The 121,896-nt window shown below is 41.0% G+C and overlaps 4 protein-coding genes and 1 long non-coding RNA gene across 6 annotated transcripts; 4 read left to right on the top strand and 1 right to left on the bottom strand.

Annotated features, from left to right (window-relative positions):
- The first annotated feature begins 996 nt into the window (after positions 1 to 996).
- LOC119735803 (tubulin-specific chaperone cofactor E-like protein) lies at positions 997 to 10,409 on the top strand. 2 transcript variants are annotated; one of them, XM_038209744.1, is made up of 6 exons: positions 997 to 1,151; positions 4,025 to 4,188; positions 5,105 to 5,256; positions 6,934 to 7,118; positions 7,889 to 8,377; positions 9,876 to 10,407. In XM_038209744.1, exons 2-6 carry the CDS (start codon positions 4,029 to 4,031, stop codon positions 10,192 to 10,194), a joined length of 1,305 nt encoding a protein of 434 aa, XP_038065672.1. In that variant the 5' UTR covers positions 997 to 1,151; positions 4,025 to 4,028; the 3' UTR covers positions 10,195 to 10,407. The 2 variants fall into 2 exon arrangements, with proteins under 2 accessions (XP_038065672.1, XP_038065671.1); XM_038209743.1 differs by lacking the exon at positions 997 to 1,151 and adding an exon at positions 1,169 to 1,361 and having other exon boundaries at positions 9,876 to 10,409.
- A 5,027-nt stretch (positions 10,410 to 15,436) lies between these two features.
- LOC119735940 (prenylated Rab acceptor protein 1-like) lies at positions 15,437 to 31,731 on the top strand. Its single transcript, XM_038209897.1, has 6 exons — positions 15,437 to 15,566; positions 18,477 to 18,683; positions 20,744 to 20,841; positions 23,817 to 23,918; positions 27,056 to 27,143; positions 30,342 to 31,731. The coding sequence occupies exons 1-6, from the start codon at positions 15,502 to 15,504 to the stop codon at positions 30,355 to 30,357; spliced, it is 576 nt and encodes a 191-aa protein (XP_038065825.1). The 5' UTR covers positions 15,437 to 15,501; the 3' UTR covers positions 30,358 to 31,731.
- A 9,120-nt stretch (positions 31,732 to 40,851) lies between these two features.
- On the top strand, positions 40,852 to 52,402 carry LOC119735603. Its single transcript, XM_038209369.1, has 2 exons — positions 40,852 to 41,371; positions 46,617 to 52,402. Exons 1-2 carry the CDS (start codon positions 41,251 to 41,253, stop codon positions 48,752 to 48,754), a joined length of 2,259 nt encoding a protein of 752 aa, XP_038065297.1. The 5' UTR covers positions 40,852 to 41,250; the 3' UTR covers positions 48,755 to 52,402.
- A 10,740-nt stretch (positions 52,403 to 63,142) lies between these two features.
- On the top strand, positions 63,143 to 74,115 carry LOC119736027. Its single transcript, XM_038210014.1, has 2 exons — positions 63,143 to 63,551; positions 71,025 to 74,115. The coding sequence occupies exons 1-2, from the start codon at positions 63,431 to 63,433 to the stop codon at positions 73,337 to 73,339; spliced, it is 2,436 nt and encodes an 811-aa protein (XP_038065942.1). The 5' UTR covers positions 63,143 to 63,430; the 3' UTR covers positions 73,340 to 74,115.
- A 26,260-nt stretch (positions 74,116 to 100,375) lies between these two features.
- Positions 100,376 to 105,833, bottom strand: LOC119736240. The gene is made up of 3 exons (XR_005272294.1): positions 105,764 to 105,833; positions 103,548 to 103,673; positions 100,376 to 101,208 (listed from the first exon to the last, which is right to left on the bottom strand). It is a non-coding gene; the product is annotated as an uncharacterized LOC119736240 (long non-coding RNA).
- Positions 105,834 to 121,896: the final 16,063 nt, after the last annotated feature.

Below are 121,896 nucleotides of genomic sequence, written 5' to 3'. Positions count from 1 at the left end.
AGAGTGTTATTTCGTGGAAACGGAGGTCAGCGCGCGCGCTCAAACAAGAAGAGTGTTACTTCGTGAAAACTTTTTTGCTCGCATTTAATTTGAGCAAAGTGCGTGCCATGCATTACAATGGTAAATGGAACTTGAGTGTTACTTCGTGAAAACAAAAATTGTCACTTTCGCGCAAAAGTTGCCATGGTAATTAGCGTAATTATTAAAGTAAAGCTCTTGAAGATTTGAAACTTCGTGCAATGGTAGGCCTTGATGAATAATATTTAAAAATGTAAAAAACTGAAAACCGAAAAAAATATGGTTTAACACGTGGAGTGTTACTTCGTGGTGTCGGTGACGATTTGTTTCCTCCTATATTTATTTGTTTCGTCCTCTTTTTATTTGCTTCGTCCTATATTTATATGTTTCGTCCTCTATTTATTTGTTTCGTCCTCTATAATATTTGTTTCGCCGCGTAACTCATGTGTAACTACAGCACTTTACTTATTTTTGCTTGAATTAAAAACAAAAAAAAATCGTTGAAGACTTTTATTCGCAAGAAATAGTCGTAGTACTAGTAGTCGGGATCATTAAGGATTCTTTTATTGGTTTTCTCCTTGAACTTCGGCAGCGACCGCAAGCTCCATCGGAAAGAAAAAGTTAAGACCGGATCAAGGTACATATGTACCAACTTTTACGACAACTAAACGTGCTGGTAATGTCGATTTCACTGATAATTTTTTTTGTCATGTCTATTTCTAGATGAATCAGTCAGAAGTTAAATCGATGATCTTTAATTGTTTGTACAGTTCACTGAAAGTCCAAGATGGGCTCGAACAATGCACTTCCACGTGGCCTTCTAAAATAACTATGATGTCATTGGTAAACAACACGTCATCAAGAAAAAGACAACTGCGGCTGCGCATCATAAAATATTCATATAAATGACCTTTGTACTGCGTTGTTAAACCTACCAGCTGAAATGTGTTACACAAGGCCATACAAAATCAGCTCGTCGGATCATAACAATGAGTTGACCGAATGAGCCAGGCCAGAGCTAGCTGTACAAAATAGTGTTCGTCCGGTCAAATTTCTGGTTGAAAAGTTGCGAACAGGAAGGAAAGGACCTGGATTCTGGTTACGTGCAGGCTTATATTCTGTTTTGTTTTGAGGTGGGTGTGTTTGTTGGGCGGAAGTGTTCGTAAACTGGCAGAAAATAATTGAAGTTGTTTTACAGCTGCAGCTGTACACTTTTACTTTAGTTTTACATACAGGACTGGACAAAATTATGATGTAGCGATTAGGACGAGTTGCAACTCCGTCATCAGATGTCACTGAGAATCGCAAGATTAAACCGGGAAAACATTGCTCAACATGCCGTTGTAATGGGATTTTCAAAACCAGTATCATTTGTATTTGTTTACTCAGGCATATGCAATAATAAGTTAACGTTGTGTGTTTTAATTTTGTGCCTGAACTTGAAGATTAATTTAGCATAACATTATTTTATGAACACCTACTAAAAGTACTAATACTATAGGCCTACTCACTTCTGCATTCTGCTTTGACAATTGATCATTGACAATGATTTGCCTATCTTAGCCCAAGATGCTAGTTATCGCTAGTGGATCGTGCATATTGTTTCATCATTTCATGTTCATTTGACAGAAGTGCGCCATCTAACGGCATGATTAGTCCAGCGCGCCTGCTCGCACCATGGAGCTATAGCTCCATGCTCGCACTAACGTCTTTGGAATCCTGTACTGTAGTAGCCGTTTAACTTTTTCTTTAGTTTCTCCCTTGGCTTTCCTAGGCTAGGGAACCAATCAGCGATCGCAGCCTATTATTATGGTCTTCGCACGACGGTTGTAAATATACGTGCTACCTTTGCTCGACGGTTGTAATTGTATGCACTACGTGCGGAAATTCAACTGTGATGTGTGGTGGTCACTGGTCAAGTATCGCTAATAATTAATATGCAACGCAGTGCTATGCCCATGTGCGACTACCAGTATCAAATGGAAAGCCGCCGTTTTGTTCGAAGATATTATTTACACCAACAGTCCAATTTACATAAAACGGCCACGCCCCCATTGCTGCAAGATTCTCAAGACGTTTGTGCGAGAAAGTAAAAAAAAAAACAGTTGTGCAAGGGCGCTCTACAATACTAATTGTCGGTGCAGTACAAAATATGCAACCATCGCTATCAATTTGTGACTTTTTGGCTAAGTTTTAAAAAGGAGAGAATTTGCCTTACAGCCTATTTGTATTTTAGTTAAACTTTTATAACGAACAAACTTTAAAAAGGAGAGAATGTTGCATCCTGACACCACCTTTTTCATCATATACAGCGTGTGTCAATAAAAACGCAGGATTCAAAGCGATTTTTTTTCTGAGAAAATTATGCTACTGGTGTGCCTAATTTGATAAGGATTTGATTGTCCATAATTTCATCTTTGACAAGATTTTTGTTTGGTGGAATTTGGACTTTTGGTTCAAAAGTTATGACAAGTTTTGTGAAGCCCTTCTGAAGCGGGTTGGTCTGATTCAATGACCTTAACACAACGACCAGTTATGTACAATGCAGGTATGCATTGAAGACAATTAAACCAGAACAAAACTTTCTTTGAAACAACTGATGATAAGTATCACTTAAATTTAATAACTGGACTATCATTGTTTCAAAGCATCATGAATTATTGACTAATAACATTGATTGTAGACTAAACATGCTAAAGGATTATGTAAGCCTAATCCTGCCACACATGTCCTTCTTTGTGATCCACAAATACTTTCACCTGTACTGAATTCAAACCTTTCATTAGGTATGTGTGATTTCACAAATCAGACCAGCTTGGAATTTATAACCCTTCTTCAATGTACTCTATCTCTGGACAGGATTGTCCAAATGAGATGGGATAAAAAACACAGTGAAGAGAAGGAAAGGTACTTTGAAAAGAGGGTTAACATTATGATGAATAGGGGTGGTTTGTTCTTAATATTTTTGTTTCTAATCCTGTGTTTTTATTGACACACACTGTATTATCTCAATGAAGGTCAGTCATTGCAAAAATGTGGAGGAGATGTGAATCTGGGACTGAGATTTTCACTCTTTTAATATGATGTCTTTAACTTTACTGTTCAGCGTTATGAAATGTAGAGCCCAAATTTGTATTGATCATCGCATTTTAAAAAATCCGATTTAGGAAAGATTTCCATATACGAAGTTCACTCAACACTCTGTGTACAAACCCTATGAGAGTGGACTGAAGTGTTTTCTAAGAAAATGCTTGTATTTTCTCACTGCTCAAATTGACTTTGATGACATGAAATTGCTATCTGGGGGCTTGTTAGTCAATACAGAGGAAAATTAGTGAAGTTCGCATATGGTAATCTTGCCCCGATGTATTCTGATGAAAGCTTAGGGCACATATCACGTCAAATTGAATGACATTGGGATAAAGTTGGATGACCTGTGGTTGTCTTTAAATATGAGGGGCATCCTGGCAAAGTGAGACGGCACTGGGCAGAGGTCAAAATGAGGGTTTGCAGGTATAAGGAAAGAGAACAAAATTCTCCTTACAATACTGTTTGTTGCACTTCAGTCAGACACTCCATTGACAAGTAATGGCTGTTTAAAATGAACATTTATCAACTTGTCAAAATTTAGTAAAATACTGAGAAAGAGGCCTTTAGAGTTTCGAGATTTGTAGTCCTGGAAATGAAAGATGCCACTTGTTTTTTCCGTAAAATCACTTTTATTCCACAATTTTTAAACTGTTTCTTTTTACAAAACAAATCAAAGATTACAAATATCAATAAAATATCTGAAAAAAAATCATCCTTGTTCATTTTTGTGTTTGTATTTTTTCTCCTTAAAGGCCTTTGCCCAGACCCATCACATTTTGCCAGAACGCTTCAAATATCCTCTAACAAAACAGACTTCCCAAGTTAACCATTAATATAATATAAAAGAACAATATTTGTTAAAATTTTGAATTTCTAAACAAAAATTGAAGAATTGACTTGTTTGTTTTGATAACAGCACTATGGCTGACATGGAGTTGCTAAGTGCAGAGCTCCCTCTAGAGGCAGCGGACGGCAAGTCTCTGCCCGAGGCTATCAAAGACAAGTACTTCAATGACGAGCCCCTGTCAGGCATGATCCTGGGACAAGTCAACATTATATCCAACATGCCCGTTCTCAAAGGTATATTTTCTGACAGTCGTGCGATTTAAATCAGACACGCCGTCTGAGGCATAATTCAAAATTCAGTTTCTACATTACATGTATAAAAAAGGACTTTCTCCGTGCTTTTTGAAAAAAGGGAAGGAGATCCTCTTTTTCCCCCAAGATTGGACATTGATTCTTCCATTTTCTCAACTCTTTTTGCTGATCAATAATTTTGTGTCCAAAAAGGAGCTGTCGCCCTTTCTGACATATTTTGAACTTGCATGTACAGGATGAGTAAAAAAAAAAAAAACCCAATTGTCGGGACTATTGTTTTAAGGAAGTTCTGCATATAGCATTTTCAAAATCTAGAATATAAAAGCCTAATTCATAAGCTTTCTTTTAGTACAAGAATCATTCAAATCACTCATGCACTTTTCAAGTTACGAAATTTTAAACACAACCACCGTTTTATAATTGTATGATGTAAAAAAAAAGAAAAAAAAAGAGGCGAGTGGAAAAATAGAAGTGGACTGGGACGAGAAACTGGTTTATTTTTTTACGTGGCCTGAAAGACATGAACAGATTTTGAAGTACGTGTATTCTCAAGATTAAACTCAGTAAATTTAACAGATCATAAAAGCTGACAAAAGCTGACCAAAAAACAAAATAAAATCAACATAAATTTAGTTCTTCTTTTACACTCAATCAACTGACTGGCCCTTGTACAAAAAATTGCTTGAATCAAAGATGATGCTCTTTGCTTGGTTTGTTACTGGTATAAGCCAAGCATGCCAAGTTTGAGATCTCAGTTGAAATGTTTACGTTTGAGTTCTCTTCAGCTTCTTTGATTGAGTTCCAGGGAGTAAAATGACTTGCAGAAATTGCCACCACACTGCTGCTGCTAAATTCTCATCTCAGTCCGTTCTGGGAACTGTTTTTGTTTGATCGCCAGATTCCAGGTCCGGAGCTATAAATCTCCCACCATGCCTTGCTCTGAATTACTGTTGCATTGTGGGAGCTGGAGACCAGGGTGAGGTGGAGAAGATGTGCAAGAACGTGACGGAGTTGGACCTTTCCGAGAACAGCCTGAGCAAATGGCAGGAGGTATGTATGGTCATCAGTGTATAATCAAGTCCATCACAAGTCCGTCACATGTTCGTCACATGTCCATCACAAGTCCATCACATGTTCGTCACATGTCCGTCACATTTCCATCACAAGTCCATCACATACGTATGGTCCATCACAAGTCCATCACAATTCCATCACAATTCCATCACAAGTCCTCATAAGTCCATTGCAAGTCCTCATAAGTCCATTGCAAGTCCTCATAAGTCCATTGCAAGTCCATCACAAGTCCATTGCAAGTCCATCACAAGTCCATCCCAATTCCATCACAATTCCATCACAAGTCCTCATAAGTCCATCACAAGTCCTCATAAGTCCATTGCAAGTCCTCATAAGTCCATTGCAAGTCCTCATAAGTCCATTGCAAGTCCATCACAAGTCCATTGCAAGTCCATCACAAGTCCATCACAAGTCCATCACAATTCCATCACAATTCCATCACAAGTCCTCATAAGTCCATTGCAAGTCCATCACAAGTCCATTGCAAGTCCATCACAAATCCATCACAAGACCATCACACCATCACACGTCAATTCAAGTTTCAATTTGTCAATTCAACTTCACATTTATTTCCATGCTTCATGAAGAAAAAAAAACAGATAAAAACTTTGGAGAAAAGGGTTAAACCATAAAGCCGTAAATATCAAATTACTACAGCAAAATAAAAGAAGCAAATAGAGCATGGGGCTGTTTTAATAACGGAAGCTTGTGGAAAACAGCCGACAGAAACAACACAGGACAAACAAACAAACAAAGACATTACAATGGGTATAAGCTGACACAAGACAATTACTGATGACAGAGGCAATAATGTGATGAAAAGATGGCGAAAGGCTATATGAGCAAAAAAGATAAACAAACAAATATAACATGTGAGGAATAAAGAAAGGCAGTAGACTCAATCAGGAGCGAAGGCTAAGATGCATAGTGGGAGATAAAAGACTTGAGAAAAGACCTTTGCAAGTCTGATTATTCTTAAGATCAATGGGATAATAAAGTTTTATTGTATTGTATTGTATTGTATTGTATTGTATTGTATTGTATTATATTATACATGTACATTTCTTGGTGTAAATGCCCCGCCAGGTTTTGTCCATCACTGGCCAGATTCCCCAGCTGCGCTTCCTCAACCTTCCATCACATGTCCATCACCTGTCCGTCACATGTCCGTCACATGTCCATCACATGTCCATCACAGGACCATCACATGTCCTTTGAAAGTCTGATTATCATTGAGATCACATCCTAATTTTGTACATTTCTTGGTGTAAATGCCCCGCCAGGTTTTGTCCATCACTGGCCAGATTCCCCAGCTGCACTTCCTCAACCTTCCATCACATGTCCATCACCTGTCCGTCACATGTCCATCACAAGTCCATCACAGGACCATCACATGTCCTTTGAAAGTCTGATTATCATTGAGATCACATCCTAATTATGTACATTCTTGGTGTAAATGCCCTGCCAGGTTTTGTCCATCACTGGCCAGGTTCCCAAGCTGCACTTCCTCAACCTTCCATCACATGTCCATCACCTGTCCGTCACATGTCCATCACAAGTCCATCACAGGACCATCACATGTCCTTTGAAAGTCTGATTATCATTGAGATCACATCCTAATTATGTACATTCTTGGTGTAAATGCCCCGCCAGGTTTTGTCCATCACTGGCCAGATCCCCCAGCTGTGCTTCCTCAACCTGAGCAGTAACCCCCTCAGCACCGCTATGCCGGCCCATCTGGCCCCCGTCCCGCTGATGGCCGGCATTACTAACTTGGTCCTGAATAACACAAAGGTACCCTGGAGCACAGTGCATGTGTTGCTGGATGGTACACCCAGGTGAGTGTGTGTTAAATTCACTGATGACGCCGTTGACCATTGAGTACCAAGGTGGTTTTGGGCTGGACGTGACTAATTTGGGTTATTTGGAAGACTTTTACCAAAGGTCTCATGCACTGTTCTAACCCTAGCCCTGCCAGAAGCAACACAGTGCATCAGGTGGAGAAGTCTGGTGCACTTTGATGAATTCAATCAGTGCATTAACGACCAGTTCTGAAACAGTGAGAGCTAATGAACAATGCCACAGTTGTATCCTGCTGCATTCGATGAGCACAGATTCTGAGGCAGTTTGGCCTAGAGACTTTTGACCTGATGGATCTTGCTACACTGGGCAGGCTTGTCATTTAGACAATCGTTGCATGTTGTTGAGTTTGGCAGGGTTTCTAGCCAAAATACCCTGGAGGGTTAGGCTTAGGCTTCGGCTGCTTCAACACCTTGCAAAGGCTGCTGCCTTTACAACACTTGTTGTACAGGTGTATGATAGGCACTTAGCATAATTGATCCAGCATTTGACATTGCATCATTATTTGTGATGTCCCATGGCAAAACCAGGCTTTTGCCATTCAACTGATGCAATTTGTATTTTGTTTAAACTCATGCACACTTTCATCATGTGAGAATCAATCATATTCTGTATTGAAGTTTATAGATAACACGTACAGTTAAAAAAAAAATTGGTTGGGGGAGGACACAGGAAGTACCTAGTTTTAGCTATAGAGGTATCGCATCTTGAAATTGAAGACATTTGAATTTCTGTATAAAAATTGCAGGCTAGAACAACTCCACTTGAGCCTGAACGACTACGGGGCGGTCCACCCGGCCGACAAAAGCTACCCGACAGTCACACTGTTACAGTTCAACCGAAACCAGATCACCGACTGGACGGACGTGACCAAGCTGGGCCAGATGTTCCCCAACCTGGAATGCTTCTTCGTCTCTGAGAACGACGTCAGGGGACTTACGGAATCCGTGGGAGCGCACTTCCCCGGTCTCAAGAGCCTGTGCCTGAGCGAGACGGGCCTGGCATCGTGGGAAGAGATCGACGCCTTGGCGTCGTTCCCGGCACTCACCGAGGTGCGTCTAAAGCGCGTGCCACTGGCTGAAGCGTACGGGGAGAAAGAGCGCCACCAGCTGATGATCGCCAGGCTGACGCGGCGCGTGACACGACTCAACGGGAGCCGGATCGGGGACACGGAACGGGAGCAAGCCGAGAGGGCTTTTATCAGACACTACATGAACCGAGAAGATAAACCTAAAAGGTGAGAATTTTTGGCTCTTCTTCGTTTTGTACACTCCATCGCTGGAGGGCATGGAAAGAAGACTAGGAAAGCTTGTTGTGTGTGGATACGAAGTTGGAGGAAGGTGAGAGAGCTTACAGCATATGTAATAGCGCCCTCATTTGACCATGCTGCATATAATTCAATAGGTCATGTCACAGTAGGGAGAGATGTAGTATCTCTAGCGCCCTCATTCGACCATGCTGCATAGTTCAATAGCATATATGTCACATCACAGAAGTAGTACACGTTCACTAACTTCTCGAGTGGTCTCATTCTTTGTTCCTAATTAACCCACAAATATTAACCCTATAACCATCCCAAATCCTCCAAAAGCCTTTTTGCAAATTGGAGGAATTTGCAGGATTGAGGTTACGTGGCAAAAGTGCGTTGCTGATTTCGGAGGACGCACGCACTGTGTCAAGGTCTTGGGCCGGACCTTGTGTTGTTTATGTTCAGCCTAGCATAAATTTAGTCCTTGATTATACTTGAAATCCTCCGCACTGCTCCAGGATGTCACTGGCTCTGCCTCAGCCTATTGACAGTCAAAGCCGGAGGATTTTGCAGGATTCAGGCAGTGGTCACCCCTCCACAGACCATGTTCAAGAAATAATGGAGGAATTAGCAGGATTGAGGCTATATGCTATTTTTCCATGAGGCCAATTGGAGGATTTTGCAGGATTGAGGCTACATCCTAGCAAAAAGGCCTAGGGAGTTAGCTTGTTAAAGATCTTTTCTCAGATATTACATAAACGGAGAGGGTGAGCCCAATAGGGGGTAATGCCAGGTCCTGCTGCTGTCAGTTATGGAAATATAGGAAAAATCATTGGAACAATTTCTGTTATGGGAAAAGGCCATGGATAGGGGAGATTTTTACGTGGAAGGAAGTCAAAAGCCCTTGTATCAGATACTACATGAACTGAAATCCTGTGACTGTCTATCATGGAAAAATGAGGAAAAGCATGGGAAAAATTCCTGTCATGGAAAAGGCCATGCTGGACAGGGGAGACTAATTTGGAGAAAGTCAAGAGAGCTTGTATTACGGTAACCGAGAGGATATAAGACCAACAGGTGAGTAACTAATGCCAGGTCCTGTGACTGCCTGTTATAGAAATGTAGGGAAAAAGGATAAGATTAATTTACGTCGTGGAAAAGGGTATGGCTGGGATACTGAGTGGCAGGCAAAACATTTTATTTGACACAACATGAACCGAGAGAGAAAAAAACCCATAGGTTGTATAAACACCAGGTCCTGATGCTGTCGGCTATGGAAAAAGTAGGGAAAGAATGGGAATGATCCTGTCATGCAAAAGCCACGGATGGTGGGACTAAGTGGAAAGCAAAACGTTTTCCAGATACTGCACAGACTGTGAGAGGATACAACTCTCAGGTGAGTAAGAATGCCAGGTCGCCTACTATTTACTTATTGTTTGACATTGTTTGACCAAAAAACAAAATGAAGTTCTCTTTGGTCTTCCAGGTACCACGAGCTCATCGAGACCTACGGAAACCTGAATCCATTAGCCAACGTGGACCTCCGCCCCAAGACCCACGTCAAGTGCCTGGTGCGCTTTGAGGACACGTCCCAGGAAGTCAACATCTCAGTCAAGCAGACCGTGGGCCAGTTCAAGCAGACCCTTCAGGACTTTGTGGGTCTACCCCCGTCCCAATTCCGGCTCTGGTACTGCGACCAAGAAATGATGCGTGGCTGTGGTGCCACTTTGTTGAGGTACCCCGGAAAGCTCCTGTACTCTCTAAGAATTCAGGACGGAGACGAGTTTGTCATCGACAGAAAGTAACGACCAACTTGAACAATATCTTCTTTTTTTATACCAACATGGCATTTTTGTGCTGCTATTTTATCGGAGGTGATTTAGTGAATTATTAGTATGATAAATTATTGTTTTACTGATATCGACCCTTAGGCCAAAAAAAAAAGTCTCCGGTTTCTGGTATGCGCGCGCGTCGCCGTAGCCATGCACGTCGGCAAAATGAAAAAAAAAATTTTCAATAAAAGATGATGTCTCAAAACCGCCAAACTCACTGGTTTGACTGGAATCCTGCTGCGCTGCACAATTTTAACGTGTTTTTAGATGGGGTTATGATCAAGAATAAGCTTTATGTGGCCTCTCTGGACTCCCATATATTTACACTTAGTTTAGTCGGGCACCATTTGCAGTCATCAGCCGACATTTGAAGCAAAAAAAACAGGTAAAAAAAAAAAAAAGCCGCGTCGCCGCACCACTTTTTGGGCAAGCTCCATACCAGAAACCGGAGACTTTTTTGGGGGGGGGCCTTATCACTTGATGCTATTTCTTTCGTGTGCAATATGCATGGCACAAGTGTTGGATTTTAATGTCCATTCTACTGGGCATCCGCTGCACTTTTGTCTAAACTTTACGGTAAACACTTCAAGTTAATGGACAACAGACAAGCGAGGGTTTTCAACCGAAATCTTGCTTTGCATCGGGAAAAAAAATGAATGCAATTTCATGGTTTTCTCCAGAAGTGTGAAAATTCCACTGAGCTGATATTAAGACAGGTTATAGTTTTTTGACAACCTGCTTCCGATTTCTTGAATTGTTCTTACTAATTGAATCATCACAAATACATATATTTGAAACAATGTCCATTACTTTTAAGATAAACTCATATTCATATTACATACATGCATTTTCTATTGTGAGACACAGCTCAGTTACAGACCATGGCCCAATTTCATGGCGCTGCTAAGCACACAAATTTGCTTAGCACAAAAAAGTCTGGCTTATAAAAGCAGGTTACCAGCCAAAACTACATCACATGGAGTTTTGGCTGGTAACCTGCTTTTATAAGCCATACTTTTTTTGTGCTAAGCAAATTTTTGTGCTTAGCAGCGCCGTGAAATTGGCCCCATTTGAGTACGTTGTCAATTTTATCACGAAGGCCCCCTACAATGGCGAAAGCATTGTGCTAGCTATTGTACAAATAATCCATCGCGGGGCAGTTGCTTTGGGCACAAAGGCTTTTCTATTGAAGGGGGACTCGTGAGTGTACTCGTGATCACTAGTGCTGACTACTGAGATGGTCTTTGGAATGTTTCATTGGCCCAATGAGCAGGGACCAATTTCATGGAGCTGCTAAGCACAAACATTTGCTTAGCATGAACATTCCTCCTGGATAAGAACAGCACCCGATTTCATCAAACTCTTCGTAACTTACGATGCATCGCAGCGCTGCGACGCGTCGTATCTCTACGATGCGTCGCAGCTGCGACGCGTCCTGCGATCCATTTCACTAAACACGTCGTAAGTGCGACGCGTCGTAGGTGTATTTATAGCACAACTCGGTGACTGTTTTATGTCTTCAGTCAGCGTACAGTAAATAGTCGTCTGATATTCAACAAAGAGTCGTCGGATCTCAGCTCGAAATTTGTTAAAACGTAAAACAAAATGGCGGCCGTGCGATGCAATTTTGAAGGAAAACAAGCTCTCATTGGACCGTATAGCTTCTTTGAAATTTCAACTCTAATATTCCGGTCTAATTCATAATTTTTCAATGAATTTTCTATTTACAACTTAACACACATTGCCTCGGTATTATAATCTCGTTAATGTAATGTTTGTGGCATAAAACTGGCTTAGAAATGACTCTTCTTATTTTGCGACGACCAATAGACACGTCTTAACTTGCGACGTGTTTTAAGCCGTTGTCAAGGAACTTACGACGCGTTCAACACATCGCAACTTTCGTGAAATGGAAGATACGACGCGTTACGAGTTGCGACGTGTTACATGTCGTAACTCGAGTTGCGACGCGTCGCAGCGCTTCGTGAAATCGGGTGCAGGGTTACCAACCAATTTGTATGTGTTTTATATTGCTCACTTTTGTGTGAAAATCATAGGGACTTTTGGCTAGTAACTGTTTTTACTGAGCAGGACATTTTTGTGCTAAGTAAATTTTTGTGCTTAGCACCTCCATGAAATTAGCCCCAGGTGTGATGATGATGTAGCCCCTTGAGCACTAGCACTTGTGAGTAGGTGCTCTTTAGTGAAACACATCATTATTATTTTGAATACAACACTGCTCAAGGGATCCAACAATTCAGGACAACAGTTCCCTCAAAAGTCCTCAAAATTAATTACCAGTACTCGAACACTACACATGTGTGGAGTGCTGTAGCCTGGTGGTCTGAAGCATTGAACTCAGGGTCTGCTGGTCATTCTGCTGGTTGTGGGTTCAAATCCGGCCTGGGGTTATGGTGCGCATGTGCCCTTGGGCAAGGCACTTATTGCTTCTCTTCACCCAGGAGTAGATGGGTACCTGTCGGGCAGAGGTGGCTACTGTGGTTGATTTTAGCTGCTTTAATTGCGCCAAATTGGCAGCATCGAGCTGTTTTCTCCCCAGAGAGCTGAGATTGTCTTTGGAATGTTTCATTGGCCCAATGAGCTGGGTAATAATGAAGTAGCGCCTTGAGCACCAGTACTGGTGGATATGTGCGTTTTATTAAAACATTACATTATTATATTGCGATGCGATGCGAGGGTGCAGCCTAGCCTAATTATATTAATTGACCACAAATTTTAGAAGTATAAAGAACTGTTTGCAACAGCATTGTGTATTAGGGCAGCATTGCTGTCATCAGTGCATTGTGATGTGTTGACAAATTTCTGTTTTACGAAAAGCAAAATCTTGTGTCCGCAGTCAAATATTTTGTTAGATGTAAATGATGTACATAGTATTTGTATCATTGAAGACATGATGACATGGAACTTCTGTGACTTTATAAGTGTATCTCAGTCAGGCCTACTTTTAAATGCATTGCTATTAGCACCAAATGTCTTTTTCATAGTATTTAATGTTAAATTATGTGTGAATTGTTATTAACATATGCTGCAGGCAATTAGACTTATCAATTCTTGTACTCCAATTCCTATCATTAAAACGTAAAATTGTCGAGCCTAGATTATCTTGTAGTAACTATGAAATTATATTGTACATTTTATAAGTAATATATACATAATATTTTAACAACCTAATAATGTTGAAATAATTGTAACTTTCTGAAGCATTTTTACAAGATATAGACGGTCTGTTGTTTTGTAAAAAATGCTTCAGAAAGTTACCCCAAAGTTAATTGACTAATTGTTGATATGGCTTCCAGGGGGAGGGGGGGGGGGGGGAAACACCCACCCCACCCTCAACCCCACCCCACCCCACCCCCACCCTATAAGTCCCCGCACTTTTTTGTTTTGACGAAATGGATAAAGCAGACATCTTTTCTGAACTTCAGATTGTGAGAGATCTTCTCCTGAGTTATCTTATTGAAAGATTTTGAGATTGGATCACATCTTTGCATTTTAAGCTGTAAAATTGATAAAAATTTTAAGATCACGCGTCAATGCAGCAAGGTCGTAACTCGATCGGAATTCACTCATCTCGAATAATTCCCATTTGAAAGTTTTGCGGCACCATGTAAATTTGTCTTTGATATGAAACATGAAGCTTATATTATATTCCACATGTTTCATATCAAAGGAAAAAAATCATTATGCCACAAAAGTTTAAAATGGGAGTTATTAGAAATGAGTGAAATCGGAGTTACAACCTTGTTGCACTGACGCGACAGATACCTAAATTATGAACTTGTCCTACTTTTATTAACATGATTTAATTTGATTTTTTTTATCTCATATTTTATTGGATTAAATAAAAAGGGACTTTTTGTGCAAGAGGTTTTTATATCTACATTTAATAAATCACTGAACAAATCATACTCTGCTGGTCAGCCACATTATTTACTTTCAATTTTAACTAATGTTAAACAACTTGGACATTTATCAGTTGTTCCACAGCAAGAGGCGCAGGAAAAAGGAAGCAGGCGGGAACGATAACTGCATGGTTCATTTTTTTTAATTAGCCTTATGGGAGACGTACTTTTGAGACGGTGGTGGCAGCAAACACACCGATCCTTTTTCCATTGTTTTTCGTCATATTGAGCATGCCGCTTTAGCTATAAAAAAATATATAAAAAAACCAAACAATTGAAAAGGACCGGTGTGTTTATGCTGCCACCAACGTCTCAAAGTCTCATATTGGTTCAGCCTGTGCAGCATGCGGTAGAAAGCGCTGATGTTAACAAATTGAATCAAAAGCCGGTCTTGCAGGCCCGTAGCTGGGGGAGGGGGATGTTTTGAATTCCCCCCCCCCCCCCACCCCCCAAAAAAGAAGAAATTGGGCATACAGGTCCACTTTTTCCCAGCGATTTGTAGTTTCATGCATAATGAATTATTTTTTTTACACATGAAAAGGTCCACTTCATGGTGAAAATGACCCTCCCTTTCAAGGGCGGATCCTAGAACACATTTATTTGGGGGGGGGGCCAAAAAAATTGGGTCCCCCAAAAAGTGGGTCCAAAATTACGGCGTGGGGTTGGGGGCCCGCTTAATTAAGGGTCACACATTTTTTTTTGCATTCCAGATGCTCTGGTGCGAGCTGAGGCAGTTTCTGACAACTTTTACCAAATTATTTTGAGGAAAAGATGGTAGTGTATGCAGTGCCTGCCTTTATCTTCCTCCATGATGCAACTGCATGAGCTGGAGTGCAAGAGGAAAGATGATAGGCTTTAAGTCACCGTTGATGCTGCTTGATTAATTTGCACAGTGGATAACAAGTATTGTGGGAAGAGAAATGGTACTAACACATATGCCCCTTTTTTCCTTCCCGTACCTATTGTGTCATATATTTGCGATAATTAGCTAGTTCCGCAGTTTACCCACTTCATTGATAAACTGTTTTTAAGTTCCCACAACTTTTAAACACTTTCGTTAATATTCGATTAAAAATATGAGGGCAGACTCGATCAATAGGGCAGTCGTACTCGATCCTTTGAAATTTGTTTTCTTCTCAGTTGTGCATGCACTGGGCGTTGTCCCCGCCCATCCACTTTGGTAACTGTTGCATGTACCATATTAAATACGTGCTACATTATTTTATTTATGTACATGCATCAGCCGTTGATTTATCAACTTCCACGTATTACTAGTCTGGTACCGCCACAGCTGGTCCAATGAACCATAATCTTTCTGTAAACGTAGTCTGGGGACAGTGAAGTGACAACCGCATCAATGGCTGAAGTTGAAGAAGAAATTTCGGGCGATATTGTTGTGCCATTATCCGACGAGAAAACAGGGTAAGGGGATTTCATATGAGCAGACTGGATACATTATGTTATAGAGGTTACTTTGGCATGTTAAATTTTAGTAGTTACTTTGTAATAAAGCACACAAAACATATTTCTTGTCGGTGTTTACCTAAAAATTCACACCAACCATTCCTAATCCTTTACAAAAGCCTAACGTTATGTGACGTCATCACTGAGAATTATTTGTCATCACACCAAAATCAAACGTTCCCTTCCCAACATTAAAAATACAGAATGTATTAATTTATGTGACCACTTTGGTGGTTTCGTAGTAGTCGAACTTGATTTTTGTTTACGAAGTGGCTATCGTTACGGCAGTCGTTGTTTAGCGCCCTCTACGATACTTTTTTGATACGCACGCAGGTATATAATGATTTGTTTCCACACGTTTTAGCGAGCAGTGCGACAGCTCAGTCGATAGAAGGTAGGATTTTGCACCGCGAGGTTGCGGGTTCGAATCTCAGTTTTGCACTCGAATTTTTTTCCTTTTCTAACCTGAGGCTTTGGAGGATTTTTTTAAAAGGGAAATAAAGTCCGAATTTCATAACGTTCAAATTCACTTTTTTCCTTCTAATTTTATATTATAATTTCATGTTTTTATAACAGTTGCAGTCTACCGTAACGATAGAAAATGGGAAATGCGTTACGGCTGCCGTAACAATAGCCACTGCGTTTTGTTTATCAACACAACAGGATCAATGTTTATGTTTTTGAAGTTGAATTAATTTAAGGCAGTGGATATTTTGCCGGAGACGGCAAACCTTCAGTAAAAGTTAGTTTGCCGGATATGCACTGAACATGCGCAGTTACTGTTTTTTGGTACTCTAACAATTTCCGGTGACAAGTTTTAGTCTGGCTCCATGCCAAAATTATCGTTGTTACCTCGTATTCACAAGATGGGATTCAGACCATTTTATAATTTCGGACTTTATTTCCCTTTAAAAAAAATCCTCCAGAGCCACAAATCTGAAAAAGAAAAAGTAATACTCTGCAATAAAATGTTTGAGACATATTAAAATAATAAAAGAAGAATATTCTTATTTATTTGGGGATTGAAAAAAAAAACCTTAAAATTGAAGCGGGGGTCAGGATTCGAACTCGGGACATCCCACTCATTAGAGCTATTGCTTAACCACTGCACCGATTGTGCTACTCAACTTTGGGGGAATTTAATACATGTTATAATTCAGCCCTATCTTGAAGAGTACAGCGCCCTCTGTTGATATGGATTGCCGCCGGCAAACCTTTAGTAAACGTTAGTTTGCCGGCGTTACCTCCGGCAAAATATACACTACCTTAATTTAACCAAAAAAAAATTGTGTGCACTCAGAACAGATGTTTTTCTTCAAGGGGGAGGGGGGGGGGGGGAATGTTGCATCCTGACGCCTTTGTTTTCATCCTGTATAGTCGGACTCTATATCACGGCATCTATTGCGGCATTGGAACTTTCACTTTCAGAAAAAATGTTGCAACCTGACGCCACTTTTTTCTTCATATTAATTATTATGATCATCTCAATGAAGGTCAATCATTGCAAAATGATGATAAGACATGACTGAGAAACATTTCCAATTAGGAAATAGTAGTGAGTAGTACTAGTAGTGCTTTAGACTTGGTAGTAAGTAGTACCTAGAAATGTTCTTGACTCTCCACATAGACTTTGTACACAATCGCGGAAGTAGGGTCAGGTTGCAACAATTTTTCCGAAATTGCTTTTTTTGCCAAAACCAAAACTCCTTCAACATGTTCAAGTGGTGATTTTTATCCATTTTATCAGGCATTAATGGACTTTCTGCTGAGTTGTGTAAAAAAGACGATTAAAAAATGTTGATCTTTCGGGAATTTTAATGATTTAAAAAAAATACTAACGTTTTTCCAAAACTTGCTCATTTTCCCTCACAGTGTCTGCTGAAAGGTACATGTAACGTCAATTTTTAACGTAAATCTTTAATGGTGCTCTGTCCAGGAAAGTTCCATTGTCTGGTTCCCATTCTACAGCTGCAAATGCATAATGACGTCGAAGAACAATATTTCCACCGCGATATTCGTAAAAAACTTTTTACAGGATAAAAATAAGGACAGCGGGTTAAAAAATAAAATGGCGCACTGTGTAAAGTGAATAGCACCCCCAATTGCCAATCAGTAGACTTGTCTCAGTGAATTTTGTTCCCCTTTCGGGCGAGGGACAGGGTCTTAAGAAATCAGCCTGTAGGCCTATGGGCCCCGTGAACAAGTACCCATTCAATGGCCAGAAAAGGTGAGATGGGGGATGGGGACCTAGTCTGGTTCCTGGTTCACTCGCTGCATATTTCGGAGACCATCACAAGAAAAATTCCAACGCATTCGTGCGCCGATGACGCCTGATGCTCATGCGAAGCACTGTGGCTAATAGCTTTGTCCCATTCAGGAAGTCGTGCGTACTTCGCGCGCCTGCGAACCATTACTGTACAGTATGCACACGCTGTGTGTCCTGTCCACGTGACTCTCAAAAAGTGGTAAAAAAGCACCCTCTTTTATTGGGGCACTGAGCCCATAGTCTCTAATCAACTTGAACGTCACAGGGAAAATATCAGACTTTATTCAGGGTATGTTTTGGTCAAACTCAGTGGCTGTTCTACAGGAGGGCTAGGGGGATTTAGCCCCCCCCCCCCCCCAAATTTTTTTATTGTCTAGCCCCCCCCCCCCCCTCTCAAAAATCCATAAAAATGTAATGCAAAATTTAAGAATGTGACGTACATGCGAACGGTCTCCCCCTAAATAAATAGTCGTGAAAAGGATGCATTTGTACACTTTTAGTTAGTGTGCCTGATTGTAGGATATTATCAGTGCTCCCCATTGAAAATATGGCAAGTTCACCAAAGGTATCCAAGTAGTAACTGTATCCCTGTTCTGTTGCAGCATGTCCATCACCCTGTCAAACGCCGGGGCACGGGAGTGGATCCAGAAGAAACGGGCGTCGGTCCGTCCCTGGACGGAATTCCTGAAGACATCACAGTTCTCCAGGCCCAAGGGCGTCAAGGAAGTCACCACGCGTGTCGTAGCCAACATCGAGACGTACCAGAGCAACTACCTGTTTGTGTTTGTGGGTCTCCTCGTTTATTGTCTGTAAGTAATGGACAGAACGTGTGCACCAACTCTACAGCAACTTTTAAATCGTTCTCCCCCCCCCCCCCCCCCTCTCTTTGGTCACAGAGTTCATTTTTGTTCACAGTCCCCCACATCCAAAACTTACATGTAATCCTAACCCCTTGGGCACTTTTACTGGAAAGTATCCTTAATCCGCCATAATCCACCAATTTTGTCATGCAAAAAAAGTTGGTGTCCTGAATACATCAGAATCCACCAGTGAAGTACATGTACATATGTGATGCGATCAAGCTAAATGAGTCATTTGTCGACCCTGGTCATTTTTTTTTTTTTAACAGATTTGAAAAGAACACGATCTCAGCGTTACTGCTGTGAAAACCGCATGCTGATACCATCTTTAGTTCAAAAATTATGGAAGTCGGAACACCAAGAGATGTGATGAAGTGATGTGATACAGTGGCCCTATTTTGGCCTGAATCTTCAAATGAAAATTCCCGACAAACGACTCATGTAGCTTGATCGCATCACATATACATGCACCTCGTACACACCAAACATATAGCCATGGAGTTAAACCTTTGAGATCCTGAATCCATCAAAACCCTGCAGTACCACCAGGCTTATGTCCTGAATCCGTCCAAATCCCCAACTTTTTCAATATGGTGGTATCCTGAATCTGCCGAAATCCTCCAAAACATGGGTGTGGATTTTGATGGATTCAGGTACGTTAGGGTTAAAAGGGAAGATACAACATTTGCAAACATCAAAAAACAAAACGATCAAATTATCACAAAATATCTCACTGTATTGTTAGGGAATGACAGTCCAAAGCGTCCTGTAAAATCGTGGCTCCTGGTGTGCTGACATTTTTAAGAAAACTTATATTTTTCCAACACTTGTCCGCTGAGCAGCATTGGGGGAAAACTGGCCTTTTTCAAAAACTGCTCCTAGTTTTCCATATTTAGTTATTCCGCATTTTCTTTGCAATTGATTACACACCTGTGAAGGGGAACAAGCCTGCTAGACTGATTCTCTGACCTTACAATTCTTACAAAGTCTATAAATTGTTCCGTTTCATCTTAAGTAGGGTCAGGGAACCAGACTACAAGAACATTGCTGGTTTTCTTGGATTTTCCCGCATCTCTGAACCCAAAACGTGAAGCAAGTCAGTTTAACAATATTTGCTAGTATAACATACTAATCCTCCAAATCCATTTATTTCTGAAAATTGCAGCAAAAGCAAATGTTGTACATTTATGTACATTCCTTTTAACTTCTGTTGATGAATTCTGTGTTCAGTTGAGGAATTTGTTAAGGGGAATACGTTATATATATTAGGTTAAAGGGAAAACACAACATTTGCAAACATCAAAAAATAAAACTACCAAATCATTTTGAAATACCTTGCTGGACTGTTCGTGAATGACAGTGTAAAGCATCCTGTAAAATCATGGCACCTGGTATACTGTCATTTTCAAGAAAAGTGGTATTTTTGTATCAATTCCAACGCTGGTCGGCCGACCAGCGTTGGAAAAAACCTGGGTTTTTTTTCAAATACTGGCCCCAATTGACCATCGCACTTGTTTGCAATCGATTACACACCTATGAACAGGTACAAGCCAGCTAGACTGGTTCCCTGACCTTACAATTCCCAATGTATGTAAACTGCTCTGTTTCTTCTTATATGGAGTCAGGGAACCAGACTACAGGAAAATGATTGTTTTTCTTGGTTTTTATAGCATTTTCGAACCCAAAACCTAAAAAAAGTCAGTGTAACTATATTTGCTATATATTTCCAACCCCCCAATTCCATCTATTTCTGAAAATTACAGCAAAAGCAAATGATGTATATTCCCTTTAAGGTCAGGTGTAGTCAATCACAAGTCGTCCAGTCCCAAGTCAACTCACAAGCTATTCAAATGAACTGTGGCATCAGCAATCCTTTGTTCATATTCCGTTACTTGTGCTGGGACTAGTGTATTGACTTGTGACCGGACTTGATGTACTTGTGATCAATCACACGTTAACTACTGGCCAAATCCTGTTTTTCCACTCTTTTTAATTTGTTTTTTCTCCAGTATTACATCACCGCTGTTGATTGTGGCCTTGGTGGTCCTGTTTGGTGCCTGCTACTGGATCCGAGTCAAGAACGAGAGCAAGAAGCTGAGTCTATTGGGTAATGATATGAGGACAGTAATGTTAACTTTCTTAGTCTCGGCTCAAGACTGGGTGTAGCCCCTTGCCTTACCACAGTGTTTATTGACTTAAGTCTTTAAACCTAGATTTTCACTGTCAAGGAGTGATTAAAATCAAAAGTTATCCCTGTTTTTTGATCTGGTCCAATTTATCAAACGGCAAGCCACTGGCCAATTGGCACTTCATACCTTACATTGTGCATGGATACTTTTGAAGCAATTTTCTCAGAGTTTTGTAATCCGAGTTTTTGACCATGATCTGAAAATACTCTCTCAGCTGGTATATGTATGGGGCAGCACAACACGGTAACATGCCAGCTTGTTTGAATGCAGCGAGAGTATCTGTTTTGAGGGTGTTCTGTGTGTGGTTTTCACGTCAACAAAAGTCGCCTGTGGTAATCAGCTGGGGGGGGGGGGGGGGTGGTTTCTTTTTGACAGAAGTCGCCCATAGTAAGGAGAGGGTTAATTTATGTTCTCTTTTTAAAAAAAACAGTTGTTCCTTGGCAAGTGCAACAAAACCCCTGTGGCAGCAGAGGGCGCTATATCAGGATCAGTCAAATCCAGCCTTGGGAATTTGGGCACTGGGACCCGAGAAAATTAGAGCATGTACCTCTCGCACTATATTCGTTGTAATTCGTGCTTGTGAGGGACAGTATAATTTTCAGAATTTCTTGGGTCCGAGTGCCAACATTCCAAAGACTGGAGTTGATTCATCTTGCTGATAGTCCCTCTACCATGGCAGTGGCCCGGCTGCGCTTCCAAGGGAGGGCAAGGTGCCGGCTGCGTTAAAGGAACACAATCCAAATTCCAGTCTTGAGCCTAGACTAGTATCCACTTTGCGCACAACCCCTTGAGGGCGCCATATTAAAGCTTGTATCAGAGCCACATATGTACGGAGAGTTGTGACAACCCGTGCCTTGAAAGTCGGACATAACATGGTTGCAGTGTGTTTTGATTGATGTTCCTGATTATGGCTATTCGTTTTCTGTGGTCACTACACAGTGAGAAGCCATTTTGTGTCCAGTTAGTGAAACTACTGTAAGGCCGTGTCCGAATTACGTGGCTACGGCTTGAAATCACACGCGAGTCTATGGAAAGTGGCTGCAGCCGCTGTCATAGACATGTGTAGCTTCTGACGTCAATTCACTAGCTATTTAAAGATATAGTCTATCATTTGTCATTTGTGCATTTTGCTCGTTTGAAGCAACAAAAGTGCTCAAAATCTAATGAAGGATACTAAACAACTAACCTGATGAAGTTTCAGCTCAGCTTCAGCTGTATATTCCGAGAAAAACAGCTTTCTAGGATCTCAATTTCAAATCAAAAGTTACTGAATCATGTTTTGAATTGTTTTGAATTGCAGCTATACGCGACGTCGCGCACTGATCCGACGAATTATAGCAACCGCGCGCGCCTGTGCGTCGTGCCAATGCTTGCGCGCGCTTCGCCGAATAACAAAACGACCTATTGATATAAATTTTCCTATGGTGCGTCTTAAGACGCACCGTTGGAAAGGCCTTCTTTCGTTGATTACTTCAAAATGACAGCTTCCCAGAAAGAATAATTTCACAGGGAGTTTAGTCCACTTACTATCTTTCAACCAAGTGTGTTTTTCATCAATAATTACGCCAGTTACTTTTCGGATGGCTGCAAATGATGGACTATAGCTTTAATTGAAATGAAACATTGTTCGTCCTGTACTTGTGACTACAATGTAGTTTTGTAAAAGGACTTGTGAAAGGACTACTTTCAGATCATCCTCGTTTCCATGGGTATGATCTTACTGCGCCATGTTGGTTCTCATCTAATCCGAAAATTTGGGACGCTCAATACTGTGTATGAGAGTCCCAAAACTTAAGGTATCCATATTGTGCAAAAGTTTGTGCTGCATAATAAAACCAGTCTGAATCAAATTTGCCAGCTTCTTACTCACTACAGTTTCTTCAATAATCCCCGAAACTTTTGCCTCGCAAAGTTGCTGTTGTGAGCATTGCATCACCAAAAATTCAGCTTTTAATTCTAATCTTGCAGAGAGTTATCGAAATCCATACGTGAGACATCACGTTGATGTGTACTGCAATGCATTGTGCAAAAAGACTCCTCAGCTATAACATTTTCATCGTGTAGATAAAACAGCGCCCTCTTGTTGATATGAGTGAATGCAAAATGTTTCATTTTTTTTAACAGAGGGCGCTATGTTCATTTGGCCATCGATTAAAAAACAAGTAAGCTGCAAGGCTCTACCTACACCTACCCAGAATACCTTGGGAATCACACACACATTTCCAGAGCATGGAGATTGACGTGGATGGTTTTTGAACTGCCAAAAACTTGCCTTAAAATTGGATTTAAGGTCTCAAATTTCGCAGGTGACATGCTTGCAACTATATCATTTTGATGTATGTTTTGTGTGGGCATTAATTAGCCAAATGGTGAGTAAAAAAACGTCAGTAGGAATTTTGCACGTTTTTATGCACTCACGGTCCCAGTCTGGTTCCCATCATGCTTTGCGCGATCTTAACCCCTGGAATTGTGTAACTGAAATGTGCCAAATAGTGCCAATACAATGTAATACAAGTGCTAGTGTGCTGGAATTTACTACCTTACGGAGACATGCACACAATAGGGAACAAAAGATTGTATACGTCTCCAGAAGAACATTTCTATAGATGAATACGTCTCCACAAGAATTTCACGAAATAGATATATGGATTTTACTCAAAAACTAGGAATTTCCAAGGTAGGTTGATCTGTCGCAAATAGAAGAGTTTAGAAAAGGGATATTTAGTCCAAATTTCAGCCCAGGAAATTAATTCTGGTTAAAATAAGAGCATTTTGAAACTTCAATTTCAAACTCGAAAACTTTACTACACGAGAACAAAGAAATGTCTCCACAGGAATACAAATTACAGAATGTGTGTGTTAATGTGTGTGTATTTTCCTGATTTGTGCCCAGGCTACGAGTTCACATTATTCCAGCAGTACGGGGCCGTAGCTCTGTTGTCGTTCCCACTGTTTTTCGTCGCCGGTGCCACATCAGCTGTGTTCTGGGTCATAGGTGAGTTTACAAATAAGTAACTTTTTGTTGTGTGTGTACATAACTTTAATATTTCTTTCATTTCAAGAAATCAATTTTTTTGTTTACATGGTTGTGCGAAAACAAATAAAACGTGTTTTTTTTAGGAAAATGAAAAGTAACCAGAAACAGATGGTATATTGGGAAACGAAAGGGACAGAGTTCCATATCCGGCCACCATTGCATATACATGTATGCACCGCATACACTTCCTGAATTATCAATATGGCTGCCCACGCGATCGGATGTCCAAACAATATATGTTCCCAAAATATGGCCTTAAAAGAAATCATATTTTCCTCGGATGATTTCAGTTTTCCCAAGCTTAAAGGGAAAATACAACATTTGCAAACATCAAACAATAAATCTACCAAATTTTTAGGAAATATCTTGCTGGACTGTTAGTGAATGACAGTGTAAAGCATCCTGTAAAATCATGGCACCTGGTATACTGTCATTTTCAAGAAAAGTGGTATTTTTGTATCAATTTCCAACGCTGATCGGCCGACCAGCGTTGGAAAAAACTGGCTTTTTTTTCAAATACTGGCCCCAATTGACCATCGCACTTGTTTGCAATCGATTACACACCTATGAACGGGTACAAGCCAGCTAGACTGGTTCCCTGACCTTACAATTCCCCAATGTATGTAAACTGCTCTGTTTCTTCTTAAATGGAGTCAGGGAACCAGACTACAGGAAAATGATTGTTTTTCTTGGTTTTTATAGCATTTTTGAACCCAAAACCTCAAAAAAGTCAGTGTAACTATATTTGCTATATATTTCCAACCCCCCAATTCCATCCATTTCTGAAATTACAGCAAAAGCAAACGATGTATATTCCCTTTAAAAGAAATCAAATTTTCCTCGGATGATTTCAGTTTTCCCAAGCTTAATGAATTTGTCTACAATGAAAACACAAAGTGAGGTGAAATTTGTTGTTTGGCGGCAAATGTGCGGTGGCCAGACACAGAACTCTTGCCAAAGAAGGATAAACTGTTTATGTGGTGCTGTTGTTCAGGCCAGGTGAAGACAGTTGTCAGAATTGCAAAGGAAAGACTATTAAACCAGTCGGTCACTTTTAGTTTGTGTTTTGGTATTTGGTGAGAAATATGTCTCAAAGAGGAAACTGTATTTTTTTTTTTCCAATTAGCTAGAATTGACCAATCGCCGTTTGCGATTTAGCCACGCCCCTTAGACAACCCTATGAGGTTTTTGTACCCGAACTTTTGTTTATCTCAGATTTTGCGCGTGCGCGTCCATTTGTATATTTCCATTGGACAATATTTCACAAGCTGCGTTGACACGATTCTAACGCGATTCTACCGCGATAGCTAAATTAGTGAGAGTTCAAAAACATTTTGTTGGTTTTTTTTTGCAAAGGTGATTGTTCTGTTCAAATTGTGCATGTATATAACGCTTATTCCTGTTATGCCTGTGAGTGTGAGGCAAGACAGGGGCTGTTCATTCGAATAATTTAGTTTTCCATTATTCGAAACTGCGTTTGACCAATATTCAAATTTTCCAAGTTTGCTGATCAAGATCTACACGCCCCAGGTGCAACCTCGTGTCACGCCTGTCAGTATAAAGTTGCACGCAAAGCAGGCCAGTTCAACATTGTGTGAGGCGAGCGATATTATAAGCCCTGCACCCGATTTCATCAAACTCTTCGTAACTTACGATGCATCGCAGCGCTGCGACGCGTCGTATCTCTACGATGCGTCGCAGCTGCGACGCGTCCTGCGATCCATTTCACTAAACACGTCGTAAGTGCGATGTGTCGTAGGTGTATTTATAGCACAACTCGGTGACTGTTTTATGTCTTTAGTCAGCGTACAGTAAATAGTCGTCTGATATTCAACAAAGAGTCGTCGGATCTCAGCTCGAAATTTGTACTGAACAAAATGGCGGCCGTGCGATGCAATTTTGAAGGAAAACAAGCTCTCATTGGACTGTATAGCTACTTTGAAATTTCAACTCTAATATTCCGGTCTAATTCATAATTATTCAATGAATTTTCTATTTACAACTTTACACACATTGCCTCGGTATTATAATCTCGTTAAGTTAATGTTTATGTCATAAAACTGGCTTAGAAATGACTCTTCTTATTTTGCGATGACCACTAGACACGTGGTAACTTGCGACGTGTTTTAAGCCGTTGTCAAGGAATTTACGACGCGTTCAACACATCCCAACTTTAGTGAAATGGAAGATACGACGCGTTGCGAGTTGCGACGTGTTACACGTCGTAACTTGAGTTGCGACGCGTCGCAGCGCTTCGTGAAATCGGGTGCTGGAATGTTTTGCCGTGTTTTATAACTGTCAAGGGTGTTAACATGCTAAAAGGATATGAGCAATGAACTGCTGTCGACTAAAAAAAGTTACCGCCGACAAAACAGTGGAATCTGACAATAAAGCGCCTAACATTACAATTAACGTCAAAGTCATGTGTGCATGCATAGTGTTTTTTTCTTCGAATATTTAAACCGGCAAAAAGCTATTTAAGTCTTCGGTCGATGATAGAATATTCAGATATGTGGTATATTCCGGACAGCCCTAGGCAAGCTATTGATTATAATCGTTGGTGTCTGTACCCTGAAGAAAACTCGTCTGAGTAGAAAAGCAAGGTTGTTTTTCTGCACATGCCTATATTTATTTAGTGCAAGGCCAGGTGTTGAACTTTGGGAAATTTGGATGATTAGGCCAAAAAAAAAAATAAGTCGGTCTCTGGTCAGCGCGCGCGTCGATATTAATCATGCGCGTCAATCTTTTTTTTTCCAAAATGTTCCGCGGTAGCTCCAACAGCGCCCTCTATTGCCGCACCTCCTCAATTTTTTTTACCAAAGAGCACCAAGGAATGGGAAATCGCACCAAGGCAAATGATCGAGAGCACCAAGGCAAATTATGGAGGACACCAATGTACATGAGAACACCAAAAAAAGCAAAATAGTACCCCACCTTGTCTGTACAATCCAAGCTTGAAGAAAAAAAAAAAGCAAAAAAAAAAAAAAAAAAAAACGCGTCCCCGCGTTAATTCTGGAACTTTGGTCTGACCAGAGACCGAATATTTTTTTTTTTTGGCCTTAGGGTCGATTTTTAACTCGGTTGTTTTCTTGCAGGTGCGTCGTTTTTCTTCATAATGCTGCATGCGGTCATGTTTGAGCCAATCGCAGAACAGGACGACGAAGAAATCACCATGGAAGAAGTGTAAGCAAACTAAGAAACTGAAAGTGAAAAAAAAACAACCACGAAATCAGCTGCTAACGCCTTGAAACCAGGGGCCAAAAATATCATGGGAACTGCCAAGCAGAAATGTACTGCTTAAACCAATTTATTTTGTAAGCAAATTCATTAAGAGTTTGTAGGAATATTTGCAATGGATTACCGAAGTGAATACTTCACGGTCACAAAATGTGTGTGAAAGACATTAGCGCGTGATTCAGCCCGTGAACCAACACGCGCGCGTACTCCATTCGTTTGCACTGCACTTTCTGGTTCTAAATGACGTCAGACTTTGGTACTCCATTACTGTTTTTTTTTCAAAATGTGTAGTATCCACTGAGCTGAAACTTCAACAAGTCAGTTGTTATGCACCCTTCTAAAGATTTTGAGCAATTTTTTTGTTCTAACGAAAAAAAATGCACAAAGAACAAATGATCCTATCATAACCTTTAAGCAAAACATCAGCTGACAACCTCTCACAGGCAATTATGTGTTGGATGGTAACCTATTCTTCACAAACCTTTAATTGTCTGTGTTTAGGGGCCGTCCATAAAGTACATGAACGTACGCACAAAGGGGGGGGGGGGGTGTTAACATTGTGTACACCATGTATAGCTTGGGGGGAGGAGCCAATGCGTACATACGCAGAGCAACAATTTGCTTTCAAGAATTTGTCATAAAATCAATGTACTTTCTCATGTTTAATACCTACTAGGACCAGTATTTATGCATGGAAAATTGTTATAACACAGTACCCTTTACCCCAACCATTTAGATTTATCTTCCTAGTGCCACCGCTAGCCAATGCCTATAGTATACAAATATTGAATGGCTCAGAGTGAAATGGGAAGAATATTGTCGCAAGGTAACATCTGGACTTTTCCGTTTCGCGAGGCGAAGCCGAGTGAATTGAAAAAGTCCAGATTTTACCGAGCAATAATATTCCTCCCATTTCACAATTTAAAGCCACGCAATATTTGTTTTATATAATTTAGATCCTTGTCATTTGATATACTTGAACTTTTATTTCATTACAAAAATGGTGGAAAATGTATTTCTCTCTTCCAAACCACCCCTTCACGAAAATGTTTGAATCCAACTTTGTGGGGCTAGCTCTTTGGAACAATACCCGCAACGCTGAACGCGCACACCAGCATGCATTTGCACACAAATGCCTCGTCATGGAACAAGCATCGATCCTAACTGTTGAATAGTATTTCCCATTCCCCATGGGCGGATGGGACTTTTTGAGCCCCGGCGTGAATGGGATAACGAATGTCACGTGATGTGAGTTCCACCAATCAAATGACAAGGATCTGTATATCAGTTATATACACGTAAAGGTCAATAAACTTCAGAGACCACGACATTACTACATAAAAAGACTGCTTCAATCAGCCGAAAAAGGGTAGCGCATTCGTAATGCTTTGTAATGTACATGTGCAGTACATGAACATGGACACCCAAAACGTACAGTGTACATGTATCTTGCATGTATCAATTTATGGAATATGTATGCCTGCAGGGGGGCGGGGGATTGGAACTACTGCTTATGCCATATATACAGGAGGGAATGGGGGGGGGGTCTAAAAAGTAAGCATTTTGTGTGTACTTTATGGACGGTCCTTAGCAGCTCCACGTTTATCTGCTCAATTTTGGTTCTATGGAAGGGTGAGGGTGTGGAGGGAAACCTTTCATGTAAATTTGTGGAGAAACTAAGCACTGTCAGTATCAGAATTTTCAATAGTCAATATATCGGAAATCCATTATCAAGAATATTCGATATATCGATTATCCCATGTAAATGGGTGACTTGTGCGTAAAGCGCTCGCCTCTCACCAAGGTGACCACGGTTCGAATCCTGGTCGCGGATCGCATGTGAGTAGAGTTGTGCGTTGGTTCTCTCCTGTGCCACGAGGGTTTTTCTCCGGGCCCTCCGGTTTTCCTCCCTCCGGAAAAATCAAGCACTTTCGATCTCAGGCTGTGCTCCGTGGTCCTATATGGGTTGATGTGGCCGGCAGCCATAGGTGCCTTTACGTGCCAGCGGCCCGACCACGTTGTAGCCGCGTCCTTCGCAATCTAGCATACCAGCTGCGAGTAAGGATGATTAGCCTCCCAAATTATTATTATTATTATAAATGTTAAAGACCGTAAAGATGACATTTTGACTTTAAAAAGAAAAAAAATCTTAAGTCCTAATTTTCCACGGCTTTACCTGGAGCATATTGCTCAAACTTTTTAAAACCACTCTCAGCCTTGAGAGTTTGTCTGGAACGGGTGGTTTCTTGTGAGATTTTACATTGTGGAAGACCGTGAATTCCAGCGAGCACAGAGCACAAAGCGACGCCGCTTGGCATTTTGCGATGTTTTTATTTTGAGTCACGAGCACAAGTTGCCACCGAGTTTTATTTCATTATACAGCAAACTTTCAACACACAATAAGACCCCTAAAAAGTCTCTGGTTTCTGGTATGGAGCTTGCCCAAAAAGTGGCGCAGCGACACGTTTTTGTTGTTGTTTTTTTTACCATTTTTTTTCTTCAAATGTCGGCTGATGACTGCAAATGGTGCCCGACTAAACTTAGTGCAAATATATATGGGAGTCCAGAGAGGCCTCATAAAGCTCATACTCGATCGTAACCCAATCTTAAAACACATTAAAATTGTGCAGCAGCAGGATTCCATTCAAACCAGTGAGTTTCACAGTTTTGAGACATCATCTTTGACATTGGGAAAAAAAACTTTTTCATTTTGCCGACGCACTGGCTACGGCGATGCGCATGCATACATGTACCAGAAACCGGAGCCTTTTTTTGGGGCCTAAAAGCACCAACGGCAGATTTATTTTGAATATTTTCGGTATCATTCATCAATATCGAAAATTTCAATAAAATTATTTTGATATGATTAAAAAATTGCGTTATCGATATCAAAATAATATCGAGTAATATCGATATATCGACGGTGCATAGGAGAAACCATCTTTATTGCATGCTAACTTTTTTTATCATGTTCATTTTTTGGGAGATTTTTAGTTTTAGGTAATAAACCCTGTTAAAGTGCCTAAGAAAAATCTAGGCACTAGTAAATTCAGGGTTTTTTTATAGATTTTGTGCTTTTATTATGAGTAAAAGACTACAAATGACATCATAGCTAACTGCATGTTTGTATTCATTTCACTTCAGATCATTCGGCCAATAGAAGCTTCCCTTGCACGACGCAGCCAAGCATGAAAACCCTTGTTATTAGTGCTCATATAATACACCTGTCCTGATTGGTTGAAAGCAGAGCCCCGGTTCCATTTTAGTGAATTAATCGGTGAGGGGTTACTTTCTTCCTTCTACCCTTGGTTTTTCTAACGGGAGCTGCGTTTGGTAGATAGTCATGAAGTTGGCACATTGAGCATTTTGACCCTTTTGTTTTTGCTGCAAAAACTGGTCTCATGGTCTGATGACCAGAGGAGTATAATTGACCTATCGTCGTTTGCGAGTTAGCCACGCCCCTAGACAACCCTATGGAGTTTTTGTACACTTAGTTTTGTTTGTCTCAGGATTTTGCGCGTTACGCGTCCATTTGTATGTAATTGGACAATTTCACAAGCTGCGTTGACGCGATTCTAATGCGATTCTAACGCGATAGGTCAATTGTACTGGTTGTCAGCAAGTTCTCACAGATTTTTTGTATATTAGGAAAATTAATTCAAGATAGATGTCTCATCTGCAAAATACGCTGTAACAACCATTACTCAGTCAAAAATTCCATGAAAGTGTGAGTCACTGTGGACTGCCGGTAGGTGCAAAGTGGTAAATACAGTGAAATCTCGATCAGTCAAACCTCAAGGGAACAGGCTCAAAATTTGACTTAAGCAGAGTTTTGAGTTAAGCAGGGTTGTATATCATTGTTATACTACTGAAGGGAATGGATTCTTTGTTTGACTTAACAGTTGTTTTGAGTTACGGTATCAGAGTTTGACTTATGGAGATTTCACTTTAAACTGGCATTTAATTAAGGGGTCAACATGGTCATATGGTGTGGGTTTTCATGCTCACCTGTAGTACCTAAAATTAGCAGTCTGTGTAAAGGTTTGTTTATTGTTCGCTCGTACCCCCCGCCCTGCAAACAGGACGCTGGTCAGGGCTGACGTCATTTGAGCTCTCATTGGATAGATTTGCGTGACCTGTGACGTAGAACGCGTCACACAAACTAGCTTCCGGTGCCCATCATGCGTAGCGCGTTAGCTGCATGCGAAGGTCAATCTGTACTTCCTTCACAAGATTCTGTGAAGCTCATCAGCCCTTACCAGCGCCCTGTTTGTAGGGCGGGGGGTACGAGCAAATGTTTATTGATGGAGGTCTAAGCTGCTTTAATGGCTCTGTGCAAGATCAATAGAGGGCAGTATGCAGCATTTTCACAAGTGAAATCAGAGTTTAAAGCTAATCACAATATCGTATTTATGACAGATTTTTCATATGAAAATGAGATTTATATATGAACTTCTATCCATTGTCAATCTGGTAAACCATACAAGTAAATTTCCCAAATGAAACAGATATCAATTTATGTACTGGAATTAATAAGGGAATAAATGTGTGCTCCGGAGGTTTTTATCACTCGTTTAATACCGCTTAGAGTCTGGGTGCTGATAATTACCCGAGCCGGAGGCGAGGGTAATTATCAGCACCCAGACTCTAAGCGGTATTAAACGAGTGATAAATACCGACCGAGCACATATTTATTCCCATTCATAAATACCTTATCCGTAAAAAAATTTCAAATAATTCGTTCAAAAAATCCCGATTTTGTTCAACAAGTTCACTTCATGCTTTTGAAACATCCCTCTAGCAAAATAATGGAGTGTTCAGCTGGCGAGTAAGATGTAAACAACCCTTTTATGGAGATTGACGCGCGCGTAACATGTTCTGCGCGATGTCACGCAGAACGCACCTGAGGCGTTGCGTTTTGAATTTAGAACTATAAAATTCTGACTCGCTTGTAGTGTTGCGCATGCCTACGTGAGGATTGTGAACGTTCAACCAATGAAACGGTAAGAGGCACTGGATTTTTAGGAGTCCACATTTTATTGTGACACTGGAAAAGTGTTTAAGACCAGCTAGCCATGTCTTTATCATCCGTTTAATACCGGCCACGTGACGGGCTCTCGACCAATAGGAATAGCTAAACTGTCTGAGGTATTTATGAATGTAAAATAAAAAAAAAAATCCCCGTTATTGGGACAATCGTATGCCTGATTGCATGGCAAGAAGACATGGATTATGTGGGACATAAATTTGTGATTTCAAGGCGAGTCCACCACAAGGCCATCACAAGTCCTTTTCATTAGTAAATCATAAGTGGTTTCACAAGTCTAGTCACAAGTAACAGGGGGTGAACAACATAACAAAGAAATGCCTTTGTTGTACAGGGCGAGTAAAAACCAAATGCAACCCAAATGGCAAGACCAATTTTTGAATGAAGTTTTGCCTGTAGCACTCTCAAATATATGAAAGCCCAGTCATATCCCAGCTAGGATATGAAAGCCCAGTCATTAAGCTGTCTTTTAGTACAAGAATCATTCAAATCACTCATGTACTTTTCAAGTTACGGCATTTTGAACACAAGCACTGTTTTAAACTTCTGTCAACGGATCACAAACAAAATGTAAGTACTGTCAGCAAAATGAAAGCAGTTCACATGCAACCCTATGAGAATTGTTTTCGTTTTGCTGAAAGAACACTTACCATTTTTGATCAGTGGACAGAACTTTAAAACGGTGTTGGTGTTCAAAATTCCGTAACTTGAAAAGTACACGAGTGATTTGAATGATTCTTGTACTAAAACAAAGCTTAATGACTGGGCTTTCATATCCTAGATTTTGAAAGTGCTACAGGCAAAACTTCATTCAAAAATGGGTCCTGCCAATTGGGTTGCGTTTTTTTTTTGTTTACTCGCCCTGTAATTCATTTAAACTGCTTGTGACTTGAACTGAGACTGGAGGACTTGTGATGCATTCGTGATGGACTTGACAACAGCTGTGGGAGACTTCACCCCAACTCCATCAGAATCCATCCCCCCATGTTGGTGGATTTTGAGGGACTTGGTCCAGAAGGCCTGGCGTGGTTAAATATTGATGGCGTATGATGGACTTGGGCCTAATGGCCTGAAGCAGTGCTAGGGGTATCCTATGGTGGCCCTGAAGGGACATCGCATATCGCAAACGTGTGCGCATACGTATGCGATGTCGCGAAATTTATCGCGAATGTGTGCGCACACGTATGCGATGTCGTGAAACAATTCGCGAATATGCGCGCACACGTATGCGATGTCGCGAAATTTATCGCGAATATATGCGCACACGTATGCGATGTCGTGAAATTAATCGCGAATATGTGCGCACACGTATGCGATGTCGTGAAACAATTCGCGAATATGTGCGCACACGTATGCGAATTTGTTTGCAATGTCGTGAATTTTATTGCATACCTTGTCGCATACCTTTCAGTAAAATTCCTAATGAACTGGGGAGTTGTAGCAGCTAGTCTGGAATCTAGACGTACTGTTAGATATAAATAGGGTCTGACTAATAAACCTTCGCGCGCACGCTTGTTCCTCGTGCAATCGTTACTACTAGTACTGTCGAGCGCAAACTTGCTACTTGCGCAACTTTGAAATTATTAGTCAGACCCTATTTATATCTAACAGTACGTCTAGATTCCAGACTAGCTGCTACAACTCCCCAGTTCATTAGGAATTTTACTGAAAGGTATGCGACAAGGTATGCAATAAAATTCACGACATTGCAAACAAATTCGCATACGTGTGCGCACATATTCGCGAATTGTTTCACGACATCGCATACGTGTGCGCACATATTCGCGATTAATTTCACGACATCGCATACGTGTGCGCATATATTCGCGATAAATTTCGCGACATCGCATACGTGTGCGCACACATTCGCGATAAATTTCGCGACATCGCATACGTATGCGCACACGTTTGCGATATGCGATGTCCCTTCAGGGCCACCATAGTATCCGATTGATTTTGTTAGTAGTAGCTTCCTGTTCTGCTATTCGCTCTCTTTGCACGCTTCCGCCGTCAGCATGCAGAGCCTCGATCGGGCAACTTTACACAATACATTTAGCCGGTTCATCAGTGATTCCAGTGTCGGGGTTAAGTGATACACGGGAATCACAGTGTATACACGGGAATCACAAAAGCGGCTAAGTTTATTGTGTAAAGTTCCAAGGTCAACCAGTGCGTCAGTGGTGGATTCCATTATTAGACGCACAGTGATTGATGGATTCGGCCCAGTTCCTAGTAAAAAACGCTAGGAGGTTGGGGTTAACAATGCAAATACTTGTACAGTGTGCATGTTTATGTTGGATATAATTTTAAACATCGTAAGTTAATCTTATTGGTTCGATCTGGAGAATTTAGCAAAAGATAAAGTCTTGGTTGAAAGGTTATAATGTAAAAGTTAAGAGGCATGTACAAGTGTAAAATGGTTAAATAGATGGACATTTATATTTTTGCAATGTTTAGTTTATATTTTCTGGTAGTAATTTTCTTGTTTGTTGGAATCTTTAAGCATAGAGCAAGGAACTTGCTCTTGGCTTTAAGGGACAAGTTTACTTAATTAAGCGTAGATGTTGGTGCAAGGGTGCAACCATATGCTATTTTTTTTCAACCAGTGATTATTACTGAGGTGGTTTATCTCTTTCTACAGATTGCCACGTGCACCGGCATTTTGGGTGTCAAATGTGCTGTATTTTGAAGAAATTTTGAACAACACGTGCGCTTGTTTAGAACATTTTGCCTACTGCGCGCACACGCACGTGGCAGGGTGACCGTAAGGTCAGAGCCAAATTCAGCTAAATGCACATCAAAAATCTGTTAGATTTATCAAAAATCTGCCACATTTCCCAGAATTACTCGAAATACACCTTAAACACTTAAAATCACATGCAGATTGGTAGTACTGCCTTAATTAAGATTCAAATTACATAATAAACAATCTAGTCACATTAAGATGTGAAATTATTGGTACAAATTTCGGGCAAAGCGCAAATCCGGCCACTACGAAGTACGTTTCCCAGAGAACCTCAGCACCTAGACCAGCCAACCTGTCCCATTATGCAAGGGTTTGTTCGAAAGGATTGAAGTTTTTTTCAAACAAATGTACACTTTTTGTTCAAATTTGCAGTTTTTCTGTTAAATAATCATTTTTGCAGAATTCTGCCAGAAATCTGCCGAAAAATCCATTCTGTCAAATTTTCTGTCAAACTCATTTTTTAACAAAAATTCTGTCAAAATTAGCCGAAAATCCGCTAAAACGGTCACCCTGGCACCTGGTTGTGTTGAAGACGCAGTTGTAATTTTCCTACAACGATGGCATCCTGCGAGAGAGATCTATTGCCTTGTAAAGTTTTACCCGTAGAGCTATATTAAATTAATTTAATACAACAGCTCTGTGTGCCTTATTCATGAGTCGGCCATTTTGAATTGAAATTTAGGTAAAATCTGAATTTTTTGAACTGGCGAAGAGAAATGAAAGCAAGTTAATTTATAATAAATTTCAGTCTGCTTCTATGAATAAGTTAAAATTTGTAATTAAACATTCCCTAGTGTTTAAAGCCAGATTTTAAAAAAATCCCATTCAACAGTTAACAATTAATGAAATACATTCAGGGAACTCGACAAAAATGGCCAACTCGTGAATAAGGCCAATGGTTATACCGCTGAACTACTTTGCATCACGTGAGCTTGGAACATGTACATTTGTGTAATACTGTTCTGTTTTTGCCACCATATTCAAGGTGTTTAGATATCACAAAGGGCCACGTCACCCCAGGCAATTGTCACGGCAACTTAGATGCTATACCGAGAACAATTCAACTTCTAAAAGCAAAATGAACCCTTTGCATAGAAAAATATGTATTTCCCCCAATAGTTGATTTAAAAAATAATTTATGAATTTTGTTCAGGCAAAATCTTTCAAATTCGGTGTACGTGTAGGCCTTATCAGTTCTTTTTTGTTTAGTTTCTGGCAACCAGTGTCGGTTGCCAACACAAAGCCTTGTGTGACGTAGTCGTATTACATATTAAACTTGATTGATTTAGTTTGTTTGTGAACTTTGGCCTTTTTTAAAACCGATTTATGACATTTTTGTTGTGTCCACACTCATATCAGTGCATGTGTATAAACGTAACGGTGAAGTATTATCATATTGTTTTGTTTGTTTGTATTTTTACCTTTGGAATCTCTCTTGTAAATACATGTAGAGATATCCAGGGCGAGTATTAGACTGGTGATCGTAGAGATGGAGCAGGGCATAACAGCGATAGCTATTCGCTGAACAGATTAGATGAAACATGTGCAGACATCAATTTATTTAGACATTAACTCTCCTGTGCAGACATGCACTCTCTGCAAAGTTGTCCTTTCAGTCAAATCAGTAATGTGACTGTTTGGAACAATTAAGAGCTCCCGGCTTACATAAAGCAGGATTGACTGGCTGTGACTGTTAATGTAACTTGATACAGCTACGCTTGACTCGTATTAAAGGCAGCTGTGCCTTCCACTTGCCTGCTTATGTCGGTTGACTGAATTTGACTAGTCACGATCACAGTGCTTGCCTGAATTATGATCCGACTGTGCTGTTGGTGACCAGCCTGTGTAAAAGGCATGGCATTCTAAGTCCGACGCCTCATAAGTCCGAAATTTCAGACTTATGAGGCGTCGGACTAATGAGGCATAAATTCCGCCTCCTTGACTTGACTTGAAAAAATTGTCTTGGGACTTGACTTGACTTGTGAACAGTTGACTCGAGACTTGACTTGACTTGGAAGAAAAATTGACTTGAGACTTGACTTGACTTGGAAAAAAAAATTGACTTTGGACTTGACTTTGGAAAAATGTCTTGGTTACAACTCTGCATTTTAAGTCCGACGTCCGGACTTATGAGGCATAAATTCCGCCTCATAGGTCTGACATACGCCTTATGAGTCCGACGCCTCATAAGTCCGACAATGGAAAAACGCTGTTTCGGACATGAGGCGTCGGAGCTATGCGCGTCGGACTTATGCGGCGTCGGACGTATGAGGCGGAATAAATAAATGTTATGCCTCATAAGTCCGAAATTTCGGACTTATGCGGCGTCGGAACTATGCGGCGTCGGATCTATGAGGCGTCTGTCTTGTGAGTGGACTCCTGGAAGCTGGGGAAAAGGATATTTATTAATTAAAAACTTGTACGTGAAGGAGACGATATAGTGCAACATTGTAGTGCACACCATAATGGTAAGGAACCTTATTACGTGTATATTGCGCGAGGCTTGAAAAGCTTTCGAACACCAGTGCTTTGAAAAAAATTTGCTGAACATAATTATCAAGATGAAAGTCGCATGAAGATACGGCCTTCCAAATGGGAGAAATTGATTTTCAAAGAATTCGCCCACGAACATCGACATGTCTGTAGCTCTAGTAGGAATGTTCTCTAAAGTCAAACTAGCTTGCTCTGGGTCGTCTGTGTTGATAGCTTTATTCCATGCCGCATCTTTAAGATGTTGCATGAGAGATGGCTTTTCTCTGTCGTTACATAGTCTACGGGGTGCTTGTCAATTTAGGAGGGGCTGAATTCCTGAAAAAAACCTCGACTGTGTTGTGATCTGAGGAGTGCAGCTCCAACAGTGTTGGAAAAGTGTGATGGAGCGTCAACTACACGTCTGTACCACCATGTCAAGTGGATTTCCATCTGCTGTCTTTGACTGGTCATGTTCAGACAGCAGGAAGGTTAGCAGGTAAATATCCACGTTAGTTATAGGGGAAAAAACATAATTGCCTTTTCGGAAAGAATGTTGAAGCCTGCAAGATTTTCTTACCAAATTGGAAATATTTCTCAGTCCCAGATCTTATCATCATTTTTGCAAAGCATGACCTTCATTGAGATGATATATAAGAAAAAAAGTGGCGTCATAGAAAACTTTCTTAAGTTGACTCTCCATAGACTTTGTGTACACAATCGCCGAAGTGGTGTCGGGTTGCAACATTTTTTCCTCGAGCCCCTTTTAGTTTAGGCTCACTCCCCGGGTAATTCTACATGACTCCACACGACTAGGCGGTTCTTCTCCGATCCCTAACTCCCTAAGGGGTGTGCTAAATCGTATTAATATTGGAGGATTCAGGGCTGTTAGGCATGGGCGTCGCGAGGGGGGGGGGGGGCAAGGGGGGGGGGCACTTGCCCCCCCCCCCCCCTGGAAAAGCAAAAAAACAAAACAAAACAAAAGCAAGAAAAAAAAGAAGAAAAAAAAAGAAAAGAAAAAGAGGCGCGAAGACAAAGTGGTGTAAATTTAATGAGTTGGGGGGGGGGGGTGCAAAATGTCCCTGCCTCCCTCTAAAACTGATAATTCGAGAATGTGTTGAGAAATACAAGCATTTTTTGGCAAACATTTTTTTTGCCCCCCTCTAGAAAAAATCCTGGCGACGCCCATACAGTGTTAGGGTTAATTAACCATGCAGAACCGACGACAAAAACAAGTGCGAGTGCACAATAAGCTGTGACCGTGTTGTAAGAAGTCTTGCATGAAATCGATTAAATTGGTTCCTAACTCCATGGTTAGAGGAAGAGCTGGAAAATGCGACGCTGAAAAATGAAACGCCGATGGCACATAGGGAACACCATACACGGGAACCATCACAATACACGGGACCCATTAAAGTGCCACAGGCCTGAGGCCAGAGGGTCTGTTTCTGTTTCTGTGCCATAAACGCACAAACACCTAGAAGGTTGTCGACGTACGTTGGTCAGGGTCAGGTGTGCAGCAAATAAATTCTTGATTGGGTTTTGGAAGCCAGGTCTTGAATGTTGATGTTGTCCAGCGCCAGTTTGAAAGTCTTAATGTCAGGTGAAGAGCGGATGTTAGGATGAAGTTGATTCCATTCTAGGATGGTCTTTGGGTACATTGAGTAATGAAAGCAGTCCTTATTTGTGGTGATGACTCTATATGAGAAAGGTCCGGTCTGTCTAGTAGAAACCCCCCTCGATGAGTTGACGATGTCGGTAAGGAAACCAACGAAGAAGCCCCCTAGCCCTCAAGTTTACACGTGACCATTACATTATCACACATTAGTATTTGACAAAAATCATAAACAATGTCACAAAATTGTTACAAACAACTTCACGAATCGTTACAAACAATTATTGTCAACTATTTAATGTATTTGGTTTGCTTTTGGTACTTGCAGTATTATGGGTGAGTTGGGTTTTGTTTTATTTGTATTATTTTATTTTATTTTATTACACTTCTCCACTGGCTGATATAAAAAATATTACAAGATTTACAGAATCACACATCAAAAGTCTAGAATTTACAATTTCAATAAATTGTACAATTTCAATAAATTGTAAAAAAAAAAGAGTTTGTGCCTGAATACGGATTAAGCCAGTGAGTTGCAAGATGGAACAGGTGACTATCACCAGCCATCCTACCACAGGAAAACCAGATCCTATTTTTTTCTTTTTTCTTTAAAAAAAAGGAGAGGGGACGGGGTGTATGATAGGTAGAAAAAAAGCCAAAGGGGAAAGCAAGGAAAAGAAGAAGGAATATACATATATATATTTTTTTTGGGGGGGGGGGGGACCGGGAGTCCGGGACCGATCCGACAGACCCCACCGATCGGCACCAAAGTGATTTTATTTGTATAGAATTATTGACGAAGGAATAGACTTGCCAGAACTGATCGAGGCGGCGCCGGGAGAGACAAAATTGGGACAGTTCACATCAGACCGTAGCCTGCTAGGATAAGTTGCACCATTATTGGTCTGTCATACTTTTACTAAAATTAAAAAGCGACGCGGGACAAAGAACTGCGACGATCGAGACACGGGCCGGCGGCCCCGCCCCTGTATAGCCCAATAAGCCATTTGCGTGTAACCTATACCCTTTGGGATTTACATTTGAAAAACGTCTGGTACAATGACTTGCTCAGAATGCTTGGCACATTTTAACTGTGAATTCTCCAGACCAAAGACGCTGTTGCTAATCACATGATTCGGGGCAAGCTCTTGCATAGTTACGTAAGAGACGCTCAGCATCAATACATCGTTCACAATGGGTGAGAATGGCACAAAGACACCAGACCATGCCGGAGCTGGGGGTTGCTAGCATAAGGCTTGCCCCGAATCACGTGATATAGTAACAGTCTCTTTGGTCGGGAGAATGCTAGGTTAAAACGTGCAAAGCATTGTATTAAGTCAGCGTTCCAGATTTTATTCAAATTTAACACGCAAATGGCTTATTCGATCGATGAGGTCACACCCGTACCCATTCAGCCTCGTCCCCAGTGCTTACTTTATTTCCAACACGGTTTCCAATAGAGAGCAGGTAGTGATGGGCGCGTACTGCTCGACACCCTGGGTACGAGGTTGGTACCCATTGATCTCGACAGGTGTAGCATGAATTTAGGTTTTATGAAGTACGGACTCATTGGTGGTATTGCGCATGCTTATGCATAGATAATTAGGAGAGGGACCGGTCACGTGAGAGGGTTTAACCAATAAAATGGAAAAAGAGTCCGATTTTCATACGAGTCTGATTTTCATATGACACCGGCCGGACGTACGGCCGGACGTACATTATTATACGCCGCATTTATGCGCTATATATGCATATATGTACATTAAGCACGCACGCCGTCACATCACATCACACGTAATTTAGTCACGCAGAAATGGAACCGTTTATTTTATATGCTAAAACCATGGAGAAATAAGAACACACGGGCTCGCTAGTCACAGTTAATTCGCAGAGAGATTGCCGAAGGTCTGAAGCAGTGAAGGGCTTTTGTGTTAGCCGTATCTTAGCCGTGCAACGATTTACAAAACGGTGTTCACTGTTGAATGAAACCATTGATTGTGTGTTGTGCTGGTTACCGTTGTGCTCATCCGCGGCCGGCCGGCCGCGCAGGAAGTGTGTCAAGTTCATTATTCAGGTTATTCACATCCATGACATCTGCGTGTATACATCCACGTGTACAAATTAACAGAGGCCAAGTTAACTAACGATCACAGCGCAGCCAGTGCTAAAACACAAGATGGCGGCCAGCAGGAAAAAAAGTCTTATAATTGCTTTTGTGTGCGTTGGATTTTTCCTGTTCGTAGAGCTTGGATTTTGGAGCACGGGTGGAACTGGAAGCGTTTCCTCAAATAATGCAGGTAGGCTACGGTCTTCAACAATGCAATATATCTTGCCATGCTTGCTGTTTTGTGAGGGGTGGTTGGTGGTGTCGACAACTTACTAGCCTATGGCGGGTATTACTTGTAGGGCCTAATACCCATAGTTCTAGGGATAGGTGTCGACATGGTTGATCCATTTCTGGCGATGTTTATTTAGGCCTAACAGCCTAATGTTTGAGCTGTTGACAGTTGTTATTCATGTCATTAATTGTAGCAATGCCTAGTCTGCTAGTAGTCCGAGTAACTTGGACCCAACTTATCGCCTTTTTTAATATTTGGACATGGTCTGGCGATAGCGCCAGACCATGTCCAAATGTTAAAAAAGGCGATAAGTTGGGTCCAAGTTACTCGGACTAGTCTGCTAGTGGGGGGTCAGACAACTCGACCGTTTAGATAACTCGACTCGGGACAGCTCGACCATTGAGACAACTCGACCGTTACTCCTAGCCTCATAGATAGTTCTAGGAGTACTTGACCGTTGGGACAACTCAACCGTATGTGCGTTAAATCATAAATGGAAAGAAAAGTCGCCCGTTGAGACAAGTATTTTTCGGGGAATATTCATACCATGACAAAATTGAGCGGGATCGGAACCAGACAGGGCTCTGGAGTGCTCTGAAACGTGCAAAACTAAATCAGGCCCAGTTTACTCACAGTTTGGCCAGCAAATTTTTCCAAAAATTCCACTGGGCAAAAGAAAAGGTCCTCAGTATTTCATCAACCAAGTTTACGGACTCAATTTAAGTTTTAAAGGAGACTTTTCTTCAATATTTTGCACATGAGAGGAAAGTCAAATGAATTCAAAATGGGGCTAAAGACTAGACTGGTACTAGCCCCATAAATGTGGCCTATTTACTGGACTGCCTCCGTAAACATAGGCCACACATCCACATGTACAAAAAACGTGTCGACTTTGCCAAATTTTGATTTTCACATTTAGGCTTACTTTGTAGATTTTTTTTGCTTTAGAAGCATTCTCACCCTCTATATAGGCTAATCAGAAAGTGCTGCCTTTTTCAGATGTTTAATTTTTGTGAAATTTCATGTTGAAATTTTGATACGGAAACATGTGCAAATGTATCTGGAAATTTCACGAAAAATGGACATCTGAAAAAAAGGCAGCACTTTCTGATTAGCCTATATAGAGGGTGAGAATGCTTCTAAAGCAAAAAAAACGTAAAAAGTAAGCCTAAATGTGAAAATCAAAATTTGGCAAAGTCGACACGTTTTTTGTACATGTGGATGTGTGGCCTATGTTTACGGAGGCAGTCCAGTAAATAGGCCACATTTATGGGGCTAGACTGGTACATGTCCAACCATGGTCCAACCATTTGAAAAGACTGACCTCTTCATTCAGTGTCAATAGTCTGGTGGCTTGACTATGGAGAAATGTGTAGTAAATTGAGACTAAGGGGGCCTAGTTCCCAGTTCATGCCACATGTTTCTTAAATTCTTTTTGCATGGTTGATTGATGCAGTACTGAAGCTGTGTTGGACTGGTTGTTTCTGTTGCCAGTCTATTTTCTTGTTTTGCATGTTTTCAATACCTTAAGTTTTGGGACTCTCATACACAGTATTGAGAGTCCCAAATTTTTGGACTAGATCGGAACCATACTTTGCCCGTGCCTCATGGCGTGCCATCTGGCATTGTCTGGTCTCATCGCGTTATTTGCTCGGTGCACGCCTGGACAGTGCAAAAACCACCCTAGAAAACCACCCTAGACTGTAATGACTTCTAATCATCATGGCAAATGAATAGGCAAGGAATTTAGTGTCAAACAAAGGCACCCTCTGAAGTTTACACGTCCCAATCCCCCCCCCCCAAAAAAAAGACACCGATATCTTGGGGGGAAAAAGCTCTTTAGGCCCCCCAAAAAAGTCTCCGGTTTCTGGTATGGAGCTTGCCCAAAAAGTGGTGCGGCGACGCGGCTTTTTTTTTTTTTTTTTTTAATGATTTTTTTGCTTCAAATGTCGGCTGATGACTGCAAATGGTGCCCGACTAAACTTAGTGCAAATATATGGGAGTCCAGAGAGGCCACATAAAGCTAATTCTCGACCATAACCCAATCTAAAAACACGTTAAAATTGTGCAGCACCAGGATTCCAGTCAAACCAGTGAGTTTGGCGGTTTTGAGACATCATCTTCCATTGAAAATATGTTTTTTTCATTGTGCCGACGCGCATGGCTACGGCGACACGCGCGCATACCAGAAACCGGAGACTTTTTTTTTTGGCCTTAGTGTAAAAGTCAATATATGGGGCCATTTAAAGAACAAAATGGTGTCAGTGCCTTCAGTTACTTGTACCGATACCTTCATTATTCATTGGCGTGCTTTGTTGTTGCAGCGGTGCCAAACTGCCACGAATATCGTTTTTCTTAAGTTACCATCGATCGTGATAGGTTGGTGTTAAGAGAGAAGTCGCTCATAATTCAAATCAATACTGCACATCTGCTTTTCGTCCACGCCCGCTTCCTTTTTGGAGGCCGCCTGGATTTTTTTATAATTTTTTATTTTTGAAAAATGCAGTAAAAAAACACCGAAAAAGTCCACAAATTCATCGGAAAATAAATTGTAGACCAATACAAGTCTAAATGACACTGCAAATACATGTTCAGTTCTCTTGTTCAACTTATATTTCATTTGAAAAGGCGGGGATGCTAAACTTGTTTTTTTAATTTATTTGGCCTTATATAACGGAAGCCTGCATATATATATATCGGTACATACATTATGTATTATTATGGTAATGTCGATGGACCAAATCGAAAATCACACAAATACTTAAGAAAGAAACCTGAACGTACCTGAATCCGTCAAAATCCACACCCCTGTTTCGGGGGATTTCGGCAGATTCAGGATACCTCCATATTGCACAAACTGGGGTATTTTGATGGATTCAGGATACCTCTATATTGAGCTGTTGGGGGACTTTGGCGGTTTCAGGATCTCAACAGATTTACTCCCGCCTAACTGGTGGATTCTGATGGACTCACTGGCCACCAACATTTTTTTGCATGGCAAAATTGATGGATTTTGGCAGATTCAGGATACTTTCTAGTAAAAGAGCCCAAGGGGTTTGGGTTAACCTGATTTAACCTGATTTAATTAACCCTAACACCTAACTCAAGTTACTCAACCCATCAAACCCCAACTGCATGTTTTGTTGGAATCTGTCTGGATGGGGACAGTACCCCTAAACTGACAGTCTTTCACATTGGGTTGGCACACCAGAATCAAAGTCAGAAATGTATGTGTGCAGTTTCCGATATGGTGTTGGAATTTGCCAGGATGGGTATCGTTTCTAGTAAATCATGCTACGGAGTCAGGGATAATGAGACACTTCGAACATTCAAATGCAGATGCCCTTTTTTTCCAGCGCTTACCCCCCCCCCCCCCAATTTTATTTTTAATTTAAATCCGTCATATGATCCCTGTCTCATGACTTTGTTTTTTGCCCAAAAAATGACATCTGTTACACTTAAGGCCAAAAAAAAAAGTCTCCGGTTTCCGGTATGCGCGCACGTCGCCGTAGCCATGCGCATCGGCAAAATGAAAAAGTTTTTTTTTTCAATAAAAGATGATGTCTCAAAACCGCCAAACTCACTGGTTTGACTGGAATCCTGCTGCTGCACAATTTTAACGTGTTTTTAGATGGGGTTATGATCGAGAATAAGCTTTATGTGGCCTCTCCGCACTCCCATATATTTGCACTAAGTTTAGTCGGACACCATTTGCAGTCATCAGCCGACATTTGAAGCAAAAAAGACAGGTAAAAAAAAAAAAAGCCGCGTCGCCGCACCACTTTTTGGGGAAGCTCCATACCAGAAACCGGAGACTTTTTTTGGGGGCCTAATATTGACCTTTTTGCTTGGGTGTTATTATTGCATACACTTCATTTCCATATTTACATGGGTTTTTTTTACTTAATGATAAACAAATGTCCTCCTTTCCCTTTTACTTTAGACTGATGATGTCATCAAACCGGAAATTACTTGTACGTGTACCTAAATGTTTACTGATATTTATCATGCCCTAAAAAGATGCATTCTTTTCGTACAAAATAATTAGTACTATACTGCAAATGTTGAAGTTCTTGGTCCTTTTTTTTTCTGACATATATTCATAACTTAACTGGACAATGTCAAATGAAATAGTTGTCTACCCGACCACTCTGCGTTTGTAACAACAAACGCGAACCTCTGGTTTTACAGTATTTTTTTAGTGTATCGACCCTTGGCTGATGCTCCATAGACGTGTTAATAAAGCTAGATGACATTAGGTGGGCTGAATTGTCTGGCCCCAAATTTTAATGCACACAGAATACATAGGTCTCTCTCAAATGATGTCGCTTCCGACAGATTGCCACGTGCATCAGCATTTTGGGCATCAAATTTTTGTGACGCATCTGCTGCGCCGTATTTCAAAGACATGTTAAGCAAAACACGCGCGTGTTTAGAATGTTTTGCACAGTGCGCGCACACGCACTTGATGGCATAAAACTTGTAACTTGTACATTCCTATGAAGAGGGTGTCCCATGAGAGAGATCTATAATTGGGGATGCATCCTCCAACGCACAAGAAAGGTTGTCGTTTCCATGATGTGTTTCCATAGCACAGCAGCAATAGGATGTGGCGTTTGGGGGCCAAAACGCAGCTTAAATCATAGGCGAGTCAGGTCTATAGGTTTATTAAGATGTCTATGCTTGACTCTCGTTAGGCCAAAAAAAAAAGTCTCCGGTTTCTGGTATGCGCGCGTGTCGCCCTAGCCATGCGCGTCGGCAAAAGGAAAAAGTTTTTTTTTTCAATAAAAGATGATGTCTCAAAACCACCAAACTCACTGGTTTGACTGGAATCCTGCTGCTGCACAATTTTAACGTGTTTTTAGATGGGGTTATGATCGAGAACAAGCTTTACGTGGCCTCTCTGGACTCCCATATATTTGCACTAAGTTTAGTCGGGCACCATTTGCATTCATCAGCCGACATTTGAAGCCAAAAAAACAGGTAAAAAAAAAAAAAAAAGCCGCGTCGCCGCACCACTTTTTGGGCAAGCTCCATACCAGAAACCGGAGACTTTTTTTTGGGGGCCTTAGTACATCCCTACATGCCGTCCCAGTTGCAACAGGGAGTCAATTGAATGTGCTGGCCAAATTCTTTAATCTGTAACCAAGAAGGGCCAACTGTAATGTTTTCTTTCTTGTTTGTCTTTCATATTGGAAACCAGGGATGGTGAACGGGAAATTTCGTAGTCCCCGTCAAAAGGGAATCACCAAGAAGTCCAATATTGTCATCATAGGCTCCGGACCTACCGCTCTGGGTGCTGCTAAAAGATTCTACGATCTCGGGCATGGGAAAGACAACAGTGAAATCACTATCCTGGAAGAGCTAGGTAGACCAGGAGGCCTTGCTTCTTCTACCAGGGATGATAAAGGTTTTCTCTGGGACGTCGGAGTTCACGTCGTCTTCTCGCATTACACCTACTTTGATCGAGTCCTGAACATGGCAGTACCCGAGTGGAACTACCGGCGCAGGGCGTCATTTGCCTTCATGAAAGGATCAGATGACAAGAGGAGATTTATTCCTTATCCAGTTCAGAACAATATCCACGTCATGGATAAAATTGATCAGCAGAAAAGCCTGAAAGGCTTAGAGGAGATTACCAAAAATCCCATCACCCGTAAACCCACAAATTTTGACGAGTGGCTGCTGCAGAAATTCGGAGTGGGTCTGGCAGACGTCTTTATGAGGAAATACAACCAGAAAATATGGACGGTTAACACCACGGAAATGAACTCGGCCTGGGTTGGCGAGAGAGTTGCCGTACCAGACATTGAAGAAATCAAGACCAAGATTAAAGAGGTGGATAACGGGATAGAGGCCAAGGATTCCGAGTGGGGACCGAACCGTTTCTTCCGTTTCCCCAAATATAATGGAACTGGTGGCATTTGGCAGTCAGTTGCAAGAATGCTTCCAAGCCACTGGTTCAAATTTCACGAAAAGGTAACTGGAATAGATATTGACCAAAAAATTATCACTGTTGAGGCTGGAACGGTTAGTAAGACACACTACACCTTAGAATACGATATTCTTTTCTCGACGGTCCCCTTAGACGTCTTTACATCCTTCTTGCAGAGCAAAGATACATCTTTGGAGCAGATGCGGCAGCTCGCATCCCAACTGGTGTACACGCACACTCACATCGTAGGCGTCGGCCTCACCGGTCACCTACCCAAGAGCCTCGCTGATAAGTCTTGGGTGTATTTCCCTGATTCAGATTCCCCGTTTTACCGTGTAACAATGTTCTCCAATTATTCAGACGACCATGTACCTAAAGGAGGAGCTTTTTGGTCGCTTATGTGCGAAATAGCCGAACCACAGAAAAGTTCTAATCCATCGTATTGGAGTAGAGAAAACTTGATAAAAGAATCCATTCAAGCCTTAGTCTTGTACGGGTTCATCACTGCTGATATGGTAGTCTCCAAGCACTACCGTCGCTTGGACCACGGATACCCCGTCCCTTCACTTAAAAGAGATATACTCCTTGACACGATACAACCTTGGCTGAAAACCAAAGACATCTACTCCCGTGGACGGTTTGGAGGTTGGAGATACGAGGTTGCAAATCAAGATCATTCCTTCATGCAAGGGGTCGAGGCCGTGGACAATATCCTAAGCGACGTTCCGGAGTTGACTTACCCTGATCCGAATCTTGCCAACTCCAAGAAAAACACGGATCGCACCATCCCCTTGGATTATGAAATCGTCATCGCTCATTATAACGAGAATCTTGATTGGCTGAAGCCTTATGCCAACCGCACGCTCGTCTACTCTCATGGGAACGACCTGGGTCCGCCATTCCAGTTCTATTCTTGGGAACGGCTTAAAAATGTCGGCCGAGAGGCGCATGTGTATCTTACTCACATCACCACTTACTACGATCGGCTAGCCAATGTGACCGTCTTTCTTCAGGGGGACAAATTCAGGGGACGATGCTTCAAAAGTGTGCCAGAAATCCTGGCGAATGCCAAGAAGGGTGTGCCCTGTCGAAAGCTCGGAAATTGGTACACCGCCTGGGGTAATATCAAATTTCCCAAGTATTACCTCGACGATTTCAAGAAGAAAAATATTCCCATGCTGAAGGCGAACCGGACCCTTGGCGAGGTGTACCAGGACCTGTGGGGGTCTCCTCCGCCTAAGCCAGGGATAAGGTACTGTTGGAACGCATGTTTAGGAGCAACCAAGGCCATGATCCATAAACATCCTTTGGAGTTTTATCAGAAGGCACTAGGTTACGTTAGCACATACTCCAACCAGGAAGAAGCACATTATTTAGAGAGGTTTTGGTTCCATATGTTCACCTAAACTCAAAGTGCTATGCAAAGCTCACGGTATGTCGAAAGCTTCTTGTCTTCAGCCTCACATCGGCGATTCGGTACGTACCAGCGGTGCTAACGGACTTGGGGAAGACGAGAACCACCAACACTAAGGCACCATCCCCCTGCATGGTATTTCGGCGCATATACCATAGAGCTAGAGTGCGACTTTGCATTACAAATGGGACAGTTGAATTCTAGGGAAATGTGATTTTAACTAGATGATGTGCCAAATTCAACCACGATCTTTCCGTACGACCACTACAAATTTCCCTTGCGAATGTATATGTTTGAAATCTAATTACTCATTGTGACTACATGTATATAATGTTCATTGTGACTGAATCATCTATGTACATGTACATTTAATCTTCGGATTAAATAGTTTTGTTACAGCTGGGTTTCGTCTGTATAGCTAAAGCTGCCTTGCAAAAAAGGCTTGAAGGCCGAGAGAATAGTGAAGCCTGGTGACAAGCTCGTGTATTGTCGTGCTACACAGCTGGAATGAGGGTTTTAATAATAGCATAACACAATAAAGGGGGCCACTTTCCATCCGTCACGTTAGCGGTTTTTCCAATGGTTGTAATTAGGCTGAAACCACCCAAAAAGTTTTTGAAATGTGACTGGACATGTAATATGTGTTGAATCATTTCTTTCTTTCTTTTTTAATTTTTCAAATCACCCTCAAATTTCCATCAAATATGGACGGAAAAAGTTATATAAGTTTTCCCTCCACTTTTTGATGGAAATTTGAGGAGGATGTCAAAAAGCAATATAAATAATCAACTCAAATCGTCTTCAGCGAAAGGCTGCATGTCCATTCATGTGTTGAAATTCTTCTTTGGTGGTTTCACATGTTTAACAAAAAAATCACAACCATTGGAAAAACTGTAGATAAGTGGCCCCATTTATTGTGTTTCTTGTCGTAATCATTAGGAAACCCTTGAACCAGGCTGTGCCTTTGTGTAACTGGGGACCCTGTGATCAGCAAGGCGATTTAGACTGTGTAGAAACGACCCGCAACGTCAGGGCTCCGTTCCCTCAAACTTTCAAAAGTGCAAATTATTAAAATGATCAATTTGGACAGTTTTGTGTTAGTTTTACGTTTGAACGTGCTGTTATTATAGTCATAGCCATATCTAAATTATCTTATCAGATCTATATCTAGAAGGCCCAAAGGAAAGATTTCCATATACGAAGTTCACTCAAAACTCTGTGTACAAACCCTATGAGAGTGGACTGAAAAATTCTAAGTGTTTTCTAAGAAAATGTTGGTATTTTCTCACTGCTCAAATTGACTTTGATGACATGAAATTGCTATCTGGGGGCTTGTTAGTCAATACAGAGGAAAATTAGTGAACTTCGCATATGGTAATCTTGCCGGCCCCAAGGAGTGTGTTGATTTTTATTGTATGCAAGTTCATTTTCCCGAAAAAAGATTGGTTAGGGTGTATTTGTATTGGGTTGAAAATGTGGGGAGTACATTTAATGTAAATTGGAGATTTACTTGAGAAGACATGCAGTTATTGAAATGCAAGAGATAGACAATGGGAAAGTAATAGCCATATGAGCTGATTAGGCAAAGAGATTATCAATGTATAGAATCTCAAGTAAAGTTCCACAGCAAGTTCGTAATACATTACAGTGAGTGAACTTTTACATGTAAAGGGTAAATCCTGACGCACTGCCAAAGTATGATATTACCCTTCCCTTGGTCAGGCTCCCTTCTTGGCAGGGTGACCGTAAGGTCCGAGCCAAATTCTGCTAAATGCACATCAAAAATCTGTCAGATTTATAAAAAATCTGCCAAATTCTGCCAGAAATCTGCCCAAAAAAATACATTCTGTCAAATTTTCTGTCAAACTCGTTTTTTTTTACAAAAATTCTGTCAAAGTTAGCCGAAAATTGGCTAAAACGGTCAATCTGCTTCTTGGACACTGGTTCACGCGCATTGCAAAACGGCGCATTCCACTGCATTTTAACACTTGGTGTATATGCTCTGAGAAAAGGAATTGGACATCCTTAATTTAATGTAGTTTTGATGTAAGTAAATATGTACATCTGTATCATGAACAGCGCCCCCTTGTGGCCTCCAGTCCCCCACCCCTTCGGATTTCCACGGCTGGGCAATTTTTAAATTTTGGTCATCATGCCACCATGCCGTCATTATTATACTAATGTATAAAGCATTACACGTGAAGTAAAAATACTAGAACTCGAATTAAAACGTTTGATGTACGATAATTAAATTAAAAGGACATATTGAGCATCCGCTTGCATCATCCAAAGTTTTAACTTCGTTGGAGCAGGTCATATTGCAGGGAGTAGAAAATTGCTTTTTTCTCTCCTTTTAAACATTAAGAAACATGTTTACTATCCTGTGAATGCAAAATACAGTCGATCCCTGATAATAAGAGCACTGTACAACGTCATGATTGCATTATATAACAATCAAACTTGTAGGTCCCAAGTCTTCGTTTTTCTTTGTGTTTCCTTTGTTTTGCAATTACTGGTTCCTTTTATTAACAAGGTAATTTGTAAAGTCCCAAGGACCTTGTTATAAAGGTGTTCGACTGCAGTTGTAGTTGTTGTTGAAAGTTTGAAAAACTATAATGATTTTTATATTTCTTAGTTGATTCTTTTTCACGTGCGCTTACGGAAAAGTTCTATCAGGCCAAATAAAAATAAAAACATGTTTAGCATCCCCGCCCACTTCCTTTTTGAGGGCCGCCTCTTTTTTTCTTTTTTTTTGAAAAAAAAAAGCAAAAATGTTGACCGATCCATCGTTAAATCAAATACTTGCAAGTCGGAACTTCTAATTCTAGACTGTATTGGTCACTTCCCACATCGAGCATTCAGTCAACCCCGGCGATCTCCAAACCAGCCTCGACGTGGACAAGAATGCCTGCGCGGCAGTGTTTTTAATTCTTGCAAAACCATGCTGAAAAACTACTAAAAACAATGTAAATATGTTTAATTCTCTTGTCCAGCAATAACATGTCTGTTTAATTTTTTTTTTTTTTTTATCTTTGAACAGTGTGAAAAAAACAACGGTTGTCGGCTATCTTGAAAAAAAGAAGAAATAAAACGCCTCCTTTTTTTTTCAAAAACCCGGACGCTAAACCTGTTTTTTTTTTACTTTGCCTCAGAGCTTTTGGTAACAATCCAGGTGCCTTTAAAAAAAAAAAATGTTACCTTATTTCCAGTTTGTTTTTATTACGATGCCGTGGAATCTTCTTTTGAAGATCCAAAGTTTTAACTTCATTGAAGTAGTGTTTATTGCAGGGACTCGGGAAGAAGTAACTTTTTAAAGTCTTTTGAATTATGAAACATGTTTAGTATCCTATGATGTAGTTGTATCGTTTTATGAAATGTTTGATGAACAATAATTATAATTGAAATTACCAGGACGTTAATTGTAAGCATTTTTTTGAAGATCCAAGTTTTAACTGTATTGAGTTGGAGCTTGGAGGTTATAGCAGAGGGAAGTAACGTTTTTTTATATCTTGTAAAGATTATGAAATACTATTAAAGTAACCCTTTAAAAGAGATATATCTTTTTCAAAGGTTTAATGAACGACAATTGCAACTGAAATTAACACGGCGCTAATTAAACTTTTTTTTTTGGAAATCCAAAGTTCAACAAATTACAACGTTTTCATCTTTTTACCTTATGGAGGAAGCAAAAATTTCGTTTACACATTCCTTGTGTCCAGAATTACAAAGATGCTTGGTTTAGGAAAGTAAATATGTCGATGGGCGAAGTATTTACTAGCCTTGGTCAATGCTCTCGTCGTTATTCGTCCCGTACGCGGTCAATCGTCGGCATACATGTATATCCTCACGCGCTATGCACATACATGTATGCATGTAAAAATACAGCGCGAACAGCGACCTCATGCGGCCACTATTTTTTTATGCAAATCAGTTGGGGACGATCTCGAGCCTTGGTTCAATCGTCGGCAAAAGCTTATGTTTTTCTTTATTTTGCGCTAGATTTCTAGCGCACGACCTCGTATAACATGCGAATACAGATAAGTGTAGGCGGGGCTAATATATGGAGTGTCCAATCACACCTTGGTAAATCCGGACGTCATCAAATTATTTGCAGCTAATCGCCTTTTGCGGACGTGACAGGAACCACAGTTTTTGTGCATTGGTGCCGTGTGCAGAGACACACAACGTGTACGTGTATGGATTATGTACGGTGCCACGTTTTATATGCAAGTTTCCACGCAACGATCGACCAATAAGAAAACGACATTTAAGGACATTTAAGGGTATTAACATAATGAGCACCACCCCAAAACCTCACATGGACGATTGAACCAAGGCTCTCGATCGTCCCCAACTGATTTGCATATAAAAATAGTGGCCGCGTGAGGCCGCTGTTCGCTCTGTATTTTTACATGCATGTGCATAGCGCGTGAGGATATATGCCGACGATTGACCGCGTACGGGACAAATAACGACGAGAGCATTGACCAAGGCTAAGTATTTACAGAAAATAAATCGTACTCTACGCTTTCGTCGTAACATCCTCAGTATAATGCACTGCTGCTGTACGATGTCGTTTCAAAACTTCCTTACGCGCGTGCACCCATAGCAACTGTGTTGCGTACGCGCGCGTCAGTCTCACGCGAAGGTGGTTGAGCGCATGTGCAGTGCTGTATTGTTACAAGCTGCCGTATGACTGTTGTAAATTTGGCCAATCATTGCCTTCCATGGGGCTGGATCAATGCTGGTTCAGGGGCCATTTATTCGCTTGTTCTTTGAAGCTGGTCATTATCACCGTTAATGCCCGGCCACGTGATCGAGTCTCGACCAATCAGAAACCATCAACTCTCCAAGGTATTTATTAAAATATATTCATAAATACCTAAGACAGTTTACACATTCCTATTGGTCGAGAGCCCGTCACGTGGCCGGTCTTAAACGGATGATAAAGACATGGCTAGCTGGTCTTAAACACTTTTCCAGTGTCACATGAAATTTGGACTCCCATGAAATCCGGTGCCTTTTAACGTTTCATTGGTTGAACGTTCACATTCCTCACGTATGCATGCGCAATACTACCCGTGAATGGTCCGAAATTCACACTACACCAGCCCATGGGTAATAATTACCCTTGGCTTCGCCTCGGGTAATTATCACCCATCCAGACTCCCACCGGTCTTAAACAGAGTGTTATAATACCTCCCGAACACACAAAAGTTATTCCCTTAATATAACATTATGCTATTATGGACCAGTGCGAGTACGGTATCATACATTCACGCAGGCCCCCAACAATGTGAAAATCGTTGTGCCAGCTATTGTGCACAGCCACTGCCCCATGGCGGATTATCTGAACAATTCTGTCACAGTGCTTTCGCCATTGAAGGGGGCCATGCCGTTGGTGTGCAGTGACAGCGTGGTGGGATTGGTCTGTATGAAGGGTTGGACAAGAACACCAAGCGCCCGACATCGGGGCGAGCGGGATGAAATGTATATTATGTGTGTCGACAATTTGGTTTATTTGGGAAGAAACCTTTCTGTGCTAAGTTTCGGACTATTGTTCACCAACCTCTATCTCTATGTACTCTCTGTACTGGCAGACAATACCCATGCATTGAAGCATGCATCTGCCATCTTGGGTAACCGATGTCGCACGCACGCTAAATGCGAGGTTTTGTACTAGCAGTTCGTACTGGATTTCTTCAGAGTTAAGGCGGCGAACTGATTATTAGACAAGGGAAGAATGATGTAAAGTGAACACACTCTCAAATACCAGGCGCGGATCCAGGGGGGGGGGGGGGGGTAAAAAAAACCCAGCTCTGTCAATTTTTTTTTCATGGAAAAAATAATGCGACCCCCCCGCTCTGACACTTCAAAATATGAAACGGGTAATAATGTCCGCCTGTGCCAAAAATACGGACAAAGCCAGCTTGGTTAAGGGTTATTTGTACACTGATCTATATCTGTAATATAGTGTTACGAATTGTCGGATTTGAACAGCGCCCCCATTGAAATTATTGTATGAGCCCCCCCCCCCCCCCCCCTATTGATTTTCGGAGGCCAAGTGCCCGGAAAAAAAATTCAAATTTCAAATTTTTTTGGGCAGATGACCCCCCCCCCCTGCGAAAAATCCCGAATCAGCCCCTGAATAAAACAAATCATAGCCAATGAATTTAACTTTTTTTGCAGTTCACCCCATTTATATTCTTTTTGTTATCTGCATTGACTTTAGAATTGTAGCAAGACTGGAGTACTAAATCAACATTTAAAAAGAGAGAAACGAAGCACAAAGCGTGACAACGAAGAACAGACGCAATGCTCTTTTTGATCTGAGCCGGGCAGTATAAAACCAAAATAATAAGCAGCAAAAGTATGAAAGGTTAAATAATAACCTTTATGTTAAAAAAATTGCTTACATTCATGCTCCAGGAATCGATCACTTTCCTTTCAAGGAAGCGTTTTCAAAACTTCATACAATTATGTAGACGAATGGTGATCTGTATAAACTTTTGGCTGCAATTATCCACTGAGACATCCACATTCTGTAACACAAACAAACCAAACCAATCACGAATCATAATATTCAAAAAGCAACCTTAGTTTGGCCCTTTTATTGAATAAATATTTTCCCGAAAGGACAGTCAGTGAATCAACGTAAATATCAACCGAGATGTCATTAAAAAGCATTAGTTCGGTATCGTACGGTGGCCCTGGAACGACATTTTAATATTGACCTTTTTAATATGAACCTTGTAACTTCTTAATATTGACGTTGTACCTTCGCAATATGCACGTTGCACGTAGCTTAATATCGCATTGTGGAAGTTGTTCCTTCTTAATGTGAATGTTCCAACTTGTTAATGTTCACGTTCGAACTTGTCAATGTACACCATTGATCATGCTTGATGTCAACGTTGCACCTTGCTTCTTCGTAATATGAACCATGTACCTTCGCATTGTGAACGTTTGACCTTGTATCTTGTTAATATCATTGTTACTGACAGTCAGTGAATCAACGTAAATATCAACCGAGATGTCATTAAAAAGCATTAGTTCGGTATCGTACGGTGGCCCTGGAACGACATTTTAATATTGACCTTTTTAATATGAACCTTGTAACTTCTTAATATTGACGTTGTACCTTCGCAATATGCACGTTGCACGTAGCTTAATATCGCATTGTGGAAGTTGTTCCTTCTTAATGTGAATGTTCCAACTTGTTAATGTTCACGTTCGAACTTGTCAATGTACACCATTGATCATGCTTGATGTCAACGTTGCACCTTGCTTCTTCGTAATATGAACCATGTACCTTCGCATTGTGAACGTTTGACCTTGTATCTTGTTAATATCATTGTTGAACCGTCCTCCTTCGCAATGTGAATCATGCATTCTAAAAAGTACGAAGTCCTTGTCAAGCCCTATAGTTAAACAACCAGTTATGATGGAGTTTCAATCTGACAGCTGTTTAATGTCACTTAACCTGGTCTACCTTGTAGTGATTTTTATCATGAATCAAGGCTCTCTGATATATTTCACACCTATTGTTGATCACTGTGTGCGCATATTAATTGAAATATTGTAAAACAGGGAGTTTCCATAAATATTATGATAGGGGCGCTGTAAGTTGCCGAGCATCGTGGAGTTGCAGCACTGCTGACATGAACTGACACAGTGGAAACCGCATGCAAGCGGGAAGTGTACACGCTTGCAGACATTCAGATGTCCACATGAGCCAAGTTATCGCAACTGTAAAGTTCGCTCAAAATCGTATACAAAATAGTGGTTAACTATATAATTATTTCAACCACACAGAGAAAAAAAAAGTGTTCATCAAGAACCACTGAGTTTTTAATTTTACATGTAAACTTAACTGATCGAGACCTATACCGTAGTCTTTGCCCGAGGCTGGATGCTGTATTTTATTCTGTATTGACAAGGTAATGCGTGCGCGGAGTATATGCCTGAAATCTCCTGGGTAGCGCTGCCAAAGTTCTTAAGACAACATAACTGTTGACAGCGTCCTCTGGCTGGGTTCCGTAATATCTCATCTCAACTGGAGCTGTCCGTTGCAGACTCGTCTTTGTCGTCAGTGCGTGATCAAGTGAATTATCACAGATATAAATATATACTCGGCCAGCAACACTCGCTGGTGAATAAGCTAGACCAAACGACTTGTAACGTAACGACACTAAAGGGAATATATAGATGTATGCGAACGGTGTCAATTATAAGCCTGCATTGATCCTAGGTATTTACTCGGAAATATTTCCGGAAATGTTTTGTCGTTTCGCTTTCGATGTTGGCCTCTTCCTCGAAACCTGACCAATTACAGATGAGGACGTGTAACCCAATATGATGTGGTTGAATAACAGGATGGGGTTAGACTAGAATTGGAACATTTTCTGGAAAGAAAGGTAATCTATACGGTGTAGATTACATTTCTTTCCAGAAAATGTTGCATGGATGGCTATACATAGAAAAAGAAAACCTGTCAAGATGTAAACCAAAACATACATTTTTGAAATTAAAGATATATTCGTCTCCCGATGGCAAAATATCGGTGTCTATGATTGCTTACTATATACAGGTGACCCAAACAAATGCAACCCTGAAACATTTGTCCCTTTTTTTCAAAAACGTGATCTATGAATTTTTAAGTTTTGAATATGAGATACAAGCTGAGAGTTTTTTCTCTTGTATACTGAAAAAGTCATAAAAACAGTAGATTGCGTAGCTGAGAAAATGCAAATTAAGTAACACCACTCCTGGTCCATTTCAATGACATTACCACAGTTAAGAAACCTTTATTTTAATATGTCTTTCATTTATTGTGCAATATCTTTAGTCTTTGGACATATTTATGATGCTGAAAAGGTTTAAAATAGGACTAAAAGGATAAGATACCCGTTCGGGTGGAAAACAAAAGGTATTTCCATCAAATTCATTCGTACTCTTGTCATGTGCCGTGTTGTTTGTAAGGATTAGGACACAATGCGCTACACGTATTTCATGCACAAAATTGGTACAGTGTAATTCCCTTAACTGTGGTAATGCCATTGGAATGGACCATAAAGGAGTTGTGTTACATAACTTGCATTTTCTCAGTAACCCAATTTGCTGTTTTCATGTTTTTCTTTTCAGTATTTAATGAAAGAAAAACCTCTAAGCTTTAATCTGATATCCAAAACATAACAATTTATAATTCATGTTCAGGCTAATGAGCGCTGTTTCACTAGAAAAGATGTGTTCAATTCATGAGACTAATTAATTTCTTGACGGTATACTCTACGTCAATTACAATAATGCAAAACAGTGTTCTGTGATCACGTTAAGAAGGCTGTTATCATAATACTTTACATTCTTCAAGCCCTATTCAGATTTTTTTGTGTTTTTAATCATAGTTACGAGAGATTTCCGATGGTGTACATTGACAAGATCGAACGTGAATATTAACAAGTTGGAACATTCACATTAAGAAGGAACAACTTCCACAATGCGATATTAAGCTACGTGCAACGTGCATATTGCGAAGGTACAACGTCAATATTAAGAGGTTTATACAAGGTTCACATTAAAAAAGTCAATATTAAAATGTCGTTCCAGGGCCACCGTAGAATCGAACCCCACTCAAGTGTTATTCTGATTGATTATGACTACCCACTACCGTCTACACTACAGAGTACACCAATAGGCTAATTAGTGTAGGATTTTTGTGCTATCATACACACGAGTCTCTGCAAGACATGTATTTAGACAAAGCCCAACACAATCATATTGCAATACGAGTGTCAAAATACAGAAGGAATATACAGACGTTTACAGAATCAGAAACTCGGTTGAAACTTGCTAGTTTCGTTCAGCCATTAAACGACATGTGTACGCCGCCATTGTTTCTGATAACGCTAAAGACTGGCCCCTAGTAACTCGATTTCATAAGAAAGTGATATGGACCACATTAAGTCCAGGTACCAGACTCTATAAGTCACTTCGTGGAAAACTGACCGCGTTGTTAACGCGTTTCACGAAGTGACCTATCTCGATGCGTCAGTTCGTGAAATGATAATTTAGCATTTTGTAGCGATAGGTCATCATTTTTAATTAGCTGAATCAGCTTAATTAGCTAATAAGGCCACTTATGAATTTGAAATTTTTAGAAAATAAAGATTTCATCATGCATAACCAGAATATGCTAAAAACCCAAATTCGTCAAAAATTCAGATAGGTCAGATCGTGGTACGATTGACGAATTTTATGCGCACATGGGCGGCCGGGGGCATGCGCTCAAGAAATCTTTTGCAAGCAAGAAGCGCAAGCAAGCCCACCAATTTTTGCCAATCACGGGTTGTCAACGTTGGAAAGTCAACGTTGCCAAAATAAATTGTACTCGTTTCAAACATTATCATTTGGTTGTTGGGAATACAAAATAACCAACCAACACCACCAATTTCTGTTGCCAACCACGGATTAAAATTTATGCCGTATTGGCAGCTCATACTTATGCCGCGAGTGAGCAAAAAACGCTCTCCGTCATGTGCACGCAACATTTTCCTGCACTCGGGAGTAGCAAGAGTAACACGCTCGAACGCACCCATGGAGTACGAACATTGGAATCCCCCCTCAGATTCTGTCCTTGTTTGAGGTGTTTGAAAGGTGAAAACCTCCAGAATCAACCGTATAGTATCTGGTTAAAGGCTGACGAGAGTGAGGTATAATAAAGAGTAAATAATGGAAATTGTTCGTTTCAATTTGTGTCCTTAATTATTGTGAGCTTTCGTTAACATCCCGCAGATTTTGAGTGCATCCCCTTGTTTTAATGCTTCCTCATAGCCTACAGTCCCGGCAAAAATTGTTGGGACACTTGGAAATAACCTTAGCCTCCCACGGTCACCCACTGCCCCGCTCCCCCCGTCAATGTTGTTCTCTCCAGCTGATGGAGAACACACCGCGCAACGAGAGACTAACATTGAGCGGGGGCAAACCCTTCTCATGCTATTCCACGTAGTCTAATCAGGACCCATGCAATTCTCGTCCCATTCCATCCAATTACATAGTCTCGGTTCTCGACGCTCCTTGTGTTTTTTATTCGACGAGCGCACAATCAACCCATGCCACTCAAAACTATTATCACGAACCATCGCTGATAGAGGGCGGTATCACACACAGACCGCTATCAGCCCAACCTCGTCCCCAGTGCTTACTTTATTTCCTGCACGCTTCCAATAGTAAGCCCTGGATAGGAAACTTTCTTCCTGTATCCTGATTCGATACCGCACTTGGCTAGAAATGGATTTATATCGTGTACTTGGTGTTGTTATTCACAACGTGCAGTACGTGTTTTCGCGATCATTCGTCCACGCCTTCTCGAAAATACTAATTTCCTTTCCTATTTGTTCATATTAATATGAAATATGATACAGCATGTTGTCTCAATAAGATCGTCACAGTTTATTTAAATAAATCGTGTTTTCGTAACACACGCCATGCTCGCGCTGCGACGAATTGACTGTTTTTACCCCAGACCCCGCACACAAAAACAAACGCTAATGTGTAACGCATATCCAGGCACCAGACTGTTCCTCATTTGCATACGTGTTCACAAATCTTGCACATATGCAAATGATCCAATACCAGGGTGAGAGAGCAGGTAGTGATGGGCGCGTACTGCTCGACACCCTGGGGACGAGGTTGCTATCATCCACGAACCACCATATACACGTGTCACAGGTTAATCTCAAGCTTTGTTTGAGGACCTATGTCAGTTCGTTGTTAAATGACGGAACTTTGCTCAGAATAAAAATCACACAGATAGCAGAAATTAAAGTTGGTCCTTTCTTCGAGAAATTCACTCTGTTATTATTTCATCAACACATCATAAATCATCAATGTTCACAGTGATTGGTCAAGAATCAATTATAAAAGAATCACCAAAAATTCAAAATATCATACGTGTGACTTTTCAGTGGTGTAACGGTTCGAAACAACAATGCAATCCAAACAATGGAAAAATCTGAACAATTGCAACAAAAGTTAATTGAAAAGACCAAGAATATCAAAGGATGTGAAAACAATATGCAAAATCTCAGATCATCTGAATCCAAAGAAAAGAATTTGCAAAGTACTCAAGGTCAACAAACTTCAAATTTTGTGTAAGTCAGAAGTCAACAGGCATGCATAGGTTCAGCATGAATAAATACAACAAGCGCAATGAAGTCAAACCACTGAAACATCAACACAAGGAATTATAGCAAACATCAATGAATACAACATACAAATGCAACAATGAATTTTATACAATATGTATAATTATAAGGTCTTAGCTGGGTCCAAAGCGTCGCGAAGCTCGTCTTGATTGCCGATGCGGTGTCGTACTCGGATGGGGTCCGGGTAAAGCAGCAGCGTCCAGGCGAAGTCCAGCGAACGGTGGTCCAGACGGAGAGAGGTGGTGGTGAGAAGCAGGAACAGGCCGGGCGAAGAATCGAACCGGGTCGACTCCTCAAAGCGTGACCTGGGGACTCGGTGTTCTGTATCAACAGAGCACGTTTGCAAATGATGCGAGGGAAAGTGTTAGGAACGTCTCTCACGAGAAAATGACTTAGGGAAGTCCGCAATCGTTCTTAGGCTAACTTATCAAAAGTGCAAAGGGTAGCACTCTAAGATATTCTCGCATCGAGGTCTTCTTCGCTTCTGAAGAATTGAGGTGGAGCAAGGGTTTAAAAACCCCTACTGATCACGCGCTCGGACAGGTTTGGGAAAACTTTCCAATTGGTCAAAAAGCTAAAATAATGATATCATCTTCGGAAAAGTCAATCAGAAAAGGAGTATGGGCTAACATTCTTGAGGGAACGTGGCCAGCTTGGGATTGACCAATCTGGTCCTCCTTTTATGACTCAATGGTCAACGTGATCGAACTTCCTTGAATTGAAACAATGGACACTGCGAACTTTGGAAGGAAAAACTTAGATCCGTGGAGTGACGCAATGTCTCAGATGTCCTTCTGAACAGGACGTGGTCAGCGCGGAGGAGGCCCGCTTACTAAGAATTCCAACCACACACCGTGGGAATGGGACAAACAACTTGTCGGACCAAATTTTTAAAATGGTTCCACTTGAAATTTAACAGGGTCCGACACACGAACCGCTATCACGGCTCCTGTGATAGCGGTTCGTGTGTGATAGCGGTTCGTGGCTGATAGCGGTCTGTGTGTGATACCGCCCTCTATCAGCGATGGTTCGTGATAATGGTTTTGGGTGGGTTGATTGTGCGCTCGTCGAATAAAAACACAAGGAGCGTCGAGAACCGAGACTACCAATTACATCGTATTACATCCCAACCCACGACATCCCATCGCAATGCTTTCCTAACCCATCCCAGCCCAACCCTAGTCTGAGTAGCACCCGTTGTCCACGGAGCCCAGTCTCTTCTAACGTCTGATATTATGTAAGCATGCCGATTTATGCGATCCCGCGCCTCAGCCAATCGGAGTCGACTTTACTAAATCGTGACGTCATTTCATTCCCAAATCAGGACTAACATAATGTTTGATTGGTAAATTCGAATGCACTTTAGATTTTGACCAATCAGCGGGCGCTTTCTTATATCGGGTCTTCGCGCCAAGCGTGTCTAGGTTTTATGCCCGGCCGTTGTTTCAAAACTGCGCGATGCCTGTACGATATGGATTATGGTAGCCTCGTTTCCGCCCAAAGACCCTGTATTTTCGGCAGTAAAGGGACGAGAGAGGTACGATACAAATCCTCGCTAAATTACTCGACGTCGAAACCTCATGTTTGAAAGGATTGATAAAAAAACCCAAAAACATTTTAAGCACTGCGTTGCGCGTTAGATACATCGACTGCAGTCCTAATGTGCCACTATTTGACACATTTGAATTAGACAATTCCAAGTTTTAAGATCACGCAAGGCATGATGGGAAACAACATGGCGCAGCAAGATTAATGGGAGTATTTTGAATCGCTAGCGGAATTCTATGCGAGCACTCTTAATTACTGGTTCAGATTCCAGAGTGCATTCTAGGCCGCCACGGAAGATCTTTCTCATTACTTCGAGGGTTTGTACTTTGAGTTGTGTAACATTACAAAATTCATTATGGGGCATACACGACTCAAATAAATCAAGTATATCACAATGATACATTTTATTTCTATACACAATTGACCAAGCTGAGTGTATTGATCATTAAAATGTCGCCGGATCTGCAAACATGTCCCTGACGTATCGGAATGAATGAGTCATCATTTGCATAGCGGTGCGCGATTGGATCTCACCGCAAAAATGCACTGCATATGTATTGCGCTGCTTGCATATATGAATGACGGTGCGCGAACGTAATCGTCAAGTCGTTAGATTTGTCGCAACCCGGCCGATTATAATATACCAGCCGCGCCGATGGAGTTAGACTGAAGTACACGGTCAAAATAATAAAACTGACCGTGCTACGCCCCCTGTTGCCTATTCAAGGTACGTGTGACCTCGTCAATACGATATTCTATTGGAGCCACTATTTCACTGCAATAGAATAGCTGCATAAAATAGAACCCGGAGGCCATTGCCAAATGCATTATGTGCAAATAAGTAGCGTCACATGGAATCGCTGTACTGCTTAACACTGTTCTTCGAGCATTGGAGATAAACGTGAAACGAAACGACGATGGTACTCAACATGAACACTAGTTTTCGTCTCTTCGTCTTGTTGGTGGTATTCTTAATCGTTCTGACGACTGAGATCGCCTGGAAGCTGGACGTCGGATTCTCCACAGGCATTGGTCCAGGTAATTCCATTCAAATAATATTGTTAGTTTTTCGCCGTGTTTCGATTGTACATGGCAGCAGGGTGAGTAAAAACACTGAAAGCGAAACCCAAATGGCAGGTCCACTGTTTGAATGAAGTTTTGCCTGCAGCACTTTCAAAATCTAGGATATGAAAGCCCACTCAATGAGCTTTCTTTTAGTACAAGAATCATTCAAATCAGCTTTCTTTTAGTACAAGAATCATTCAAATCATTATCACCCATGTCCTATTCAAGTTTGAATTTTGAACACAAACACCGTTTAGTTCTGTCCACGGATCACAAAAAGGTAAGTGTTCTTTCAGCAAAACGAAAACAATTCTCATAGGAATGCACGTGAATTTTGGGCACATATAATAGTCAAAACTAATACCACTTACCAGGTGACAATACCAGGTGTTTAGTCTTTGACAAAGATTTTGAAAGGACAATGAACATGCAATCTTCTTTGACAGCTGAAATGAATTGGCCTATTAAAGCTTAACTACAGGATTCTAATTGTGCAGGAGGAAAAAATATAGCCTTACAAAATCAACGATAACTCTGGTTTGCGCAGATGGATTTTTTTTTATATTTTCACCAATCATAAACAAGATCATAGGCTTTAAAATAATATAAACTTTGATTAGCTAGTTTAGGTTTTCCCGGCCAATTTCCCAAAAATAGCATTCGAATTCATCTTGATAGTGGCCAATTTGAAGCGACTTAGCGTCCTGCTGTCATTCCCGTGGTTCGTAGTAGATTTCAGGCGTTCAAATTCGTTTTAAAACCCGACATTTTCATGTTTAACACATCCTAAATTGAAGGTATGTCATTCGGTTTAAGTGATCATTCAATTTAGCAGTCGGTTTGGTTGGGGGTTATTTGCATCAGATTCTTGTTTTCGTTTTCATTTCCGCGCATTCTATTTAGCACTTTTTGCATTCAAAATAAAAGTAAACGAAAGTAGACGATGCGAGTCTTTTCATTTCTTTCACCCTTTAATTTTTTTTTCTTCTGCTTCATGTCGTGGTCCATTTTTGTTTTTCTGGCCCCTCCTCTAGGCAGGTTTTTCTGTCTGCCAGATCTGAGATACGTTGCTACAATTGACCTGTCAGTAGATCTGTTTATGGCAAGCTTGTCTGCAAGTTCAAGATAGTCTTGGGCATTGCCATCGAAAGTTTCGATCAAACGACCAGGGTCTACATTTGAATTCTCATGTAACGCCCATTTAATATTTTAGTGCTTCAATCGAACAGTTTGCATGGTGATCAGAGTAGTCGCAGAGTCTTGTTGGAGGTTTTTATATCTATATTTCCAACATGGGCGTCCCCAGGATTTTTTCTAGAGGGGGGCAAAACATATTCCCCCCCCCCAAAAAAATGCCTGTATTTCCCACCATATTCTCGATTTATCAGTTTAAAGGGGGCACGGACATTCCCCCCAACCCATTAAATTTACACTTCGCGCACTTCGTGACGCCCATGTTTCCAAATTGGAACAAAAAGCACTCCATCTTATTCTAACAAACAACGGAACGACATGGACCTATTTCGAATTACTTTGCTTACTTTACACACATGCTTGCTTAATGGTGAATTCGAATGACCAAACTTACACAGCTGGAAGCTCCGGCGAATTTGGATGCTCGTTTGTGCAATTTTAATTTGAATGCCCTATTGTTGAAATTGCATGATTTAAATGTGAAATTGCATGCTTTTAATATAAAATTGATTGGTGTTTTTAGGTAATTTAATGTTGATATCAACGTGCATTCAAATTCGTGCGAAAATGGGTGCTTGGTCACCAATTTGGCCGCCACATCTGCTAACTTGGCCGGGAAAACCTATTAGCAAATCAGCGACTTCGTTATGCACATGCGTACATGTATACGTCCGTATGCGTATACACTGTAAAAAGATTCTGTAATTTTATGTCGAATTTTTCACATCCCCGCTGTAATTGATTGTTACAGCAGTTTTGATGATGAAATGATGTTGAAATGTTCAGGTAAATTTCGTGATTTATTCAAGCACGACGGTGTTAATATACATTGTTTAAATGTAAACTCAGTTTTCTGTTTAGGGATAAAGGGTATATGGGACTGCCCCTTGGCACCCCTCGACCCCTTGATCGCCGCCCATGAACATGTTAGTAAGGCAGATAGATAGGTGCAGGATTGTGCCTTAAAGTTTGATGAAGGCATTTGGCACACTAGGCAGAATAACAAGCAATGACAAGAAAATGGCCGCCATTGCTTGTTATTCTACCTATACCATTCCACAAGTCTGCGATGTCCGATAGCCCAATTCTTAGGACATGCTCTGCCAAATGCCATGCTTGTTATTAAAAGGGCACAATTTCCCCGAATATTTCCCCTATCTGGCCCACTATTATGCAGGCCTACCTGGGCGCAATGCTTGCCCGGTATCAACCGATTCAGTGAACGGTTGACCTCATAGTTCATGATCATCTTTTCTTTTCGTGATCGTGCCACGTTGGCTCCTTTGACAAAGTCCTCGGCCCAATAAGTACGGTATTGTATAGAGCAGGAACTCAATGAAACCCACTGGAAAATGGCATTTGCAAGAAAATGTATGGGGCCAGCACACAAAAGAGGGATTATTGGAGTAGAGGAGGGATCCACAGGTGAACATCAAATGGGGAAGAAATGACCGGCAACGAACGAAAGAGATTTGCTTGGGTGAGGATAAACGATATGGGGTGGGGGTTGAGAGAGACATCAGGCGGGGGACAAAGAGAGTGGCAAGAAGTGGGATCATAGGAGTCTTAATAATTGGGCATTTCCCCCCCCCCTCCATTCTCACCCAAGCATAATACCCTCTTATCTCCCCCTCCTTACTCTTTATCTCTCTCATATATGTTTTTCCATCCATCCCTACATGCCCGTGTGTCCCCCATGGCACGTGTTTCTTTATATACATACCGGTACCACTGTCATGCCTTTTTCAGCAAAATTACAAATTTGCCTCGTTTGAATCAGAGTGCTCTTAATCACACTCTGATTTACATATTTAGGCCACGCCCACAAAAGGGTAAAATAACAAGTGTTATAACGTAAGAATGTTTTACCTTGTGTCCAAATGTATTTTAAAGCATAACTGAACAGGGGAAAAGGTGCAAAAACCCTGTTCTTGTAAGTTTTGAAGTGTTTATTATCCGTACCCTTTTTTTTTTTTAATAAGCTCCGACCACAGCACGTGTAATCTAATTTACATGTACATGTACTGCTAACCTGGTCAATAGCCTACCGGTACTTGTTTCGGGAAATAGACATTTGATGAGAACAGTGTTTTTTTTTGTTAGAAATGGGTACAAAATAGCCAAAAGGCATTGGCAAACATGCCAGGAAAACTTGATAGGATTAAAAAAATGCGTTGCGATGATATAAATGAAAATATGCTTGGAGGGGGTGGCGGCCCCGCCCCCTCCATGCTATTGGTGTCGCTCTTAAGTTAATTAGTCTGATCTTAAAGTACTCGTAAGTTACATTTTTATATTCTTCAAGCATTAAGGCACTTATAAAAACCGGTTTTACATTTTTCTATGTCGTCGCGTTGCAACTGTATCAGCGAAAAGGAATGGGAGGGGCCCTCCTATAAAGGTTTTTCATGTCTGGCGGGCACCTTCCACCACTGAAAATGTCTGGCAGTGGCCATGCATGATACCTGGGACTAGGCCCAGCATTTTCCAGTAGGTTTCATTGGGTTAACTCACCAGCTGATCTAGCTCAATTTTGGGGCCCCTTTCTCATGGCCCTCCTGACCATACCCACCACAGTGTGCCCGGCAGACGTCGATTTCATTACATTGGTATGCATGTGGATCATTGCTATATGCATGAAAATTGGTTATTTTTTTCAGCTAGGCTGACCCCCTCCCCGGCTCCCGGTCTAGTAGTCTGTTGCTTTCGAGCGGAATTAAATTTGTGCTATAATTAACTGCATGACTAAAGCTTGCGCCTTAGGCAAAACGTTGTGCGCAGTTGTAACAAAGCAAGTTCAGAAAAAAAAAATGCCAAGCCTTTTTTTCATGCCAGATGTGGCGGTTGGCAAACTATGGCCAGTCATTTCCAAAACTAACCAACAAATTCACAAAATATATATCACGGAAATATATTTTCGCTGGACATGCTTCATTACTTATGATTGCAGTGATTATGGCGGGCGCCCACAGGTACGATATAGCTCACTGCATGTTATCGTGCGACACAAACGAAAGAGGCTCTGTGCGATGCTGAACACCGTTACGGATTCAAATGCCTGCTGAACCTTGAACCCGGATAAATGGGTAATGCAGTGGTAACTGAGCAGCAGCGACATGGAAGGGGAAACAATAATATTATTCAACGACAACTTGTATATGTCAAGTTGATCCCCGAATTTCTAACCGTTCCAAGTTAGAGCTAACAATACACATTACTTTCAATGCAATTCATTTCAATTTACTGAGCAAACAATTGCCATCAGAACGAGGAGAGGCATTTGTCATCATTCAACAGACTGTCCATGATTCTCTCTTCTGACGGACAAACAGTGCTGTCCGAAGTGTTGTTGTTGTTGTTGTTGTTGTTGTTGTGTCCTTATTTCTTTGGAACTAGTGATTCCCGGTTTGCTATTTAGAATTCGCATTCATTGTAAACACATGAGGGTGCAGACCAGTACATGAATTAGACACCAATGATAAATAACCCCGCTTCCAAAAACCGATAATTACAACTCTTGTTTAAGGCAACCATCATGGGGGCTTTATATCCAATGATGTTTGGGAAACTATTTCCCTCCAGATGTCATCGCCTCTTAAGCAATAAGCCAGTTGCCATTATGACCCCCCCCCCCCACACACAATTATCCCTTCACGCAATAGACTTTATGCACGAGTCGGCCATATTAAATTGAAAGCGAGGCTAAGTCATCATTTTTTGGAACTTGGGAGTATATGAAATGAAATAAAGCAATAAAATAAAGTTCGTTACAAATGGAGTATGTTCAACGTGTGATTGAACATGTTCTAGTGTTTTATAAGCCACATATAAAAAAAATTTGAAAGTGAGGCGTGGAATGCGCGCCAATCATAAAATAGTCTGGCACCATTCAATTCAACAGTTTGCAATAAAAAAAAAATAGATTCAGGGGACACGATCAAAAATGGCCTCCTCGTAACTAAGGTCTATTGAAAAATACATTCGAGTCTTATTTCATGCCGAATAATATCAGAGATACAATTTCAAAGACCGGTTTAGAACTCAGAACCTTTCATTGCTACGAACCGTCAGAGTGCCAGGCAAAAAGAAAACCCCTCTATTAAGAGAAAAATGGACAGACTGGTATAATAGCAATTTGGGGAATATTGACTCGTCTGCCACAACCAAGAGCGTGTTGGCTATGGTCAACATGATACGTTGCCATGTCAGGCATTGACGGTTGCGATGGCAACGCCGAGGCCATTTTGTTTTTCGCATGAATAGCCTCGTATAATTATAATTATAATTATAATGTAGAAACCTTTCACCTCACCTGGTGAAATATTGACAACATCGGGACGATGTCAAATTAAGGTCGGTTCACGATATGGACTACAATGGGTTGTTATTCTCAGATAATACTAGGAGGCTCATTAATGAGACGAAATGCTTTCAACCATTTTCATGCACTCTTGAATCCTTGACAAACCAGTATGCATGGTAACTGGTCGTAATTAAACGACGATACCTCGAGCACTGTATATACTTCCGAAGGGGTTCTGTTTCTTTTGTATTTTTCGGAGGGGAGGGGGTGTTATGGCATAATTCAACATCATAAATATGTATGTGATACAAATACCTGAAATACATATGATTCATTTTCCTCTTTGATGGTCATTATATTTGATATTTAAGGTAACATTCGTCTCCAGTTTGACAATTGTGTGTTCTTTCAGCAAAACGAAAGCAATTCACACACATCCCTGTGTGAATTGTTTTCGTTTTGCTGAAAGAACACTTACCTTTTTCTGTGATTCGTGGACAGAACTTTAAAACGGTGGTTGTGTTTTGAATTCGTAACTTGAAAAGTACATGAGTGATTTGAATGATTCTTGTACTAAAAGAAAAAGCTTATCAATTGAGCTTTCATATCCTAGATTTCGATGGTGCTAGATGCAGAACTTCATTGACAAATTGGCCCTGCCATTATGGTTTCCTTTTTTGGACTATTGCTGTGGTAAAGAACAGGCCTTGTCAATCACATTGGCATGGTACCGAAGGCACAGGCCTACAGTGAAACATTGCTTGGTATTGAAATATTTAAAGCTGCTTCCCTGTGCTGCGTTTCACCACGAAAACATATGTATTTTTCCTAGAATTGCCATTTTGTTTTCAAGCAATATCAAAATTATTCACGTTTGAATTAGACATCAGAGGCTTACACAGATTCGCTCCCAAAATAGTACGGCAGATAGGTGATGGGATTGTGCCTTTGATGATACAAGCATGGAATTCGGCACACAGTAAAAGTATGTCATGAGAAAAATATATTTGGCTATAGGGTCATCGCAGATTTGTCCTTTGAGAAAGTATAGGTAGAATAACCTAGCAGCCATTTTGAAAATGCTGAACTCTAACCGTGTGCCAAATGCCATGATTGTATCACCAAAGGCACAATTTCCCCAAATATTTCCCACATAATGCCCCGTAAAAAAATGGAAAAGGTGTTCTCCCCCTGGTGAAAGTCGGTCATGTCAAAATAATTATCACTGCTGATGAAACACTGTAATTAATAACACTCTTGCCTACACCCTAATGGACCGATCCAGTAAGCGCCGCCCCATGGTATTCTGACCAATCACAGTCGTGATTCATGTCCGACATGCGTGCACAAAAGTCCGACATGCGTGCACGCGCGTATGATGCGCGCGGCAGGAAAATGCAGTGTGGCATTGGAGAGAAGCACGTGTTAATTTGCCCACGTGCGCAGTGGGCGGGGCTTTATACTGGATCGGTCCATTACCTTTCATACCTACTGTGGACATTCTTTTGTATTGATGTATTGAGTCAAATTACTCACTTTGTGTTTTCTGTGTATAGTTACGAAAACTCGGAATAAAACTTATTTTACTCGCGCTGTGAACACTCTTTCAACCCTATCATAATTGTTTTTTATCATGATTTCTTTGAATGTTCCTCTTCATTTTGCGACTGATAAACGTAACCCCCAAATGCCTCTAAGCCTGTTTTCCCGAGGGGGGAACCTAGTATGGACGTGTGCAAGACCACAAAACGTCACCTCCTGCACCCTGTGGACCTCTTCAGGTCTTCGGTAACCCGGTTTGAAAGCCAAAGTCAGGTTTGAATATAAACACAGTGCATCCTCAATTTGCTTATCATTGTCCATTAATAATTACCGACTTGTTTGCAACCTGTTGCCTTTTGGATAACCTCTCCCGCAAACTAATTTTGTCTTTATTTTGATCCTTTCAGGAAATGCCCGGCCGAAAATCAACAGTATTTTTTCAAAGTCCAATTCTTCAAATTCCAATTTTTCAAAGACGGCAAGAGACCAGCGTACATCGAATCAAGGATATATAACCGTGGTACCTGCCGAGGAACCAGGGAAAGACAGAAGCCATGCAGTTCCAAATGCTACCCCAGTCCCCCGTCCACCATCTGTAACCGATGATAAAAACAACTCTCATGAACCGAAGAAACAGAACCGAATCGTCATCATCGGCTCCGGACCCACTGCTCTGGGCGCTGCTAAAAGACTGTACGATCTCGGTCAAGGCAAAAACAACAGCGTGATCACCATCCTGGAAGAGCTAGGTAGACCAGGAGGCCTTGCTTCTTCTACCAGGGATGAAAAAGGTTTTCTCTGGGACGTCGGAGTTCATGTCGTATTCTCCCACTACACTTACTTCGATCGAGTTCTGAACATGGCAGTACCCGAGTGGAACTACCGGCGCAGGGCGTCATTTGCCTTCATGAAAGGATCAGATGACAAGAGGAGATTCATTCCTTATCCAGTTCAGAACAACATCCACGTCATGGATAAAATTGATCAGCAGAAAAGCCTGAAAGGATTAGAGGAGATTACCAAAAATCCCATCACCCGTAAACCCAAAAATTTTGACGAGTGGCTGCTGCAGAAATTCGGAGTGGGTCTGGCAGACGTCTTTATGAGGAAATACAACCGGAAAATTTGGACAGTTGACACCAAAGAAATGAACTCAGCCTGGGTTGGTGAGCGGGTTGCCGTACCAGACATTGAAGAGATCAAGACCAAGATTAAAGAGGTGGATAACGGGATAGAGGCCAAGGATTCCGAGTGGGGACCGAACCGTTTCTTCCGTTTCCCCAAATATAATGGAACTGGTGGGATTTGGCAGTCAGTTGCAAGAATGCTTCCAAGCCACTGGTTCAGATTTCACGAAAAAGTAACAGGTATAGATATAGACCGGAAAATTATCACTGTCGAGGCTGGAACGGATAGTAAGACACATTACACCTTAGAATACGATACCTTATTCTCGACGGTCCCCTTAGACGTCTTTACATCCTCCTTGCAGAGCAAAGATACATCTTTGGAGCAGATGCGGCAGCTCGCATCCCAACTGGTGTACACACACACTCACATCGTAGGCGTCGGCCTCACCGGTCACCTACCCAAGGACCTCGCTGATAAATCTTGGGTGTATTTCCCGGATTCTGATTCTCCGTTTTATCGTGTAACAATGTTCTCCAATTATTCAGATGACCATGTACCCAAATCGGGAGCTTTTTGGTCGCTTATGTGCGAAATAGCAGAACCACAGAAAAATTCTAACCCAGCGTATTGGAGTAAGGAAAACCTGATAAAAGAATCCATTCAAGCCTTAGTGTTGTACGGGTTCATCACTGCTGATATGGTAGTCTCCAAGCACTACCGTCTCTTGGACCACGGATACCCCGTCCCTTCACTTAAAAGAGATATGCTCCTTGACACGATACAACCTTGGCTGAAAACCAAAGACATCTACTCCCGTGGACGGTTTGGAGGTTGGAGATACGAGGTTGCAAATCAAGATCATTCCTTCATGCAAGGGGTCGAGGCCGTGGACAAGATCCTAAGCGACGTTCAGGAGTTGACTTACCCTGATCCGAATCTTGCCAACTCTAAGAAAAATACGGATCGCACCATCCCCTTGGATTATGAAATCGTCATCGCTCATTATAACGAGAATCTTGATTGGCTGAAGCTTTATGCCAACCGCACGCTCGTCTACTCTCATGGGAACGACCTGGGTCCGCCATTCCAGTTCTATTCTTGGGAACGGCTTAAAAATGTCGGCCGAGAGGCGCATGTGTATCTTACTCACATCACCACTTACTACGATCGGCTAGCCGATGTGACCGTCTTTCTTCAGGGGGACAACTTCAGGGGACGATGCTTTAAAAGTGTGCCGCAAACTATCGCGAATGCCAAGAAGGGTGTGCCCTGTCGAAGGCTCAGAAATTGGTACACCGCCTGGGGTAATATCAATTTTCCCCAGTGGTACCTTGACGGTTTCAAGAAAAAAAATATTCCCATGCTGAGGGCGAACCGGACCCTTGGTGAGGTGTACCAGGACCTGTGGGGGTCTCCTCCGCCTAAGCCAGGGATAAGGTACTGTTGGAACGCATGTTTAGGAGCAACTAAGGCCATGATTCATAAACATCCTTTGGAGTTGTATCAGAAGGCACTAGGTTACGTTAGCACATACTCCAACCAGGAAGAAGCGCATTATTTAGAGAGGTTTTGGTTCCACATGTTCACATAATACTCGAACTGCTATGCAAAGCTCATTTATGTCGAAAGCTTCTTGTCTTCAGTCTCGCATCCATTCAATTCAACCGCTGCAGCGGTGTGAAAGGAATGGGAAAAACGAGAACTACCGACATGAACGCAATAACCACCTGCATGGTATTTCGGCGCATATACCACAGAGCTAGGACGTAATAAAGTGCGACTCGGCATTAAACACGGGACAGATGATTTCTAGAGTTGCAGCCATGGGCGTCGCAAGGGGGCGCTAAAAAGTCTATAAAACGGATAGCTCCATGGCTCGAGTAGCTCACCCGGATCGAACTGGGTTAGCCCCGTGCCGTTCGATTGTCTGACGTCATTCTCGGGGCTTACCCGGGTCAACCACCACCGACCCGGCTCGTGGATAGCCCGCGGTTATTTTGAGCATGTGATTAGCCCGGCTGTCGTGGCTAACCCGTCTGCCTTTCCCGAGTCGGTCCGGGTGAGCTACTCGAACGCACCCATAGAGCGATTGCATTCAGCAGCCATCTTGGTGTAATTAGTTATGTTTATTCCTTAACAATGAACGCACACGAGGCCTGTATCCATGTTGAACAGAAGCACACACTTCCAAGGTGGCTGCAGCGCAAACGGTCTATAGAGGGCAGTTGGTTTCCTGGAGGTGTTGTGTTGTGTAGGGTTCCTCCAATTAAAGACACAGATATAGGAATATTTTAAGTTATCCCAATTGTAATTGAAAAAAACCTTACATTAAAGATCTAACTGGTGATAGCCACCACGTGAATTTTTCTCCGTCTGGCGTGCTGTCATTTAGAAGCAACCAAGAAATATAAGCGATTTCCAACGATCAGTCAATAATTATTGACTGATTTTTTTAAAACAAAGAGTTATGCTACTGACGAAATCTTGTTTCGTGACCAAAAGGTTATGCACGGTTTTGCAATGTTTTCCCGAAAAGTGTAATATCGATCCACTGTGTTGAAATTTCAACAGGTTTAGGTTTTTAACATTGGTCTTTGGATTTGGAGTGGAGTTATTATCGGAAACGAACACAATGCATGAAAAGCACATGATCCTATATGCCTTAGTGATTCTTTGATTGATTTAAAGAATACACACAGTCAATATACAAGCAATATCAGCTATTTTGAAAATGTCCGTCATATATTGCTTGTTATACCGTATATCTTTTTACAGGACAAATCTGCGATTGCCTTATAGCCACATATCTTTCTTAGGAAATATTCCGACTGTCTGCCAAATACCGTATCTTCAAAGGCAGAATTCCCCCAAATATTTTCCCTGTTCGCCTCCAAAGGCCTACCGTGGGTGCATGCAATTTTTGCCCTGCGCGCAGCGAACGATAGAGCGGTTGACCTTATGGGAAGTTATGGTTCATCTGTCTTTCTCGTGACTGCCACCGCGTGCTGCCACGTTGGCTCCGAGCAGAACTCTATTTTTGACATAATTTGCATGACTAAAGCTTGCGCCGTGGGCGAAACGCTGTGTACGTGTATATAACAAAGCAAGTTCAGAAAAAATAAAATGCCCTGCATGCCCTTTTTTTTTCATGCCAGATGGAAGTTGGCAAACCAAGGCCAGTCGTCCTTTCGAAAACTATAACCAACAAGGAACACGTACATTCACAAAATATCACTGAAACATACTTTTCGCCGGACATGCTTCATTAACTATGATTGCAGCGATTATGGCGGGCGCCCACAGATGAACTAGCTCACTGCATGTATCGTACGACACAGACGATCGAACCCGAGGCTCGGTGTGAAGCTGAACACGGATGCAAATGAACTGCTGAACCTATTGCTGAATTCAATGGTGTTAACTGAGCAGCAGCCATATTGAAGGGGAAGCAATTCAACCACAACTTGTATGTCAAGTTGACGTGCCCTCGAAAAATAATTCAGCGTTTCAAGTTAGAGCTAAGTAACCAATACACATTACTTTCAATGCAATTCATTTCAGTTATCTGAGCAAACAAATGCCATTTCATTTAACTGGGCGAGGCATTGGTCATCATTCAACCGTCCATAATTCTCTTCTGAAGGACGAACAGTGTTGTCCAAAGTGGTGGTGTTGTTGTGTTCTTATTTCTTTGGAACTAGTAATTCTCGTTTGCTATTTCCGAGGTTTGCAGCATTGTGAATTGTTGCTAGCAGTAAATCTGGGCGTGATGCTACATGACAATATGTATGGATTAATGGATTCTGACTAGGGCTCCTTGAACAAAGATACTGACCGAAACTGGGTAACCGTCAACATATGGCTGGATCATGATAGCTAAGTTCGTGAAAACTTTTTTGAGAGAGGGCATCAGAAAATAACTTATACAAATCTCGACATACATTCATGTAAAAATACTGTTCGAAATCTTGAACACTAGGGGAGAGGTAGACTTGACTCAAGTCGGAATTGCTTTAATTAAGTCGGTATCTAAAAAAGAAAGTGGCAATAATCACTTAGTTTACGTCTTTCCAGATGCCCGACAAGGTGCACTTCAGCGCGCATTCCACTTCAGTGCCGTATAGCAATGCGCACATATGTACATTGTACAACACGCGTATTACACGTACATGTGTGTGCATGTATTGCAGAGCATGTGCATACATGTGGTGCAAAAGTTAGCAATTCCGACTTGATCAATCTGGGTTGCTGCATCGATTGAAAATAACATGTACATGTACGTTTTTAACATGATGGTCCGGATTCGACGCATGAGGGCGCGCGTTGTGTACTGTAAGGACGTACAGATGTATGCGATATGCGCTGTGAGGGGTGCACTGAACCAATTCAAGCTCCATTGAAAACAGTGTAAAATCAACAAAGTTCAGGGCCAAATAACATGCAATCCGACATCACTGGGGTTTCTCAAACAAAAATTAAATTATTGTTTTGTACTTCATATTTTCATTTCTTTTCAATTTTGGGTAGACTATAGCCGATTACATTTTTAAATATTCACACCAAAACAAAATCACCTCCCGAAAAGTGATAGTTCCCAAGCCTGCATGTATAGCCGTTTTACAAGTGGCATCCTTCCACTTTCTCAGGCAAATAGGACCCATTTTTCAACCGTAATTTTATCAAGCCTGCCCTCAGATGGAAGCCCAAATCCAGGGAGTTGATCCTTGGCTACATTTACACAATTCCACCGTTTTTAAAGCCAAACGGTCTCCGTTTTCAAAAGAAACTGTGGGGTCACTTTTTTATGCTAATCAGCTCGCGTAGAAATTCTCACTTGAATTAGTTCACTGCACCCTGAGTGTATTTACTATATAGGCACAGGCCGAGCGCAAACCAGACTTGGCCAAGTCTAGGGGAGAGGAGGCCTGCCTGAGGTTGCAGAAGTCATTCTGGAGCATTTAAATAGGCCCGAAATTTCCTACACCGGCCAAATCACGATTTGCATGCCCTCAAATTCTCCGGTATTTTGAGGGCCGTCAACTTGAACATTTGTAAAACGGACAAGTGGAAACCGTGAAATTTGGATGAAATTAGGCCCTAAAATGGCTCTATTTTGCAATGGAACGTAGGCGTCCATCTTGACAATGGCGATGCATATGGGCTTCCAGACTGCTTTTAGGGGTTGATCATCCTTGGATGGAATTTTCTCCAAAAGGTCATTGGTCATTTTGTTCCCAAAAGTTAACCCCCAAAAATTGAACGGAAAATCATGGAAAAATGATGAAATAAACTTTGATTCGATATGTGTCTCAGACACCTTGGAGAGTTTGAGTATTTTAAAATAATTTCGGGAATGGCCCGTAATTATCACTGACGTCTATTTACTGGTTTGCAACCATAGACTTTATTTTCGAGTGGGCCATATTAAATTGAACGCGAGGTAAAGTCTTCATTTTTGTTACTTGGGGGTACAAATGAAAACAATGAATAAATTTAATAAATAAATACCAGTCTGTTCTGATGAATAATTTAAAACTTGTGATTAAACATACCCTAATGTTTTAAGCCCCATAAAAAAAAAAATGAAAGTGAGGCGTTGCATGCACGCCAATCATTAAATAGTCTGGCACCATTCCATTCAACAGTTTACAATTTATAAAATACATTCAGGGAACACGATCGAAAATGGCTTCCTCGTGAATAAGGTTTATTGCAACCTCGTTCCCCAGTACTTACTTTCTTTCCAACCTCGTTTCCAATAGTAAGCCCTGGATAAACTTTTTTCCTGTATCCTGATTCGATACTGTGACGTCACGCCCTTCGCGCGGAGCGGTGCTCGAAAGAGGGCGCCCTCTCCACAGGCGTGGCGCGGACGGCTCGTACCGGAAAGTCCCTGAGCGGCTAGAGACGAGTCCGTTGGGATGGAAATATACCGTCCCGGCCGGATAGCTGGTTGTTTATTTGTGTGTGTGACCGGGCAGTTTGTTCTACTCTGATTGGCCTAATGCTTAATGACGTAACTGAGAGAGACAACCAATGAACAGCCTTGGGACACCAGTCATTTACCAAGAATAATGACCACTGTTTTATTCACACCTTCTGTAATCACAAAGAGGCCTACTCATCCGGATATTGGATCACAAGAAATCAATAGAGGGCGCTCTATAATTCAAACATGAGTACAAGGGTGCAACGAACTTATGAGATACACAAACGTAATGATAAGAACCTGCCTATGTGGATTTGAATGGAGAGCTATGTGATGTGACTGGACGTTGACTTAGAGCAGTGAACCCCACAATTATTTGTGTGCATCCAGTGCCACTACGGGAACCTAAATAAGTCTTAGGGCTATCTTAGGGCTACGCCCCTCGCAACTACCGCTGCAAGATAAGCGATCTACCCTCATCAACCGTAAGCTCCTAGTATAAGGAACTCTACCGCACCACCAATGGGCTCCGTGCGCGAGCAACAGAGGGCGCGTATTTGAGCAAGTTACATATCAACTTTTGTGAACTACTAGTGCTTTGCTTGCAAGGCACACTTTCTCTGAAGACAAAGTTGCATCATCAGCAATTCAAACGGAACGGCGACAGATGCAAGTGTTTTTGACCGAGGTGATTATTCGTGTCATTGCAAATACCTTTCTGTCCATAAAACACAGTTTGGCCCCAATTGAAAGTAAATAAAAAGACAGTTAATAATTCTCTTTGTATTTGCATACACATTTCATACGTTCTGTTGGATCTGGATAAGCGTCGGAGCCGGATTTCAAACTTTCACTTTTCATGTACACTTTCACATTTTTCATAAACTGTTGAGACCAGTTTTTGCAGCAGCTCGAGATCAGCTCATAATGGTCTCTAACGCCCTAGGTAACAATTTACACTCCTTGGTGGAGAGAGGCAATTGTAGTAAAGTGTGTTGCCAAAGAACACAAGCACCATATTCCCTTTGAGGGTTCGAACCCACGTACCAACGGCATGCGAGTCGGACACAGTAACCATTGGACCAAAGGGCTTAGTGTGACAGCAAACGAAGTACAACTTAAAACAACTCCCAATATCAAAGCGACCACCTAATAATGAATCGTCATTAATGTTGCACATACTATTGGAAAAATAAGTCACATTAGAAATAGCAAGAGGTATCTACGACCTCGATAATCAGAGTTTTGTATTAGATGTTGAACTCATGAATTCGACTAAGTGAAGAGAAACATTTATTTCGTTTATTAAAAACAACCATTGCCTTAAACGTTTGGCTTTAGGTAAATGTTGCATAGATTGGCTTTCCATGAAGGAGTAGAAAGGGAGGGGCAACATCGGGGGTAGAATCACACCACAGATAATACTTTGTTTTTAAACAAGCGTCGCTTTATGGTCGCCTGGCGGCGCTATACACTGACACTTACCTGCTTGTGGCAGCTGCTTTCGGTCGCCTGATCCATGCACAGCGCGTGATCACTGCATGATCGGCTTATTTGCTTAAGATTGTGGCTTGCTTAGCGCGCGGATCGAAAATGCAGTTCACGTTCTTGAGAACTAACGTTCAGCTGTCAGAATTAGGTTAGTAAGTCAATAATTTGTGATTAAATACAAGTGAGAATTAAAGAGAGTAAGGCATGAACAATCATTTCGAAATCAAGGAGAATAGTTCATCGTCTGTTTTTTCAATGTGTTGAATAAAGTAACAGAAACAGGCGTTCCCTCAGGAAGGCCTTACTACCGCTCGAGTATTTAATACGTTACAATTTCAATAATTCTTGCAAAAATGTCATGGGCAAAGTGTTCAAATTTCGTACTAATCATTTGTTTGTTTCTTGACCCGTATACCATCACCTTTAATACCATCTATTACTTAATCCCAATTGTGGGCGGAGATTCGAGAACGGGGAGGAGGAAGGTGGGACCACATCCTCCTCTGTGGGAGGGAGGGGGCATGGGGAAGGCCAGAAGGGCCAGGGTCAGGCCTTTATCGCAGTGGTAGGGCGTACTGATGGGGTCCGAGGGCTTGCCTCCTGGTAACTTTTGAAATCTACGATGCATTCGCCTGCATTCTAAGACAATTTGAGAATAAAGTTAGAAATTCCATTTATTGCTTTTGGCCCCGTTATACTAGTTTCATATTAGTCAGCGGCTGAACGGGAGAGGAGGGGGTGTTGCTGACGCCCACACCTAGATCCGCTACTGCTACCAAAACAGTTTTTGCCGACACGTACATCTAAAAGGCCAGATGTAGCACCTCCTTCTGTCAGATGGCGTCCTTCGAAGGCAAATCGAATGTCTCAAGTCGACCACCCAAAAATTGAACAAACCATTTGATGTATTTTAATATTATGCCGTTAGAAAATTAAGAAACCAAGTTACATATCAACTTTTGTTAACTACTAGACTAGTGCTTTGCTTGCAAGGCACACTTTCTCTGATTACAAAGTTGCATCATCAGCAATTCAAACGGAACGGCGACAGATGCAAGTGTTTTTTTTTTCTGAGTTGATTATTATTTTATTGCAAATACCACTGCCTTTCTGTCCATGAAACACACTTTGGCCCCAATTGAAAGTAAATAAAAAGACAGTTAATAAGTCTCTTGGTATTTGCATTCACAGAATTCGTTCATTCTGTTGAGTTTTGATAAGCTTATATTCTTTTCCTCCACGCACTTTCACACCGACGGAAGGTGCCCTTTTTTTCTGAGCAAGTGCCCCTTTTTGGTGTTGACCCCCCCCCCCAGTTTGAAAAGCGTTCCGCGGCCTATGGAGCCATAATAATGTTAGGCAAGGCAAGAAACTAAATTATATTATGCAACTGATGACGTGTCCGGATCAGATATAATGGCTATAATTCGGCCTTTGCCACTGAGGCGCTAACGTCGACAGTCGTAGCCGTTTCAGAAACATCTACGCGCCTGGTCTGCAGAATCTATTCAGACGATTTTGGCAGATTGCATCTATATTCCAAATTAAGCCACGACGTAAGGGCTTTGCGCTCCGCTTTCGTATTAATTTTTCCCGTCCTTTAAAAATTTCAGCACCCCCTGGCAAAAGTTTGTTCCAGCGGCAGTGGTTGCTAAGGAGGATGCTGTTGCTAGGCAAACACCTAGCGTGATCAAATTTCGAATATGCTGTTCAGAGTACTCAGACATCTCCTCTGAATGCTCGTCTATTGATGTGAAATAATTTGATAAGGTAATAAAACGTAAACATGCAGGCCTGTATTCTTCGCAGTGCTGCGCATCGTTGAGTACGATATCTAACAGCCGCCGGGTCAGTAATACGTACGTTCTGGTAGCAGACCAGTAAATAAACTTCCATAGACCCCAATGGTAAATGCTCCCACTTCAGAAATTCGGGAAAAATTCTTACAACTCTCCAAGGTGTTCGAGACACACATCAAATTAAAGCTTATTTTATCACCTTTCATTTTCTTTTCAATTTTCGGGGGGTCAACCGATGACTTTTAGGAGAAATTTCCATCCGAAGATGATCACCCCTAAAAATAGTCCTGAAGCCCATCGCCATTTTGAAAAACGATGGCTACACTCCATTGCAAAATAGAGCGCTTTTAGGGTCCAAATTACATCCAAATTACACACAACTGCAAGCTCCCAGTCCTGTGCACGGCTTCCACCCATATTTTTTACAAACCCTCAAGTTCATGGCCCACAATACTCTCAAATACTGAAGATTTTGAGGGCATGCAAATCGTGATTTGGCTGGCGTAGGCAATTTGGGGCCTATTTACTGGTCTGCAACCTTTAAAGAAGCAAAAATTTACATTTTATCCCCAGACCGCATTTAAGGCAAGAAGAAGTATCCATAAATCATATTTCATTGAAAAATTGAATGAAAAAGTACTCTCCGGATAATTACAGGCATGAATATGAAAACTGTCTTTAACAGATTATGGCTTGTCTGCCATATGTGCATTGCAGATTGGTGATGCCCTTTTCCCACTGAAGCTGATGAATAACAACCCCTCTTGCATTGGAAATATGTTTCTTGGTTCACAATTAGGGTTAGAAATTACCAGTTAGGGTTAGGATTTGGGTTAGGGTTAGGTTTAGTTAGGGTTAGGGATAGGGGTTAGGGTTAGGGGTTAGGGGTTAGGGTTAGGGTTAGGGGGGAGGGAAGGGGAGGGGGAATGGAAAGGGGGGGGGGGTGATGCATATGCCTACATATATTCATTTCATTTGAAAGACCAGTTTAAAACACTGATATGGTTATTGGAAAATGTTTATTGGCCAAAAAGGACAAGAAAAGTACCCCAAAAAATGAATATGGGACATGATTCTCCATGCATGCACTTGTTTTCATAAACAGCAATTAATCCTGTTTAATGATTCCACTGGTTGCCCCTCACCACCATTCAATTCAGAAGTGGCTATGGAAGTTTACTGACTTACTGACTGTCTTCAGTTAATTGCCCTCTGTCTGTGTCAATATCGCACTACAGTCTGCACTATAGTCTGGCTGGGGATTAATTACTTCAAAGAAGCATCCCCATCTACCATCATCACCACCCCTCCCCCCCCCCCCCAATAAAAATGAACAAGGGGCACTAAAGCATGTATCCCTACTGGTTTACTCATTATTGTACACATCACTTGTAAGTGAGCCTGACAATTTGTGTATGTGTAACTACATGCACTCCTCACTTTTTCATCCAAGCAGAGGGGGAAATTTTGTTTTATCCCATCCATATACTTCTGTGTATGTAATAACATGGGGCGATTTGGGCGTGGTGTGTACAAGAGGAAGAAGGCTGGATTTCAGAAGGGCAACACTTGGTCACCTCAAAAACTAAATCCACAAAAACGTCAATTGCACACAGGCTCACCTACAGTCTACAAAAGACCAACGCATGAGCAACTGGAGCAGGCGGTCACCAAAGATGCGGAGGGATTCCACTGTCAAACTCCCGTGGATGAGCCAACCAGGTCCGTCATGCTGCTCCGACCCAAAGTCCACGAAACTACCCCAGTAGGAGAGCTTCAGCATCGGGAGGTTCTGCAAGGACAGAGAGAAACATACCGATTCGTTAGCATTGATGCAACCGTCAAGTTAGGCATGCAGGCTGCACTTAGTCATCAGCAAGCAAATCCCGAGTGCGAAAGTCAACCCGAACTTGTGCATGATGCCGAGGTGCGCAGAGGTCTGGGTGTGTCTGAGATGTTGGCCTGCCAGAAGTGCGGATTTCACACTGACCACACAAAACTGTACAGCGAAATACAACACACTGGAAAGGGGAGAAAGACTGCCACTCCCAATATGGCATTGCAAGTTGGCCTTTACGGCACCAGCATTGCAACCGCAGGTGCTCGGCGGCTCCTGTCAGCGATGGACACAACCGTTCCTGCAAAATCTGGTTTGCAAAACCTCGCAGACAAATGCGGAAAAATCATCACTGCTGAAAATAAAAGGGACATGAGTGATAAAAGAAGAATTGTGAAAGACATTCACGAACTACAAGGTCATGACAGGGAAAGCCCTGTGGCAGTTGAGATGGACAGACAGTACAACAACCCCCTCAGAAATGCTCGGAAAAAAACACTGTTTGTGCCAGCAACACAAACGAGAGACGTTAGTAGTGTGTTGGGTCTTCATCGGACAAGACAAAAGAATTTTATGCATAATGCACAAAGACAATGGACTCATTTGCATATCAATGAAACTAATTAGCATATGGATGGATGATGTTAGCATAATAAAAGAGCGCATGGGCGTATGTAAGGTTTACCGGACAAAGGATGGGTCTAAAAAATGTATTGGACAAAGGGGGCAGCCCACCCGGCTAGATGGAATAGCGGACAGAGGAAGACCTGAACCGGAATAGCGGACAAAGGGAGACTTGAGCCGGATTATGAATGTCAAACGTTTGAAATGACCAAGACTATCATTTGTATTCATTCAAAGCAGTGTGCAAACAGTGAATAATAAACACAAAATGCAGGCCACACCAACAGAGCGCCAATTAAGCCGACTAGCTGGAAATCTTGTGAAAAAATGTGTTTACTCTGGTAAAAATGGAGAGTGCGAGCGACCTTGGGAGAAGTTAATGATGAATCTCGGTCTATCAAGAGCCGCTATGTATAGACATTTAGAGGAAAACAAATTTTGTGAATGGGGCAATGTTTTAACGCGCTTATAGAGTGGAAACGACGCGAATATAAAAATGCCAAGATTGAACGATTATTGAATGCCTGTCGATTTTGCGGTATGGATCATAACGCTTACAATTTGTTTTGCTGCAGTTAACCATTACCCTTCCCCCCTTCCAAAAAAGAAAGAAAGAAAGAAAGAAACAATTATGATTGTCTAATTGAAGAATTTATCTTTTAGTAAATTATTATCGAGTACGGCGAACATCGTCTAGAATGAAACACCCCTTAAGATTTGTTTCGAATGACTCATCTCGGTAGTCCATTGTGCAATCCACACGGACAAGTTCGTGTAACTATGTGTACAGACATGCAAGAGTTTCTTCTGGTCGAGTTTTAGAAAAGTTTGAAAAAATTAATTTATGTATTTATAGTAAACAAACACTCATCGGTGAACAGCGTACTTGCACGGTATAGTCCGATGATTGTTTTAACCAGGGAGGAATTGTGTTAATAATAGATCAGAGAGCTAATGAATCCATGCGTTCAATACGGAGACCGATGGTCGATCACCCCTCGATGACCGCACCGATCATGGAGCAAATAAATAACTCCGTGCTTCTGCACCGATATTTGCCTTGTCATATCGTGTGTGTTATCCAGGTGCAATAACAATTGCACAATACAGTCGACTCTCATTATATTATAAAGAGCACTTTTATAAAGAGGTTCTGCTTATAAAGAGCAAATTCTGAGGTCCCAAATCTCAGGTTCTCTTTGTGTTTCTTTGTTTCGCTGTCCTTTCATAACAAAGAAGAGGTAATAAAGAGGTAATTTGGCTAGTCCCATCGACCTTGTTATAACGAGAGTCGACTGTATTCTTCCACATTACCGCCAGAACCATCTATGTACGTATATCTGTGTGCGGTGGTCGTAGAAAATACAAACTTTCAGGGTCGGCTCGGTGTGTACAGTATGTACACGTACATCTGTATTAAGGGACTGACTGCATCCTACATGTACACATTGTATATTTACACCGTCCGATCAGATAGCGCTGTTTCCCTAATCCATAAAGACGTAATTCTTTCAAGACGTGTTCATTATATCGATTATCTTTCACCGACTGAACCTACCTACATGTACAGTGGGGGATGGATTATTGAGCGTTCTAAATATCGATTGCCAGGAGTTACGCAACAGTAGTGAACGCTGACTCCCTTTATTGGACAATGCGACTTAATTGGCAGCGCACAGCATGTGCGGGAGCTTCAAAAATCTGTACGTGAAAGAAGTCAATGAAGTTGACTGACTAAACATGATTTCAAGCCTTAATACCCCTTTACCGTTGTCTGTACAGGAATGCACCGAACCCTAGTGTACCACCGTGCCGGACTTGTTTACAAAATCAAGGATATATATATAACTAGGTCTTTTTGTGTTAAAGCAATAGTACGTACTTCTATTTTATATTGAAGATTTAGTGTCATAAGGCAACTAACTTTTTTACCCCAACAAAGTCCCAAAGTTGGACACGGTGCGTGATAAAGCCATACATGAAGCATTAAAGACCGTAAACATTTCGGGGATTATTGACAGGGCGCCCAAACACTAATTATATGACTGCTTGACAGTAGGGCTTTCCCGATTGTTAAACTGTAAGACAACACCAACAAAGAAAAATACAACTGCAGAAAGTGTATACATGATAACATCATTGCTTTATTGACGTCATTTCTCAATGAAACGCTCGTGTGTTTTTTTAAATTTGTTTTTAATTGTATTCTTTGCAATTAAATCATCAGTGATCTTAATGTAACATTGACTAGTCTTTAATCGTCACTGTCTTCCTCGTTAACGTCATCTTCATCTAATTGATGGAACAGGCCGTCAAATTTGGCCTTGTGTTTAGATATGACCCGGCTGACAGCCGTGGGCAGTAGAATACCGGAATGATTGACTCTGTCTTCGATCTCGTCCACAATTTCTTGATGAGTATCATTATCTTTCAGATGTATGTAACTTGACAAAAAATCATTGTATTTGTTGAAAAAGATTCGCTTGACTGCCCACAAGGTCTTCCTGTTGGCCTTTTCCGTGGCCTGATCTTCACTCATGCCCTCGTTGATGTACTTTTCATGTTTTTCACTCCACATCTCATCAATCGCTTCTTTTGCCTCTCCCAACCAGTCTAAATAGGCTGCATTGTCTTCCAAATCAGAACTAGACTCATCTTCATCAGATGATTCGTCATCTTCCACCTCCGTGACGGATTCGGAATCATTTTCCTCAAGATCTTCGTCTTCATCATACGTAGATTCAGTTTCATAGTTTTCCATTTCCGGATCTTCAAATCTACTGCTTTTAAATTCAGGTTCAGAATTATCCACCTCAACTTCGTCTATGTCGGATTCATCTTCAGCATGTGCATTTTCGGTATGTCTCAAGAGGTTATATCTCCGTCCAAAGCGTTTGTCACACTGGTGACAAGCATAGGGTTTGACTGCAGAAATAGTATTCATGTTGAAGCTTTGAAGGTTAATCTCCGAATGGTAAGGAACGGATGAAATCATTTAATATATATCTACTTATTTGGTTACTCATTTCGTTACTCATTTACTCATTTCGTTACTCATTTACTCAGTTCGTTACTCATTTACTCATTTCGTTACTCATTCACTCATTTGCTACTCATTTGGTTACTCATTTCGTCACTTATTTGGTTACTCATTTGCTACTCATTCACTCATTTGCTACTTATTTGGTTACTCATTCACTCATTTGCTATTCATTTCGTTACTCATTTACTCAGTTCGTTACTCATTCACTCATTTGCTACTCATTTGGTTACTCATTTGGTTACTCATTTCGTTACTCATTTACTCATTTCGTTACTCATTTACTCATTTCGTTACTCATCATTACTCATTATTTAATCAAATGAGTAAATGAGTAACTCTATAAGCGCGTTAAAACATTGCCCCCATTCACAAAATTTGTTTTCCTCTAAATGTCTATACATAGCGGCTCTTGATAGACCGAGATTCATCATTAACTTCTCCCAATGTCGCTCGCACTCTCCATTTTTACCAGAGTAAAAACATTTTTTCACAAGATTTCCAGCTAGTCGGCTTAATTGGCGCTCTGTTGGTGTGGCCTGCATTTTGTGTTTATTATTCACTGTTTGCACACTGCTTTGAATGAATACAAATGATAGTCTTGGTCATTTCAAACGTTTGACATTCATAATCCGGCTCAAGTCTCCCTTTGTCCGCTATTCCGGTTCAGGTCTTCCTCTGTCCGCTATTCCATCTAGCCGGGTGGGCTGCCCCCTTTGTCCAATACATTTTTTAGACCCATCCTTTGTCCGGTAAACCTTACATACGCCCATGCGCTCTTTTATTATGCTAACATCATCCATCCATATGCTAATTAGTTTCATTGATATGCAAATGAGTCCATTGTCTTTGTGCATTATGCATAAAATTCTTTTGTCTTGTCCGATGAAGACCCAACACACTACTGACGTTGTTTGTGAAAACGTGACAAGTAAGAAGTACGTCGTGATGTTTCACCACGAAAACAAACTTTGCAAGAAATGTGACAATGCCAACTGCAATCAGGAGGAGACGTGCACAGCTACTCGTCCAGCTAACTTCAATATGGGCGATGAACAAGAAGGTGGCCGTCAATGTGCACAAAAACTGATAAACTGTAACGAGCCTCTTGTAGTAAATAGGGTTACAACTGATGCTGATGGGTGTTTGGCAAAAGGAATGAAATCATGTATGCAAAGCCAGGCAGGTATGGAAACTGAACATTCACTAGACCCTCCTCATTTGAATCGGTCACTCTGTAGAGCCATGAGTCGGGCAAAATTTAGTGCAGGCATGTTTCCAGCAAAAACGAAAAAGGAAAAGAAAAAATTGCAAAATCGTTTTGCTGACGATATCAGCCACAGAGCACAAGCCGAGGCTGCTGCACTTGTAAACAAGTTCAGAAGAGACTCCTGCAAGATGGTTGACATGGCTGAAAAAGCAGCAAAAGCCATCATTCAGTGCTACATGGGGAAACATACCCTTTGTAGAAAGTGGTCAATAGTTTGTGGAGGTGGTAGATATAAGTTTCCATACCTGCCAGCTGATGCTCGGGGTAAATTAAACATTTCAGCAACTGATGAACAAACTGTTCTTAGACTACTCAGCAAAAGAATTGGCAATGAAGCTTTGGAAAAAACCAAATATGGAACAAGTACCCAGAAATCTGAATCGATGAACCATGCATTTGCGGTTACAAACCCAAAAGGAACACAAACCTTCTCTAGAAATGGTTCTAGTCGGGACCACAGTGCCATCCATATGGTCAATAATGGGCATGCCAATTCAATCGTGAAAAAGTGCAAAGCTGCTAGTTGCTCAGTTACTCCAGGCTCTCCAGCTGCAAAAGCCCTCGCTGAAATAGAAAAGGCACAGAAATATCATGCTGAAAGAAAAAAGGGGGTAGCCTACAGAAAAAGCCGAGCACAGTGTAGATCTAAGAGGTTTCATTCCTATTATTCTACCCAAAATATGTATAAGAAGGGCCAAATGAATCCGAAGCACGGTTTCAAATTCCAAGGAGTGAATGGAAGTCACAATGTTAGACTCGACCATAATTATTGCAAGCAGTTTCCTAGCAAGTAATTTAATTTAATTTAACTTTGTGGAAGGCTAGTACAGTAGTAATGTAATTTTGTGCCATACTTACAGTCCACTAGTTTTTTCACAGGACACAACTTTTGTATGTTCCATGGCCTTGACATTCCTTTTGCCTTCGGCAAACTTTACGCTGGTTGTTGATCAGCCTTGGCTCCAGGGAAAGGTGCTCGAAGAGGACACACAATGAATTGTGGCACAAGTGACTTACATCGTACTCCCGGGGCAAATTGAAATTCTCGGTATGTGCGATGTAAGCCACTCGATGCACACTTTTCATTGTGCGTCTCTTCGAGCCAGGCATTCGGCATGAAATTTGCCCATATTTTGTTTTTCTGGAACCAGTCTTCGTGGACCCCGCCCACACTAAACATCCACTCCTGTTCGTTTTGACTCTTCTAGAAATTGCATATTTTATCCTTCCACACCATTGTTTCGTATCGTTGGCCTCCATTTTGACATTAAGAATTGCTTACCGGTCTATTCATTCATGCCATTGGCTGTAAGTTTCCATCCCTACCCTAGTACTGCAATGCCTCTACCAGCCTCGTATTTACTTTAAATATGACAGTAATGCCGAGCGGTTTTTCAGCAAAGAGCGAAAATACTTTAATTAATTAATATTAATGAAATTACAGAGACCTGTTTTAGCCAGAAAAGGAAAATTTAACCAACGAAAAGAAACTATTCGAAGCACCTTAAGACTATGGTGAATGGAGCAGTGTTTACTCTTGTGTTTACATAACAATCCACACGAATGATATGTTGCATGAATTGTTTTTCAATAAAACACAGCCAAAAATAAGAACTTCAGAAAAATTTGTCAAGAAATTGTCTTTAAAAGTTTTTGGGTGTTTATTTCATTTTGTAATCAACAATTTTAGACAGCAATTGCCCCTTTTCAATCCCACTTTCCTCACAACACGGAAGCCACCATTTTGAAACTATAGGTAGCAGACCAGTAAATAAACTTCCATAGACCCCAATGGTAAATGCTCCCACTTCAGAAATTCGGGAAAAATTCTTACAACTCTCCAAGGTGTTCGAGACACACATCAAATTAAAGCTTATTTTATCACCTTTCATTTTCTTTTCAATTTTCGGGGGGTCAACTGATGACTTTTAGGAGAAATTTCCATCCGAAGATGATCACCCCTAAAAATAGTCCTGAAGCCCATCGCCATTTTGAAAAACGATGGCTACACTCCATTGCAAAATAGAGCGCTTTTAGGGTCCAAATTACATCCAAATTACACACAACTGCAAGCTCCCAGTCCTGTGCACGGCTTCCACCCATATTTTTTACAAACCCTCAAGTTCATGGCCCACAATACTCTCAAATACTGAAGATTTTGAGGGCATGCAAATCGTGATTTGGCTGGCGTAGGCAATTTGGGGCCTATTTACTGGTCTGCAACCTTCTGCGTATACAGTCCATTTGACTGACCCGACGGCTGTTGCATTTCCTTATCACTGCTTATGTGACGTCACTTATCTGCGCCTGGTATCCAAGTCCACCGCCAGGTAACCATAAGACTAGCCAATTCAAGTACCGCAATGTGTAACCTTTCCAAAAATATCCACTTTACACTTGGTCATTTCAAAAAAATAAATGACCCCTGGCTCTCTCTCTAATAGTAATGGGACTAAACTCCCTGTGAAATCATTCTTTCTGGCAAGCTGTCATTTTGAAGAAATCAACGAGAGTAGGCCTTTCCAACGGTGCGTCTTAAGAAGCACCGTTGGAAATTTCCGTTTGTAGTTCTTTTTTTTATTAGGCGAAGCGCGTGCAAGCGTTGACACGACGCACACGCGCGCGTGGTTGCTATAATTCGCCGGATCGGTGCGCAACATCGCGTAGCTGCAATCGGCTCAGTGAGAACGTGTCTCGAGCGCTGAATTCAGGCTCGATTCAAAACATGATTCAGCAACTTTTGATTTGAAATCGTGATACTAGAATGTTGCTTTTCTCGAAACATACAGCTGAAGCTGAGCTGAAACTTCATCAGGTTAGTTGTTCAGCACCCTTGTTTAGATTTTGAACACTTTTGTTGCTTCAGCCGAACAAAATGCACAAATTACAAATGATGGACCATACCTTTTATCATCTATTCTCATTTACCTCTTCTGTTCAATCATACGAAACCTGCAGATCATCGAAAGGTGATCTATTTGTGAGACAAAATAGAACTTCCTTTTTTAGAAACATTCCATTTCAACGTGGTGTCATATACGGGAATGAACTCAACATTGGTTTATAGATATAGTCCATCATTTGTAATTTGTGCATTCGTTTGCAACAACAAAAGTGTTCAAAATCTAATGAAGGATACTGAACAACTAACCTGATGAAGTTTCAGTTCAGCTTCAGCTGTATATTCCGAGAAAAACAGCATTCTAGGATCTCAATTTCAAATCAAAAGTTGCTGAATCATGTTTTGAATTGTGCAGCTATACGCAAAATCGCGAGCTGATCCGACAAGTTATAGCAACCGCGCGCGCGTGTGCGTCGTGCCAATGCTTGCGCGCGCTTCGCCGAATAACAAAACGAACTACTTATTTAAATTTCCTACAGTGAAGACGCACCGTTGGAAGGGCCTTCTTTCGTTGATTACTTCAAAATGACAGCTTGCCAGAAAGAATAATTTCACAGGGAGTTTAGTCCACTTACTATCTTCCAACCAAGTATGTTTTTCAACAATAATTACGCCAGTTACTTTTCGGATGGCTGCAAATGATGGACTATAGCTTTAAAAGAGTGTACTACTGTAGTTTCATTTGCCCGAAACCTTTTTTTAAAAATCGATGATCAAGACTTACACTTAATAAGGTTCTTTCCTGATTTGCTTAATCGTTATTGTACCTATTGTACCGGGTCTCATTCTTAAACCTATTATCATGTCTTTGTCCGTGTGTAATTGTTTATAAGTGCACAAAATGCACAAATTACAAATGATGGACTGCGTCTTAAAATAAAATGTGCAGTTGTGCTCAAATTGTCAAACTCTCCATGTTCTCAGTTTAGAATTGTAGTTTGCACATACAATTTGATTTAGAATCCATAACGACCATTAGGGTGCAGTGAACTAATTCAAATGAGAATTTCTACGCCAGCCAATTAGCATAAAAAGTGCCCCCACAATTTCTTTTGAAAAAGGAGAAACTTTGGCTCAAAAAAGGGTTGAATTGTGTAAATATAGCCGAGGATCAACTCCCCAGTTTTTGGGCTTCCATGTGAGAGCAGATTTGATAAAATCACGGTTGAAAAATGGGTCCTATTTGCCCAAGAAAGTGGATGGACGCCATTTGTAAAATGGCTGCATGCACCCTTGGGAAGTATCATTTTTTGGGAGGTGAGTAAGTTTTGTTGTGAATATTAAAAAATGTAATTGGCTAACCCACCAAAAATTGAAAAGAAATAGGCAGATGAAGGACAACAAAGTAATTTAATTTTTCTTTGAGAAAGCCCAGTGATGTCGGCGTGCATGTTATTTGGCCCTGAACTTTGTTGCTTTTACACTGTTTTCCATGGGCGTCGCCAGGATTATTTTCTAGAAGCGGGCAAAACATTTTTTTTGCCAAAAAATGATTGTATTTCTCAACACATTCTCGATTTATCAGTTTTAGAGGGGGGCAGGGACATTCCCCCCCCCCCCCCCCACTCATGAAATTTACACCACTTTGTCTTTGCGCCTCTTTTTTTTTTTTCTTCCTTTTTTTTTTTTTTTTTTGCTTTTCCGGGGGTGGGGGTGGGGGGAGGGGAAGTGCCCCCCTTGCCCCCCCCCCCTCGCGACCCCCATGCTGTTTTCAATGGGGCTTGAATTGGTTCAGTGCACCCATTGGTCATTTTGATTCCATATGCCTACTGTCTAACTTAAGTTTGGGATAAGTCTGTTGGGAGTCATTTAACAATGGCATGGCGCAAAGCATGGCTGGTTTCAATGAAAACTGGTCCCTTTTCAATTAGGTAGGAAATGATTGTGGGAAGCCACATGACTATTTTTGTCAGTGTGTTATCCTTGGTATTTGTTAAGGTTGTAAACGAATGACCTGCGTCATGCTGTGAAAAAAATAACCTTCAGTGGAAAGGTAATGGACTTTTTTAAAATATCGAATAAAAAAAACCAATACAAATATATTCACTTCAAGTGTTTACACCTGCAGGACTGCACGTGCATGCTGTATTGTGCTTTTCCCTGGGAAAGCCGACAAGTTTTACCCTTTAGTTGTCACAAATCGCATAGCTTTTTGCCAGCTTTTCATGTCATGACGTCATCGGACTGGAAGTTATTGTAGAAAGAATTTGTAAATGATCAGTTTTCTTTCCTTTAGATTCAAATCGAAACAGGGAGTTAAGTGTTACTAATTATACGCACACTTATAAATTCATTATATTTCCATATTTTCAAAAGTCATTTTCACTGTATGACGAACGTTATCCTGCCTGAACTAAATCAATATTAAGTTTGGACATTTTAACTGATGACGTCATCAGTGTAAATGAAATGTATTCTGAAACTTATAAAACCCCAAAGGATTTTTTTGGTTCAAGTTAAAACAAATGGTTCCACTGGAAACGGATGAATTTCTGTTCATACAAATCAGTGTTGTAGGTCTCGAGACCGGTCTCGGTCTCGGTCTCGGTCTCGAGACCACTTTTTGCCGGTCTCGGTCTCGGTCTTGGTCTTGGGAGCTGTGGTCTCGGTCTTGGTCTCGGTCTCGGTCTCCTTTGGTCTCGATATTTTGGCTGGTCTCGAGTCGAGACCAGCCAAAAAGTTGGGGGCGGATTCCGCCCCGGCCCTTTTAGGGTTAAGTAAAGAATCAGTTTAGGGCAAATGTGACTGCAGTGTGATGCTAATGGACATGTCTCTCTTCTTTTTCTAGTGAGTGAGGCATAGTCCAATAACCATTGCTCCTCTTCTTATTTCTCGTTTTTATTGTGGGACGATCTGTTGAAACAAGCACTTTATAGCCATCCTTATTGATTCCAAATACAACTGAGATTTCAATCTTATGAATCAAGACTGAAACATTATTTTTACCGTCAGATTTTGTATTTTGAATATGGGGAACAATTCAACTCTTTTTCCCTAGAAATATTGGTGATATTTTTTTATTTTCCTTTTTAATTTTTCCTTTATTCGTGGAGGCGGGAAAAGGTTTTTTTTTCATTATATTTATTAATGGATATTCATCAATTCGTAGACCGTTAAATTGGTATTAGTGGTGGACAGCTGAATTTTGTGATCTCTTTATTAAAATAGACACGACTTGGGAATAGAGTATGCAAATTACGTGAAATGTTCACAGTTACTACTCAATAACATGTTCTTTATCCCAATTGTATTTTTTTACAAAATGGAGCGTGCCATTTTTTTTTTCATACTGTCACTTTCTTTTTGACTCGCCATGTATTCATCTTTTCATCTGTGATAAACACAAATTGAGCTACTGCCATGGTAACACAAAAATAGAGTCTAATTGCCTGCCTCGTCTCCTTCCTAAATGTCAATTGCATTTGCATAAGTCGGGAAGAATTGTGTTCCATTAATCACTATATGCTGTTTACGGCCATCACAATAAACTATTAATATATTGGCAATATGTCGTAATTGTTAATCACTAAAATATTCAAGTAAATCGCCCGGCAAAGTAGCCGATGCAGGCGATACGCTGGCACGGTACAAAACACAGAGAGGCGTGCCCACTGAGCCATGAATCCCAAAAGTACATCTCGCCCACCACATTCAGTTTGTGACAGCGCCATTCTATTGTGTCGGCCATGTTCTCAAATAGGCTAATGACGATGATGACGGCGGGCTGAATAACAGAAGATAGATCAGGCAAATATGGTTCATCAATCTTCTATAGTATATGTAACGTTATTGACATTAAACAAAAATAAAGTGGCATTACATTTCAGCCTTAGCCAGGCCTTCTTCAGAGGTAAATGACAGATGAACAAGAAACAAACATGTAGGGGACACACAAACATGCAGGGTTGGAAGGAGAATCACAAAGAGGGATGTGGGGGGGGGGGGGGGGCAGATCAATCCATATCCGGCCACCATCTCTCAATTTTTTTTGTACAAATCTATATTCCATGACTGAAATAAATCAATATTTTCTTGCTCCAATTTTTTTTCGAATCAGGTTTACAAGGAGGTCCAATGTAAAATTAAAGTTGCATTTAAATATCCGTTAGTGGTCATTGCTGAAACCAAGGGGTGGCTGTGGAGTTTGGGGTCCGAGTTCCTATAACAGATGAAACATCCACCTTTAATTTTTTACTTTTGTCAAGTTTCAACATGTTCAAGTTTTGCAAAAACTAGTACAAATTATCGTACTCTTAAGTTAGAGTTTCTTCATCAGATTTACACTTTATAGTAGTTAAACAATATTTGTAAAAAAAATTTTTTAAAGTGGCAAAAATATATGGAGTTCATCAAATAAGGTTTTCCCCTTCTTTAAATTAGGTTGCTTCCAATTTTTTTAATGATTGGGACAATAACAAATTCTGTTCCCATGCTGTAATTTATGGCATGAAGCAAACACGAAGAGCACTCGCATGACACAATTAAGCAGGTACAAGTGATTCCTAACTTTCAATCACTTCCTTCACATCCCCATGAACATCAACATCTCAAGGACAGACTGTTCAGCTGTAATTAGTGTCTTGATGTTTATTTAGATTATTGTTATTTATTATCCGCGGTCTCGGTCTCGGTCTCGGTCTCGGACCATTTCGGTCTCGGTCTCGGTCCGCCTTGAAGGGGCTGGTCTCGGTCTCGGTCTCGGTCTCGCAACTTCAGGTCTCGGTCTTGGTCTCGGTCTCGGACTATCCGGTCTCGACTACAACACTGATACAAATCAGTAGTGAGTAGGGTCTTCATCGGACAAGACAAAATAATTTTATGCATAATGCACAAAGACAATGGACTCATTAGCATATCAATGAAACCAATTAGCATATCGATGGATGATGTTAGCATAATAAAAGAGCGCATGGGCGTATGTAAGTTTTATCGGACAAGGGATGGGTCTAAAAAAATGTATTGGACAAAGGGGAAACCCATCCCCTAGATGGAATATTGGACAGAGGAAGACGGGAACTGGAATAGTGGACAAGGGGAAAACATGAACTGAAATATTGGACAAAGGGGGGCAGCCCATCCCCTAGATGGAATAGCGGACAGAGGAAGACCTGAACCAGAATAGCGGACAAAGGGAGACTTGAACTGGAGTAGAGGACAAAGATGAATGTCAAACGTTTGAAATGACCAAGACTATCATATGTATTCATTCAAAGCAGTGTGCAAACAGTGAATAATAAAAGCAAAATGCAGGCCACACCAACAGAGTGCCAATTAAGCCGACTAGCTGGAAATCTTGTGAAAAAAATGTTTTTACTCTGGTAAAAATGGAGAGTGTGAGCGACCTTGGGAGAAGTTAATGATGAATCTCGGTCTATCAAGAGCCGCTATGTATAGAAATTTAGAGGAAAACAAATTTTGTGAATGGGGGCAATGTTTTAACGCACTTATAGAGTTACTCATTTACTCATTTCGTTACTCATTTACTCATTTGATTAAATGATGAGTAATGATGAGTAACGAAATGAGTAAATGAGTAACGAAATGATTAAATGAGTAACGAAATGAGTAAATGAGTAACGAAATGAGTAACCAAATGTGTAACGAAATGAGTAGCAAATGAGTGAATGAGTAACCAAATAAGTAGCAAATGAGTGAATGAGTAGCAAATGAGTGAATGAGTAACGAACTGAGTAAATGAGTAGCAAATGAGTGAATGAGTAATCAAATGAGTAGCAAATGAGTGAATGAGTAACGAAATGAGTAAATGAGTAACGAACTGAGTAAATGAGTAACGAAATGAGTAAATGAGTAACGAAATGAGTAACCAAATAAGTAGATATATATTAAATGATTTCATCCGTTCCTTACCATTCGGAGATTAACCTTCAAAGCTTCAACATGAATACTATTTCTGCAGTCAAACCCTATGCTTGTCACCAGTGTGACAAACGCTTTGGACGGAGATATAACCTCTTGAGACATACCGAAAATGCACATGCTGAAGATGAATCCGACATAGACGAAGTTGAGGTGGATAATTCTGAACCTGAATTTAAAAGCAGTAGATTTGAAGATCCGGAAATGGAAAACTATGAAACTGAATCTACGTATGATGAAGACGAAGATCTTGAGGAAAATGATTCCGAATCCGTCACGGAGGTGGAAGATGACGAATCATCGGATGAAGATGAGTCTAGTTCTGATTTGGAAGACAATGCAGCCTATTTAGACTGGTTGGGAGAGGCAAAAGAAGCGATTGATGAGATGTGGAGTGAAAAACATGAAAAGTACATCAACGAGGGCATGAGTGAAGATCAGGCCACGGAAAAGGCCTTGTGGGCAGTCAAGCGAATCTTTTTCAACAAATACAAAGATTTTTTGTCAAGTTACATACATCTGAAAGATAATGATACTCATCAAGAAATTGTGGACGAGATCGAAGACAGAGTCATTCATTCCGGTATTCTACTGCCCACGGCTGTCAGCCGGGATATCTAAACACCAGGCCAAATTTGACGGCCTGTTCCATCAATTAGATGAAGATGACGTTAACGAGGAAGACAGTAACGATTAAAGACTAGTCAACGTTACATTAAGATCACTGATGATTTAATTGCAAAGAATACATTTAAAAACAAATTAAAAAAACCCACGAGTGTTTCATTGAGAAATGACGTCAATAAAGCAATAATGTTATCATGTATACACTTTCTGCAGTTGTATTTTTCTTTGTTGGTGTTGTCTTACAGTTAAACAATCGGGAAAGCCCTACTGTCAAGCAGTCATATAATTAGTGTTTGGGCGCCCTGTCAATAATCCCCGAAATGTTTACGGTCTTTAATGCTTCATGTATGGCTTTATCACGCACCGTGTCCAACTTTGGGACATTGTTGGGGTAAAAAAGTTAGTTGCCTTATGACACTCTAAATCTTCAATATAAAATAGAAGTACGTACTATTGCTTTAACACAAAAAGACCTAGTTATATATATATCCTTGATTTTGTAAACAAGTCCGGCACGGTGGTACACTAGGGTTCGGTGCATTCCTGTACAGACAACGGTAAAGGGGTATTAAGGCTTGAAATCATGTTTAGTCAGTCAACTTCATTGACTTCTTTCACGTACAGATTTTTGAAGCTCCCGCACATGCCGTGCGCTGCCAATTAAGTCCCATTGCCAATAAAGGGAGTCAGCGTTCACTACTGTTGCGTAACTCCTGGCAATCGATATTTAGAACGCTCAATAATCCATCCCCCACTGTACATGCAGGTAGGTTCAGTCGGTGAAAGATAATCGATATAATGAACACGTCTTGAAAGAATTACGTCTTTATGGATTAGGGAAACAGCGCTATCTGATCGGACGGTGTAAATATACAATGTGTACATGTAGGATGCAGTCAGTCCCTTAATACAGATGTACGTGTACATACTGTACGCACCGTACCGAGTGAGCCGACCCTGAAAGTTTGTATTTTCTACGACCACCGCACACAGATATACGTACATAGATGGTTCTGGCGGTAATGTGGAAGAATACAGTCGACTCTCGTTATAACAAGGTCGATGGGACTAGCCAAATTACCTCTTTATTACCTCTTCTTTTTGTTATGAAAGGACAGCGAAACAAAGAAACACAAAGAGACCCTGAGATTTGGGACCTCAGAATTTGCTTTTTATAAGCAGAACCTCTTTATAAAAGTGCTCTTTATAATAATTATAATGAGAGTCGACAGTATTGTGCAATTGTTATTGCACCTGGATAACACACACGATATGACAAGGCAAATATCGGTGCAGAAGCACGGAGTTATTTATTTGCTCCATGATCGGTGCGGTCATCGAGGGGTGATCGACCATCGGTCTCCGTATAGATCTAGAACGCATGGATTCATTAGCTCTCTGATCTATTATTAACACAATTCCTCCATGGTTAAAACAATCATCGGACTATACCGTGCAAGTACGCTGTTCACCGGTGAGTGTTTGTTTACTACAAATACATAAATTAATTTTTCAAACTTTTTTCAAACTCGACTAGAAGAAACTCTTGTATGTCTGTACACGTACACGAACTTGTCCGTGTGGATTGCACAATGGACTACCGGGATCAGTCATTCGCAACAAATCTTAAGGGTTGTTCCATTCTAGACGATGTTCGCCGTACTCGATAATAATTTACTAAAAGATAAATTCTTCAATTAGACAATCATGATTGTTACTTTCTTTCTTTCTTTTTTGGAAGGGGGGAAGGGTAATGGTTAACTGCAGCAAAAAATTGTAAGCGTTATGATCAATACCGCAAAATCGACAGGCATTTAATAATCGTTCAATCGTGGCATTTTTATATTCGCGTCGTTTCCACTCTATAAGTGCGTTAAAACATTGCCCCCATTCACAAAATTTGTTTTCCTCTAAATGTCTATACATAGCGGCTCTTGATAGACCGAGATTCATCATTAAGTTCTCCCAAGGTCGCTCACACTCTCCATTTTTACCAGAGTAAAAACATTTTTTCACAAGATTTCCAGCTAGTCGGCTTAATTGGCACTCTGTTGGTGTGGCCTGCATTTTGCTTTTATTATTCACTGTTTGCATACTGCTTTGAATGAATACATATGATAGTCTTGGTCATTTCAAACGTTTGACATTCATCTTTGTCCTCTACTCCAGTTCAAGTCTCCCTTTGTCCGCTATTCTGGTTCAGGTCTTCCTCTGTCCGCTATTCCATCTAGGGGATGGGCTGCCCCCCTTTGTCCAATATTTCAGTTCATGTTTTCCCCTTGTCCACTATTCCAGTTCCAGTCTTCCTCTGTCCAATATTCCATCTAGGGGATGGGTTTCCCCTTTGTCCAATACATTTTTTAGACCCATCCCTTGTCCGGTAAAACTTACACACGCCCATGCGCTCTTTTATTATGCTAACATCATCCATCGATATGCTAATTGGTTTCATTGATATGCTAATGAGTCCATTGTCTTTGTGCATTATGCATACAATTATTTTGTCTTGTCCGATGAAGACCCTACTCACTACTCAAATCGTCGATCGTACCACGATCTGACCTATCTCAGTTTTTGCCATTTCGAAAAAAAACGCGTTTGAAGTTGGGCCTATTTTGCATCCACTCTTTCAGCCAGAACACTAATTTTTGTTGACTCAGTTTTTATATATAATAAAGTTGGATAGTTGAATTATGATTTTAAAATGTTTCTAAGGCAAAAACTCATCATCACCAGGTGAAAAATAGGCGCGAAATCCATAAGTCACTTCGTGAAAATTTTATTTTCATATTTCATGCGCGCGAACGGCGACCAATCTAGATAGGTCACTTCGTGAAAATTTAATTTTCATTTTTCATGCGCGCGAACGGCGACCTATCCAGATAAGTCACTTCGAGAAACGAACAATTTCGATTTCTCTGTAGCTGATAGTGACTTATGTCATATGCGCATGCGCGCGCGCGAACCTCTTCACGTTAAGTCATATGGAGGTTCGTTGCAATCTGTTGTTTTTTATATTAACATTATTGTTATTAGAGATTAATAAGCTCTTACAAATTAAAACGCTGTTATAGTGAAGGAAATATATACGGGGTGCATAGAAACTTGTTGAATACATTGTGTATACCTCCTAGTAATAATTCTTGAACGAATTCATTGTAAAGGTGTACTTTTATTCCATTATTTTGTTATTCTTATTCTGTAAAAAAATCAAGAAATAAAATCCGTGGACAAAACAGGTATTTTGTTTACACAAGACTCACAAGTTCAAGTTACACTGAAACAGAACGATAAACGTACATGTACACTCTCATAATCTTCAAATCTTTGTTTTCTATTTTTTTTTATTCTTCAAAGTGTGCTTTCTCATTATTTAAACCTATTATTCCCTAAAAACAGCAGTTTTCTGCAGATACTTTGTAAAATCCTCCCCCTTAAAAAAATATGATATATCTCAATGACATACATACATAATGACATACATTTAAAAAAAATCGGCTGCATTTTAATTAACAATGCTCAAAACGTCAAAATTGAATGTAAATAGGATGTTTAGTCGCGTTAATACAATGAAGATTTTGGTTTTTTTGAGAATCGACTATCAGAACAGGCCATATTTAAGGGCCACTCAAGGGATAGAAAAAAGTAAATCGAAACACAAATTAATTATGTAGAAAGACATGTACTGCCTTGATGTTTGAACTGGGACTGACCATAATCAAAACGAAAGCATGATGCAGGTCTGTTGTAAAGGGTTCAACAGAGAGGCATTGCAGAGAGTTGTTCTCAGCAATCTTTCAAATTTAAAAATAAGGGCTTTACTTGAAACGTTCTTAGCAATGAATTTCCTTTATTTGTTCTTAATTACTGTTTTTAGTTTTTAGTTTTACTATAGGTGCATAAATGAAATAGTGCGAGAACTGACAATAAAAGAGGTATCTCTTAATATTTCAAGATAAGTCTGGCATTAGTGAAGGATGTAGATCAAAGGTGATAACAGTGACGGCTAAGGAACAGCTCCTGGTTCAAAGATTGTGGAGTTACAAGCACAACACATCGAAAATCTGGAGTAATACACACAAAAAAGAATAGAAATACATTCACTCAACATTTTATCGGCAATCAGTAGTCGCCCTTTGTTTTAAGGCTGAGCATTTTCCCGTTACATTCCGAGGCAGACTGTGGCAGGTGGTTCATGCATTCAGTAATCAATACTTTTTTATTAATTTAAATTCAGAATCTCTTCTTTTAATATTGTTACGAACCCAGAATGCTTGATTATGGAAATCTAGCGCCCTCTGGATTCACTCTGTCCATGAAGTACACAATCTTCTTGTTGTCTTTAGCTGTTCCCTTATTTTACCTAATTATCGTAAATTGCCAACTTGCACTTTTATTCCCAGGGTCTCTTACCAAGCACAGCGCATGATGCAATACCACGCGCGCTACTGCATGCATTATTCATGTAGCGATGTACATGTGCGCGACTGACCACACCTCCCTTTGCCCCAGCGAGCTAAGTTCCTTTCCCCATAGCATGCGTGCTTTGGCGTTCTCCGAGAGACTGCTCAGCGGCACGGAGCATTTCTCTCCCCCGTGTGTTACCCATGAACACTAACTGGAGTTCTCGGTCCAGTTTTCCAGTCCCGTACTTAGCTCGAGGGAATGGAATGTTACCTTGCGTGGTCGCGTAGCTGGGCGTGGTAAGACATCCTGCGGTGTCAATAACCTGTGACACAGTAACCTTTTAGCTTGTCACTCACTCCATCAAGGTTGCTCGAGATGTTGCGTAAACACTTTTGCACTCTGATCTAACTATTTGCACACATCTATCTCTGTATTTGCACACTTCTCTCTCCATGTTTTTCCTTATGTAAATGCACACGTTTCTAGTCTCTTGCACTAGGCACTCTTAGTAAACCATGTGACTAGTCATGTGACCCTTAGACATGGAAGATTACTATTGGTTAATTCCTAAATCAGTGCTCATGCATTATTTAATCCCGAGACTTCTACTGCCTATAAATACCGGAGGTTTTCCTCACTTTCGGCAGTGCGGCGAACCACGAAACCAATGTAGTGCGAACGAACCCTAAACCCAAAGTTGTGCGGCGAACTTATATGTTGTGCGGTAAATCGTATGATGTGCGACGAACTCGACTCTGACAGACCGATTGTTGTGCGACTCTTGTCACTACGAAGCATCGGCCTCCCTCGGTGGTTGAGGCGCGGTGAAGTAATAGTGCAATCACTAGTACTAGTGTTATTATGAACTATGAAGCATCCTTCTCCTAGATCCCTCGAGGAGTGTGTAGAAGCTGGTGAAATAGTAATACACTAGTCCCAATGGTGCTGTGCGGTTTCGAATGGCCATTGGACTGCTAGTCTTAGCTTGAACATGTTGTGCGGTTGTCTGGTGTTCTAGCCCAGCCAGAGCTAGTTCATCCCCGTCACCACAGCGGACCGCTCCCGATGTGGTCAGCCGGCTCCCCGTAGCCATTCCCCCCGTAGTTCAGCTATGCTAGCCCGGTCTTGTCATAAACACTATCCTTGGTGCATAGTGCCTCGATTGACCTTGGATACCCGATACGCCACATGCACACTTTGGTTCGAACTGTAGTGCGGCCTGGTACACTTGCTGGCCCCGTCCAGTTACCGTTGCCTCCCGGTCACCGTAGCGGACCGCTCCCGCTTCGGTCTGGCCGTCGATAACCCGTACCGTGCCGGTGCCCACTCAGTTCGTATTGGTTGACATGGTTTTGCCATAGTACATAGTACATGTATAGACTTTGTAGACACCAACCTGTTATCTCTATAACGCTACCAAAGACTATCAAAAGCAGAAACCCTATAGGTTGATGAAATCTAACAAAGTTATGTAAAGTGAAGAGATGAATAAATCAGTGTATTGACATGTGTGACTGTCACCCCAAATCTCTGTTTCCCTCCAACTTATTGAATTATTGTTGACTCTAATAATGTTTCATGAACTGCTATTAGGGAACGCAACAATATAGTCGACATGGAAAATCAATATAAAACAATTACAGTTTGTTGAAGGGAATTATTGATAAATCATTCAGAATGTGTTAAATGTCTGGTGTCTCTAACCTTGCAGTCTGTGTCTTTTTTTTTAGATTTTCACATGTTTTGCAATATGAACTAAAACAAATCATAGCAACTGAATTTGCAGTTCACCCCATTTATATTCTCTTTGTTATTTGCATTGACTTTAGAATTGTAGCAAGACTGGAGTACTAAATAAACATTTAAAAAGAGAGAAACGAAGCACAAAACGTAAAAACGAAGAACAGACGCAATGCTTTTTTTGATCTGAGCCGGGCAGTATAAAACCAAAATAATAAGCAGCAAAAGTATAACCTTTATGTTAAAAAATGCTTACATTCATGCTCCAGGAATCGATCACTTTCCTTTCAACGAAGCGTTTTCAAAACTTCATTCAATTATGTAGACGAATGGTGATCTGTATAAATTTTTGGCTGCAATTAACCACTGAGACATCCACATTCTGTAACACAAACAAACCAAACCAATCACGAATCATAATATTCAAAAAGCAACCTTAGTTTGGCCCTTTTATTGAATAAATATTTTCCCGAAAGGACAGTCAGTGAATCAACGTAAATATCAACCGAGATGTCATTAAAAAGCATTAGTTCGGAATCGAACCCCACTCAAGTGTTATTCTGACTGATTAAACTACCCACTATACCGTCTACACTACAGTACGCCAATAGGCTAATGAGTGTAGGATTTTGGGCTATTATACACACGAGTCTCTGCAAAACATGTATTTAGACAAAGCCCAACACGAACATATTGCAATACGAGTATCAAAATACAGAAGGAATATACTGTTGCGTTCCCTAATAGCAGTTCATGAAACATTATTAGAGTCAACAATAATTCAATAAGTTGGAGGGAAACAGAGCTTTGGGGTGACAATCACACATGTCAATACACTGATTTATTCATCTCTTCACTTTACATAACTTTGTTAGATTTCATCAACCTATAAGGTTTCTCCTTTTGATAGTCTTTGGTAGCGTTATAGAGATAACAGGTTGGTGTCTACAAAGTCTATACATGTACTATGTACTATGGCAAAACCATGTCAACCAATACGAACTGAGTGGGCACCGGCACGGTACGGGTTATCGACGGCCAGACCGAAGCGGGAGCGGTCCGCTACGGTGACCGGGAGGCAACGGTAACTGGACGGGGCCAGCAAGTGTACTAGGCCGCACTACAGTTCGAACCAAAGTGTGCATGTGGCGTATCGGGTATCCAAGGTCAATCGAGGCACTACGCACCAAGGATAGTGTTTATGACAAGACCGGGCTAGCATAGCTGAACTACGGGGGGAATGGCTACGGGGAGCCGGCTGACCACATCGGGAGCGGTCCGCTGTGGTGACGGGGATGAACTAGCTCTGGCTGGGCTAGAACACCAGACAACCGCACAACATGTTCAAGCTAAGACTAGCAGTCCAATGGCCATTCGAAACCGCACAGCACCATTGGGACTAGTGTATTACTATTTCACCAGCTTCTACACACTCCTCGAGGGATCTAGGAGAAGGATGCTTCATAATAACACTAGTACTAGTGATTGCACTATTACTTCACCGCGCCTCAACCACCGAGGGAGGCCGATACTTCGTAGTGACAAGAGTCGCACAACAATCGGTCTGTCAGAGTCGAGTTCGTCGCACATCATACGATTACCGCACAACATATAAGATCGCCGCACAACTTTGGGTTTAGGGTTCGGTCGCACTACATTGGTTTCGTGGTTCGCCGCACTGCCGAAAGTGAGGAAAACCTCCGGTATTTATAGGCAGTAGAAGTCTCGGGATTAAATAATGCATGAGCACTGATTTAGGAATTAACCAATAGTAATCTTCCATGTCTAAGGGTCACATGACTAGTCACATGATTTACTAAGAGTGCCTAGTGCAAGAGACTAGAAACGTGTGCATTTACAAAGGGAAAACATGGAGAGAGAAGTGTGCAAATACAGAGAGAGATGTGTGCAAATAGTTAGATCAGAGTGCAAAAGTGTTTACACAACATCTCGAGCAACCTTGATGGAGTGAGTGACAAGCTATGTCACAGGTTATTTACATCACAGGATGTCTTACCACGCCCAGCTACGCGACCACGCAAGGTAACATTCCATTCCCTCGAGCTAAGTACGGGACTAGAAAACTGGACCGTGAACTCCGGTTAGTGTTCATGGGTAACGCACGGGGGAGAGAAATGCTGCGTGCCGCTGAGCAGTCTCTCGGAGATCGCCAAAGCACGCATGCTATGGGGAAAGGAACTTAGCTCGCTGGGGCGAAGGGAGGTGTGGTCAGTCGCGCGCATGTACATCGCTACATGAATAATGCATACAGTAGCGCGCGTGGTATTGCATCATGCGCTGTGCTTGGTAAGAGACCCTGGGAATGAAAGTGCAAGTTGGCAATTTACGATAATTAGGTAAAATACAGGAACTATAAAAGACAACAAGAAGATTGTGTACTTCATGGAAAGAGTGATCCAGAGGGCGCTAGATTTCCGTAATCAAGCATTCTGGGTTCGTAACAATACTTACAGACGTTTACAGAATCAGAAACTCGGTTGAAACTTGCTAGTTTCGTTCAGCCATCAAACGACATGTGTACGCCGCCGTTGTTTTTGATAACGCTAAAGACTTGACCCTGGTAACTCAATTTCATAAGAAAGTGATAGGGGCCACATTAAGTCCAGGTACCAGACTCTATAAGTCACTTCGTGGAAAACTGACAGCGTTGTTTACGCGTTTCACGAAGTGACCTATCTCGATGCGTCAGTTCGTGAAAATGATAATTTAGCATTTTGTAGCGATAGGTCAACATTTTTAATTAGCTGAATCAGCTTAATTAGCTAATTAGGCCACTTATGAATTTGAAATTTTCAGAAAATAAAGATTTCATCATGCATAACCAGAATATGCTAAAAACCCAAATTCGTCAAAAATTCAGATAGGTCAGATCGTGGTACGATCGACGAAATATTCACAACTTAACTAGCCAAAAAAATAGTTCTAACTCAGCAAACGATGTAGCTCTAAGTTATATTTGCAGTGTTATTTGTTTTATACAGGGAATGGTAAATATAAAAGATTTAAGGACCAAATGCATCTTTATGATCGGTAGATGGCAAATTTGGGGCAAGGGAAGGATATTGTATCGGTCTACTGCGTTTTTATGAGGAAAAACTTGCAGAGGGTAAAACATGAACCCCAGCTTTTATATTCAAACGAAACTACTGGATACACAAGCATAAATATTGTACACAAGCTACTGTATTTACATCTGCACTGTATGGTAAACGAACTGAACTAGTGAAGTTGAGCAACACGATTCTTTTGGTGAACTGGACAAGTTAAAAAAAAAAAATTGTTTGAGGTTCCTTTATGAAACGAAAAAAAAACCCCCAAATCGGTTCTGATATGTATGAGGTATAGTAAAACAAATATAATATGGTTTATTTCGGATGGTCAGCCGATATTAGCTCCCCTTGGTATTGGAAGTTGACAAACTAGCTAGTTCCCTCGGCTTCGCCTCGGGAACTAGCTAGTTTGTCAACTTCCAATACCTCGGGGAGCGAATATCGACTTCCACCCTCAAACCATTTTATATTTGTATACTGTTTCTTCCATATGCCTACTGTCCCAGGTTGTCTGTATCTTAACTTTGGGATATACGTGTGTTGGAAGTGATTAATTAAACAATGAGCCTTATTCGAGTCGGCCATATTGGATTGAAAGTTAGGTAAAATCTTAATGTTTTGAATTTGCGAATAGATATGAAAGCAAGTTAATTCCAGTCTGCTTCAATGAATAATTTGAAATTTGTCATTTAACATTCCCCAATGTTTAAATCCATATTTAACCCCAAAAAATGACATAAAATAAAGCTGCATTGTGCCTGCATAAATAGTCTGGCGCCATTCATTACACTATTAATAATTAATGAAATAGGGAACTCGACAAAAATGGCCAACTCGTGAATAAGGCCCATGCCATGACGAGTAAGCATTGCTGGTTTCATTGACAGCTGGTGCCATATTGCCAGTCTAAGGCTGAGAATCGATGATTGGGTGTAACCGCAGGATGAACTTGTCAGTGTATTATTATTGCGTATATCTGTGAAGTTCGGGCACAGATGCCAACAATGAACTGCGTCAACGAAGCTTTAAAACGACAAAAGTAACCTTCAGGGGAAAGGTATTAGCCAGGATCCTTATTGAAAAAAACAATGAAAAATTGTCAACAACTTTCAATGCAATAGTCAAATTTGCTACAATGATAAGTTAATTGCTTTGGGGTCCATTACCCATCATCTGCGTAACTCCGATGGCGCCACAATTCATTGCGGTATTGTGCCTTCCTAGTCTCTCCGGAAGCCGATAAAAGACAGGTATTCACTTCAGTTGTCTCACATTCCATATATTTTCTGCCAACTATTCATGCGTGTGGAATTCTGTGGCATTGTAGTCTGAGGCATTGAATTCGTTGAGGGGGCAGGGGAGCGGATTCCAACCCGGCCCTTTTAGCGTTGCAGGGCTCCTAAAAGTTTTGGAATATGAATGCTCTGTGGTGCAATCTAAGGCGATTCCTGGCCACTTTCATACGACTTTTTTAGAAAAAGTTTCTTGAGATTATAAAGACAATTTATTTCATTATTTTGTTTACAATATACTTTTGCTCTTACAGCGTTTCTACCGTACTGAAAAGTTGGGAACCCTGTATTTTTATCTCCATTTTTGTTCCATTTAATTCTGGAAAAAAGAATTGTATCATTATGCATGACATCGTATCCAAGTTGATGCAAGGCTGCTTTCTTACATTTAGTAAATTCCTTCGTGTATGTTTTGTTTTATTTTCCAAGCCCTTTAATACTGCACTGTGATAACCAAATTTGATGACATCATCGTACTTCACAGGTCACCGCACAAATAGATACCCAGTGTCCTATGTTCCCCTCTATAGTATCACTACCAACCTGGTGGATGACGGAATTACCACGCAAACCCAGCACAGAGATTCAAAGAAACAACTTGTTTCAAACAAGCTAATCAGTGGAACTGCAGTGATGAGGCCTTATGCCGTGAACATGGCTGGCCGAAAGCAAATGCCAGCAAGATTCAAAATTGGTAAAAATGCTCTCATACAGTCCGGCAAAGCTTTGCTGATTTTCATATTAATTACATGCACAATGGTCGGCTGCTTCAATCGTCTGCTGGAATCGACAGTAAGGAAGCAACCGTTGCCAGTGCAAGTGCAACCTAAACGGATTGAAGTGCAGCCGCTACTGAAGACGCAGGTCAGCTTTGCCCAAAAAACAAACTCTGAAAACATCCTTTGTATTATCACCGGACGCTGGAAATACCTCCGTATTAATTTTGCTTACATCTATCGCAACTTGAGGAAGAATGGTGGAGTTCTGGACAAGGTCCACTACTATATGGTGATGTATGACAAGCAAACCCTCTCCAAACTGACCGAGTTGACTAAAACCGCCAACAAAGTTCTGCAGGAGGAGGTTTTTGAGCTCCGATTTCGCAATCGCATAAACAAAAAGGTGACTGTTGCTATATTTGGCAGATTTGTGTACGAGATTTTCGATGAGATGGCGAGGCACTCAGAGAGAAAGTACTTCAAGATGGACGACGACATCGTGTACATCCACCCCGGCGCCTTCAGGCAGCTGATTGAGCAACAGAACACCTCCGAGTGCTTCATTCATTTCGCCAACACAGGAGGTGCTAACTGGCGCAGTAGCTATATCCACCAAGAGATGGGTATCTTTGACAACGAGACTATCAACCCAAAGAAGCTGAAATTTGAGTTCAGCCGTGAAGGTCTCCCAAAGTGCGGCTGGAAATCAGCGGATTGTGCTGTGGTGGCACTGGAGGCATTCTTCTATCACTACGAGAACAAATCACTGGAGAAATTACTATATGACGGACGGTACCTGACCCCTGAAAGAGCTCGCTTCAGCATCAACTTCCTCTTAATGGATTCAAACCTCATTGACATGAAAGCCATGTTGAAAAGTGGACCAATTCGTGGAAGCGAGGAACTATGGTTAACAGTCATCTACTCCGGCAAAGTCAAGAATCCCAACTGCGTTGTAGGAAGGGCCTTTGTCGTACATTTTTCGTACTACACTACCGTGCGGGAGATTACTAAACAAGGCTTTCTGCCAAGGTTTGAGATGATTGCACGTGATCTCGTAGAAGCTCTTCCCGAAGCACTTCAAGACATCCTTGCCTTTAATAAAACACTTGGATCTTGAAAACCCTGACAGTTATTTCGCGCTGTTAACACCCCAAAAGGCATAACCACTGGTCATCGTTCGTTAGCCAAATTTGGTAAAATTTCACAACATGTACAGGGTAAGTCAAAAAGAAAAATACCCAATTTGAAATATATTTTACAAATATTTGGTTTGCACCATTCACACACACACACACACCCCCCCACACACAAAACATAAGAATAAAGTACATCTTATTGACGTATTGACTTTTAACTGTGAAAATTTCACGTATTTTGCATACTCTATTCCCAAGTTATGTATATTTCAATAAAGATATCACAAAACTCGGCTGTCCACTGACTATTTGGCGATGAATGTCAATTGAGTATAATGAGACGCGGACGCGTAATATGTAATACTCACCCAGCTTAATAACTTCTAATGCCATTCCATGGACAGCTATAAAAAAAAATGGTTCTTTAAGTAAAACGTTCATAACTCATGATAGCATGGATCAATTTCAGCAATAATGTCTTAGATTAGTGGAATAAGATGCTCTTTTCAAACTTTATTGGTGTTTCAAATTTGATGGCTTTTAAAGGAAAAAAAATCATTATTTTGGGCAATTTTCTTTTCGACTCACCCTGTACATGTACATCAAATGCCATGTACATTCGATTCGTGGCACACTGATAATAATACATTTGTGTAACTTTGAAACTCAATTTTCTTCTGGCCCAATCGCTTCGAAAGAGAGATGGGCACTCCGCTCCTGTTCGTCCCCTTAACCTTAACCTTATATTCTTTTACTCTGTGCACTTTCACACCGACGGAAGGTGCCCTTTTTTTCTGAGCAAGTGCCCCTTTTTGGTGTTGAGCCCCCCCCCCCCCCCAGTTTAAAAAAGCGTTCCGCCGCCTATGGAGCCAAAATAATGTTAGGCAAGGCAAGAAACTAAATTATATTATGCAACTTATGACGTGTCCAGATCAGATATAATGGCTATAATTCGGCCTTTGCCACTGACGCGCTAACGTCGACAGTCGTAGCCGTTTCAGAAACATCTACGCGCCTGGTCCAGAATCTTTCAGACGATTTTGGCAAAGTGGACATGCCTTTTGTTGGAGGGACTTAAACCCCTAACATGTTCATTGGCTGTTTCGGCAACCAGCCGAGGTAACGTCACGATGACGTCATCGTTTGATTTTTTTATGATTTCTTTTAACATTAAAATTTTTATTCTGCTTCCAAAAGCGCACACTTCCCTACTATCGAATTGACTTTAAACTTGGTTCGAACTAAGACCACAATGACAAAATGTACATTGAAAGGTGTTGTCAAGATGACGTCATTGCAGGGCATTTGGCGTCATGTGATGAATTTATATTTTAGGAATTATTCTAAGCATTTTGAACAACCTTTAACCGCATTAAGCACTCTAAAAAGTAAATGCAAAATGACCAACAAAAAATAAACATTTGTTAACTGCGAAAAAGCCCTGTGTTCTGTTTTCAAACAGACATACAGCTCTAGTTTTTTTTTTAGTCATTTTGCCCATATCATTTGTACACGTTTTTTTGTTTGGGCACTAAAATTAATGATGTGACTATTATGTTAGTCAATATAGCAAGGTGAGCGTGGTCAATGAGTGTGGTTAACCATTTACCTTCATCGAACATTATGCTACATGCAGTTGACGATGGTGGTCGCTTTGCAGGTCGTAAAGCCAGCCTTTCTATGGTTTACTAGACGACACTCCGCGTCGCCTCTCCAGTGTGGAGGGCTGGGCTTTTGTGGGGGATGGTGGCATGGGGAAGGCCAGAAGTGCCAGGGGTAGGTCTTTATTGATAATGTCCCCTAATATATCGCATTACTCGTTCTTTACAGGGGTGTGTTTGCCACTGATCATTCACCACTACATTACATGTATTTACTACCATAAAAGTTACATGCCTACACGTACATCTTAGTCATAGATGTACCACCTCCTTCAGTCAGATGGCGTCCATCGAAGGCTTATCGAATTTCTCAAGTTGCCACCCCCACCGAAAGACCAACTTGACCCCTAATAACTTGAACAAACCGCTTGCTGTATTCTTAATATTATGCCATTAGCAAGTTCCGAAACCAAGTTAAATTTCACCATTGGTGAACTACTTTGTTTGAATTGTACACTTTCTCTGCAGCTGCAAGTGTTTTTTTTTTTGGCCGAATTGATTTTCATTGCAAATACAACTGCCATGTTTCTGTCCATATGTGACACCGGGGGATCGGTGTCGAAATGGGAACGAGGGACGGCTGAAGCAAATTTTCTGATGTTATCTCTGTTGTTTAATTTCTGTAAAATGAAGAGAAGAGTAAATCAAATGTTGTCTCCTCAAATACAGAAGATGGAGTGCTTAAATAAATATTTAGGCCTACATGACAAATTATAAAAAAATATCTAAAAGTAAAATATGCCTCCATGGACGATTTAGCCAAGTAAATTGAACCAACCATTGATGTATGATTAATATTATGCCTTTAGAAAGTTAAGATACGAAGTTACATTTCAACTTTTGTGAACTACTAGTGCTTTGCTTGTGTAGAGGGGACACTCATTTTAGATTGTTCTCTGTTTCATATATTAAGTTAACTTCCTTCCCCCTGGAAAATGATTTTCTTAGTAGATTTTCCCCCTGGTAAAACAGCACTGTAATTAGACCCTTAGAACAATGAGCCTACTGATAACAGGCCATGTGCTCTGCAATCCTTTGCGACACCCTACTCACTTTGCAGACCGGCAGTGGAGTGCACACAACTCATTTTTCCAAGTCTTTTATTCCTGCCTTTCCAACTTGGTCTGTTCATTCTTTGGTAAGTTCAAACTCATTTTATAGCTTCACAGACATTATATTGTATAATGGTTAATGATTTTTCCTATTTTTTATGACTAATTTTGGTGTTAAAGTTTTCCTCCAAGTAAAATGATTATAGCCAGTCGCTTGTATTTTCTCTTGTTTTTACGACATGCCTTTGAAAGTTTGATTTGATGACGAGTTGAAGAATGTTTTCATTTTGGATTGTTGTTCAAAACTACAAGTACATTGTATTTGTGCAGATTTTGGTTGCCTTTGCACAGTTTTAAATCAGATTCATTACGTTGGTTGGATGGCAGGTTTACTAACAAAGAAGTGTGTAATTTGTTTGGCACAGTTTAGACAAACTGTTTCTTTCGTTTACAGTTTTTAAGATACTTATTAGCTTTTGAGAAGACTTAGAAGATAATTAGGATTTTAGATTTGTAATTTTGTTGTTTGAAATAATTCGTACATTCGCAAATTCTCCTTGCCTTTACTTTCTTGAGGGTACATGTGTCACATGTTCCAGTAGAAGAATGGGTGTTATTTCCTAAATTTGCCCCTGGCATGGTTGGTCCTGAACACAGGGAGCTGATTGACAATGGATTGTGTGTTCTAGAGGCCTAGACTTGTTCCCTAGTTTCTGTATTCATTACCTGACTTACTTTACTTTGTTTAGTGTACTGATTATGCTCACAGTTTATTTCATGGTAGAGACTTGTGACAACTCTATTTACTCTGGTCAGAGTAGCTAGCAGTTCTTATTCAGTGACCTTGAAGACGTGTTGGGCCAGGGCTTATCTGCTCATTAGCTATTCGCAAGGAAATAAGGCTGTTCTTGTCTTATGAAGCCTGGTTGGGAGTTTATTTTAAGTAGTTTTAGAGTTGATTATACACAAGAACCAGGTTGTTTCAGTGCAGAGTGAACAAGTCAGTTTATTTGTAGACCTAGTTCATTTACTGAAAAGTTTTACTCTGTATTTTCACTTGTATAACCATTTTTGTCATTTACTTATTTGTATGCTCTATTTTTGTTTTTCATTTATACAGGTTGTTGAAGTTGTGTATTTGATTCGCAACCCGCTTATATATCGTGTTGGCTTTTAGTCTTTTAGTTTTTTCGTTTTTTTGTTTTTCCTTAGTCCATTGGTTTGAAAGTTTGTTAGGACTATTCTGGTTAAGAACATTTTTTTTGCAATTTCATCTTTTTAAGGACTCTTCTTTTTTGTTGGAACCTTGTATTTAGGAACAATTTTCCTCTTTGACGCTTGGATTAATTTGGTTGTTGTTTTTTTTGGTTTGTTTTAGGAGCTTTGTTTTTTTTTAGTTAAGTTCCTTGGTTGAATTTTTTTTGGGGTACTATTCGACAGTTTTTTTATAATTACATTTTAGAATAACAGTCTTGTTTGTTCCTAGGTTCACGCTTCAGTTGCTAGTCGCAAGTCATTTTTTTTTATTTTAAAACCTCCTAGTTTTAGCTTTTCTGGGTTTTTGACAACTTGGCTTTCTTTTTGGCTGATACTTTGTCACACTTTGGATTTCTTTTTTTGGTACTTTTGCCTTCAGAGTCATTAAATTTTTTGGTTGTTTTGTTGTTGTTGAGAATTTAATATCAGTTGTTTGTCTCTATTTATTTATTCTCCTTGCGTTTTTCCCTACTCGATCAATTCAAGTTTTTTTTAGCAAGCGAGTTCCCCAACTCTTTTTATCGTTTTAGCTTGATTTAGTCTAGTGTGCCACTTTTCCGGGCTACACTTGCAAGGCACACTTTCTCTGATGACAAAGTTGCATCATTATGAAGCCCGGGAAGGGACAGGGTGGATTTTTTTTTGTGGAATTTCCTAATTCGTTCGCACGAATTCCTAATTCGTTCGCACGAATTAGTAATTCGTTCGCACGAATTGCTATTTCGTTCGCACGAATTCCTATTTCGTTCGCACGAATTACTAATTCGTTCGCACGAATTAGTAATTCGTTCGCACGAATTGCTATTTCGTTCGCACGAATTCCTATTTCGTTCGCACGAATTCCTATTTCGTTCGCACGAATTACTAATTCGTTCGCACGAATTAGCGTGCGAACGAATTAGTAATTCGTGCGAACGAATTAGTAATTCGTGCGAACGAATTAGGAAATTCCAAAAAAAAAATCCACCCTGTCCCTTCCCGGGCTTCATACATCATCAGCAATTCGAATGGAACGGCGACAGATGCAAGTGGGTTTTTTGTGGCCGAGTTGATCATTATTTCATTGCAAATACAATTGCCTGTCCATAAAACACGGTTTGGCCCCGATTGAAAGTAAAGAAAAAGACAGTTAATAATAATATTCTCTTCGCATTTGCATGCACATTTTATTCGTTCTGTTGGATTTGGATAAGCGTGGGAGCAGCATGACTAAAGCTTGCGCTGTGGGCGAAACGCTGTGTACGTGTATATAACAAAGCAAGTTCAGAAAGATAAAATGCCCTGCATGCCCTTTTTTTTCATGCCAGATGGAGGTTGGCAAACCAAGGCCAGTCGTCCTTTCAAAAACTGTAACCAAAAAGGAACAGAACCACAAAATATCACTGAAATATATTTTCTCCGGACATGCATCATTAACTATGATTGCAGCGATTATGGCGGGCGCCCACAGGGGTGCACTGAACCAATTCAAGCCCCATCGAAAACAGTGTCAAATCAACAAGGTTCAGGGCCAAATAACACGCACGCCGACATCACTGGGGTTTCTCAAACAAAAATTAAATTATTTTCTTGTCCTTCATCTGCCTATTTCTTTTCAATTTTTGGTGGGTTAGCCAATTACATTTTTTAATATTCACACCAAAACTTACTCACCCCCCAAAAAGTGATACTTCCCAAGGGTGCATGCAGCCATTTTACAAATGGCGTCCATCCACTTTCTCGGGCAAATAGGACCCATTTTTCAACCGTGATTTTATCAAATCTGCTCTCATTTGGAAGCCCAAAAACTGGGGAGTTGATCCTAGGCTATATTTACACAATACAACCCTTTTTTGAGCCAAAGTTTCTCCTTTTTCAAAAGAAATTGTGGGGGCACTTTTTATGCTAATTGCCTGGCGTAGAAATTCTCACTTGAATTAGTTCACTGCACCCACAGATGAACTAGCTCACTGCATGTATCGTACGACACAGACGAACCCGAGGCTCTGTCACAGGTCACACGGGGCCCGCTTAAGGGCCCCGGGAAATTTTGGATTCTATACACTCTGTGGTGCAATCTGAGGCATTTCCTGGCCACTTTCTTCTGACTCTGAATCAAATTTGCTCGTGTTCACAACTTCAAGGTTAGATTTTAAGGGGGGTGGTGGTGGGTCATCAAAGTTGATTTTTTTCTTGGCATTTTTTTGTTTTTATTTCTGAGCGGAACTCGTCACCGAGCGGGACCCCCCCCCCTCCCAAGCGTACGGGCCTGTTAAATGTTTTTTTGTATTGATCGATTTTACTGTGTGCAACACGAGTATAAATTTGTCTTTGTCTTCAACCATAGTAATTTAAAATCGGTCCTGACGGGCTTGGGACCAATCAGAAGATTTAAATTGTCACCGACTTCACGAAGTAACACCCAAGTCTACTCCAGTGTTACTCCGTGAAAACGCTCAATGACAAATTGTGGTTACCGTTTCACGAAGTAACACCCCAAATGTGCGCCCGCACTTCGGACACTGGCGCGAACGGAGTTTCGTTTTCACAAAGTAACAACACTGTTACGGAAATACAATTCGGAGAAAAACGTTTTGAAACACTAAATAAAAGCCTTTAAACTGGCGAGTTACTTCGTGCAAGCAAAAATACACGAAGTGAACGCACAGTCTACCCGGATGGTACTTCGTGAAAACGAAAATTACTCGGTTCTGTAAAATACGCGCCTAGCGCACTCAAGCCCACTCGGGTGTTACTTCGTGGTGTCGTTGACGAAATGTCTGCAGTGTTTATGAATTTATTGTACATGTACTTCATGTAGTCAGTATGTCTCCGACATCACACCTTATTTACAATCGCTGCAGGTTTGATAGTCCAATTCACAATTCCTTCTCAATAACGTGAATGAATATAGGTAGAATACTTGATTTTGATGTATTTTTTTGAAATCTTCAAATTTGCATAGGGGAAAGGTTGTTTGACTGACCTGTTGAAAGTTTTGCGTTCAGGAACTCCGAAAAACAGATAGGAAAACCTCGTTCGTTTTGTAATCGCCAGACATCTTGGTTTTATTGGTGTACGTTCTTTCCGCATCACGAAAACATTATTCATTCATGCACATTCCTATGTGATTTGTTTTCGTTTTTCTGAAAGAACACCTTAGTTGTTGTGATCCTTGGACAGAACTTTAAAACGGAGGTTGTGTTTAAAATTCTGTAACTTGAACATCACATGAGTGATTTCAATGATTCTTGTACTAAACGAAGGCTTATGAATTGGGCTTTCATATCCTAGATTTTGAAAGTGCTACATGCAGAACATCAATAAAACAATGGCCCCGACTATTGGTATCGTTTTTTTAAACTCAACCTGTACAAGTACACAGGCCGTCTATAGCCGCCTTTGGGAAAATGAAGAGAACTCGCTGGTATTTTGAGGATTATCGTGTTTAAGGCCGCGGGCCAAAGCCTGTAACATGCAGTTTCGTCTTAACTTTTAGTGGCAACTTAATTTCTCGGTTATAAGTAGTTTGAAAGATGTTAATTGATATTTTACAATGTACACATCACATCGTTTGCACAAAAGTTCACCACGCTCATGTTTGAAAGGATCGATTCAACTTTAAGCACCGTGTTGAGCGTTAAATAATGACTTATAATATTATTCATGCCCACTTCCTATTTATCTGTTGTGTCAAATTTGAAAGCATTTGAACTTAAAACATAGAAGTTATGGCAAAAATACTATTTTTTGACCCAAAATGGGCAAAATAATGAAGAAAAAATGTCGTCATAACTTTAATGTGCAAGTGGGGCCAATGTGAACAGCCAGATTCAGATTCAGCACTATCGAATTAGTAAAGTTGACCTTATTTCAAGTTGACAACAAAAAGTTAAGACGAACCTCAACTTCTAGACCTGATACAGATTTTGACCCATGGCCTAATGCATAATATTAAAATGGCAAATAGATATGGTAGATCAGAGTTTGGAAATTGGATTTGATTATTGTCATGTTGCAAAGGGGCAATCTGCAGTACAACGTGGCTGACGTGACAGGTTACAAGTCACCCAGTCAGTTGCCGTGTCACGCGTAGCTGGTAGCATTTCTTGTCCACACAAACCGACTGCAACGTGAGGCCAGCGATCGACGTCCGTAAAAAGGGCTTCTATTAAGAAAATTCGCGATTTTTACGCCAAACCACAACAGAGCCATAATAACAAAGTTGTTTTCAGTAGTAAAAGACCTAATACATACATATTATGAAGGCATTTTTTTTCTCAAAAAATCCAAAAGGATTTCGATGGATTTTGACGAAATTATTTCACGGACAAATCAACTTTAAAAATACGTGATGAAATTTCCTTTTTTGTTGACATCGACAAAAGTCTCCCAAATTTTGAGGTAATCAAAGGAAAGAATGAATCTTCATCTACAAGAAATCTCGTGAACGTGATGTCGCAAATATATTAAGAAAGCCATGTACAGTGTATACACCTGATGTTTCCAACAACCTCCATTTGTATAACGCGAAAGATGGTCGCCATTGTTCAACAAGCCAAAAACGGTATGACCTTGTGAGCCTAATAAAAATGTACGCCCACTGATTGGTCGAGCTTCGGATGGCCTGCTTAATATTTAAGGTTCATTGCACGTTCGCGCGTGCTTTTCACAATTTTTTTCAGGCCTCCATACGTACGTACGTTAGTAATTTTACACACGTACATGTACATAATGACTGCAAATCATGAAACCTCGCAAAAAGTCTTCATTTTTCAACCGGCGATTTGGGAAAAAAATGGTACGTGTTTTACATGTAAATGAAGCGTACACTATCCTCTACCTACTGAAACTTGTCATTTCTTTCTGCCTTTTTTAAGAATCGAATGTACACCTAAAAACACTCGGCCCTCACTTTTGTTGATCAAAAGTATGATTTTTGTTTGACGCAGCATAACAACACATTGTCAAAAGCAGTTATATTTGGTATTAAAATAAAGCACACGATTTTAACCTTTCACTTGCTTCGCCATCTTGGCCGATAGTGGTACATCCGAGTAGTTTAGTTGTAACCATGCGCGTCGGCAAAATGAAAAAAAGTTTTTTTCAATGAAAGATGATGTCTCAAAAACGCCAAACTCACTGGTATGACTGGAATCCTGCTGCTGTTCAATTTTAACGTGTTTTTAGATGGGGTTACGATCGAGAATAAGCTTTATGTGGCCTCTCTGGACTCCCATATATTTGCACTAAGTTTAGTCGGGCACCATTTGCAGTCATCAGCCGACATTTGAAGGGAAAAAAACGGTAAAAAAACCAAAAATTTAGCCGCGTCGTCGCACCACTTTTTGGGCAAGCTCCATACCAGAAACCGGAGACTTTTTTTTTTGGCGTTAGTATAGTTCGTTTTTTTTTATTCGGCGAAGCGCGCGCAAGCGTTGACACGACGCACACGTGCGCGCGGTTGCTACAACTTCGTCGGATCGGTGCGCGACATCGCGTAGCTAGCTGCAATCGGCTAGTGAGAACGTGTCTCGGACGCTGAATTCAGGCCCAATTCCAAACATGAGTCAACAACTTTTGATTTGAAATCGAGATCCTAGAATGTTGTTCTTCCCGAAATATACAGCTGAAGCTGATTTTGCGCACTTTTGTTTCTGCAAACGAACAAAATGCACAAAGTTACAAATGATGGACTATACCTTTAACATTACGTGCATGCTATGAATAAAATAATGTAAGTCTAAGCGCGCTAAGTAATTATAGCCTTCGTCACGTGTACATGGATATGTACGTGTCACGTACGTAGCATGTTTTAATTTCGGACTTCACATATTTACATACTCGTATAGTTTCGTTTAAAATAGAATTCGCGTTTTGGTAATAATCTATTTTAATATTAATTTTGTACATTATATAACTTTCCATTTTTTTTCCGTTCTTTTTTTTTTTTTTTTACCACACACAGCGGGGGGGGGGGGGGGGGGGATGGCCATTCATGTAAATATACTGTTCGAAATCTTGAACACTAGGGGAGAGGTAGACTTGACTCAAGTCGGAATTGCTTTAAGTCGGTATCTAAAAAAGAAAGTAGCAATAATCACTTAGTTTACGTCTTTCCAGATGCCCGACAAGGTGCACTTTAGCGCTCATTCCACTTCAGTGCCGTATAGCAATGCGCACACACTGTATGTACATTGTGCAACACGCGTATTACAAGTACATGTGTGTGCATGTATTGCAGAGCATGTGCATACATGTGGTGCAAAAGTTAGCAATTACGACTTGATCAATCTGGGTTGCTGCATCACTTGAAAATAACATGTACATATACGTTTTTAACATGATGGTCCGGATTCGACGCATGAGGGCGCGTTGTGTACTGTGCGTAAGGACGTATGCGATATGCGCTGTGAGTGTATTTACTATATAGGCACAGACCGAGCGCAAACCACACTTGGCCAAGTCTAGGGGAGAGGAGGCCTGCTGGAGGTTGCAGAAGTCATTTTGGAGCATTTAAATAGGCCCGAAATTTCCTACACCGGCCAAATCACGATTTGCATGCCCTCAAATTCTCCGGTATTTTGAGGGCCGTCAACTTGAACATTTGTAAAACGGACAAGTGGAAGCCGTGAAATTTTGATGAAATTAGGCCCTAAAATGGCTCTATTTTGCAACGGAACGTAGGCGTCCATCTTGACAATGGCGATGCATATGGGCTTCGGGACTGCTTTTAGGGGTTGATCATCTTTGGATGGAATTTTCTTTCAAAGGTCATTGGTCATTTTGTTCCCAATAGTTAACCCCCAAAAATTGAACGGAAAATCATGGAAAGATGATGAATAAACTTTGATTCGACGTGTGTCTCAGACACCTTGGAGAGTTTGAGTATTTTTTAATAATTTCGGGAATGGTCCGTAATTATCACTGACGTCTATTTACTGGTCTGCAACCACAGACTTTATTTTCGAGTGGGCCATATTAAATTGAACGCGAGGTAAAGTCTTCATTTTTGTTACTTGAGGGTACAAATGAAAACAATGAATAAATTTAATAACAAATAAATACCAGTCTGTTCTGAGGAATAATTTAAAACTTGTGATTAAACATACTCTAATGTTTTAAGCCCCATGTAAAAAAATGAAAGTGAGGCGTTGAATATAATGCACGCCAATCATAAAATAGTCTGGCACCATTCCATTCAACAGTTACAATTTATAAAACAGATTCAGGGAACACGATCGAAAATGGCTTCCTCGTGAATAAGGTTATTGCAACCTCGTTCCCCAGTACTTACTTACTTTCTTTCCAACTTCGTTTCCAACAGTAAGCCCTGGAAAAACTTTTTTTCCTGTATCCTGATTCGATACTGTGACGTCACGCCCTTCGCGCGGAGCGGTGCTCGAAAGAGAGCGCCCTCTCCACAGGCGTGGCGCGGACGGCACGTACCGGAAAGTCCCTGAGCGGCTAGAGACGAGTCCGTTGGGATGGAAATATACCGTCCCGGCCGGATAGCTGGTTGTTTATTTGTGTGTGACAGGGCAGTTTGTTCTACTCCGATTGGCCTAATGCTTAATGACGTAACTGAGAGAGACAACAAATGAACATCATTGGGACACCAGTTCATTTACCAAGAATGATGACCACTGTTTTATTCACACCTTCTTTAATCACAAAGAGGCCTACTCATCCGAATATTGGATCACAAGAAATTAATAGAGGGCGCTTTATAATTCAAACATGAGTACAAGGGTGCAACGAACTTATGAGATACACAAACATAATGATAAGAACCTGCCTATGTGGATTTGAATGGAGCGCTATGTGATGTGACTGGACGTTGACTTTGAGCACTGAACCCCACAATTATTATTTTGTGTGCATCCAGTGCCACTACGGGAACCTAAATAAGTCTTAAGGCTATCTTAGGGCTACGCCCCTCGCAACTACCGCTGCAAGATAAGCAATCTACCCTCATGGACCGTAAGCTCCTATAAGAGTCTCAGTACCGTTCCACCAATAGCCCATTCGACCCACCAAGCTCCCGGGCAACACACGCACTATTCAAGACTCTGGCCCAGTCACGCTAAGCTAGGTGGCATGCATTCAACCCTACACAGGATTGATTATGATCCTTACCATCAGGACCTGGCCTTGCAAAAACAAGACGTCTAAACTCGCTTTGCGCTTGCCTTTTATAGCCTCACGGGCCAACCAACGACCCGTACGCGCCTGCGCGCGCGCTGTACGTCACCGAGCAGTGCCTCATTGCCCAATGACATTCGCAAGGCGGGGCTCTAAGCGCTGCCTACGCAAAAGTGCATTCACCATAATCGCGCGCTAGCATGCTCTATTTAAACAGCGCCCTCTGTCGCGTCACAATACCGAAATTGGCTAGTAATGGATTTATATCGTGTACTTGGTGTTGTTATTTC

The sequence above is a fragment of the Patiria miniata genome, unplaced genomic scaffold, assembly GCF_015706575.1.
Source record: "Patiria miniata isolate m_02_andy unplaced genomic scaffold, ASM1570657v1 HiC_scaffold_29, whole genome shotgun sequence".
Taxonomy (NCBI): Eukaryota; Metazoa; Echinodermata; class Asteroidea; order Valvatida; family Asterinidae; genus Patiria; species Patiria miniata.
Note: the sequence above shows the minus strand (reverse complement) of the source record. Positions and strands in the feature narration are given on the sequence as shown.

Bases quoted from the DNA above. Each gene is read 5' to 3' on its own strand.
- LOC119736027 (XM_038210014.1), top strand. From the start codon at position 63,431: ATGGTACTCAACATGAACACTAGTTTTCGTCTCTTCGTCTTGTTGGTG. The intron at 63,552-71,024 runs GTAATTCCATTC...TGATCCTTTCAG, and splicing joins CTCCACAGGCATTGGTCCAG to GAAATGCCCGGCCGAAAATC.
- LOC119735940 (XM_038209897.1), top strand. From the start codon at position 15,502: ATGGCTGAAGTTGAAGAAGAAATTTCGGGCGATATTGTTGTGCCATTA. The intron at 18,684-20,743 runs GTAAGTAATGGA...TTTTTTCTCCAG, and splicing joins GGTCTCCTCGTTTATTGTCT to TATTACATCACCGCTGTTGA. The intron at 23,919-27,055 runs GTGAGTTTACAA...GTTTTCTTGCAG, and splicing joins AGCTGTGTTCTGGGTCATAG to GTGCGTCGTTTTTCTTCATA.
- LOC119735803 (XM_038209743.1), top strand. The intron at 7,119-7,888 runs GTGAGTGTGTGT...TAAAAATTGCAG, and splicing joins TTGCTGGATGGTACACCCAG to GCTAGAACAACTCCACTTGA. The intron at 8,378-9,875 runs GTGAGAATTTTT...TTGGTCTTCCAG, and splicing joins CGAGAAGATAAACCTAAAAG to GTACCACGAGCTCATCGAGA.
- LOC119735603 (XM_038209369.1), top strand. From the start codon at position 41,251: ATGGCGGCCAGCAGGAAAAAAAGTCTTATAATTGCTTTTGTGTGCGTT. The intron at 41,372-46,616 runs GTAGGCTACGGT...ATTGGAAACCAG, and splicing joins CGTTTCCTCAAATAATGCAG to GGATGGTGAACGGGAAATTT.